This window comes from Bacillus rossius, chromosome 7, assembly GCF_032445375.1.
Source record: "Bacillus rossius redtenbacheri isolate Brsri chromosome 7, Brsri_v3, whole genome shotgun sequence".
NCBI classification, from domain to species: domain Eukaryota; kingdom Metazoa; phylum Arthropoda; class Insecta; order Phasmatodea; family Bacillidae; genus Bacillus; species Bacillus rossius.
Genome location: NC_086335.1, coordinates 69999181 through 70134847, shown reverse-complemented (window position 1 = coordinate 70134847; position 135667 = coordinate 69999181). Strand labels below are relative to the sequence as shown.

General features: G+C 39.9%; 5 protein-coding genes across 15 annotated transcripts; 2 read left to right on the top strand and 3 right to left on the bottom strand.

The window, feature by feature from the left end:
* Positions 1-3743: 3743 nt before the first annotated feature.
* LOC134534339 (cyclic AMP-dependent transcription factor ATF-7-like) lies at positions 3744-33366 on the bottom strand. Of its 10 annotated transcripts, XM_063372739.1 has the most exons (13): positions 25432-25552; positions 24459-24596; positions 23261-23330; positions 21961-22051; positions 16752-16897; positions 15939-16084; positions 15587-15721; positions 12737-12917; positions 10808-10918; positions 9968-10063; positions 8574-8707; positions 8308-8498; positions 3744-6995 (listed from the first exon to the last, which is right to left on the bottom strand). In XM_063372739.1, exons 3-13 carry the CDS (start codon positions 23309-23311, stop codon positions 6436-6438), a joined length of 1842 nt encoding a protein of 613 aa, XP_063228809.1. In that variant the 5' UTR covers positions 23312-23330; positions 24459-24596; positions 25432-25552; the 3' UTR covers positions 3744-6435. The 10 variants fall into 10 exon arrangements, with proteins under 10 accessions (XP_063228809.1, XP_063228811.1, XP_063228807.1 ...); XM_063372741.1 differs by lacking the exons at positions 24459-24596; positions 25432-25552 and adding an exon at positions 33054-33366; XM_063372737.1 differs by lacking the exons at positions 24459-24596; positions 25432-25552 and adding an exon at positions 25725-25843.
* Positions 33367-46664: 13298 nt separating this feature from the next.
* On the bottom strand, positions 46665-60153 carry LOC134534338 (Golgi resident protein GCP60). Of its 2 annotated transcripts, none has more exons than XM_063372736.1 (9): positions 59693-60153; positions 57370-57511; positions 55674-55814; positions 54956-55060; positions 50896-50983; positions 49226-49412; positions 48807-48907; positions 47784-47958; positions 46665-47300 (listed from the first exon to the last, which is right to left on the bottom strand). In XM_063372736.1, the coding sequence occupies exons 1-9, from the start codon at positions 59991-59993 to the stop codon at positions 47077-47079; spliced, it is 1464 nt and encodes a 487-aa protein (XP_063228806.1). In that variant the 5' UTR covers positions 59994-60153; the 3' UTR covers positions 46665-47076. The 2 variants fall into 2 exon arrangements, with proteins under 2 accessions (XP_063228806.1, XP_063228805.1); XM_063372735.1 differs by having other exon boundaries at positions 48807-48931; positions 59693-60099.
* Positions 60154-60309: 156 nt separating this feature from the next.
* On the top strand, positions 60310-95260 carry LOC134534337 (nuclear RNA export factor 1-like). Its single transcript, XM_063372734.1, has 14 exons — positions 60310-60515; positions 67899-68076; positions 69219-69345; positions 70264-70350; positions 71014-71118; positions 71746-71884; positions 72719-72915; positions 74400-74509; positions 78947-78983; positions 80709-80938; positions 81489-81657; positions 83182-83349; positions 84026-84156; positions 90659-95260. The coding sequence occupies exons 1-14, from the start codon at positions 60437-60439 to the stop codon at positions 90756-90758; spliced, it is 1857 nt and encodes a 618-aa protein (XP_063228804.1). The 5' UTR covers positions 60310-60436; the 3' UTR covers positions 90759-95260.
* A 3451-nt stretch (positions 95261-98711) lies between these two features.
* Positions 98712-101737, bottom strand: LOC134534336 (ubiquitin-like modifier-activating enzyme ATG7). Its single transcript, XM_063372732.1, has one exon. The coding sequence runs from the start codon at positions 101500-101502 to the stop codon at positions 99517-99519; it is 1986 nt and encodes a 661-aa protein (XP_063228802.1). The 5' UTR covers positions 101503-101737; the 3' UTR covers positions 98712-99516.
* Positions 101738-120503: 18766 nt separating this feature from the next.
* On the top strand, positions 120504-134838 carry LOC134534482 (protein quiver-like). Its single transcript, XM_063372960.1, has 4 exons — positions 120504-120783; positions 122713-122757; positions 127606-127749; positions 133830-134838. The coding sequence occupies exons 1-4, from the start codon at positions 120546-120548 to the stop codon at positions 134063-134065; spliced, it is 663 nt and encodes a 220-aa protein (XP_063229030.1). The 5' UTR covers positions 120504-120545; the 3' UTR covers positions 134066-134838.
* Positions 134839-135667: the final 829 nt, after the last annotated feature.

The following is a 135667-nucleotide window of genomic DNA, read 5'->3' as shown; positions in this document are numbered from 1 at the left end:
GAAACCTTGAAGTGGGGGCAAACGGGGGCAAAGAAAGTGCTGTGTAATCGATTTTTCGATAATAAAACTGCTTAAATAGCACCATTTTCCACCCTGAAATACAAATTTTCCCGGGGGGAGGACCCCCGGACCCCCCGCTGCAATAGGGGGGATCAATGATTATAAAAAGGGTATATTGCCCCCCCTTTGTAAATTTAGTTGTTGCGCCCCTGGTAGCAGACAACTGGTTTTTCGGGAAGGAGGGGGGGGCCCCTTGCCCCTGGTGCCCCCCTTGGATCCGCCACTGATCCTGGATACTCCTATGCAATTAAATGCATACCCTTGCATTGCGCATGTCTCTGCCAGGGTTTTCCGTCTCTGTGCTGGTTTTACCTGGGCCCATAATAATTTTAAGCTAGTTTTAAGACAGGGGAGTTGGTCATGGCACCAATTGCTGCCATGGCTGGCCAGTCCCCGCACAAAGCACACGGTGCATGCAATCCTCTCCCTGCACAGCTAATCCCAGCATGACTTGGTCGTTTAGACTTCAACCTGAGACGCATCTAGGTCCCTCCCTAACCCTGACTGCTCCTACAAACACACTTACTTTTTAATTAGGTTATGAGAAAATAATTTGGTGACTTGTAGGCTTCCAATATTAAAAGTTTTTGGAAACAATTCACTTTAACATGATGAGCAGTCATGCAAGGTGAAATGCAAGTGATTCAAAGTTGGCAAACACGTTAGTACATATTTGCATCTTGTGTTAACAGTGAGTTTGCTGAACGTTTTTACTAGCTGAGCAAGGTTCTTTTTTCCTTAACAATATAGGTATAGGTCTGAATAGTGTGCTTCAAATGAACTTTCAAGTTTCTTAATGTGCTTTTGTGGAATGTTTTTCTACGTTCTACCTTAATGGTTCAGTGTAAACTTACTTGTTCCATAGCCTTTTATGGTTCTGTCATGAAAAAGGTTCTACGAAATATATATTAAATAAATAAAATAAACTTGTGGTTTTATGTCTCATAGACTTTCCCACACACAGACCTGCACACGTCAGAATACAGACTGGTGGGGAGAGGGGAGGCAGTTATGCCCCAGCAAGCACCTGAAGTGACCTCGGGGCTCAGGATTCAACGCGGGTCCCGCCAACGTTCCAGCACTGTAACCTCTTGCCCGGTGGAGGCTCACCGGAGGCTCGTGAATGGGTGGGGGAAAATCACAGGCCATAGCAACATCTGCCACATTTCTCGCTTGTGAAACTTCTGCATCTTTCTTGGGAAAAATCAGCGTAAGGAGGAGGCAGGATGTGCCATCTCACCACTCAAACACCATATATCTTTTTTTTAATGCCCTGATACTTACCCAATTACAATCCTTCCTGAAATCACAGCATGTATATATATGTATTATTTGACTAGTGATATTGCATTTTTATAAATGTATTTAACCTTTTTTCTTTTGCACACATTAGGAAATTAAAATATGTGTAGGAATAAGCTAACTTTCCCAAACAAAAAGGTTAACAAATAACGAATAACCACTTAGACAAAACTCTCGATCAAGTTTCTGTGAAATATCTCATCGGAATGTGGATTATGATTGTATCAGACTCAAAATACTAGCTTGTTTTGTTATTTGTGATGTTAGTATGGCTTTCAGTGCACACACATACCTTCAGAATGCAATCCCAGCATAGTAACAGGAGTAATGAGGTAGTTTCTGGAGTATATAAGTTCTACCTGGGTCAGTATTGAGGTTATACTTCTTATACAAGGTTCTCACATTTAACATTTGCGTTACTTCCGAACGCTGCTATGGAGGGGGGAAAAGAGATAGCAGGTGAGCGTATGCTCGATGGAGAGATACAAGAATACTGTTCAATTGCGCAGGGTTACTGCTGTCAGTTACTGATGGCACCAACTGCATATGATTTCATGTACTTTTGTAAACATTTTCATACTTTTTCACACTTTTGCATAATTTTGCCTACTTCCGCATACGTTCGCATATCTAAACTCTAGGGCTGGATCTGATGTTCAAAACTCGCGAGTGGAGAACTTTTTTTTACTTTTTTTTTTAATTTTTTTATTAACTTATTGAACATTGCTACACGCCAACTTACGGTGTAAAACCTTGGTGGAGGGCACTAAACAAATACAATTACAGATAGATAACTATAACACATATAATGTATTATTGCACAATGAACACTATAGTTTGTGTAAAATTAATTGAACATTATTTGTTTGAGCGATTTCTATTCTAACTTCTAATACAAATCTTGGTCCGTTGGTTTGGTTATTTTATAAAAGGTAAACCTATGGCTCTTAGTTTTTACTTAATACAAAAAAAAACTTATAAACACATTATAAATGATAATGTGTATGTGTATATAAATAAATAATTTTGGATCCTCTATGCACTGAAATATTTTCTGGTTATAAAAACTGTGTTTCCAAATGTCGATAAGAATTAAAAGACTATTTGTCAAGTATAAACCGGATACTCTGATTTGCATTGTCTTCCAATACACTCACGTAAATGTAAATAAACAAACGTGTACACACACGTAAAGTAGCATGCTTGATACTCAATGTGCAATGTGCAAATGTTTTTAGCATCACACAGAGCAATGTTTATTAAAACGGCTGCCAATCTTTTCCTTATTGGAATTCAAATTGGACACGTCCTGGAATACAGCCCGCAAGTTAGCCGTAGATTATGGTCGTATCCCAACCAGGCAGTGCTTATTGGCTAGCTTACCCTAATGTCTTGGAATACCGCCTTTACCGACAAACACATTCTGCATTTCCTGCTAATGACCACCTTCAGTTAATAGCAAAAAAAGTAACTGTAAGCTTTTTATGGTTCTCTTTTGTAAAAATAAACTTTTTAATGTAATATATACATTTTTCAACATGAAATACTAAAAAAAAACATCACTTATAACTTGTACAAATACACAAGTATATATATATATTAAATAAATTAACCTTATTCTAAGTTTGCAATACAAAAAAAAAATCTTACAAGAAGTCTTGCTTGCAGCAAAACTGAAATACATAATTAGACTTAATGCACATGCGTATAGAGCCATCTTATAAATCTAGCAACAGTGTTTACAAAATTCATCACACAGAAATTCATTCATAGGTAATTTAGCAATTGCCACCCAATGAAGACTTTATACAAATGTTACTGGATATAAAAAGAAATACTTCCGAACTAGGTGAAGTACTTCCGAACTCGGTGAAGTAGTTCAGCAGCTAATAGGTAAGCTAGGCAGATTACACTTGCTACTAACATAACATTGTAACTGTAAGCAAGGTCTGAGCCTAACTCAAAAAGCCTTCAGTCAAAATGTCCATACACTGCAGTCACGAGTACTGCCTCCTGTCTCACCGATGTGTCCTAGGTCAGTGAGAGGTTACTGGACACCACTAGACACAGTCACTGTCCTGCAATACAAAAGAACATCACGATAATAGCCAACTACTAACGCGAACTACTTACTGTTATTCAGATGCTTGTAGGATTTTATCCAAATTTCCTACATCAACTTATTTGCTGGCATTTACTTTCACTATTCATGATATCAATCGCAAATTTTAACTTCACACTGCTAACTAAATATCTTCCAAAGCTTCCTGAGGTGATCAAATCTTGAAAATAACTTATTTTTCTGTAGTTTGTAATGTGGGTGTGCAAATTTTAATATGGATTATTTTGGTCAAGCTAATCCTTTTTTTTATTATTAATTATTTATTTATTTATTTGGTTGCAAATGCCCTCTGTTGTTTTTAGCTGTATGTTCAAATTTTTATTTTTAGATGGTTTATTTACACTTTATTTTTCCGGTTGGCTGCTCCAACTGAAGGCCACGACTTCCAGAAGCTTTTGAGAATGTTGCGTCACTTGATTCAAGTTTAAAACTTAATTACTCTAAAATGTTTGTTATAGTTTTTATGAAGTTATTTTTAGTATTTTCCTTTCGGTAAACTGACTGGACGTATTTAGGGTAGTTTGCAACCTCTTGTTAAGCCCTTCAGATTAAGGCAATAAGTTGTTAGCTTATTATCATTCTTAAGTGACTTTTTACACAAGGAGTTCTTTACAACCATAAGATGCAAGTTTTACATTATCATTCATTAGAACTGTCATCATTTCATCTAATTCTATATCAAGGTCAGGCTCTAAAATTTCCAACTCAAAACATAGCATGATAAAAAAAAATACACATAACCCCAAGACTATCATCTTTACACTACACAGAAAGTCATGTCTCTGCATCCCTTGAGGTAGCTGAATACTAGGTTTCATGTTGGGTGGCAACATAATGTTGTCACACACAGCAAATTTAATCACAAATAACATTTTAGATAGGAACTTTGACGTGAAACAAAATAATCTCACAAATAGTCACGTGGTATATGCACAAGATCGAATATTAAAGACGACCCACAAGTTTTAGCTTCACCATTATATTGTAACTCTCCATGAACACACATAAGATGCATTGCTGAGAACTTTTCTCTGGAGCACCATGATACAACCCGAACTGTAGCTTGCCTGTCATGGGAGCCCACATGACGACCATCTGGTGCCACAGGATCACTGTGCCACACGGCCATCTGGTGCCACAGGATCACTGTGCCACACGGCCATCTGATGCCACAGGATCACTGTGCCACACGGCCATCTGGTGCCACAGGATCACTGTGTCTGCCACACGGCCATCTGGTGCCACAGGATCACTGTCTGCCACACGGCCATTTGGTGCCACAGGATCACTGTGTCTGTCACTCGGCCATTTGGTGCTACAGGATCACTGTGCCACACAGCCATCTGGTGACACAAGATCACTGTGTCTGTCACTCGGCCATTTGGTGCTACAGGATCACTGTCTGCCACACGGCCATCTGGTGCCACAGGATCACTGTGTCTGCCACTCGGCCATCTGGTGCTACAGGATCACAGTGCCACACGGCCATCTGGTGCCACAGGATCACTGTGTCTGTCACTCGGGCATTTGGTGCTACAGGATCACTGTGCCACACGGCCATCTGGTGACACAGGATCACTGTGTCTGTCACTCGGCCATCTGGTGCCACAGGATCACTGTCTGCCACACGGCCATCTGGTGCCACAGGATCACTGTGTCTGCCACACGGCCATCTGGTGCCACAGGATCACTGTCTGCCACACGGCCATCTGGTGCCACAGGATCACTGTGTCTGCCACACGGCCATCTGGTGCCACAGGATCACTGTGTCTGCCACTCGGCCATCTGGTGCTACAGGATCACAGTGCCACACGGCCATCTGGTGCCACAGGATCACTGTGTCTGTCACTCGGCCATTTGGTGCTACAGGATCACTGTGCCACACGGCCATCTGGTGCCACAGGATCACTGTGTCTGCCACATGGCCATCTGGTGCCACAGGATCACTGTGTCTGTCACTCGGCCATTTGGTGCTACAGGATCACTGTGCCACACGGCCATCTGGTGACACAGGATCACTGTGTCTGTCACTCGGCCATTTGGTGCTACAGGATCACTGTCTGCCACACGGCCATCTGGTGCCACAGGATCACTGTGTCTGCCACACGGCCATCTGGTGCCACAGGATCACTGTCTGCCACACGGCCATCTGGTGCCACAGGATCACTGTGTCTGCCACTCGGCCATCTGGTGCTACAGGATCACAGTGCCACACGGCCATCTGGTGCCACAGGATCACTGTGTCTGTCACTCGGCCATTTGGTGCTACAGGATCACTGTGCCACACGGCCATCTGGTGCCACAGGATCACTGTGTCTGTCACTCGGCCATTTGGTGCTACAGGATCACTGTGCCACACGGCCATCTGGTGACACAGGATCACTGTGTCTGTCACTCGGCCATTTGGTGCTACAGGATCACTGTCTGCCACACGGCCATCTGGTGCCACAGGATCACTGTGTCTGCCACACGGCCATCTGGTGCCACAGGATCACTGTCTGCCACACGGCCATCTGGTGCCACAGGATCACTGTGTCTGCCACTCGGCCATCTGGTGCTACAGGATCACAGTGCCACACGGCCATCTGGTGCCACAGGATCACTGTGTCTGTCACTCGGCCATTTGGTGCTACAGGATCACTGTGCCACACGGCCATCTGGTGCCACAGGATCACTGTGTCTGCCACATGGCCATCTGGTGCCACAGGATCACTGTGTCTGTCACTCGGCCATTTGGTGCTACAGGATCACTGTGTCACATGGCCATCTGGTGCCACAGGATCAGTGTCTGCCACACGGCCATCTGGTGCCACAGGATCACGGTGTCTGTCACTCGGCCATCTGGTGCCCCAGGATCACTGTGTCTGCCACACGGCCATCTGGTGCCACGCAAACACAGTGCCAAGCGGTCACTGCACTGACTCGGGGGAGAGGAAGAAGTAGTGGTGGCATCAACTGTTGGGCCTGATGCCCGTCGGGATCTCCGCCACCACCTCCACCTCATTGTCACTGTCCACATCCATCTTGAGAACATTGACGTGATCCATCAGCGCGGCGCCCGGGGTCTCCAGCGCGGCACCGGCGGTCAACAGCGCGGGGTTGGGTTTCGTGAGCATGGCGTCGGTGCCCTCCAGAGAGGCGCTCGGGTCCACCGCGGCTGCACTGGCGTTCCCCAGCGCCCCGTTGGGGTTCACCTTGATGACCTGCAGGGGCTCCGCGCGGGGCGGCGCCGCGGCGAGGATGTAGGTCGTCGCCGGCTGCAGTCCCGCCACGGAGAAGATCTGGTGGCCCGGCGGCAGGAGGATGCCGTCGGACGCGGGCGGCTTCTCCGGCACGGCGCGGTGCCGAGGAGACGGCGCGAGGTGGGCTGCGCGCCGGCGAGGGGACACGATCCTGCTGGGCGGCGCGGCGTCTGCCAGGATGACCCGGCCCGTCGCCTGCGCGACCGGGAGCGTCACGTTGATCACCTGCTCGGCCGGTTGCTGCGAGGGCACGATGGTCACCTGGGCCCCTGCGGCAAGCCACACACACGGCTGGTGTCATTACGTACCCAATTATTTATTTTAAAAAATAATGTGTATACTTTTTTTTAACCTAAATCATAATATTCTCACAAACATTATTAATATTTATACAGGAAACTCCCTATTATCCGTGGGCGGATGATCCGCGGTGCGAATTACACATATTTAAATCTGTATTTTATTACAAGTGAGCAATTTTGAACTCTACTGACGAGTGTATTGTGTGCAGTATACAGTAAAACGCCACAGGCCTTCTCGGAACTCACTCAGTAGGCTGGCATGCGTTGCTATTTTTGTCTCTGTCGCGCTTTGTTTCTAGTAGTATGGTTGCTTTTTTAGTGTCTATGAAGTCTCTGAGTACGTACAGTACTGTATCCTTGTTACAAAGTAAGTACCGAGCATTTTATGTTTTGTTAATTATTCAGTAAAATACTAAAATTGTAGTATTATTAAAAATTTTTTACTATTCATTGTAACTTTTACTGTACATAAATTTTTAGATTTTTAAGTTAAAATTAATGCTTTTTTTGTTTCCCATTTTCGGCTCTTTTGCGAATTATCCGCAATTTTCACTATCCGCGGTGGTCCTGCCTCATAATTTTGCGGATAATCGGGAGTGTACTATATATATATTTTTAAATAATGTAAATTTTCTAACTCAAGCTTACTCTATGTATGTTTTAATTATTTTTTTTAAGGTAAAATTATAAGTTTTATTACAATAATCTCTCTCCTAGAGGGACTCGGCACTAAAACTCAACCTTTGATTCTGAATATGACCACGTGGGACTGAGCACAATGCCTTTCAAAAATACTCAGTTTGTGTATGGATAACCAATAATGAGTTATTGCAGACCACAGAGAGAAACCAAGATCTCAGGGGAAGATAAATGTCGGGTCCCTTACCTATAATTTTTAATGAACAACTTTTCAAACTATACATTACAAAAAAATAATTTTAAATTGATAACTTTTGTGTCTGTATCTCATTGCTTGTAAGGTTTCCTACGTATTTTATTAACAATAGACTTTAATTTCTGATCTATCACCCTCATGCCCTTTCGCCCCGCCCCCTCCCTCTAGACGGGCCTGCGTGCAACTCCCAAGCAACCACACGCGAAGGAACAGAGAGACAGAGAGAGAGACAGAGAGAGAGACAGAGAGAGAGACAGAGAGAGAGAAACAGAGAGAGAGACAAAGAGTAACAGACAGAGAGACAGAAAGAGAGAGACAGAGAGACAGAGAGAGAGACAGAGAGAGAGAGAGATAGAGAGAGAGAGAGAGAGAGAGGACAGAGACCTTGCGCGAGAGCCTGCGTGACGGGGCAGTCCTTGTGGGCCAGCAGCAGGGTCTTGAGCTGAGCCACCTCGGCCCGCAGCCCCGACACCTCCGACTGCAGCTGCTGGTTGGTGGCCTCCAGCTCGCGCGAGCGCCGCTCCAGCGCCTGCACCCAGGAGCGCCGCTTCTCCCGGCACCGCATCGCCGCCGCCCTGCGCCCACCACACCGCTCACCGTCCGCTACCATCGGCGCCGCCGGACCACGCCGGAGCAGCCCGACACCTCACCTGTTCCTCTCCAGGAACTTCCGCTTCCTCTCGGCCGCGTCGTCCTCGGGGTTCGCCCCCTCGGCGTCCCTCGCCGACGACGTGGAAGACGGCTGAAGGTCGGTGATCGCCAGGATGTCGTGCGATGACGGTCTCTGCAAGAAGAAACATCGGTTGTAATAATTTCGATTAACACAGAGAGTTAGCTACATATTGTGGTACATATTAATATTTCAGAGTATTGCTGTATCATGGCTTAACGTTTCAACAGCAACAAGGACCTTCGAGGTGGATGTATGAGAGCACAACTCTGGGGAAATGGTGAACTAATAAATGACTTGTGACTATTACTAAGAAGCATCAGTATGGTCTCAATGCTGCATGGCCAAACACAAACTATTCAATTGATACTTCAAAATGAATGCACTTACGTACTAACTGTGCCTATTAATATGAGCTTTTTGCTCAGTAAATTATGAAAGGAATTCTCACGAAAAAAACAATGATGTTTGGGCAGTGTTGTGACATCAAAACCTGTCGAGATAAAACACGTGAAGATTTATGTGCAAGATGCCAGCCATCGCGCATTGCAGTGATGAAAGTCGACACTGATACGCAGCCACACAAGCACAAACTATGGCTGGTTTATTTTGAAGATTCTCCTCCTGCCAGCCACGCCACTTACCGGCACAGGTGTGGCCAGTCTGCCGGCTGCAGTAGCTTAACAGCACAGTTTAACCTACTTCACACGCACTGCTCAGATATTTTAACTAAACTATTTAAACTTAAATGTGACATTATATTTGTCAACAACAACACAAGCTATTTATTAATTATTCAACCACACACTTGTAAACTTAATTCAAACAAAATTAAATTTTTTCAAATATTCTAAACATCATCTGGAAAAAAATTACGAGCTGCTGATATTTCATATAATAATGCTGTTTATAAAACTTTTTTGTTAATTAAATTTTGGTGCCTATTTTTCTAATGCTATAATTTTATTAATTTTGGTTTCAAGTGAAATATTCACCGTTGTGTTAGTTTATGTGTCATCGGCGACAAGAGAAAAGTAAAGTGGAAAGTTAATTTAAAACTCTTGATTTTGTTCCAATTTTACATTTTGTAATTTCATTTTTCTAGTCTCTATTATCAACTTAATCAGTTCAAACATTTGTTTACATGGCTCAAGTTATTTTGAAAGACAGTACGAAGGCAGGAAACCAACACGCTTCATGGTGTTTTACAGTTTTTTTTTTAAAGGATGATTGGTATCGGTTATCGCAGTCATCTGTCAGATCGGCAACAAGCGATCGGCCTACTCTAGCACACACCCGCACGCTGGAGCAGGATGTCACAGGAGGAGGCTAGCGCACAGTAGCGCCACACCGCGGAGCAACTGGAACACCTACCCTCGGAATGCTAACTTTCGCAGGGAGAGGCTTGTGTGCAGCACCGTTGTTCTTGGCACGGTTCTTGGACACGCCTGTCAGCACCTCCTTCAGTTTCTGCACCAAACACAAGCGTCAGCATCAACGAGAGTGTACAACGTTGTAAATCACTACGAGTTTACACATCATCACACAGAGAGAAGAGATATATTCCCAAACTCTCACATTTCTATTATATATGGCACCCATTATTTCAAAAGAATTTTGTCACATCTGTTACTACTCATATCAAGTAAAATAAAATTATGAAGTGTCAAATCCCAACCATTTCGAATCCGAATTTGGAATTCTAATCCCAGAGTACCTCAAACACACCCCTAGAATCCAAATTTAGCTATCAAGAGCCAAAAATAAAATAATTTACAATAAATTAAAAATAATAACTATGGTGTTGAAACATTCAACCCTTTCAATGGATGTTTCAAAAACTAAGTTTCCAGAATCAATACATAGTGTACCTTTATATATATAATTACATGCTAAAAGTATAAAAGTACATCATCTTGGGAATCCTAACAGGATATATGTATGACGAAAAAATTTTGACCTCGTAAACTTAAGAGGTAAATAGTGTTGAATAGTCTTTTTTCTAACATTATTTCTTTCAAATATTTTTCCATGAATATCGAATCCTTTGAATACTAAGTATTTGATGGTATTTTTAGTATTTGAGGAACCAATTGGACCATCCCTAAAAAGAAAACCTTTGGGCCTCCAGTGAAGTTACAATACGAATCCACTACAACAACGACCCAAAAGAACAATATTTTCCCCGTGCACAGCGCGAACACAAGCGGCTACCTGCTTGGCCAGCGACACACACGGTCGAGAGCTGCTGCAGGCCTCCGCGGCTGTGCTCTTCGCAGGGACATCAGCCAACAAGGAGTCAACGCTGTTGGTCGCGGCCGGCGCCTGCAACAAAACACTGACGGTTTTAATTAGAGGATGTATGTCGCGCCGAGTACAACTACCGCATTCACAGTCTCCACGCCTTTCAAACACAGCATCGGAACGCACGGATGACAACCACTGTCTTGTTGCAACAAAGTTTCAGGGACACAATTTCCCCCCTATTTCCAAAAATTTTCTTTAAATTCGGAATGTTGATTCGAATCTACTTGGATTCAAATTCAAAATTGCTGAGTATTCGTAGACTCCTAACACAGAGCAGTGTTCTTTGTGCCTGTAGATGCTGTATGAAGCACGGATGCACCCATGCATCTATACTAAAGAAAATTATTAACAAAGTATTTTTTCAAACTGATATATATCTTTTTGCAGTACCTACAGTTGCAAACTGCTTTTTGTTTGCTTGTGTTCAACTTATCAAACAAATTGCATATTGTTCTTCCATCTGGACTGTAACCATTCAACTGTGAACTGTGCACATTTTGAAATAAAAAATGTTAGTTGTATCAGACATATCATATTTCATTTGGGTGTATTCACATATTATACATACAACTATGACTCAATCTCAATGTTGTTTGTTACACCACGTAATAAGTAGAGACCAGTTTTTAAAGTTTTATTTTCAGTCCAATTTTGTTTTTAAAACAGAGGATTTCTGTATTATTGTTTATTTTATATATATATAAATAGTGGTAAAATTTATACGCTCAGTTTTACAATAAAATAATTTGCAATAAATTCACCTGAAACAGAAAAATTCAGAACAATAAAAATAACTTATCGAGTTTTTGTGGTTTTTAAGTGATTCAATAAGAGATGCAAAATAAAACAAATTAAATTAATTTTTTCTGATCCATGCCCTTTGGTACAGTTTTTAGTCCAGAAATATGGACATTACTCAAATTTCAAACATTAGACTATTACTATTTTTATGATTTCAATTATATTTTTGTTAAATGCTTTAACTTGCATTCCGGTGCTATGCTGCTTTTTGACATGGTTTACGGTGTTATTCCAGTTTTGTCGCAATTCGCCATATAAACATGTCCCTAGAGACAAGCATCAACTTCGCTACACTTCGAATACAATCATAGATTCATCAGTTTTAAGTGTAAATATGTACTGTGAAAGGTCTTCAATCCAGTGTTCTATAGCTCTGTTACACGCTGAAGTCTGGCGCCAGTCGTGCCACTAGCATTCAGACATTTTTGGGTGGACTCTGGCCGTTCACCTTGGCCGCCAGTTCGCATGACTGCGCTGCCGACGTGTTCAGTTCACTCAAAGAGTTCATCGTTACTGTCAGTTTTTTTTTTTTTTCAGAACACTGCTTCCTGTTTTTCTGGAGTGTTACATTCCACACGGGTTCATTTCCATAGTGTATTTTTACAATATTTCTTTCTAATTTAGTAGCTTATTATGACTTGTTTTAAATACGGACGATAGTTTAACGTGATAACGTCGTAACAAAACATTGATGAATTGATTGCATACTTTCATGAATAAAATTGAATCATTCTTATTGAATTATCACTATTTTGTATGGATACACAGAAGGAGTGAAATGAAATCTACAATTTAATTGATAAATTTACTTTTATTTGCACTCATTAATTCAAATATGTTTATTACTTTTACGAAGAAATTACTTTAACTATAACTTTTATACATGTTTGCTATTTAACTTCTTCCAATCTGTGTTATTCTGTTAAGGATAGGACGATGATAGGAAAAGTAGAAAACGAATGGGAGTGTTTCAAGTATCATGGTTTTTTTTAAAAATGCTGAACGTCGGCAGAGTCCAGGTCTGGCAGCGCTCACCTGGGGCGGCGCCGAGTGGGCGGGCGCGAAGGTCAGCACCGTCTGGTGGGCGCCGGCGCCGGCACCAGCTGTCTGCACGCCCGAGAGTGCCACCAGCTTGCCGTCCGGCATGCGCAGCAGCAGCTGTGCCCCGCCCGCTCCCCCCTCGGGCTCCTGCTTCACCGCGCCGTCGCCCACGCACCTGTGGCCGTGCGCACACGCGCTTGCAGGGGACATGCCCACTGGGGAAGCTCGGCTGGCCCAAACTAGGGGAAAAAGTGTAAACTAACGCAGAACACTACAAGCGTGAAAATATTTGCATTGTCCATGATGTTAAGTACTGTACATCTAAACGAGCTAAAATTTATAAACTCACTGGTTTATGTATTGGTTATTATATTTTATTCAAAATGCAAAGCATAAAAGGATTATTTTTTTTTTTTTTTAAATAGACGTGATTTTTACTAGGGTGCACCGAACTGTGTAAACATTGCAAGACCCCTGCCCTCCTAGCTAAATATTTTTCTTTTAAACTGTTTTCATGAATGATGTGAACATTTCTTAAAGAGTCTCTCTAAGAATATTTTTTTACCGTTTTTATGTATTTCAGGGTTGATATTTGCACTTGCTGTGTGTTTTTAAGAATGTACTTGTTATTTTAACAGACATTTTAAATCATTACTATTTTTTTTTATGTAATTGTTCACAAATAAGTCGTTGTACTGGATTTTTGCCTGTTTTGGCCTACTTTTTCAGGTTTGGTTTTTTCTAAATAAGTTTAATTTTGTCAAATAATTTGTATTAGGATTGCTGTTTTTAACTTTCATTAAGGTGTTACATAATTGTCGGATTATCACTTATTTAGGGTTTTCAAGAAAGATTTTAAACTTTGTTTACTAATTATATTTGTTTAACACTGTGTATGAATGTTTTCAACAATATTTATTTTGATTTTAATATGGTACTATAGTTATATGTTACGTTTTTATTCAGAATGGGCTGTTAAATAATGTTCTAGAACAATGGACTTGGTGTGGGATGTATTAGAAAGAGACAGGTATATGAGACCTTTGAGTGCGAGTGAGATAGAAACGGGGATTCCCCATCAAGAGACAGACAGAAACGATATCTCTTCAGAGTGTGGGAAACCAAGGTCAGACTTTTTGATAAAATTAAGAAGGGACGGAGAATGGGAAGTCCCAGTCTATATGTATGGAAAATGAATTAACAAAATTATTACTCAATTCAAACTAACTGCTCTGGATATCAATAATTTATTGATCAATCAACAATCAATAATCAATAATCAACAATAAACATTACTCGTTGTTGGAATACACCATAAAGAAAAACTGTGAATGATACTGTTTCTTCAACGAATTCTGCTATTTGGAACACGCCAAATCTCTAAACGAAATATGAAATTCCTAACAGGTAGCTCTATCTATGTGGGAAATGCAGCGACTGTCTCAACACCGCTCTCTATGCCGCTGGTTGAACAAGGAGGAACACAAGCGCACTGGTAGCAAATATAAAATTCAAGGCACTCACAGCTGACTATCGGATACCTACGTCTATTTCTGAAACAAGCGCATGCGCAAACACTCTTTCTTATTCTTTCATTCAACTATCTCTCTTGGTTCTTTTTTTTTTTTTTTGGCGGGGTATGATACATCGCACAAAGAGAAGAACGAAAATGAGCCCAGCAACGTATATCGCATAGTGCTCTCTTTATATCACTTTAGCCAAAAACCTATTCTCTGTCCTTTTCACATCAGAAACGTTTCCCAACAATGTTTCACAAAAACGTTGCATTAAAATTCGGCCTTGAAATTTTACAGTCATTGTGCCCAAAAAGTCCTATATAAAGTTATGCTCATCACTCACTCACTGACTGTAACGCCAAAGAGATATGTATACCTTGGAGACACGCATATCATGAAGCACAAATATTAGCCTAGGAAACTTTGGTCCTTTGCTTGAACCGTCAACGCCAAGCACCTTCGGAAATTATCTGTGAGATTTTAAAAGTGTGGGAGTATTAAGAATGTTTTGGACGACATCGAAATTAATAAACATTCATATTCTTCTAGCAGGGAAAATTTGTGTTTTATGAAAACTGTGAGGACGTGTGTTAGAAGTTATATACTTACCTGGAGTAATAAAAATAACTTTATTTTGCGTGCATATAATTAAAAGAAATAAAATAATAAACGGACTAGTGTGATATTATAAATATTTAGTATTAAGAATAAATTCCATTAAATTAAAAAAAAGTTAAATAAATACTCAGTGTTCAATATAAATATAAACATGTGCACAAATTTAATTATTCCAATTATTTAAATAGAGATCAATTTTTATTAATGATGAAAATAAATATGCTAAATATTTATTCTAATTTATCAATTTAAATATTTATTAAATAATTATGTAATAATTTATAGTGCAAATAAATTATACATTTGTGACTTCACTTGAAAAGGTTTATAAACACAATTTCTATCACTAATACTCACCAAAAAAAAAGTTTTTAATGATATGGACCAATATTAACCACTAAAGTATATGATTTAAAAGCTCATGACATATATATATAATTTTTATTAGTATGTAGCCTTTCTTCATCCAGTCAATTTTTTTGCATGAATCACTTTTTTAGCAATGTGCCTATAGAAGTAAAATTTCAAAAATTGTGTGTATATAAAATTAAAGTGTCATGATCTTTCAATGGGCGCCTTGGGCACCTTACACCTCTTAGTTTAAGAAATGTGAAACAGCTTACAAGATTTGTTCAAGGGAAACCCGGACGCCTACAGCGGCCACGTGAGACAACGGCACTCGCTCCCACAGAGTCCGCAGGCCTCTCACCTGGACTGCCTCCGCCTCTGGGAGGTGTCCGCCTCCTGGCGCACCACCGACTTGGAGACGTCGTGCGGCGAAACCTCCGGCATCGCCGTCTCGTCGCCGTCCCTGAGGGCGACCGCGATCACCCTCGCGTCGTGGCTGCAACCAGCACCAAGTTGTGAAGTATGTTTACGACGCTGCAACCCCCAAAAGTTCGACACCAGCAACAGAACGAACTGCATGCAAGAACATTATAAAAAAATTTGTTTCCCAACTGCGAGACAAGCCCGGATCGCCTAGGTCAGACGCGGGTGACCTACGAGACAACCGTGACCCCTCAAGAAGGTTAGAAGGGAGTTGGAAGGCTGGGGCTCACTTGGTGCTGGGCTTGGCCGCCGGCAGGGACGAGATGACGGACCGGCCCGGCGAGGTGCTGCCGGGAGCGTCCTCCGAGATGTAGGGGAAGACGTGCGGAGTGTGCAAGGTGTCGTCCGACCCCGCCCCGAGATGCAGGTGTTCCACCTGCACACGCCAGCACGCCACACGTCTCACACGGCACGCCCGCTCAGCGTCGAGGGTCCGGATTCCTCAATCACACCGCGAGCTACTGCGTGGCAGCGTTGGCCGACGAGGATCGCGAGCCTTCCGCGGTCATTTTCTTAAAAGTTGCTCGGCTTGCGGGTTCCGGTCTCGTGACGAAGGCGAAAGTGTTCGTCAACCTCTCGGTCAACGTTGCAGTCGCCGTCTCGAGGGCGGCATTACTCGACTGGTGCCGGATCACAGAACGTGCCGAGCCGCAGAAAGCCGGATTGAAGACCTTTCACAGCATTTACACATTGAAATGACGAATCTTCGATTCTATTCAAAAGTGTAGCAAAGCTGTTGCTTATCTTCTCCTGATGTAACTATCAATATGGAGGTTTTGAGTCGTGGTTGTTTGTATAACGTGTTTATATACCCAATTAAAACACATTAATATGCCTGATATAACTGGAACATTTCATTTTAACAGCGCAATGGTTACAGTTCAGATGTCTTGCGACTTTCGATTTCAACCAAAATGTCGACGGACACGGCCGGAACCCAAAAGCCGAGTAACTCGGGGAGCTTCCACATTGATGTTGCAACACAGAAGCTGAACTAGTCCCTGTGAGGGCCGACAGCGCGTCTCGTCGACCGCCCGTCTCACCTGGTGCAGCGCTCCGTAGCCCGTCTTGCCCATCTCCACCGCCTTCCGGAACGTCTCCTCGAAGGGGTTCTCGTTCTGCAGGTCCTGGAACAGCCCCAGCTCCTCGCAGTTCCGGATGAAGCGCGTCGGCGTGGGCGTCTGGTCCGCTGCAACACCCCGGGCCCACACCGCCAGTCGAGGGAACGTTCCCAGCCCCGCCTCCGCCCGTCGCCTGTCACTCACGTCAGACGACATTCCCGCCTTTCACCGCATCACCGACGGCTGAATCATTACCACTGGCTCACGGGTCTATAGTGCATTTCAGGTAAACGATGCTCCAATGTCTCAAGACGAAGAGACGAAGAACAGACGTTTGTAGGGAAGCGTGGACGTGAAACACACCGCAAGATGACGGGGAATCTAGGTACGGGGTTTTAACGTTGCATGCTTGTGCAAAGGATGACAGTTAAGGTAGCAACCAGGTGCTAGAAAATTTGAGTCAGGCCTGTGTGTTGGTACTGAATGAAACATTTGGCCAATGAAAACCCTACAGCACATATGATCCTGTTTGGATTTATTAAACAACTGTGTGTATTATATATCAATGTGACTTTGAGATGCCAGCCACCACTGTCATTCCTCGAAGTTTTATAGGGAGGGAAATACGGAGAATGGCTGTGAAACAATAAATACATGCAGATTTCCTGGTCTTACGGATTGTGGTGGTGCCCTGGTAAGACACTAGACTTGTGTTACAAAAGATTCTAGCGTTTACAAAATTTCAGGTCCATGAAAAAACTCTTTCTGAGTAAATCAAGTGGATTGGAAATGTTGCATCATGAATGAATTACAATATAAATACAATAAGAAAATCTGAGAGACTTGACAGAATTTGATGGGGTTTGTTCAGTCTGCAAGATATTTTCTATACGAAAACCTGAATGCACAGAAATAGTCAATACAGTGCATAGGTTTTTTTTTAAACAAAAAAAACAAAACCCATTGAATTCTGTCAAGACATTAAGATTTTATAATTGTTTTTATATTTCCATCATAATGCATGATGCAAACTTTTCAACTCTCTTAACAACAGTCTACATTTTTTTTTCTTAAACATAGTTAATGAACTAATGAAAACAAGTGCATACAAAGAATTTACTTTTTTTTTTTTTGAGGTGGGGGGGGGGATAGAACCAATTTGTCAGCTGTTTTCTTTAAAATTCTTTCCATTTGTTAGTGGGAACTATAGATTTTTTTAGAATTTTCGAGAGGATAATGTATATAGTCATAACCTTCACCACAAGTATGCTTCACCAATCATAACAAATAAAACATAAAGCACAGATAAATCACTAATTTTATAAACAAGCTCGTGAAAATACATGGGAAATTTACTGATAAATAAACATTTACTTCCAGAAAGCTAAAAATATACCTACCATTTTTCATAAAGCGCTATGTTATATATTTGACTATGCAAAATATTTTGCACATTAAAATTACACTATTTAACCAAAACAGAAAACATATATTTTACAATTTTCTAACAGTCAATTGTTCTTACCCCTACAGATATTTTCATCTGAACAGCTAGATGAGATTTATATGACGTTCTAATAAACTTATAGTTAGATAATGAATAAAGGTATTATGTATGTAAAACAAAAAAGAACTGTTAGAATAATATTTTTAAAAAACCTCAGAATCTTGCAGATCATTTTTAAAAGTTCTTAAATCTTACCTCTAACATGTAAATACATGTATTCATTCTTACGTTTTTACCTAAAAAAAATAAATTATTTTTCTTTTAAATAAATGTCTTCATAAGCACACACACATATGGATGCCACTTGTAAATCTAACTCTGTGTTAGCTAGCCAGCATGCTACTCTTCAGCTGCCTCAACATTCACTATCAATGTGCTCCACAAATAAACAACTCTTTAATGAGCAAATGAAAGACTTCTTATCTCGACATGCTTTCTCTTCTGTCAATGAATATTAGTTATTATGAATAAAAAAATGAAAACACGTAATCGTAAATTACGTTCGGTGCATTTTTCTCTCCTATTCTTAGTTCTTATTTACATGCAGATATGCCCATCGACCACACATGCTGGAAGCCTGAAAGAGATATTTGTTTATATGCACATGACATACCTTGTCCAATATCTTTGTAAAAACTTGTGCGCACAAAAAAAAAAAAATATTTAATGGCTCACAATAACCTAAATGAAATTTCATCACAGCAGAATGATAAAATGCATATAACTTCTTGTGGTCACAAAATATATTCAACAGTCCTCCACTGAGTCTTTCTTTTTATCAACCGACTTGAACTGAGTGCAACATAGTTTTTTTTTAAATAACAAAACAATTCAAGCCTTACATAATTTACAATTTAAAAAAAAAAAGGCATTATAATTATTTAAAAAAATTAAAAAAAAGTTAATGTGTACAGGTGCAATAAATAGATAGGCATTAATGAGATTTGTGTGCTTGTGTAAAATGGGTAAAATAAAAAGTGACATATGTTACGACCAGGCAACTACGCGAGCGTAGACGCACACCAAGCAGTCAACCACTCAGTTCTGCTCCAGCTGCCAGGCACGTTACACAACTGTTACGACTGCCCGACCGCTAACTTCTCTGGGCTATCTGCCTCACGCGCAACGAGATAAGGCAGCTTCTCAAATGAGATTTTCCCAGCTAGCTTCGCACGGTTCTGAAATATTTACAAACAAGCAAACAAGAAATATGAAGCTTACATTTCCTCTTGCCTCCCGCAGACATTCTTTTGAACTGCCACATCCCAAACTGCTTGCAGCCAAAATGACACACGTTTCCAAGATCCTGTTTGTACGACGTATGAGCCCATTATTACTGACGTTATCTACAGAGATAATGTTAAAAAAAGATAGCATTTACGAGAGCACTTTCTTATCAATTTTTTTTTTTATTTATTATTTCATTCCTGCAAACCACAAACCTCCAAAGAAAGTGAATAGGCCTACATACTGTTTCACTTGTGCAATGTAAATGATTACTGACTCCATGTGTGAGCATATGCATGCATGTATAAAATGTTACTACGAACATCTTAGGATGAACAACCAATATATGCAAAAAAATATTGTAAACTAAATTAGAATGAAATAAGTTTTTTTTATTATTATTTTGAAACAGGGATTATAAACTCCAGGTAACCACGCATCTCTTCAACATTTCAACGAGGTATTTTTCCTTTCTACTTGAATAATATTTTCACCCTAAAGCAGAAAATCTCCCTAAATTAAACTTACCATAAAACTATAACAATTAAAAAATCTTTAAAATCTTTATTTTTCTGAATCATATTATTGTAATTATTTATAATTTTTTTTTTATTTCAGTCTTCTATGATTATTATTATATACGTCCTTTTTTTTCATGTTTGTGTATATTTGTGACTATTTTTATATAATATAAATAATAAATGACTAATATATGACATAATCAATACCATTATGTGAAAACAACTGTATTGCCTAATCAAGGAAAGTAAAAATTAATAAAAACAACAACCTGTGAAAATGTGAATTGTGATATACCTACTCAAATATAATAATGAGGTATGACATATTATTGTAAGCCTATAAAGTTATGCACACTACAATGAAATAAATATATTTAATGATTTCTTGTGTGTGTATATGAGTTATGTGCGTGTGTGTGTGCGTGTGCGTGCACGCGCATATACGCACGCACCTCAAAGCAGTGTTGGCGAGTACGTAGCAACAGGAAGGTACTTGTGGCTATGCATGTTCTTCAGATAGGAGAAAAAGCAATGTAAACACCTGACTGCCACATTGGCTCATAATTTATTAGTTTACCATATCAACCTTTCATGCCCCCTCACTGTAAGCCTATCCAAGAATCCGTGAATAACAGTGTGAACTACAAACACTTTTAAACCAGCTGGCCACACTGCAATGAAATGGGAAAGTTGACGACAATACGAATAGCAAATTTCTAGATGCCATCTATACAATAGCGTAAGTATTCAAATTTTCGGCCGGTGGATATCAGAAAAGTGAACAAACCTAAATGTTACTGACACATTAGGACTATAAGGGTTTTGTGGACATTGTCCAAGGTTACTCAGTTTCTAGGTTCTAGCCGTGTCAGAGACGTAGAGTTCGCAGACATTTCAGTCAAAACTGCAGTTGCCATCTTCGAGGAAGCATTGTTCTAACGAGTGTGTCGGAGATTCTCTTGCTTCTAAACACTCTCACCTGAGAGGCGAGTATGTTATCATATTAACAAACAGCCAGTTATTCTCAGGAGCCAACACAGAGCTATACGTAACAAAATAATTTTTTGTAAGCGAGTAATGAAATTCAGACACTGGCAAGAATGTTTATTTTACTTAATTTAACTTATTTACTTATTTTATGTGGCAAAATTAAGGCATGCTTGGCTTGTCTTACACTAAACCACATGAATATTTACAAAGTAGGCTCATAATTGAAACTATAGAAATAAACACTGAAATGTACTTACTAAAACAATAAATTACACACTAAATTCACAAATCACTAGTGAATATAAAAATAACAAACAAAATTAGCAAATGATATAAAGATGACTAATCTTGTTATCTAGCATGTTCGAAATTCATAATGGAGTTTAAAAAGGTTGTTTAAACATCTATATAATACTAAAATTTTAATGGTATTAACATATTTAGTAACAGAACATTTTATAAAATCTAACCAAGACAAAATCAATTATAAAAATACTAAAACTTGTTTTTTATATAATAAATCATACACACGCATAGTTGATCTCACAGCTAAACCTGAGCATCGAAGTTCAGCAAGTACTACGTGGATAATGTTTCCTTAAACATTAAAAGGGAATTTTGAAGTCCGATGGACTCTGGTGGTTCGTTACAGGCAACGCAACGGTCACAGAAAAATATTTTGAGTACGCAGCGGTGTTGTGTCGGGAATTGAGCAAAGAACAATTCCTCTTGAGAACGTGTGCCCATGCCACGACGTGAACCGATGTACTGAAACTTGTCAGCACGGACACCGTGCCATTTACGTTTTCTTAAGGAGCAAAAGGCAATGGGATAGTCGTCTTTTGTGAAGCTTCAACCGAGCTGACACGGGCAGACGTGCTCGTGACTCCCTCAGTTGAAATGAAACGCGCGCACACACCCAACGGGCGGTCCGAAGCCAACTCACCGACGAACGTGTAGTTCTGCCCGTTGCCCAGGTTCAGCGCCATCTCGTGCTTCTTCTTGTGGACTACCAAGTGGCCGCCGTCCTCAAACTGCTGTCGGCAAACAACCACTTTGTTGCTCGCACCCTCCCGTGCAGACGACAACCCAGCAGTTTTAAAACAACCCCATACTTCGTTGCCTTCACCACCATCGCAAAATACCTCGAGAAAATAACTGTGTTAAATAGTTAATGGACTTAAATTTATTTCGTTAATCAGTTCAATTCTTAAAGATAAGCCCATAATGTCCAGAACTATATCTGGCACACATATCTAACCCAAGCGTGGTGTCATGCTGAAATTTATAGCCCTAACATTTAAATTGATCACTAATTACATTTTCTTTATAAGTTCAAAGAAAGACAGTACAACATACATCTTAAGTTTAAAATTGAGATGCTAAGTATTAAAAAAAAATATTCAAAATGTTTCTTATATATACCTATATATCAATTTAATCATGTTGCCAGAAATTCGCCAATTATACTGCGCCTGAACACAGCATTGTTTGTCGCCAAGTCGGAAACGAAAGAACATTGAAATACCTGCGTTATCCATTACTTGTAAGCTAAGTCCTTATTAAGGAATTTTAAGGATAATTATGGAAATTTAAGAACCCTTATTCAATTAAAGGCAAATTAAGGAATTTTTTAAGAATATTAAGGAGGTTCAAACCTTGCACTTTAGCCAAAACTGGAAAGCCAGAGTTTGAGATATTTATGTTAAAAGCCAGGGGAACACGGACGTACAAACACATTTTATCATTTTTTTACTCACTATAAAATGCCCAGTGCTTCTACACACACACCCAGGTATCAGGGCAGCTTGAAGGTGCAAATAATAAAGTTGTACTTTCCACTTACCTAAACGTACATATGAAACATAATTCATAGAGCATGTTTGGAAACTTATGGGGCCTAACTTATTGGGTGGCAGGGAAGTTCAAAACAAGCAAATATTTTTTTAAGGAACATACATCCGGAAACGCAAAAAAATATATATATTTCATTTTATTAATCAATTTTTTTTTTCTGTTTGGAAAAAGGAGGGACTTTCAGCATTTACCTAAATCAAAATTCATTCCTCTACACCTGAATAAAAAAATTGAAGTAGGCCTTAAATTGGTCTTACCACATAAAAAAAATATTTTCTTATGGAAGCCTAGATTAAGTATTAAGTTATGACTATAACAGTGATATCAATCATAAAAAATCAGAAAAAAACAATTTAACACCAGCCTTTAGGTCCAGAATTGCCACTCACCATGTTACAACCTGGTGCATCACATGAGTGCGACTTCTCTGGCTCTTCCATGATGCAACTCTTGTGTGTTCTGTAAAGTAAAAGTCACGAGGTAACCTCACGGCAGTGATTTCCAGCCCCAGGTGTCGAGTGTACGTCCCGAGGGGCACAGACAGATTCTTGTGAGCCAAGAATCCATCTATACTATCATAAAACTATAGTTTTACCTGTTTGTTTGTTCGAGGTTGACGCAAAAACTACTGGACCAATTTAGATGAAACCTTTTGTGTGTAAAAGCTTATGATTAGACGTAAAAATTGGTGTGCATTTTATCTCGTTATGATGACAATAAAACCACATTTTCTTTAGAACCAACTGCTACCAATATAAGGTGAGATTCCCATTCCAAGTTCATTTTAGATTAAAGGGGGCTTTTTTTCAGTGGCCCTTGCACTAGAAGCCACACGGGCGGAGCTGTAATATATCGTAATAAAAGATTAGCGAGATTTGAGAAAATACCGTCATTTCATTGGCGACGGTTTCTTTGTTGTCATGGCTACGGGCTTTTGCATTGTTGATGCCTTCTGCGTATCCATGGCAACGGCTCTCGCAACGACAGTGGAGCGCCCGCGAGGAGCAGCGTGTGTTCTGCCTGCAGATTGCCGTAGCGAAGCATGGGTACTCCGGCTCGTACAAAGTGGAACTATTAGAATACTTATTGCCAAACCATATCAAAGAAGTGTAGGTATCTTAATACAACGTTGTGAGAAAGAGAAAAAAAAAACACTTAATTGCTGTTATTTAACTTCCACGTGGCTTTAACAGCACATGAAATAACATTTAAAGGTAAATGAGCTGGTGAAATCACATTTCAAAATGTTTGTGGTATAAGCTTCCTGCTATAGCTGCTTCCATCATAAACCCAGAAAATGTCCATGTTTTCGACGCAGGCAGATATGGCTGGGTAGCATTCCAGGAAAAGGGAAGTCCCATCCGGGATATGGAGCTTTAGGAGAATATAAGGGTCAATGTAAGTGGATAAGAAAAATTAGTAGTGGGCACTGGTGGGTAGAGGAAATAGGAAAAACTGGAAATATACATAATTATGGAAAAAGGGAGACACTGGGTAGGAACAGCGGTAGTAAAATGTAAATATGGCTGCGAGCAATAACTGAAAGCTACACGAATTCTAGAGCGTAAGTTGCTGCAGTGGCAGTACCTGTCTTGTCTTTGCGGGTGGAACGCATGGTCTGGAGTAAAAGATGTCCAGCTAAAAGGAGGCTACGGCTTGAAACATGGGCGTAAGTGGCTGAATGGGAGAAAGGCCGCCGGACCGGATGGTAACAGCTACCTCGAGCTGAGGGGCAAGAAAGTATGTAGATATTTGAGGTCACTGTTTGCCATGTCACTTGAGAACGGGAACTTACCGAAGCTGTGGAAGGAGGCAGTGGGGACAGGGTAAACCCTCCAAGCTACAGACTAGTCAGCCTGACATCTAGCGTGGGTAACGTAATGGAAAGTCTCATAGCTCTATGTGTTGAAACTGACAGATTGGGGTGGTATGATATGGCAGGCAGGGAGACTTCACTGTGGAACATGGATGTCTGGGAGGTAGAGGGTCTGGTGAAAGTAAAATATGAAGGAAAGCAGGTGGATGCAGGCTTTGTGCATTTCTGAGGCTTTTGAAATGAATTTGCATGGAAGATCAATTCAGAAGGTTGAAATTTCAGTAAGTGTAAGTAGGATGGTAAACTGGGTGTGATAGTTTCTACAGTTGTGGAGAATAAAGGGGATGACTCCTTGACACTGGGTGAAAGCCCCACTGCGGTTAAAGTTCTGTATTACGTACCCAAACCTATCCCTTGATCCCAATGGCATGATCCTGAATACATTGATCCCGTGGTACATGATGCTTGCTGTATTAATTTAGTGCATCAAAAGATCCTGGATACAACAAAAATTGTGATGTAGCAATGAATTATGATCGTATTATCAGCTCAAATAAAATTCTGAAAAAAAAAAATTTTTTACTTCGTAACATTGTATAGTTATATTTTTGTTATGTCCATGATCTTTCGACGTACTAAATTAAAACAGCAAGCATAATGTACCAGAGGATCAAACATACAGGATCATGCCATCAGTATAAAGGAATTACATACGTAATACAGAATAATTACATCATAACCAACATGCTTCATGCTGAACTGCCATAGGTGTCAACACACAGCTTAGTTGCTGTATTCTGTAAGCAAAACCTTCATGACAATAAAAAAAAATGCATTGTTTACACAAATGTCACATTTAAGTTATATTTCACCTATGGCAATACGTACAATCTATGATAAATTAGAAATTTCCACAATTTTTGACTTTAACCAATGAAACGAAGAATGAGGCAATATTTTGATTTTCTGATTGGCCAAGGCCACGTTGTTATTCGGTTTCTTTTAAGTTCATAAACATTTAATGTATTGACACTTACATCGGAACTTAATTACCGCAACACTCCAGGCACCAGTGTCACTATTTTTATGTTTAAAATATTGCGAATTAAATAGAAAAGAGTGAAATTCAACCAAAAAACCTACAGGTGTTCAAACCGTTATTCATTTGTTACTGTACTAACTTCTAGTGCAGCCTGGTGGTATTTCTTGTAATCATAAGACGCAAACTTAAAAGTTTACATCTCTCTAAAAAATATCATATTTTGTTAAATATTTATAAAATGAGATCTAAATTACTATAAATGACTAAGTAATCAAGCGGCGCATATACACATATATAATGTAATATTAAATTATTACATTTTCTTTACAAATTACATTTTAAAAATTGAATAATTTTAATGAATGCTACTGATAGTTGTGTAAAATTAAAACAACTATATATTTAAACGTTTTGGTATTATCGACTTATAATTAGAATGTGATATCAGATAATTAATTAGTCCCGTACATTAGTAAGTTATAAGTGTAAAACCAATTTCATATAACTATGACGATAGAAAATGAACTGCCGCACATCGCATACCTCAGACAGGAGAGTAGGCATTTTAGTGTTTAGCTGCCGACCTCCGTATAATCGAGCTCACTGTGCGAGGGGCGGCGGTAAAATTGACATGATAAACGATAAACTTTATAAACGGTTTGATTAACAGAATTTGTATATACATGTATAATGCAACTTATTACTATCTATTCCCTACACATGTGTTCCCACCTGACAGAAATCGGATAAAAAAAACCTGTTGTGTCGAGGGACAACTTGTTGCTCCTGTAAGCAACAGCAAATGAACAAAATAGAATGCAACAGCATATGTGTGAAACAGCCCTTATTGTTAGTTAATATAATAAAAGCTTTCATCTAGGCCACTATGTAACATTGCTGGTGTATTCAATTCCTTCAGCATTAATACTAGCTTTTTGATGCAAAGCAAATATCAATCTGAATGTTTAAAATATTTGCAAAGTCAAATCAAATTACAAATTAAAAATACATTACAAAAACAAATATTTTCAGCAAAGATGTATTTAACTTGTTTTACAAAATACAGGATTCAGGTAAAAAAAACTTGTTAACACATGTTTTAACTAATCAAATGCTTAACCAATTTGGCCCTATATATTCCTATAACATCATTTTTTAAAAAAAGATAAAATTACAAGCATTACATAGGTGAAAATTTTGCAGCAACCATACATGAAAGCAAAAGGAAAAATTATTTAAAAAAAAAAAAATCCTTTAAATGCTCATGCATGCAGAAACTGCTATAGCCACATGCTGAAGTCATCAAAATGATGGACCCACAAGGAATATACTAAGTGTGTTGGTGTGCCAAGGTAAACTTTATGTTAGTGAAACTATCACACATTTTGTAAATTTGAATACTCATAACAAAATATTATAGCAACTTCAACAAAACTACCTTTAATTTGTTAGCCAGTAAAATTGTGTTGGGTTGTGTAACCAGTACAACTGTTGTGCTGTTACTATTTTCATAATGCACAGAAAGTTATGACTTATTTAATGATATTATTATTTATAAAATCTTATTATTTTGATTGTTATTATTATTATTATGAAATTTTATTATTTAATTTGTATATTGTTCGCCCGCAAAAGTTATTTAAATATATTTTTATTAATTATGTATATCTACGAGAGCTATGCTCTATGACCTGAAATGGAATTATATGGACAGTCAATTGAGTATACCCCTCTAAGGACTAATGAACTTAACGAATAAACGATGATTTTATTCGGGGTATTACTTAAAGAAATTTTCATTGTTGGAAATTTTCGTTTTAAATTTACCGCATTTTTGTGTTTTCAATTGTATTAATAAGTGTTATTTACGGTATTTATATTGTAAATTACGCTAACCGATTTTGGTTTCGGCCAATGAGAGGCCGTGTTTTAGATGTGAGGCGTCTAGAACGTATTAATTAGGAGGTTGGTTGTATGAAGGCGTCTGATGCCGATGCAAAGGCGCGAGGCCTATTTTAAATTTGAAATATAGCTAGCTAGATTATGCCATCCGACACTCAGGATGAGCTTAAACGACGTATAAATAAATAATGTGTAAGATTATAAGGGCATATTCTGACGGATATGTTATTAGGAGTGAAAATCTGTAAGTAAAGATCTTGCATTTTGTATCGCCCATAGACATACCCAGCTGTATGTAATTTCGTCGTAAATAACTCCGATTTGACTACAAACTGATTAGTTTTCACGTAAAAGGTGTCAATTATCCTGAACTACGTCATGAATTGTTATTTCCAAGATTTAAATTATTATTTTATTTTGTGATACCCAGAGGTGAAATGGGAGTACAAGTTTCGTGTCTCTACCATATAAACTGAGTTAAGCCAAGGCAAATACGAACCCAAATATAAACATAAATAGTAATCATACTAATTATTAATTGTGCTATGATTTCAAACATTTTTCTGTTATGTAAGAATGCGTCCGTAAAAAAATATCATTTGATTGATTTTCTAAACTTACACTAACGAACTTTTGTGAACGATTCATGTGTGCTACGTATTTTCCTGATGTTTTAATTTACATAAGCGCATATCCACGAGTCATGTTCAGTATCGTTAGGATTGTTTTTCTGTGATTTTTTTTTTATCTAATTATATTAATATTGATTTTTATCTCTACACATATGTTAGTTGTCCCTGATGAATAGCAATTTTTATTATTAATAAAAACCTGAATTCTATCCCTATGTGTTGATATATGTTACCTAGCTACCTGTGTCCAAGAGTGTGTGTTTTATGATAAATAACATTTTTTTTTTGCATGTTTCTAAGGGTCAGAGTACAAGAGCATAACAGTACCATTGACACATATATATATGTCTATATATATATTTTGAAAAATAGATGACAGCCAGTGTATATCGTCCCGACAACACACACACACAACAAAAGGGTCTATATATAAATAAACGAGTACTATTAATGGTACTGGCACCAGCAGTAAGAACACACCGAAGAAGTTTAGCAGCAGTATAGTATAGAAAGTGGCGCACATAAACGTGGGGCCCGAGTGTGTTGACACTGAGTTGTCACACCTTATTTCAAGTTGTCATTTGATCCTGCATAGTGTATCTAATCTAGTATAATAACATGGCACACAACCACCCCACATACTCGCTCAGGAGTAGGCATGACAGTATGTGTGAAGACTGCGATAACACAGGGAATTCAGGAAGTGACACGGCGACATCATCAGCAGGGGGTTCACCAGGGAACACTTGTGTGGAGGGACCTAGTGATCACTCTACCACCGTGGCTGAGAGGTTAGGGCGGCCCACGTCACCAGCAACAGGGGAGCAGGAGGAAAGGGAGGCCACTGTCCCTAACATCACACCATTGCCAGATAATACTTCTACATCACCTGTGACACTGGAAGCACTCATGCAATTATTACGGCAGAGTAATACTCAACTAAATGCGAAATTAGAACAGAACAATACTCAAATGGAGCAGCATAATGCATCCCTAAATGCAAAATTAGAACAGAACAATACTCAAATGGAGCAGCATAATGCATCCCTAAATGCAAAATTAGAACAGAACAATACTCAAATGGGGAGGCTTACGACTGAGTTGGGAGCGCTGAGGGATCAGACCAACTCAGGATTAAAGAGCCTGGAACACAGCATTGAGGTTAGGCTGGCCCAGCAACACGAACAGGTCCAGCAGATATCTGAGCAGGTATCACAGAACAGTAGTCGTGTGGACAGTCTGGAGACTCATGTAACATCCATACGAAACATGATCTCAAATGAACACCAGGGACAAGCTAGTGCTAGGGAGGAGGTGCGAGGACATCTCCAGCATCTCGAACATAGACTGGAGGACATGGAGGTGGCTACTGCCACACTACGAGATAGAATCGAGCACCTTAGTGTACACCCCAGTCCCAGGAGTGAGTCAGCTGACCGCCAAGCTCATGTACCGTCACACACAGCCCCTGTGTCAACTGTACCGACTGCCCCAGTAGACAGGCAACCGTACCCCAGTGAGATGTACACAATTCCACTGCTACCCATCCACAATCATCCTACCGTTCAAATGGATCTGCCCAGAGAAACCCCTGTATTGAGCCCATCCAACATTGATGCGGCCACGCTCATGCACCATCCAGCTAAGCATTGGGCAGAAGCTATGCCCACGTTTGCTGGCAGAGCTACAGAGAACCCCATCCGTTTTCTGAAAAGATTTGAGGAATACACCTCAACCTTTCATTTGAGAGATACAGAGATACTGAAGTGTCTCAACAGCGCCCTGAAAGGACCGGCATTTTACTGGTGGGAGATGCTGAGTGCATCAACGCATAGTTACGCCCAGTTCCAGTCCCTGTTCCACAACCAGTATTGGAACATCCGAATACAGAGTCACCTCCGTGCACAGCTTCACACGGAGAAGTATGACCCAAGGAAGTGCGCGTCCTTGGAAGCGCATCTATCAGCAATGTTTGAGAAGACACGCTACTTGGATCAGCCCATGACGGATGATGAATTCATCGCGGCCATCCTCACGCAGCTTCCACTCAAGTATCAGAAGCAGTTGTCAGGCCTGCCGTACCGTGATGTGACAGAGTTCCGCGAGCGCCTTCTCAATTATGATAAACTTGAGAAAATGGACAGAGCACCCAATACCAAGGAGGAGAGTGAGAGGGTATCACAGCCCCACCGACAACAGCCAGTCCACAACTACTGGCAGAATCGCGAGGGAAAACCCAAGGAGCTCAGACAGGCAGCGGTAAACACAATGAACTGGCAGCCAAGAGGAGGAGGACCTAGCCGGAACGATCAATACCAGACAGGCTACAGGAAGACCCCCTATTACAAGAGAAAGACGTGGTGGTCCAACTCCAGGAATTACCACAGCGATGACGAAGCAAACCACCGCCGGAGGCAGGGGGACTACCGACACAACAAGCGAAGATCATTCTCGCCAGAGTCACGGCCACCCAGGGAGTCAGCAGACAGCCGTCGGAGAGCATCGTCAGAAGACGAGCTGGAGTACTGCAAGAAGTACCGCCGTACCGACGAGCCCCGCTACAACGGCAAACCTGAGGACTACCGCCCGCCATACCACTATGCCCCCAGGACTCACGAGACGAGTGGCGGCCATGCCCAGAACAGCCACCTCTCGTACAACCGGAACACACAGATGACAGCATTCCCACCACCATTTGCTGCACCGTCTACATCTCAGCAGACGACGTACTACAACCAGGGACCAGCAAATCAGGTGGCAGCAGAATTCAAAGCTGCTGTGTCTGAAGCAGCAGGGAACCGACAGTGAAATCGTCAAGAAGGAGCCAGATCACCAGCTCCAGGTGGACGTGCCAACACTGGCACGTTAAACTATTAAGGATCTCTGTACGATCAACCCTGAATTTATACCCCATTGTGACAAGGAGCCCGAAAGGACAAGACTACCCACCGGAGAAGAAGTGGAAGCATTCGTAAGAATGAAGCTCACAGCAGAAGCTGATGTACGAAGAAGAAGGAAACCAGCATCCAAATTATCTAAATTTAATCTCGGCGACCTTGTGCTCAAGAAAACATCTCCTGTCAGCAAGGCATGGGAGAATGTCACCAGGAAATTATTTTTGCTTTTCGACGGACCATATGTCATAACTGACATAGTTCAAGAGAACTGTTATGCTCTGAAAGACCCATCTACAGGCCGACCAGTAGGCCGGTATAATATTTCGCAGTTGAGAGCCTACAAGAAACCTGTGTCCCAGTGAACAAGTTCGACACAAGCTAGTGAAACACCTGTATAGTACGAGTATAGGTACTATAACAGCTGAGCGCAATCGGAATGTCTAGGTCAGAGCCAGGACCTGACCAGTATAAATGTGAAAGGTATTAAATGGTTACTGTGTAATTTGATACGCCATGTGAGGCGTATTGCAACCACTGACAGGTACCTAATGTGTAGCGGAAGTGTGATACCCGCTTGGTACATTATCGTCGCGTCGATGCGGAAGTGCAATTCCCGCTTATTATTGCCTGTAGTGAGGTGAAGTGAAATGCCACCCACACAGATGTAATGAATCTTCGAATTTAATAGTGTATTATGTGTATAATATTGTTTGTCAGTTGGTCTGCATTATTCTTCGTGTGAGTATAAGTTCACTAACAGTAATACCTGAATCTATGTAATGAGATGCGCCTATCTGTAAGTACTATCATACTAACTAGCAAAAGGAAATGTCAAGCTTGTGTGTTGTCGACTAACTTGTGTGAGTGAAGTATGGCCTAGCTGTGTAAACATGGGTGAGCACTGTTCTACAAAGCATCTAAGAAGCACATGAACACTTTGCAACTACTAGCATAATAATAATAAGGTTACCTTGAATTACTGATGTGGTTACTCCAATTTTTCCGAAGCACAACACACCACTGAATTTATTAAGAATCGCCGAGATTTATTTTTTTTTGTTATTAAACACTGCTGGAGAAGAAGATGGAAAAAAAATAATTATCTTTTTTTTTGCAAATTTAATACTCTTGTTTTACACGAATTCTATGATTGAAGTAGGGCTTTGCAAATGATCTCATAGGGTTGCATTCTGCCCTGAATGCAGAGTAGAAAAGTATGCATTCCTTTCGCATACAAATCCACTCAGTATTAGAAAGCTATTTCTTTAAATTAATTTGATTTGGTTATTTTAAATAATGATATTTATGAAATGATAACAAGATATATACGAGCGACTTTGTGTTATTTATTGTGAAAAAAAAAACCTATACAAAAGACTTTAATTTCATTCAACGTGGCACTTGAGATTTTGTTTGTTTATGTTTGTAATCGTCGAGTAGGCGAATATGATGTCAAACGAAGACCTGAAAAACTCAATGTCTAACAACTATGTCGCGGACTTAGTACACTGTTGCAGTAAATGTCAGCAGGCTGTATTATAAACAAGTACTAAGTTACTGCAAAATTGAGCCAGCCAGAAAAGAAAAAAAAAGAATTTTTTTTTTGCAAGCTATCGTGAAAGCATTTTTTTTTGTTTCACTTGGCTTTGTCAGGATAGAATTATCCTTTGCATCGAGATCATGAATCTCAAGTGATTTTAACAAGAAACAATTCCTATCAGAGAAATTTCTGAATGATATGAATACACAGTCAGGATCCTGCGAAGCCCGCATCGGATGCCTGAAAATGAAACTAATGGTTGAGATGAGAGGAAAACTGCTATACACTTTCCAAACAGCTGTTTGCGTTATATGAGAACCCAGCTGATTACAGAAAAAAAAAAAAATACTAACTTGCTAGAAGTGGTAGAAATAAAAGTTCACCAGACACTCGAGTAAAATAAAAGAAAAGGAAAGGCCGCCTTCGCCGAGCGATAAGCTGCGATAAAAGAGAGATAAAAGAGAAGGAAACACTGTGCGTTCCCTTTCCAAGCACAAGTTACACATGATGCGTGTACTTAAACGAAATCAAAACTATTGTTGATTTGTTTGCTAACATAAACAAATGCTTTTAATTATGTAATATATGAAATGTTCCTTGAAGTGATATTGTAAATATGATGTTATGTATATTATATGAGATGTTAGTGAGAATTATTAATTTTATCAATTGTTGATATTATGAAGTTATGAAAGATTGTGAGATGATGCTTATGGAAATTTACGAGATGCATAATGAAATTGTAAATAGAATAAAACAGGTACAACCTGAAGGCATAAGGATGCTTAACAATGATGTAAACAAACCATTTCATTAACATGAAAATCAGTTTAGTTAGTTATGCTTGAATGTTATCTAGCTAATGATACCTATTGTTAAGATGTAACAATTTCACTTTGAAAGTTATTGAATGTTTAGCCTAAGTTACTATACTTATTATTTAATATCTGATGTTATTTGATCCCATTAGTTACTATTTGTTTTAATAGTTAGTTTATACTGAACTGGCTTGTGGATAGGCTACGTTAAGCACAGAAGATGTCTTAGCCTGCCGACATTCGTGCGTTACAAGTGCACGATTCACACATGAGTGAAGAGTTTTAAGACTGTTTAAAGACCGGGACACTTGTTAGTTAAAATGTACACAATACGGTTCGCAACGGCTGTGTACCTATCAGTGATGGGACCCGACGAGTGCGTCCTTGTGAGATGGCGGTTCCGCCGACACGAGCAGCACCGCAGACGTCCCGACGCCGCCTCTCACGTGTTCGTGGGGTAGGGCGGCAGCTGCAGCCGCAGTTCGCCGCGGAGCTAGGAGCCGTGGTGTCCGGTGCTGCGAGCCGCCACACGCCAAACCCGCCGACGTCTGGTGTGGAGCAGGTGTTGGTGTTGGCCGCTTTGAGGTCGGGCGCTGTCCCGATGCCTCCTCAGCCGCCGCCGTGGATGTCGTTTGCACCGCGGGTGGACGTTGATCCACTGCCGTGACGTGTCCTGGAGAACGTCACATTGTTGACTCACATGTACATACACCCGTTACAGCCATATGAGATTGCTACTTACAGTAAGTATGTCCTCCCACGTCCCTCTCAACAGGAGCGGCTCAAGGGAGTAGACGCCGTCGGAGAGCTGCAGCAGGTCCAGCAGAGAAGATTTTGCGCGGGAAAACCCGTGGACCATTCGAGCGCAGGTCTGCTAGCGGCGACGACCCGATGCAAAGTGATTAAAATTGCGCGAATTGTCTGGTGTAACGGGCGAAATGACGATAGAAAAAAAAAATAAAAAGGAGGAGAAGAAGGAGCTCGGTCGCTCCAAGTTTTTTTTTTATGTGTGGTGCGCGCGCCGCTAGGCGACAAGGCTATTCGTTGTACATAGTGCGAGAGAGACGGTAAACTGCCAATCACATTGTACTGTTTTGAACAGGTCAACGATTGCAGTTCAATATGATTGACAAGGGCGGCAATTCTGTGCTGTTACTATTTTCATAATGCACAGAAAGTTATGACTTATTTAATGATATTATTATTTATAAAATCTTATTATTTTGATTGTTATTATTATTATTATGAAATTTTATTATTTAATTTGTATATTGTTCGCCCGCAAAAGTTATTTAAATATATTTTTATTAATTATGTATATCTACGAGAGCTATGCTCTATGACCTGAAATGGAATTATATGGACAGTCAATTGAGTATACCCCTCTAAGGACTAATGAACTTAACGAATAAACGATGATTTTATTCGGGGTATTACTTAAAGAAATTTTCATTGTTGGAAATTTTCGTTTTAAATTTACCGCATTTTTGTGTTTTCAATTGTATTAATAAGTGTTATTTACGGTATTTATATTGTAAATTACGCTAACCGATTTTGGTTTCGGCCAATGAGAGGCCGTGTTTTAGATGTGAGGCGTCTAGAACGTATTAATTAGGAGGTTGGTTGTATGAAGGCGTCTGATGCCGATGCAAAGGCGCGAGGCCTATTTTAAATTTGAAATATAGCTAGCTAGATTATGCCATCCGACACTCAGGATGAGCTTAAACGACGTATAAATAAATAATGTGTAAGATTATAAGGGCATATTCTGACGGATATGTTATTAGGAGTGAAAATCTGTAAGTAAAGATCTTGCATTTTGTATCGCCCATAGACATACCCAGCTGTATGTAATTTCGTCGTAAATAACTCCGATTTGACTACAAACTGATTAGTTTTCACGTAAAAGGTGTCAATTATCCTGAACTACGTCATGAATTGTTATTTCCAAGATTTAAATTATTATTTTATTTTGTGATACCCAGAGGTGAAATGGGAGTACAAGTTTCGTGTCTCTACCATATAAACTGAGTTAAGCCAAGGCAAATACGAACCCAAATATAAACATAAATAGTAATCATACTAATTATTAATTGTGCTATGATTTCAAACATTTTTCTGTTATGTAAGAATGCGTCCGTAAAAAAATATCATTTGATTGATTTTCTAAACTTACACTAACGAACTTTTGTGAACGATTCATGTGTGCTACGTATTTTCCTGATGTTTTAATTTACATAAGCGCATATCCACGAGTCATGTTCAGTATCGTTAGGATTGTTTTTCTGTGATTTTTTTTTTATCTAATTATATTAATATTGATTTTTATCTCTACACATATGTTAGTTGTCCCTGATGAATAGCAATTTTTATTATTAATAAAAACCTGAATTCTATCCCTATGTGTTGATATATGTTACCTAGCTACCTGTGTCCAAGAGTGTGTGTTTTATGATAAATAACATTTTTTTTTTGCATGTTTCTAAGGGTCAGAGTACAAGAGCATAACAGTACCATTGACACATATATATATGTCTATATATATATTTTGAAAAATAGATGACAGCCAGTGTATATCGTCCCGACAACACACACACACAACAAAAGGGTCTATATATAAATAAACGAGTACTATTAATGGTACTGGCACCAGCAGTAAGAACACACCGAAGAAGTTTAGCAGCAGTATAGTATAGAAAGTGGCGCACATAAACGTGGGGCCCGAGTGTGTTGACACTGAGTTGTCACACCTTATTTCAAGTTGTCATTTGATCCTGCATAGTGTATCTAATCTAGTATAATAACATGGCACACAACCACCCCACATACTCGCTCAGGAGTAGGCATGACAGTATGTGTGAAGACTGCGATAACACAGGGAATTCAGGAAGTGACACGGCGACATCATCAGCAGGGGGTTCACCAGGGAACACTTGTGTGGAGGGACCTAGTGATCACTCTACCACCGTGGCTGAGAGGTTAGGGCGGCCCACGTCACCAGCAACAGGGGAGCAGGAGGAAAGGGAGGCCACTGTCCCTAACATCACACCATTGCCAGATAATACTTCTACATCACCTGTGACACTGGAAGCACTCATGCAATTATTACGGCAGAGTAATACTCAACTAAATGCGAAATTAGAACAGAACAATACTCAAATGGAGCAGCATAATGCATCCCTAAATGCAAAATTAGAACAGAACAATACTCAAATGGAGCAGCATAATGCATCCCTAAATGCAAAATTAGAACAGAACAATACTCAAATGGGGAGGCTTACGACTGAGTTGGGAGCGCTGAGGGATCAGACCAACTCAGGATTAAAGAGCCTGGAACACAGCATTGAGGTTAGGCTGGCCCAGCAACACGAACAGGTCCAGCAGATATCTGAGCAGGTATCACAGAACAGTAGTCGTGTGGACAGTCTGGAGACTCATGTAACATCCATACGAAACATGATCTCAAATGAACACCAGGGACAAGCTAGTGCTAGGGAGGAGGTGCGAGGACATCTCCAGCATCTCGAACATAGACTGGAGGACATGGAGGTGGCTACTGCCACACTACGAGATAGAATCGAGCACCTTAGTGTACACCCCAGTCCCAGGAGTGAGTCAGCTGACCGCCAAGCTCATGTACCGTCACACACAGCCCCTGTGTCAACTGTACCGACTGCCCCAGTAGACAGGCAACCGTACCCCAGTGAGATGTACACAATTCCACTGCTACCCATCCACAATCATCCTACCGTTCAAATGGATCTGCCCAGAGAAACCCCTGTATTGAGCCCATCCAACATTGATGCGGCCACGCTCATGCACCATCCAGCTAAGCATTGGGCAGAAGCTATGCCCACGTTTGCTGGCAGAGCTACAGAGAACCCCATCCGTTTTCTGAAAAGATTTGAGGAATACACCTCAACCTTTCATTTGAGAGATACAGAGATACTGAAGTGTCTCAACAGCGCCCTGAAAGGACCGGCATTTTACTGGTGGGAGATGCTGAGTGCATCAACGCATAGTTACGCCCAGTTCCAGTCCCTGTTCCACAACCAGTATTGGAACATCCGAATACAGAGTCACCTCCGTGCACAGCTTCACACGGAGAAGTATGACCCAAGGAAGTGCGCGTCCTTGGAAGCGCATCTATCAGCAATGTTTGAGAAGACACGCTACTTGGATCAGCCCATGACGGATGATGAATTCATCGCGGCCATCCTCACGCAGCTTCCACTCAAGTATCAGAAGCAGTTGTCAGGCCTGCCGTACCGTGATGTGACAGAGTTCCGCGAGCGCCTTCTCAATTATGATAAACTTGAGAAAATGGACAGAGCACCCAATACCAAGGAGGAGAGTGAGAGGGTATCACAGCCCCACCGACAACAGCCAGTCCACAACTACTGGCAGAATCGCGAGGGAAAACCCAAGGAGCTCAGACAGGCAGCGGTAAACACAATGAACTGGCAGCCAAGAGGAGGAGGACCTAGCCGGAACGATCAATACCAGACAGGCTACAGGAAGACCCCCTATTACAAGAGAAAGACGTGGTGGTCCAACTCCAGGAATTACCACAGCGATGACGAAGCAAACCACCGCCGGAGGCAGGGGGACTACCGACACAACAAGCGAAGATCATTCTCGCCAGAGTCACGGCCACCCAGGGAGTCAGCAGACAGCCGTCGGAGAGCATCGTCAGAAGACGAGCTGGAGTACTGCAAGAAGTACCGCCGTACCGACGAGCCCCGCTACAACGGCAAACCTGAGGACTACCGCCCGCCATACCACTATGCCCCCAGGACTCACGAGACGAGTGGCGGCCATGCCCAGAACAGCCACCTCTCGTACAACCGGAACACACAGATGACAGCATTCCCACCACCATTTGCTGCACCGTCTACATCTCAGCAGACGACGTACTACAACCAGGGACCAGCAAATCAGGTGGCAGCAGAATTCAAAGCTGCTGTGTCTGAAGCAGCAGGGAACCGACAGTGAAATCGTCAAGAAGGAGCCAGATCACCAGCTCCAGGTGGACGTGCCAACACTGGCACGTTAAACTATTAAGGATCTCTGTACGATCAACCCTGAATTTATACCCCATTGTGACAAGGAGCCCGAAAGGACAAGACTACCCACCGGAGAAGAAGTGGAAGCATTCGTAAGAATGAAGCTCACAGCAGAAGCTGATGTACGAAGAAGAAGGAAACCAGCATCCAAATTATCTAAATTTAATCTCGGCGACCTTGTGCTCAAGAAAACATCTCCTGTCAGCAAGGCATGGGAGAATGTCACCAGGAAATTATTTTTGCTTTTCGACGGACCATATGTCATAACTGACATAGTTCAAGAGAACTGTTATGCTCTGAAAGACCCATCTACAGGCCGACCAGTAGGCCGGTATAATATTTCGCAGTTGAGAGCCTACAAGAAACCTGTGTCCCAGTGAACAAGTTCGACACAAGCTAGTGAAACACCTGTATAGTACGAGTATAGGTACTATAACAGCTGAGCGCAATCGGAATGTCTAGGTCAGAGCCAGGACCTGACCAGTATAAATGTGAAAGGTATTAAATGGTTACTGTGTAATTTGATACGCCATGTGAGGCGTATTGCAACCACTGACAGGTACCTAATGTGTAGCGGAAGTGTGATACCCGCTTGGTACATTATCGTCGCGTCGATGCGGAAGTGCAATTCCCGCTTATTATTGCCTGTAGTGAGGTGAAGTGAAATGCCACCCACACAGATGTAATGAATCTTCGAATTTAATAGTGTATTATGTGTATAATATTGTTTGTCAGTTGGTCTGCATTATTCTTCGTGTGAGTATAAGTTCACTAACAGTAATACCTGAATCTATGTAATGAGATGCGCCTATCTGTAAGTACTATCATACTAACTAGCAAAAGGAAATGTCAAGCTTGTGTGTTGTCGACTAACTTGTGTGAGTGAAGTATGGCCTAGCTGTGTAAACATGGGTGAGCACTGTTCTACAAAGCATCTAAGAAGCACATGAACACTTTGCAACTACTAGCATAATAATAATAAGGTTACCTTGAATTACTGATGTGGTTACTCCAATTTTTCCGAAGCACAACACACCACTGAATTTATTAAGAATCGCCGAGATTTATTTTTTTTTGTTATTAAACACTGCTGGAGAAGAAGATGGAAAAAAAATAATTATCTTTTTTTTTGCAAATTTAATACTCTTGTTTTACACGAATTCTATGATTGAAGTAGGGCTTTGCAAATGATCTCATAGGGTTGCATTCTGCCCTGAATGCAGAGTAGAAAAGTATGCATTCCTTTCGCATACAAATCCACTCAGTATTAGAAAGCTATTTCTTTAAATTAATTTGATTTGGTTATTTTAAATAATGATATTTATGAAATGATAACAAGATATATACGAGCGACTTTGTGTTATTTATTGTGAAAAAAAAAACCTATACAAAAGACTTTAATTTCATTCAACGTGGCACTTGAGATTTTGTTTGTTTATGTTTGTAATCGTCGAGTAGGCGAATATGATGTCAAACGAAGACCTGAAAAACTCAATGTCTAACAACTATGTCGCGGACTTAGTACACTGTTGCAGTAAATGTCAGCAGGCTGTATTATAAACAAGTACTAAGTTACTGCAAAATTGAGCCAGCCAGAAAAGAAAAAAAAAGAATTTTTTTTTTGCAAGCTATCGTGAAAGCATTTTTTTTTGTTTCACTTGGCTTTGTCAGGATAGAATTATCCTTTGCATCGAGATCATGAATCTCAAGTGATTTTAACAAGAAACAATTCCTATCAGAGAAATTTCTGAATGATATGAATACACAGTCAGGATCCTGCGAAGCCCGCATCGGATGCCTGAAAATGAAACTAATGGTTGAGATGAGAGGAAAACTGCTATACACTTTCCAAACAGCTGTTTGCGTTATATGAGAACCCAGCTGATTACAGAAAAAAAAAAAATACTAACTTGCTAGAAGTGGTAGAAATAAAAGTTCACCAGACACTCGAGTAAAATAAAAGAAAAGGAAAGGCCGCCTTCGCCGAGCGATAAGCTGCGATAAAAGAGAGATAAAAGAGAAGGAAACACTGTGCGTTCCCTTTCCAAGCACAAGTTACACATGATGCGTGTACTTAAACGAAATCAAAACTATTGTTGATTTGTTTGCTAACATAAACAAATGCTTTTAATTATGTAATATATGAAATGTTCCTTGAAGTGATATTGTAAATATGATGTTATGTATATTATATGAGATGTTAGTGAGAATTATTAATTTTATCAATTGTTGATATTATGAAGTTATGAAAGATTGTGAGATGATGCTTATGGAAATGTACGAGATGCATAATGAAATTGTAAATAGAATAAAACAGGTACAACCTGAAGGCATAAGGATGCTTAACAATGATGTAAACAAACCATTTCATTAACATGAAAATCAGTTTAGTTAGTTATGCTTGAATGTTATCTAGCTAATGATACCTATTGTTAAGATGTAACAATTTCACTTTGAAAGTTATTGAATGTTTAGCCTAAGTTACTATACTTATTATTTAATATCTGATGTTATTTGATCCCATTAGTTACTATTTGTTTTAATAGTTAGTTTATACTGAACTGGCTTGTGGATAGGCTACGTTAAGCACAGAAGATGTCTTAGCCTGCCGACATTCGTGCGTTACAAGTGCACGATTCACACATGAGTGAAGAGTTTTAAGACTGTTTAAAGACCGGGACACTTGTTAGTTAAAATGTACACAATACGGTTCGCAACGGCTGTGTACCTATCAGTGATGGGACCCGACGAGTGCGTCCTTGTGAGATGGCGGTTCCGCCGACACGAGCAGCACCGCAGACGTCCCGACGCCGCCTCTCACGTGTTCGTGGGGTAGGGCGGCAGCTGCAGCCGCAGTTCGCCGCGGAGCTAGGAGCCGTGGTGTCCGGTGCTGCGAGCCGCCACACGCCAAACCCGCCGACGTCTGGTGTGGAGCAGGTGTTGGTGTTGGCCGCTTTGAGGTCGGGCGCTGTCCCGATGCCTCCTCAGCCGCCGCCGTGGATGTCGTTTGCACCGCGGGTGGACGTTGATCCACTGCCGTGACGTGTCCTGGAGAACGTCACATTGTTGACTCACATGTACATACACCCGTTACAGCCATATGAGATTGCTACTTACAGTAAGTATGTCCTCCCACGTCCCTCTCAACAGGAGCGGCTCAAGGGAGTAGACGCCGTCGGAGAGCTGCAGCAGGTCCAGCAGAGAAGATTTTGCGCGGGAAAACCCGTGGACCATTCGAGCGCAGGTCTGCTAGCGGCGACGACCCGATGCAAAGTGATTAAAATTGCGCGAATTGTCTGGTGTAACGGGCGAAATGACGATAGAAAAAAAAAATAAAAAGGAGGAGAAGAAGGAGCTCGGTCGCTCCAAGTTTTTTTTTTATGTGTGGTGCGCGCGCCGCTAGGCGACAAGGCTATTCGTTGTACATAGTGCGAGAGAGACGGTAAACTGCCAATCACATTGTACTGTTTTGAACAGGTCAACGATTGCAGTTCAATATGATTGACAAGGGCGGCAATTCTGTGCTGTTACTATTTTCATAATGCACAGAAAGTTATGACTTATTTAATGATATTATTATTTATAAAATCTTATTATTTTGATTGTTATTATTATTATTATGAAATTTTATTATTTAATTTGTATATTGTTCGCCCGCAAAAGTTATTTAAATATATTTTTATTAATTATGTATATCTACGAGAGCTATGCTCTATGACCTGAAATGGAATTATATGGACAGTCAATTGAGTATACCCCTCTAAGGACTAATGAACTTAACGAATAAACGATGATTTTATTCGGGGTATTACTTAAAGAAATTTTCATTGTTGGAAATTTTCGTTTTAAATTTACCGCATTTTTGTGTTTTCAATTGTATTAATAAGTGTTATTTACGGTATTTATATTGTAAATTACGCTAACCGATTTTGGTTTCGGCCAATGAGAGGCCGTGTTTTAGATGTGAGGCGTCTAGAACGTATTAATTAGGAGGTTGGTTGTATGAAGGCGTCTGATGCCGACGCAAAGGCGCGAGGCCTATTTTAAATTTGAAATATAGCTAGCTAGATTATGCCATCCGACACTCAGGATGAGCTTAAACGACGTATAAATAAATAATGTGTAAGATTATAAGGGCATATTCTGACGGATATGTTATTAGGAGTGAAAATCTGTAAGTAAAGATCTTGCATTTTGTATCGCCCATAGACATACCCAGCTGTATGTAATTTCGTCGTAAATAACTCCGATTTGACTACAAACTGATTAGTTTTCACGTAAAAGGTGTCAATTATCCTGAACTACGTCATGAATTGTTATTTCCAAGATTTAAATTATTATTTTATTTTGTGATACCCAGAGGTGAAATGGGAGTACAAGTTTCGTGTCTCTACCATATAAACTGAGTTAAGCCAAGGCAAATACGAACCCAAATATAAACATAAATAGTAATCATACTAATTATTAATTGTGCTATGATTTCAAACATTTTTCTGTTATGTAAGAATGCGTCCGTAAAAAAATATCATTTGATTGATTTTCTAAACTTACACTAACGAACTTTTGTGAACGATTCATGTGTGCTACGTATTTTCCTGATGTTTTAATTTACATAAGTGCATATCCACGAGTCATGTTCAGTATAGTTAGGATTGTTTTTCTGTGATTTTTTTTTTATCTAATTATATTAATATTGATTTTTATCTCTACACATATGTTAGTTGTCCCTGATGAATAGCAATTTTTATTATTAATAAAAACCTGAATTCTATCCCTATGTGTTGATATATGTTACCTAGCTACCTGTGTCCAAGAGTGTGTGTTTTATGATAAATAACATTTTTTTTTTGCATGTTTCTAAGGGTCAGAGTACAAGAGCATAACAGTACCATTGACACATATATATATATGTCTATATATATATTTTGAAAAATAGATGACAGCCAGTGTATATCGTCCCGACAACACACACACACAACAAAAGGGTCTATATATAAATAAACGAGTACTATTAATGGTACTGGCACCAGCAGTAAGAACACACCGAAGAAGTTTAGCAGCAGTATAGTATACTGTTTACAGTTATATTATTATTATTTTGATTATTATTGTAACATTAATTGTATTTTTCATAAGCTGATCTTATGTATGTAATTATTTTATTGTAAAGAGGACAACCAAAGTTAACCTATATAACACATCTAATTGCCAGAGACAACACACTTTTAACTTCAGGGTCATCTAAGCATTATTCTTTGGAAACTTTATTCATTTGCTTTAGTTCAGCACTCTTACACGCTTATATCCAAGTTTTATTTCACTATGCAATTAATTTGGTTTGCTGATGATCTTATAGCTCCTTGGTTGCTAGGGACGGAAAATAAATAGTTAGAAGGAAGAAGAAAGAGGGAGACACCATCGCCATCTTGCAGCAGGAAGACGTTTCTCGGGTTGGGGCGAACCAAAGCCTTGGTTGCCGCCCGAGGAATTGAAGATTCGCGTCATCCGCGGTCGTGTGCTATCTAGAATTCTCCACACTATTATTTGTGAGAATAGTTCTGGACTGAATAAGTCTAAGATAGGGAGTATCGGCGACATCTAGTGCCAACTTCCGCGTCGGTCCCGTTCGTTCCCGTAGTGGTTCCGGACGACTGATGTCAGCGCCAGCTACGATCGGCCACGACATTTGGTGAGACCGATCTCAATTAAAACAGACTTTTTTAGGACGAGAGGGAAGTTGATTCTTCAGCCAGACCCCCGGCTACCTCAGATCTTCTGTAGTTCGCCAATTAGAGCTTCCAGCGTCCAGTGTTCCGGCGTTGCAGCAGACCACCTGGAGGTCCTAAGAAGAGAGCCTCAAGCCTCCGACAGATTATAGCTAGACCCGGCATGGTAGTCAATGTGTTCCTGTGACGTCATTTACATCTACTTACTGTCACCCAGGTCTGAACAAAATGATAATATACACAGTAAATTATTTTGGTTGTTCCTCTCACTGAATTACATGTTAACAGTAAATTCACGTCAATATTTAAGGACCCATTAAAATCGTGTTTTCCAGCTATTACTATTTCATTTACAGTAAATGTCAGTTACGTATAAAACAGACTTGGTCATAGGTAATGCAAATTTCCACTAGTCACACAACACTACCTAATTTATTTTTAATAATTACTCTCCTGCCAGTAATACAATGCAGTGACGTGCTAGCTGAATTAGCAGTCTGGGTAATCAATACAGCAGCAGCGTTCCCGAGATCTACTGAGAGAATAGGCGCTAAAACCCAGCAAGAACACCAATAATTATAGAGTGGCACCCATTATCGTGGGACTTGTACAGTTGGCCACACACAGAGAATAAAATTACAGTTGAACATGGCATTAAAGATTAATATTTTTTTGGTTATCTAAAGCATTATTAATGTGGTACTATCTTTGAAGTATTTTTCAAACTAAAAGTTGCAGTCCAATAGATCCTCAATTCGGACTTCATTTTCAACAAGGAATTATATTAAAATACTGCCCATTTTGTTAAAATTTATTAAACAGTTAATACAATAAATATTCTACACTAAAATATTAACCTGAAACATTTTTAAACATAACACTAAAAGTATGTTTGTGTAATCTTTTTTGAACTGAAATCAGCCTGTAAATATATTAGGTATTAAAAAGTAAAAAAAAAAATGTTTTGATGAGATTTGAATTGTAGACATGCCTACAAAATGCACACCTTACCCCCATGCTACCAAGACCATTTGGAAACAATGAGGAGAATATGTATTATAACCATTATAAAGCCAGTTATATTAAGTCATTTAAAATTTGGGATTACTTTGTACCATGCATATTTTAAATTATGTTTGGTATGTACACTAATACTTACCATAGCGACAATATGCTGATTTATGTTGCTACACGTGCATCCATTTTTTTTTATCAAGGTTTCCGAGACTTCTGAGCGAACGCAGCACTGTTATCTCACATTTCTATTCCATTTTCACTAAATTCTCCAACCAAATGCCGTATACAGATAGCCAAGATGTTTATACATCAAAAAGAGCACTCATTAATTGAAGGAAGATTATACAATACATTAATTATAATGCATAAAAATTGTATTATATGTAAACAAAGCTCTTGAATAAACTCTAAAATTACCAGCAATATATGTTGTAGGTTACGACAAAACAAAAATAATATCTGCTTGCGTACATTAATAAGAATTACTGGATCTGAAAAATCATATTAGAAAGAATTACCTACACTTGCTCGAAGATTAAAAAGAATAGCAAACGAATTTTCTTTATATACCAAATACACGATCAACATTCAAAACATACTTTCTTATGGGAGATCTGTGTTAGTTTAGGATCCACAATCCCAACACTCCAACTTTAAACTGACAACTGCAGGTAAGTTACAAGTTATTGATGTGCACTGAAATACTACAACGCAGCCAAATAAATTACAAATCCTAAATTGTGACTGAAGTTTAAAATGAAACACAAGTTTTAAAAAATATGCCCACTTTCATATCAAACTCCCATTTAACACAATTTTAATAATGGGTTTCACTTCAACTAGCGCTGTTAGTTCACAAGTTGCTGCAGGCTTCACTAAGCGGAAGGAGAATGAAGGTAAGTTGCCAGACCTGTCAGTATGACTGTGGCACAGACCTAACAATTATGTACCATGGTAAAAAAATAAAACCTTTCAAAGGTTTATCTTCGCATCATTTGAGTAGAATGTCACCAATTATCTATACTTAACGTGTGAAAATGAACTGGTGAGGCATCAAATAACAACATAAAATTTAGCAATAGTAAAGGTACGTACAAACCCACACTGATACTGTCATCGCGCCCAGACATTCCGTTTCCCTACTTTAGTAACCCGAATTCACCCTTAAAACTAATAAACAACCGCAACTTCGAAAATGAAAATAAGGTGAAATTTTGTGGGGGGACAATATTCAGTTTTATTTTGATCACCACTTTCAACATATCAAATACAATCACTTCATTCAACACGAGGTAAATATGTTTGGATGTGAAGAAATAATTTGAAAACCACATATCTCTCATTACCTATTAATACTGTTTCAGTAGACTTTATTCAACAAAAACATGTGTGCAAGAGTAACAACAATTTTTTTTTTTTTTTTTTTTTAACTAAAGGAAAAGATAAAACGCAAGCATGATGAAATGAAATTTCAACGTTTTAAAAATTCGATATGTTTTCATTTACATAAACAGTATAAAAAAAAACATTCTCTGTGGTGAAAAAAAAGTGGATTTCCCTCACTATTCCAATACCTCCTCACTTTCTCAAATTCCTGCCACCGCACTTTCGGCCAACGTGCAGATCAAGTACGAATTTAACATCCTTCCACATTTCACGCACTCGTGTCTCGAGAGAAGGAAAAGGGAATAAATAAAGTCCCGCTCGGCACGAACACGGACGACGCTGCACAGGGGGGGCGGGGCCCGTTCACCGGGTGTAGTAGACGCGGTAGTAGAGCGTCTTGGAGCGCCACAGGCTGTAGGAGTTGTCGAACTTGAGCAGGTAGACGCCCTGGCCGGGGTAGAGGTGGCTGCCCGCGTACACCTCGTCCTGGCAGTCACGGCGGTACACCGGCACGATGACGGAGAGGGGCGGGCGGCTGGCCAGGTCCCCCGGCTTGCCGCCCCGTTCCACGTCCTCCCCTGCCAGCTCTGCACACAACACTTCACTTTGCCATTGTCTCTAGGCACGTTGCCAAAAAAATAACAAGTTAACTTTGACGATGCGTGCCCGCCATGCAACTACATTTTCACAGGATGAAAATAAAAGTGATAAATCACATTTTCAGCGCAATAAATTTTTCGGTTTTTCGGAATTGCCAGATTGTCATGCTGTGCATTCAAAGCTGTGAAATTGCTTTGAGTTGTGACAGTGTGAAAACTGCATATAAATTGCATAATGGAGGACTTGGGAGTGAATTTATTCGAAACAAAATAAATTTCTATAAAATTATTAAAATATCTTTCTAAATTCAGAAAGGAACCACACACAAAATTTAATTTATTTATCTTTACCTGCAGTAACCAATTTATTTTTAAGTGTTTTCATATAATGTGACAGCCAAGTCCTTGTTATCCGGTGAGGTCTGAACCGTAACACCACAGCGCAACTGAACAGCAGCGTCGGTGACCCACCCTCGTCCTCTTCGTCCTCCACGTCTTCCTCGTCCTCGCTCTCCGAGATGTGCACCGACACCTGGTTGGTCGGCGACTTGGACCACTCGAAGTACACCCCGAAGCCGATGTCGTAGCTGTCGGTGGCGAACTCCCAGAACAGGCAGGTGCCGTCCTCGTGCGTGGGGACTCGCACCTGCAGGCAAGGCGCTCGCTAGGGCACTCCCGGCCGGCCAGACCACACGCGACGCCGACGAAGTACCAGCGAGGAGACCCAACATTGTATGGTGTTGGAAAAATTCAAGTTTCATCACTAACAATTGAGGATTTCATCTTGATACTGGCGTCACCACTCGCTAACATTATTTTTTTTTTTTTAAGAAGTACCCATTTAATGATGTAAAATAAACTCCTTTCTTTTTGAACGCCTAAACAACCTTTTTTATTCATATTAAGCAAACAAGAAAATATACTGAGTTCGAAGTGAAATGTTCATCTTCACAAATCATTTAAGGTTGCGTAAATAAAATAAATGATACCTACTAGCATTTTTTTTGAATAGGTATTAGTATTAGGAACCGGAAAAATTCGCCGGTTCAATGACCTGCAGGATGAACTCCATAGTTCCACGTACACTCGGTCAAATGTCACCCACTCATTGGCCGCTGTCTTGTGAGACGTCCCAACGTAGCAGCCTGTGATTCCATAAAGCTTTGGTCGGGTGTTTCTAATCGGCACCAGAGTCATCCAGGTGAGTTGTGAGCCAATAGCAGAGGCAGCACTGAGGTATAACTATTTGTATTTTAGCCTATTGCGAAATGAATTCGCAAATTTTTCCGGTCTCTAGGTATTATGTATTGTTTGACAGTGACAACTTTAAAATTACCAGAAAATATAAACAATGCAATTTTTGTTTAAAGTGTTATAGGATTTTACAGCATTAAGGAACTGAATCTAGAGGCAGGACTGGTGTAGGGCTTGACTTGATAACAGCAGTTGGGAGCTACAAACTGCCAATGCTACACGACACTTCTTGCAACTCACCGTCACCGTCTCTCCGTGGCCGACCTTGATGACAGCGTCGCCCCCTTCCTTCCGGATGGACTCCTTGAACTCCCGGATGTCCTTGCGCGTCCACATCGAGGCTGCGGAAACAGCGGGAAACTCGCCTGTACCACACGCAACACCCCCCGTCGTCAGCTCCACCCAGCACGTGTGCTCATTACGACCCACTAACACACAAACGTAAATATTAATTTCTAAACATAAAAACGAATCCCTGGCAACAGGTGTTTCATATTTAATCAACAGACAAACAAAACAGCCAATAGCTTTGACAGAGCTAACACATTCTTAGCAGTGATGTCTCGCTGGCTATGAGCAGGCACAAGATCATATGGTGAATTGCGAATAATGTTCTCCCAGAGAAACTTCTGATGAGTTCACTCTCTGGAGACACGGACCTTGGGAGGCTTCGTCTTCGCTGTCGCCATCCGCGCCGTCAGTCCCGTCCGCCAGCGTCCCGTTGGCCAGCGGCTCGCCCGGGTCGGGCTCCGCGGAGGAGCCGTGTTGGCGGCACTGCTGCTGGCACAGCTGCTGCATGTACTGGTGGTAGTGCTGCTCCTGCAGCTGCCTGATCAGCACTCCTTGCTGCCAACACGACACCAGCCACTCACAGTTCCGCCGGAAACTGTGTTCGGGTGCCCATTTAATACAGCTTAGCAATCATGATTCCACAGCAATTCATCATACTTATTAAAAAAGTTTTCACCAAAAACTAATGAATGTTTTAACTTTTTTGAAGTGAAAACTTCTTTAGCCGCGTTGAGCAATTTTGGGTGGGGACAAAAGACAAAACATATGGGTTCACATCACCGACATGCTAGTGATATAATACCAAAATCATTTTCTTACATACATTTGACGTAGAAATGATGTCATACTAAACATTTTAAAATATAGTTTTAAGTTTTCACTTTTGTCGACAGTCTCATGACTGCCTTTTCGTTTTTTTTACTGATAAATTTATTATACATACAATATGTTTCAAAATTGTCAAGAGGGATAATGAATAATCCTAACTACTAAAACCAGATATTCACATCAACTTTTCAGGTTCTTAAAGAATAAAATATACTAGCCACTTTAGTCATTTTTACTACAGAATGTAATAAAACCTATAACATCATATTCATTTTTTAAATAATAATAAAAACTTTTTTGAGTGAATGTTTCTGAAGAATGTATGTAGAATATTTATGCTCCACCCATTATAGAGTTCTTGATGGTGGGTGTCATTACCTGGTTCACAGCAAATATAGCATGAGCCAGAGAGAGTTACAAGTCGCACGTTACATCCAGTCCATGTGTTTTTGACATTTTTCCCCATGGCTAGATCACTGCTAAGTTTTCTGTTATTCCATGAAATATTTTTGTCCTGGGGTACTATTTATCTGTGATGTCTAGTTTTTTCATTTATTATTATTATTATAGTTTAGAATAAAGTTTGGTATTGGAATACTTCATTTGAGTTCAAATAATAAGCATTTGATACTTGCATACACAATCTCACAGTTATATTTTCAAGTCAATTTAATTTTATAAGAAGTTATTTCTGTGTCATCGATATCATTTTTATATATTTTGTTTATTCATAAAGCCAGGGTGTTTGCCCAAAACTATAAAGATTTAATTTTTTTAATGTTTATTTCATTAAAATAATTTCATGCATTCTGCAGTTTTATAACAATTGCTCAAATTGACAAGATAAATTGGAATAAGCATGTAAGTTTGAAAATGAAGCAATATCAGTAACGGAAAAAAGCAGTTCCTTGAGAGACGAATCACACGTGAATAAAATTTAATTTTCCAAACCATCTGGTTCACGCATTCTGGTACAAACAAACGCAAAATACTGACAGTCATTGAATTTTAAATACTAAAAGTTTATAGAGATTTGTGATTTTAGTAAACAGTTGTATATATTCCAATCAGTGCCATTATTTACCCTACATTTTGGTTCTACACAATGTTTTAACTCACATTCCAGTGTTGCATTGTGCAACATCGTGCATTCACATGAATCCCTGTGTTACTCGGTGTTCGCAATACGACCAGGGAGGGAGGGGGGTACCTGCTCGGGGTTGCCCGGGTACTGCTGCTCCGCGTAGGCCTTGAACTGGTGGTACGTCTGCTGGTTCAGAGCATCCTGGATCTGCCTCCTGCCGGCACAACGGCACACTTTGAGCCACACACACGGGTGTCTAGTGGGCAGACTTGAGCCCAGTACACTCGGGCCTCTTGCTCGTACAAGAATCTGCACACCTCTCCTGGTACATCTCGACTTGTAGCGACCTCGTGCGGTGCGAACGGCAGCTGAATACGTGCCAGTGACTAGTACGTGCAAGAACTTGTATAGTAATAGGCAGTACGCTACAGATTTAGTCAAGGGCAAACAAACAGTAAATTATTCATGGCAGTGTTAAAAAAAATAATAATAATATTTCTTTCTGATTGTAAATTGCTTCTAGCCTACTTAAAGTATAAAACATTTAACATCGAGTTACATTTTAGTACAAAATTGAACTGGAACCATTTGTTTTACCTACTATCTTTCTGGCTGTAAATGGACTTAGTGTCTTAATGTACTTTTTAAAGTCTTTTTAAAAAATTGCACATGAACTAATGAAAACTTATAAATTAACTGCCTTTGTTTTGATGTTTGGTTTTTTTTATAAAATAATAATAAATCTCTGATTTAAAATTTTGGGTGTGACACAAACTGAACTCCTATTAAACATCACAATGGTTAAACTGTTACCTCAAGGTGATAAAAAAAGGGTTCAATCAATAGCAGTAAATGTTAGTGACCTATACAAAAAAATATATATACTGAAAATTCTCAACTTTTGTGACCAAAAGTTGTATTCAATCGACCTAAAGTAGGAAAGACAATTTAATAAGCTGCTTTTTGTAACAAAGAAAGAACATTTCTAGTCCATACAGCATCATCATCATCACCAGTTCTTCAGTACAGTGAAACCTCATTAATACAAACCTGAAGGGGAGTAAAATATTTCAGTTTGTAATAACGAGGTTCATATTAATGAGGTTCTTGAGCCAATAGGTAGAATAAGAACTCGATAAGAAATATTGAATTCCTACATGTCAGAGCACTAAAAATGTGGAATATTATTATTGTAATAGAAGCCAGATATTGACATGCACACTAACAAAATACACTTAGAAGCAATTTTAATAGTTTTAATAAAATATACTATAACAGACTGATAATTAGTATACATATACGTATGTATGTATTCTTATTTAATTTGCTTCCAAAGTTTTGACAAAAATGATTAACATTTACCGTACAGTTAATTGCTGTTGAGTGTATAGCAATTCTTATGCAAAGTATGCAAGATATATTTACATAGGTTTAAAAAAATCATTAATTTTTTTCTGGACACACTTATCTCTGTAAATATCATTTACAGCAGAACATATCTTCTCAAATCCTGCAATCAAGTCAATTGGCACATCACTTGCAGCAAGTACATTTTCCAGTGTACGCAAAGCACTGATTGTATCACTTTTGCTTGGAAGTTTATGCACTACCTCACCATTGTCGTCATCACCATCATTATCCTGACTTGTACCACCCTCACAAAGTGACTGTACAGCGTCAGCCGTTGGTGTTTCCTGTAATCCTCGTGAACCAACAAGATCTTCTGCAGTTAATCTTGCACTGGTGTACACACTGTCATCAATATGAACAAACTCATTGAAGTCATTATCAACTTGCACATGTTCTTTTAACTCTTGCCAATCCTCTAAAGGTTGATCACAGTCAGGTTCTTCAACAGTTTGCTGGCCAAAACCACTTTTTGCAAAGCAATGCACAATTGTCTTTTGGCTGATGCTGTCCCACGACATGGCTATACTGCGGATAGCATCCAAAACTGACCATCTAGGAAGCTCAGTCTTTCCTTTTTCACACTGCCTGATAAGGTATTTCACCAAGCGCTGTCTGTAGTTTCTTTTCAAGCACTGTATTATACCTTGGTCGAGTGGTTGTGTCACACTTGTTGTATTTGGTAGCAAGAAGAGTAAGGTAATGTTTTCCAACTTCATACCATGAGCAGTATGTGCAGCACAGTTGTCCAACAATAACAAAATTTTGCGATTTAGAGTCGCCATTTTCCTGTCCAATTTTAACAACCACAACTGGAAAATTTTTGTGGTGACCCAAGCCTTACTGTTTGCCTCGTAATCTACTGGCAGGTTTTTTGCTGCAACATCTTTGAAACATCTTGGCTTGGCAGACTTGCCAATAACCAAGGGTCGAAGTTTAGTACTGCCATCTTGATTACAACATAGTAAAACTGTAAGACGAACTTTACTGTGTTTACCGCCATGGCAGTTTTCACCTTTTACGGTTAGAGTTTTATTGGGCAACAGATTGTAAAAAAGCCCTGTTTCATCCATATTAAACACATCTTGTGGTGCAAATTTACTTACGATGGACTGTACTGACTGAAGCCAGTCACTCGTTGCTGTTTGGTCGACAGCTGCAGATTCGCCACAAATGGATTTTGTGGCCAAATTATGCCTATCTTTGAAGCGTTGAAGCCATCCGTTGCTGCAATGGAAATCGTCAATTCTGAGTTGCAGTGCCAGCTGATCAGCCTTTTCTTGGATAATAGGCCCGGAAATTGGAACTCTGGCGGCGCGCATTTGATGAAACCACTCCAGCAGTTTGGCCTCTAATTCGGAATGTTTACCGACGCGCATCCTTTTCTTAGTTTGATTACTACCTTTCCTGACCGCTTCTTCTATTTTATCTGCTTGCTTTAGAATTGTACTTAAGGTTGATTTTGATATACCAAACTCTTCAGAAAGTTCTGTTTTCGTTTTTTCACCCTGACGAACTGAATTTATTATCTTAATTTTCGTCTTCAATGCAATTTCCTTGCGTTTACGTTTTGCCTCCATTTTTATGTGTGTACGTACAAATTCTAAAGTTTAATAAAATTCTCACGAGATAATTCACTTAAACTTTCATTACAACGTACACAAATATTAAACACGTTAGGCGTAACATATATTTTGTTTTTATTGGTCCGGCACAGATTCATGTATACAAAGGAAGTACAAAATCGAACGTAAATACCATCCCACGTGAAGTTCGATATATCGAATATTGTACAAACGCGAGTGATTTCTGAACATATCGAACACACGAACGAGTGATTTTGAAAACATAGAGTTAAAAACACACTTCGGACACTCAGGCGGGGCCGTATCTTTGTGGTAATCTTTGGTTCGTATTAAACGGTAAACATGACTGTTTGTTTATACGGACGGGAATTGTTATTGTTCGCTATACATAATAACGAGAATTTCGTATTAACCAAACAAATCTTCATTGTGTTTAATGGGCATATTTCACGGGGAAATAGTAATAGGTAATATTAACGAGTCATTCGTAATAAGCGGGATAATATTAACGAGGTTTCACTGTAGTCATATTTCACTAAGTCATGCAACAGCCACACGTAAACTTTTCGTAAAACGCTTCATACTGAGCTAAATATGCAATACATACATAGTACTTAATGAAAAAAAAATTTTATGTAAAGAAAATTTTGTTGCTTTACAGCAAGTCAGCAATTAGTAGAAATTTGAGCGCTTTTGTGTGTTTAACATCATATATTTTTATGTCTGACCTAAAAATTATACACATTTCATCCACTCATAAAAAAAGCCCACAAATATCCCTGCATATATGTAAATATATGTTAAGAACTTATTTTAATCCATACTGTTGTATCTTGTAATTGTTACACATGCAAAAATTTATAACAGATGTGTGTATAAGAATTGTCCAGATATTGTTATTCTTACAAACTAAATGTAAAAAAAACTTGAAAATGATTCCTTACAAAGCTCTGTACACATTATTTTCTTGTAAATGTATATTTCAGTGTATCAATGTATTATTTTAGGCTGTAGCATGTTTTGGATATGTGAACTGTAAATGTGTAGATGACAAAGTCTCAAGGTATCAACCAAAAACCAGGCTCAAAGGAATGTAATTAAAATGAATAAAAATACATGTATTATAATCATTTAATGAGGTGCGATTGCACATAAAGTTCAATCAACAACATGTGAGACATAAATTAACTTGCCTTTGAGCTTCCTGCTTTGCTCTGTCTCTTTCTTCTTTCTCTTTTGCCTCTTCTTCCAACCTTATTCTTTCCTCTTCCTCTTTTTGCCTTTCCAGTTCTTCCTGACTGAAACACACATCCAAGTCAGCGAGTGATCTGATGGCTGGCGAAGTTCACATGGGATGTACACGACAGCGGAAAACACTGCCAGGAAAACCTGCAGAGTCTTACAGTTATTTTAATCTACACTTTACTAGCTGCAGTACCCAGCATCACCCGGGCTGAACACAGGGTGATATATAGTCCGCGGGTTAAAGCAAAATGGACAGCGCTATATGACAGTGTGGAGGACATAGAGAAACGTCACACATTTACTGTTTGTATGTCTACGGCCTACGATTTTCCGTTTACCCACGGCGATAGGTTGAACGGTTTAGAAGCTCATGCGCTGCGGCGCCATTTAGTGAAGAGTTACGAAAAAAAAATGGATAGCATTAAAAACCTTCTCCGTGAAAAAATTACTTCATGGCGATCGGTCAAACAGTACGGGAGTGTATCAATCTCACACATACCAAACATCCGTTTTCACACACGCAGATAGGTTAAACCTGCGACTAGCCTGTTTGAAGTTGCACTCTGATGTTACTGCCTCGAATACCTAGTTCAACCAGGGGGTCATGTCCTGGGCACGCAGGGAGCTACAGCGGCGGGACTAGCACAGGGGCGGGCAGGGACTCACGCCAGCCTCTCCCGCTCCTCGTCGTCCCGCTTGTGCGCCTCCACGTACGGCCGGAACATGGGGCAGGTCTTGTCCAGCAGCTCCACGAAGCCCACCATGGCGTCCTGGGGCGAGATGTCCCCGAGGGCCTGCCACGCCAGCCTGCGAGTGAAACAACGCTCGTCGCCGACCACACCTCTCCCGACACTCAGCAGGGCGTATGGATGGGGACAAACCTTCCTGGGTTTATTTTCAGGCCAATTCTGTGTACGTACACTATCTTCATAGCTACATATTTTTATGCACATTTCTACTACATATTAATACTTGGTAAGAACTCTTTCTAACCTTGTTGACTCATTTTCAAAATCTATAAAATATTACCTCTAGCATGTGCTACATCTACCAATTACTTACATTTTTATTCAAAAAACATTTAACTATCTAAACAAAAATTCATTATCGTAATACTATTTAATTTTTTTTTACACTCATACATACTCTGGGAAGTTAGTTCAGAGCAATAGGAAGTTTATGAGGAGTATGTAGGGAAGTTCTGACGATATGCTCTCACATTTATCTAGTTATTTTCGTAAAAGTTCCATACCACTACGGTAACCCAAGTCTATCCCTTCATCCTGACGGCATTATCACGTGTGCATTGATCCTGTGGTAGATGATGCTTGCTGATTTAATTTACTACGTCGAAAGATCCTGAACATAACAAAAACTTGTGATGTAAATTGAATTATGGTTGTAATTTAAATAGAAAAGAAAAATGTTCTCAAGACAACTAACTGACATAATTTGTAGGTATTGTGGTTTTCGAGTTTCTGTTTGTTCAGGATTATTTGACGTTCTAAATTAAAACAGACAGCATCACGTACCACCGGATCAATGAATACATGATCATGCCATCAGGATCAACTTGGATATATGTTGTTATATGAAACAATGACAGTTATTTCTTGTCATCATTAGTTTAAGGATCTATCCTAGGAAAATGCAACCAATAAGCCATATTCATACACATTACAACACTCAAATCACAATATCCATTACATAGCATTAAAGATCTTGGTATCATATTAAACTCCAAATTATTTCTTTAATACCCATGTCAACTCTCTTGTATACACTTTCGGAAGAACTCTAGCATTTATTAAGCACATTATCCTATGCTTCAAAAATTGATTCTATTATTACCCTTCACCTAGCTTAAGTCAGATCCAAATTAAAATGCTGCTCAGTAATTTTAAATATTATTATCAATTCTGATAGCGAAAAAAATTAATTCATTCAAAATTAATTTTTCCTAATTGTAGTCTTATTATAAACTTCCTAAATTAGATACCCTTTTTGATCGTATGGATTCTATTTTTGTATAAAAAGTTTTTAGTTCAAAGCTGAATTTTTAAATTTTACTTAATAATACTGGTATCAGAAATTCCATTTATAGATTAGTTTCTAATTTTAATAAAACATACAAAAATTTTGGATTTCAATAGTTTTGCTACCCTTCCTTTTAATTTCTGAAATCAGCCTCTACTTGTTCAAATATTATATTATTGCATATTACATATTCCTCTTTGTTTTGTATGTAGGTGTAATGTATGTAATTGTTGTTTCTTTGTTTTCATGTCATGCCCACCAAGCATGTTACAAACGTGGGGTAGGAGATACCTCAAAGGGCGAAGGTCCAACAGCGCCCGCTCACCTGCGATCTCTCCCTATGACGTCAAGCACCCCCAGGGGCGGCAGGTTGTTCTGCTCGAACGCCCCGTGGTTCACCTGCCTCGTGAAGGCCACCAGCCTCAGCTTGTCCTCGTACGACAGGTGGACCGCCTTCCCTTCCTTCTCTGCGAGCAACACAGCATCCCCCATGACTCAGTCTTGGTCCCCACCACACCTGTCGCCCGTCTCCCAACTGCACACGGCGTCTCACTCCCTGTCTAGTCCCCACCGCCCCTGTTGTCCGTCTCCCAACTGCACACAGCATCTCACTCCCCTTCTAGTCCCCACTGCACCTGTTGTCCCTCTCCCAACTGCACACAGCGTCTCACTCCCCGTCCAGTCTCCACCGCACCTGTCGCCAGTCTCCCAACTGCACACAGCGTCTCACTCCCCTGCTAGTCCCCACTGCACCTGTTGTCCCTCTCCCAACTGCACACAGCGTCTCACTCCCCGTCCAGTCTCCACCGCACCTGTCGCCAGTCTCCCAACTGCACAGCATCTCACTCCCCGTCCAGTCTCCACCAGACCTGTCGCCTGTCTCCCAACTGTACAGCATCTAACTCCCCGTCTAGTCTCCACCACACCTGTCGCCCGTCTACCAACTGTATACGGCGTCTCACTCTCCGTCTAGTCTCCACCGCACCTGTCGTCCCTCTCCCAACTGCACACAGCGTCTCACTCCCCGTCTAGTCTCCACCGCACCTGTTGTGAGGAATAAAAGCCCCTCGGTTTTAAGACAAGCAGATCACGTATCACTGCTATGGTATGCGGAAATGTTACAAAAACACGCAGGCTACCTTTGCTACTCTGGAGAAGTTTAAAAATACACTGTTTTAAGGGAATAAAAAAATTGCTGGTTACCTAAAATAATCAAAAGAATTCATGGATGGATACCAGCATTCTTAAAGAATGTTATGGTACAGGATTTACCTCTGAAGTCAAAAAGCATCAGCTTACAACTGGGAATTCTGGAAAAACATTATTGTTGATTGATAACACTCCGAAGCATTCCTCAAACCTTTCACTGGAAAGGGAAATAAAAGTAAAAAATTTATTTTTGCCTCCAAACATCACTTCTGTCCTCTAACCTATGGACCAAGGAATTATTGAAAGCTTCAAAGGCTTTGCTGCATATGGATATGATCGGTGAAGAATACAAAAAAAACTATATTCAGCAAGTGTACATATAAACTAACTTGAAGAATGCTTTGTACATGGCAGCAGAAGCTTGGGCTACTGTCAAGGACACTACACTAGCAAAAGTTTGGAATAAGCTCCTTTCCATCAGCCAAGTCTATCATTGCACCTGAAGAGCCACCAAACAGACAATTTGTATCATAACCGGCTGCTGTGATTAAAGAATCTTCATGTTTGAAGAATACAACCAGGAAAACATTCAAGACTGGGTCGAATGTGTTGCCGATGACCCCAGCCATCAAGTATTGACAGACAAAGAAATCATTGCTGGTGTCACCGATGACCAAGTCCCTTACGACGACTGTGCTGAAAAAGGACCATCCAATGACAAAGCTTTTCACTGCCTTCCTTGAGATGGCTATGTAGTGGTTAGAACAAAAGAAGAATGTGATGCTGTCCAATTGCTGTCTTTAGAATGTGAGAAAGATTTAGCTGGAAAAAAAAAGAAGTCTCAGCTATCTTTGAAGCAAAAGAAAATTTCAGACTTTGTTTCCTAAACTGTAGGCTTACAAACTTACTGTAATGTACTATGAACTACTGTATTTTTAAGAAGTGTGATATACAGTAAGTCGTGTGTTAAATATCCAAATTTGTTAGTACAAATGGATTGGGAATTTGCTTACAAACAAAATACAGATGGTACGAGTGTACCTAACACACTGCCTTGTAGTACCCTGCTTGTAATTTATTTATTTTTGTAATTGGTTGGTTATCGGCTTCCGGCGACAACCAGCACTAGATGCCATATCTTAGTCGAAGCCTTTTATTATCATATCATCAATCAAAGATCCGTACGTAGATTAACACCAATGCCTTAACCGGGAATCGAACCCAGAACCCCTCGCACCGTAAGCCGGTGTGCATCCGACTACGCTACGGAGGTCGGCTTCGACATGTGAAACCACCTTATTGACAACTACACTGCTTTTTATTTGGAAGAAAGCCACAATTCTCTTCAATCCCTCGTTGTTTACCCCCTCTACCCTATCTTTCATCAACTAGCAGCTCCTGATATCGCTTCCTTTGGCAGTCCTTTACTAACACCATCAAAGCAGGAGTGTATTGTGTGAGGTGTTAAATATAAATTGTGATGTTAAATCACTGCTTACCTTTGTAAAATCTCAATGCAAGACGATACAAGTCAGCAAGGCAAAAGCCCCACTCGTCAAATGGTTCCCTACTATCTTTAGTCGTATCATCTTCGATGTGTGAACGGCTACAACTTTCTTCTGAAGCTATACTTAACTGATCAAATTGACTATCCAATTGTGACGGTTCACTTTCAGACGCCATTGCAATTTTTGATAGTTCTACTTCACTTTCCTGAAACAGTAGACATACTTTATTCACTATTTTGTGATTTGTGTATGTTATTTTCTGTGTACACGACACGTAGCTGGGGACTTGCATGGATTTATTGCATTTATTTTTAAATTTTTAGAAGTGATAATCCACTGTGAATAATTTTTATAATCTTTGTTGATCTAGATAAATCTAATATTTAAACAATAAATGTCATATTAATGTAAGCAAAAAAACTAATATCGGTATTTGGAGAAAATAAATCTATAAAAAATTACCTTCGTTGCAATACCATTGATCCATAAGTATAAATTAATTTATTCTAATTTCTAATAAAATTGCAACATATATGCCATTTTTTGAATATAAATCATGTACATATAATATATTACAGTATAAATAATCAAATTAATCTACTACGCAATATAAAATGTTTTGTTTATAAAATTATTGTTGGTCAAACTGCGAAGTTGCAACGTTGTTCTCTATGTCGTTGAAAATAAGAAACTTGTGTTGTTGTGGGGTTTTGTGAGGTGTATATTTGTTTAAATATGCCTAAACGCGTTAAAGCGATTAGAAATTGGGAAAGTGATTTTGTTCCCGGAAGAGAACAACATAAACACTACTATGGTAAGAAATTTGGTATTTATTATTGCCAAATGTTCTGTGTAAAATATGCATCCAATGGCAAAACTTTCCTCCATAAAGTCGTAATATCCAAAAGCTCATATATCAGTAAAACGACTGACGAACAAAATTCCTATTAGCATTAACTATATACTTGTATTTCCTAATGTTTTTAGTTTCACAAACAGTGAAAAAATCGTTTTGTGAATTTAATGTGAGAATTGTTTTACAGTGACACGAATGCTGATACGCAAAGTGGCACGTTTTCGGATACACGATATAGTAATCTCTCAACTAATTTCTTTACGAAAATCCATGTGCCTAACAACCCTGTATTGTGGTGGGCCACTTAAGTTTTAGTAGTGCAGACATGTAAAACGCAGGTACGGGTTACGGAAGCGTTTTGCTATCTTGTCTGCCGACTCCACAAAGAATGGTTACAAAACGGATGGTAAACAATTAGATATTTTGGATATTAACGATGCTACCTACATGAGTTAAGTTTGATAGATAAGAAAATATTAGTTTTAAAAAAAATCTGTTTTAAGTGCAGCTCATTGAGAAAAATAATATAAAATTTGGGAATATTGTTTTTAATTTTCTCTCATACTTGATTCTGTAAAACAGCATTGCAATATTTTAAGTAGTGGCTGTGTTCAAATTTAAGTATAGAGTTGTGTATTTGAACTTCGCATACTCATGTATCTTTGTGGCATACATGACATCTTGACTTACTTGTAAGTACAGTCAAAATCCGGATACCATAAAGATATTGGTGACGTCGCCATTATGGCGGTGCTGACATTACCACCCTTATATTCTTACGGAACAAGCATGGAAATATAGGGGGTTTTTTGGGTGGAGAGCATTTACATGCTAATTACGTAATAATTTTTATGATTCATCTAACCAAAGTAAACAATATGCATATAAAACACTGCTACAAATCATAAACATTTAAAAACCATAAAAACCCATTTATTTACCTTTTTTGCCTTAATGGAATAATCATTTACTGACAATATTATTCTGGTACTATATGTTAAATTTGCACCAAAAAATTTACCATTGCACCATTTAATTATTTCATTATCATCTAACACCATCTGTCGCTTTTCTAGTCACTACTACCATTACAACCACACATTCATCTCTTCACTGAACCATTATTTTAATTTAATATAAATAGCCTTTTATTTCTCTGGGTACACTATTTACTATACATTTCCAATAAATTTCTTACTACCTACTAAAAACATATATTGTGTAGGTACTTATTTCATTCTCGTAATAAAGTTATTCCATTCCTTGTGATACTTACCTGCTATTCGTACCCCAACTGCTAATATCACTCCAAAACTCTCACTATCTTTCGTATTTATTTTCATGATATTTAGTCTTTCACTTTATATACTATATTTTCCTTCATTCAAGTTTATCACTGGCCAACTTTCATAGCATCATAAATTTTCTCTACTTTCTTTCCAACCAATAGAATTAATCTCTAATGCATGGTATCACGAAGTAAACTTAACCCAAAGTGTTCAATGTTTGGCCTCCTTAAACATGCTGAACAGATTGTACTTTTTTTTATTTATTTAAATAGAAATTAGTAATATTATCACTATTAGTGCCACACAAATTTACGTCAATATTCCTTATGATTTTTATCGTTGTATTGTAGTTATGATTGTATGTACATGCACATATTTGTTAGAACCTTCTTTATAAACTTATTTAAAAATTTTATTTGTTTGTACCAGTCGTATTAAAGTGAAAATTATTTTACAAATCTTTAAATTAATTACTTAAATGTTGTATCAGTAAGTACGTGAGTACACAGATTGGTTGACTTGCATACTTCCATACTTCTATTATTCACTTCCAATTTTTTTTTTATTTATTTATTTATTTATTTATTCATTTCATTCCGTAGACCCCTTACAAACTGCTGGAGTTCTGGGATATGGAACATGTCAGTTTTATATACATTAAAAAATAACATATCTAAGATCAGCGCTTACACATAAACCCACAGCAATACATAAATACAGTAATCTATGTACAAAAGAATAACAAAAGTATGTATAGTATTTGATTACATATTTAGACACCATTTCACATATACATTTAGCTTGAGACTTTATTATATTTGACAGATTTATTAATTTTTTAATAGTGTATCTTCTTATTATATTATACAATACTAAATATCAAATGTGAGATAAAAGTTATTGTATTACAAGAAGTAGAATAAAATGTCAAACAGTTAGTATGTGAGAAATTCATCCACTGTATAGAATGTCTGAGATAAAAGAAATATTTTAAGGTTCTTCTGGAATTTTTTATTATTTTGTTTGCTTAGCTCTTTCAGACCCTCAGGTAACTTATTAAATAGTTTTATGCCTGAGAAAATTGCACCCTTCTGACTTAGCTTGAGTCTGTTAAGTGGCAAGTGGAGGTCATTTCTATTTCTGGTATTGTATGTGTGCACATCTGAGCTTTTTAAAAAGTAGTCAAAATTCTTTACTACAAATTTAATTGTAGAATATATATATTGTGAAGGAAAAGTAAGAATGTTAAGTTTTTTGAATAATGGTCTGCAAGAGTCCAGTTTTTTTGCTCCCGTCATAATTCTGATGACTCTCTTCTGTATAATGAAAATGTGCTTGCTATGGGAAGATTGTGCCCAGAAAATTATACCAAATGACATTATTGAATGAAAGTATGCATAGTATACTTGCTTAAGTGACTAGGTTCATATAATGAGCCAAAGTACGTAATGAAAAGCAGGCTGCATTTAGTTTAGGTATAATGTTGTGTATGTGTGTATTCCCATTCAAACAACTATCTAAATGAAGACCTAAGAATTTGGTATTCATGCATCCCTTTATGACTGTAACTCCGTAATTAACTTGCAAGTCATTATTCTGCACGTAGCTTGTGTTAAATTTAAGAAATGCTGTTTTTTCTAGATTTAATGTTAATTTGTTTGCTTCGAACCATATTTTTAAGTTGCGAAGCGTTTCATGTATATTGTTAGTTAGAGTCTGATGGTTAGCTTGAGTGAAAAGTATGCTGGTATCATCAGCAAAGAGAACTGCATTAGCTTTATCAGCTATATAACAAGGCAAGTCATTTATATACAAGATAAAAAGCAATGGACCAAGAATAGACCCTTGTGGGACACCACATTTGTTTACACCTACTTCCGAGAATATTTCACCGTTGTCTTGATCCGTTATGGCTACTTGTTGATATCGTTGAGTTAGATAGGATGTGAACCATTGTAATTCAGTGCCTTGAATACCATAATGATACAGTTTGTCTAGAAGTATCTTGTGGTCCACACAGTCGAAAGCTTTGGTTAAGTCGCAAAAAAGACCCACAGCCTTCTCTCTCTTATCTAGGGATTTTAGTACTATTGATGTTAATTTAAACGCTGCGTCATCAATGGATTTACCACTGCGAAATCCATACTGATCTTTAGTCAATAGGTTATTTGACTCAAGTTATTTAGACAGTCTTTTATGTACTAATTTCTCCATTATCTTAGCAAATGTTGATATAAGTGAAATGGGTCTGTAATTTGACATTGAATTCGCATCATTCTTTTTATGGAGAGGTTTAACAATGGTAAATTTTAATCGCTCTGGAAAGATACCTGTTGAAAATGATTTATTAAATATGTTACTAAGAGGGGCACTGATCTTGTTGATACATTTCTTGAGTAGTACACTTGATATTTGATCATAGCCTGTAGAAGTTTTAGGAGCTAAAGAGTGTACAATTTCACAAATTTCTGTAGGTGTTGTGGGGGTAAATACAAAATTACACGTTTTTCTAGGCAGAGTTTGCTGCATAAGTTTTATGGGGTTATTTTTTGTCGACAGATTTTTGAATAGCATATCAACTATTTCTAAGAAGTAGGTGTTAAAAGCATTTGCTACATTTGTTGCTTCTACTAACGATTTCCCATTTACTATTACAGTAATAGGGTAGTTTGACTTAGGCTTGTTACTTTTACCAGTCATATGTTTAATTATATCCCAAGTAGTTTTAGCCTTGTTTTTTGATTTTGATACTAAATTTTGAAGGTGGAACTGCTTAGCTTTATCAATGACTCTGCTTAGTATTTTGCTATAATTCTTATAGTAAGATTTGAGTACAGCGTCATTTGACGTCCTGCAAAGCAAATACAGCTCTCTTTTCCTTTTACACGACGTTTTTATGCCTTTGGTTAACCACAGATTTTGATATCCCTCCCTCACCTGAACTAATTTTGGAGGGAAATTTGCTTCAAAAAGCCTTAAGAAGGTTGAGTGAAATAAATTAAACTGTAAATTTGTATCATTATCAGTGGATGTATTAATCCAGTTTTCCTTTTTTAAATCAGCTATAAAATGTATTACTGATATGTTATCTATTGCCCTTATTTTTTTAAGTTTGTTTTGTTTATTCCTTTTTTCCATTGTAAGTTCAATATTGTGCAGCTGTATAACCTGAGCATCATGATCAGATAACGCATTTATCAGTGGAATAACAATATATTTATCCAAATTTTGTTTTTCAATAAATATATTGTCAATTATAGTAGCAGAAGTTGATTGTATTCTGGTGGCAAACTGAACAGTGGGAGTAAGATTAAAGGATCCTAATAAGGAATAACAAATAATAGTTTCAATATTTGTCCTGATCTTTTTTAATAACAGCAGTTCTAATTGCTTTAAAAATATCTCAAATATTCCTGTTGGGGATCTGTAAACAGAAATTATCAGAACTTTCTTGGAAAGTAATTTCACTAAGGCTACAGTACATTCAAAATCTTTTTCAGCACAATATTTATCAACATTAACAGTTTCGGTTTTGATGTTGTCTTGTATAAAGATACATACTCCGCCTCCCGAGAATTTATTCCTACAATAGTGTGACACCAGTTTAAATCCTGGAATTCTAATTTGTGGAACTTGAATAGACTTTAGATGGTGTTCAGATAGACATACTATATTAACCTTAGTCTTATTTTCTACCTCAAACATGTCTAAGGCTTCAATAAACAAGTCAACTTTATTTACAATACTTCGAATGTTTTGATGGAAAATAGTGAGATGACTTTCAGGGGTCAGTCTGTTGTAGATCTGGCATTGACTGGTTTCATTTGTACATATTCCCGGCCTAAAAAATGTTTACTATTTTCATTTGACTTCTTTCTTATCACCCACTTATCGAGTAAGGTAGCCCTACAGGTTATTTTTTCTTTATCTAACACATCGTTGTTCCGACAACCCTTGTGATGTCACTTCCGGGGACAAGCAAATTTGGACACAGCCATAGATAACATTTAGAATACTGTGTAATGGTATGAATGGTTAGTTAACTAAGGTTAGCAACTTTCAAAATAATATTGTAGGAAAATCAGAAGTACATTATCTTAAAATTTATACCTTTTCCAAGATTTTATTTTAGTAGCTTTGGTGCAGAATTACCATTCTTGTACTTGAAACAATTTTTAATGTATTTAATATGTAAACAAGCAAGGCTACCACCACCACCACCTCTAAATATTTTGCACCTATTGATCTCGTGGATTGCTCATGGATTCACGTAAATGTAAGAGATGCCAGATGCACAGCTTATTTGTGTTTGTATGTCATTATTTATGCCTTCGTAGATACACTCTTCCTTGGTTTACACACTCACTTTTTTTTGTCATTTTAAAATAGGCCTAAAAAAAATTACAACGCAAATAATCCATAGCATGAATGAAAGAACATTAAATTGTGTACATTATACAATCTCGCAGTCAAAAACACTTCCACTTTATTATAAACAAAAATAAGTGTGATTATTACCATCGTCAGATACGAAGCTTGTGAATGACAAGCTAGCTACTGTTCGACAAGGGATGGAGTGTGTGTTGTCGCTAGTTTTGCAGGTGAGGAATACTAAGAAATTAAAACTTGCTTACTTTTTCAGAATATATGACATTGTGGTGTGAAGTTATGCTAATTTTATGATTGTTTTCATTTAAATATAAATGAAATTTGAATTATATTGTGTACTTTATTAAAAATTCTATCCAACTGTTTTGTGAGAGTAAAGATCAGTGAAAACACAGCAATAGTAATTAATAGGCCTCTGTGTTTGAAACATTTTTATTTCAATTTTTTTTTAAGCAGTTTACAGTTTTTATAATCTAGTAAAAAAACATAGGTACTATGATATAAATTAACTATTTTACTGTATTTATATTTGTTTGTTTTCTAAAAAATTAAGATATTCTATTTAAAAAATACATTATTTTTTAAAAAAATTCATTTTTATAATAAAAACCATTTGGTTTAAACCAGCCAACCCTGGTCATGGTGATGTGGAACTGATTGAAAGGTTGGAGGGAAGAAGAATTGAACAGTCGGAAGAACCTGCTACATTTAGATATTTATTTTTGCTTTGCATAAGTTAGTGTTTTAATGTGTTCAGATTTAATTTTTTTTTTTTTTTTAACTTTTATAGTTATTGCTAGTCAAATTTCAGAAGCCAAAATTCGTTGGGAAAGAAGCCATTTAAAGATACATGGGTGGGTGGATGTCATTATATAGGGTGTCCGTGAAAGACCACACGTTTTTTGTGGATCAGATAATCAATTTCTGAGACAGGAAGTCTTTGTTGATTTTTGATCTGACTGGAGCTCTCTGTGCCAATGAGAGACTATCGACCAAAGAAGCGTCGAATCACAAGCTACCCAGTGGAGACGACTCACAATTTAGTAACCAATGAACACGCGTGATTACTTGAGATGTGCAGAGGATAGTGGAGGCTATCCTAGAATTCATTGAATCCGATAATTTTTCCGGTCCCTAGTCATTAGTAATTAATTAAAATAGTTAACCAATGATGAGCGCGCACATGCTTGCTTACTGCTGCTTGCCCCCTTATACTCTAGGCACGCCGTGAGAAACAGTAAGCAGTAGTATCTCGCGCTTCTCTCTCTCTCTCCCTCCCTCCCTCCCTCCCTCCCTCCCTCCCTCCCTCCCTTCCCTCCCCCCCCCCCTGGGTAAGCACAGTCCCCCCCACTCTTCTTCTTGTTCTTAGAGTGCGCTCATCATTGGTTAACTATTTTAATTAATTACTAATTACCAATGGGTCAGATCGAAAATCGGCAAAGACTTCCTGTCTCAGAAATTTATTCTCTATCTGAGCCAAAAAAAAAAGTGTGGTCTTTCACGGACATCCTGTATAATGTATGGTTACTTGTGGATTAAATTCTTGAAGGACTACACTGGTAAAGTTTTCAAGGAGCTGGAGGCAGTGCCGGGAGCAACAGGGCTAGGTCTGTGTCGCGGTGTGTTATCGCTGTCGAGACCAGCGCCCGTTGTGTTCCTGCAGAGCACGACGACCGCGGGGCGGCCAACACGCGCCGAGTGTCCTTCAAGCCGAGCAGCAGCCGCGTGGTGGGCAAGAAGGGCCGCCGCGACTGGGACAAGGCGGCGGTGCTGGCGCGTCTCGCCGACGACGACGTGGACATGGGTCTGCCCGGCTTCAGCGGCAAGTTCGCCGGCAGATTGTGAGTGTCCTCTGGTCTCCACCGTGGGGCTTTGTTACATTCTCATTTCATCGCAGAGGGTTTGTTGCAGTTGTAATGGATGTTGCGCTATACAATCAGCGAGGTCTCTGGAACAACTAAAGCGTCGAATTGCAGTCGGTGAGAGCTGTAACTCCGAAAGTAATAGACAGACTTGCGTGATTTAAACTTTTCAGTTGCTCATGAGTAAGCTCGTAGTGGTGTTAGTTGAGTGGAATAACTATAACGTTGATAACTTTTGGTTTTGGAACCATTAATTGCAAAATGCCTTAGCGAATACATGTTATGTTGGAGAAAAGAAAGGAAACACGTGTAATCGCCTGAGCAGAAGCATTAAAAATGCTTAAGAGTGTCGTAATAATGCTTACAGTCTTCAAGGCCACTTGGAAATCCACCAATCAAACCCCTGGCAGCTGTAGTCCAAAATACACCCTACCCTGAATTTTTGTGTCATTGGGTGAGTGGTCAGATCAATCACCTCTCACCAGGGTTCTTTCAGGTCAATTCCCGGCAGGTTCAATCCTTTTTATTTTCTTTTGCAATTTGGAAATATAGCGGACTTTGCAGAGAGTTGGTGGGTTTTACTTAATCGTACTCCCATGTTTCCTCAACTAATTCATTCTGCACGACTCCATTCTCATACCATCACCCCTCAACATCTCTAATGAGATATGTAACCAACTCTTCATTCTCTATACTTTTTTTTTCTCCCCATAAAATACTATCCAGAAATATTTACAATGCAGTGGCACCAAGTGTCGTATAGAAAACCTGAAGAACGGACAAACAAAGAACGAGAACACAAACACACGCAGAGAGCGAAGCCAGAATCGGCCGACGTCTAACGTCAAATGCATATACAGCACAGAGAATTCTGTGGAAGGAATTAAGACACACTATGTAAACTATCAGTGTCGTATGTCCAACAAAACTGTTTTCGATCCATCTTCCCCGTTAGCGAGCATCATTCAGAGCAAGTGTGGCTAAGCAAGTTATTGCCACTTCCTTGCCCAAGTCTTAAGCGAAAACGCAAATGGCTGACCGGTGCGCCGGAAACAGCGTTGGGTGTGCGAGCTGTAAGTTGTGGTGAGCAGTTGGAGCTGTTGACGGGAGCTGTGTTCCAGTGGCGACGTGCGCGGTGGCTGGTCGGGACGGCGTAACCACAACCACAACCGCGGCCGCAACTCGCCCATGCTGCCCGGGGGCCCCAGGAAGGTGCCCAACTTCCCCTCTCACTGGTACAAGGTCCGGGTGAGTGCACACTTCAAGCCTCGTCTCAGGAGCAGTGGGTTCAGTCCATACTACACATGTAGTCTATCATTATCTGTATAGTTAAATTTTTCTTTGTACGAAGGGAACAGCTAGATGGTACGTACAGTTTTTTTTAGGCTATGATATACTGTATTGATGTCTGGAAAGTTCCTATGAAAGCAGCAAGTGGTTAATTTTGTTATGTATCAGCTGTGATTTTTTTTTCTTCATATTTCTAAGTTGCTTTGAAAATCGAACTAGACTTCAAATGTTGATGCAATTGTACCATCAATGAATTTAAAAAGTAGTGATCTGATGCCATAATATTTGGCATACAATACTTTTTTTTTTTTTTTTTTTTTTTTGCAAGTTTTAAGATATTTGATTGGAAGCTCCATTTTATGTGGTAACATGTCACCGCTGCGTGGATTAGCACACTTAGTGGTACTTATACTGCTGTTGCACAAAGAAAATTATAAAGAACCTGAGTAGATTGTTTGTAGAAAAAAATCTCAATCTGAAAGTAGCAAAATTAAAGCAATCTTCTAATTGAATTATAAAATGTCTCCTAAAATCTTTTGTAGTGCAAGTGTTTGCTGCTTCCGTGCCTGAGACGTAGTGATATCAATATCTTATGTGAAGGTTCAAATTTCAAATATATTTTCAAACTTTCATTCATGAAAGCCTGACTTGCAGCTTTTATCATTTTCATAATCTTCTTGTGCCAACAGAACGTTTATTTTGTCAAGTTTTAAATTGATCATAGTTAGGCACCCTTAATTTCTAGATTGGGTAGTCTAATTTATATTTTTTGAAGTCAATTTAACCTCCTGCTGCAGACATATTAAAGCGCCTGTCCTACATGTGAGCATTGCTGGCTTGCGAAGTAGGTAATTTGTTTCTGCCTGTTTCCTGCAGATTCCGTATGGCCACAAGTACCCCAAGGATTACATCATGAAGGCACTGCAGAGCTACATCTCTCCTCAGCCTCTGATACCATACGCGGTAGGTGCATGGTGTGATCATTGTAATATCAAGCTGTGGTAACAACTCCTAGAATGTCAAATAATTATTATAGTAACTGTAATTTTTATTTCTTAAATAAGAACTTCACGAATAATAAAATTAGTTGAGTTGTTTGTGATTGTGGAATCTTTCAGTTCCATTCATTCCACTGGCATTTATTATTTCAGAATTCATTAGTTTTTAATTTATAATTGATATTTCCAGTTTCTTCCATTTCCTCTGTGTTACTAATTTTTATCCATTCATACATGGTTGTTATCATTTGGTTGGGGCTGAGTAATAAATCAGGGTTTTGTTAGATTGATTGGAGAAATTTCCAAATAATTAATTATTAATTCACATTAAATATATCTTAAGTATAGTTTATTCTATAAAAGGTGAAAACAATACATTTTTCTGATCCAATAGACCAAAAAATTATTTTTATGTAGTACCTTATAAAAATTGACATCAGATCACTTTTTTTTTTAAGAACAAATTTTTTGATGTATGATTGATTTTCCTAATTTATGCTGTAACTTGCATCTCTGGGTTCCAGGGTGTATCCACCACCAGTTTATTCCGTTGCCTCCCCATCTCATTGCACCTTTCCCATCTTGAGACGAGTGCTTTCGTCTCAGCTAACCTCAGTTTTCTCTGCAGTTTCGTGTGATGGGATCTGAAGCATCGTTCTGTGTTGACGACCCCAAGACGGCAGAAGAACTGATGAATGCCGACAGGAAGATAACCGCCACAGACGGGTACAAGGTTCGTGAATTAGTCTTGTTTCCCAGTACCTGACAACAAACACAGCAGTGTAACCTTAAAATTACCAAATATTTTCATCATAACAATTACTAAGTAACAGCCTCGCTGATACAAGTGTGAGATACTTACAAGAAGTTTAAAGTTGCGAGTTATTTTGAAATGCGCTGTTAGTTTGACTTAGAATCCATGTTGTGTTTTTTACAGTATTTATGAGAGCTTTTTCTGGTGTCACTTTCATTAGTGTGGCAATTAGAAAGAAAACTGAGTTTTGTCGCTGCGGCACAAAAGTCAACGTTCACAAAGAAGTGAAGGATGCAGGGTGGGTGAATGAGGAGAGGAAGAAAGTGGAAGGAAACTTACGACTAACTCGTAGCACTCTCTCTCCCACTTATCACTTTCCATCTGTTCGGTATCGGTGCTATCCTGTCTCGTGTCACTCCCTTGCCAAGGTTCAGGTGTAACAGTAGGATGTAAAGTATCTACAGAAATGGCAACTGTTGATGTTCCGAGTCATGCGTCGTACGCAAGCATGATCTCGTTGCCTGTAACTAACTGTGCGGTGTGTAGCTGGGTGGAATATGTCCTCGCCCGCCGTGTGCGGTGTTCACGCTCGTGTTCCCTCGGCAGCTGCTGGTGAAGGTGCACCCGGGGTTCCCGTACTTTGAGGTGAGCGACGCGCTGAAGGCGCGCGTCAAGGAGGTGATGGGCAAGCGCTACAACGTAGTCACCAAGGCCCTCGACCTCACCAACTTCCACAACGACGACGGTATTTACCCACGTGCTCATGGTTGTTTATGGGTCCAAATATGAATTCTTTAACTTCCAAAGTTCAGTCAAAGTGATACCTAACTTTTAATTTATTTTTTTATTTTTTTTTCACTGTGTGATATACATGCATAAAAAAACTTATAAATGAACATTTCTACTAACTCAACTTGTTTATTTAAAATGTATGTAACTGTAATTCTTCTGTTTCAAATGTTAACAGTATTTTCAAGATTTCAAAAATGGAAGTTTGATATTGTTAGCTGGAAGAGTCTGATCATCAAAAAAAAATTTTTATTTATACTGGCAGTTGAGGCTGATAAGAAATAAACCAAATATGGGTTTTATTTGCTTGAGAAGTCATCAATAAAAGTAAATCCAGCCTTGCTTGCGAAGGTAGCGTAAGAAATAAGCCTACTTTCATGTCTCGTGTACGTAGGAAAGGAAACTCCGGCCATTGGCATTGTTACAAAGAATTTTGGGTGGTCCAGTCTGTAAAAGCATTTTTTTTTTGTTCAAAATTGTTTGTTAGTGCAGTTATGTATTCTATCTTTAAGATGGTGGATGCAACGTTCTGTTGAATTGTTGAATATAAAAAAAATTGATTAGAGGCAGAATTAAGGCAAACTATGAGGGTCGTAAAAAATTTATTTTTGTTTCATAAAATGGCAGAGTTGGTAAGTATGTAATTATAAAAAATTATGAAATTTTGAAATTGAGGTCTGGGTAAATTTGTGGAAATTTCCTTACAAATATGTAAGACTGCAGACTGCACGAAATGGCCAGAGCATGTGCAGTATCGGCAGCGTGGCTGCGTGCTGGTTGCGGTTGGCAGACCTGAAGAGCGGGGAGCTGCTGGTGCCGCTGTCGCGCCCCAACGTGATGGCGCTGGTGCTGGAGATCGTGGCGGAGAACATCCCGGAGCTGGCGGCCCTGGACCTGGGGGGCAACCGCCTGCACGCCCTGGAGTCGCTCGCCAACCTGCACAAGAAGGCCCCTCGCTTGACCGTGCTGCACCTCGGCAGGAACAGGGTGCGTGCCGGGCGTTAGGGTTGTCTGTGAGGTCGGTGGGCGTCTCCCCTTGGCCTTCAGGGTTGTCTGTGAGGTCGGTGGGCGTCTCTCCTTGGCCTTCAGGGTTGTCTGTGAGGTCGGTGGGCGTCTCCCCTTGGCCTTCAGGGTTGTCTGTGTGGTCGGTGGGCGTCTCCCCTTGGCCTTCAGGGTTGTCTGTGAGGTCGGTGGGCGTCTCCCCTTGGCCTTCAGGGTTGTCTGTGAGGTCGGTGGGCGTCTCCCCTTGGCCTTCAGGGTTGTCTGTGAGGTCGGTGGGCGTCTCTCCTTGGCCTTCAGGGTTGTCTTTGAGGTCGGTGGGCGTCTCCCCTTGGCCTTCAGGGTTGTCTGTGTGGTCGGTGGGCGTCTCCCCTTGGCCTTCAGGGTTGTCTGTGAGGTCGGTGGGCGTCTCCCCTTGGCCTTCAGGGTTGTCTGTGAGGTCGGTGGGCGTCTCCCCTTGGCCTTCAGGGTTGTCTGTGTGGTCGGTGGGCGTCTCCCCTTGGCCTTCAGGGTTGTCTGTGAGGTCGGTGGGCGTCTCCCCTTGGCCTTCAGGGTTGTCTGTGAGGTCGGTGGGCGTCTCCCCTTGGCCTTCAGGGTTGTCTGTGAGGTCGGTGGGCGTCTCCCCTTGGCCTTCAGGGTTGTCTGTGAGGTCGGTGGGCGTCTCCCCTTGGCCTTCAGGGTTGTCTGTGAGGTCGGTGGGCGTCTCCCCTTGGCCTTCAGGGTTGTCTGTGAGGTCGGTGGGCGTCTTCCCTTGGCCTTCAGGGTTGTCTGTGAGGTCGGTGGGCGTCTCCCCTTGGCCTTCAGGGTTGTCTGTGAGGTCGGTGGGCGTCTCCCCTTGGCCTTCAGGGTTGTCTGTGAGGTCGGTTTACGGACGATAATCATACCTGATAACGTCATACGAAGACATTGATGAAAAATTGGGATACTCTTTAATTTTCAAATATTATTTCCAGTTTTTCAAAAAATTAATTTAAATAATTTGTTTAAATATAATCACGAACAATTAGTTATAGAAATAAACTGAAATTGAATCAATGCCAATAAGTTGTTGATTCGAAATGACGAAATTGGACAGATAAATAAAAAATTTTAAATTGCTGCTTTTAAAAAGCCCGCCTTAACCTGTTTGATGTTAGAGAAGATTTTCTCGCACGGTGGTTGGCCGGTTCTTGCACACTCGGCCCACACCGAGTCGTGCTTTTTCTCGCGTGCAGCCGGCGTTCGTCTTTTTATAAGACGTTATCATTTTAAAAAATATAGTGTAGTCGGGTGATCTTCAATTCAATAAAATAATTTTTTAATAGTCAGTATTGCTTGGAAGTGGTTCAACACTGAAATATTTGTATGTAGAATTTTGCATATATGCTTAATATATTATAAAATACTCCAAACCTCCAGGAATGCCTTACAAACTGTGGTGTGGGCGCCCTTGGTCCACGTGTGTGTCGTCACGCCGCCCCCGCGTGTTGCAGATCCGCGACCTCCGCGGTCTGGTCAACCTCAAGAACCTGGACATCGAGGACCTGGTGCTGGACGGCAACCCCGTGTGCAAGAAGTTCAGCGACCAGACGCTCTACGTCAGGTAGGGCGAGACGGCTGGGAGGCCGCCCCCTCGCTGGGGGACCCCCTTCTGTCGCTGTATCATTGGCCCGGGCTCGGCCACATCAGGAGTTCCTCTTGTGTTCGATCCTCGTTGGGCTCTCGCTGGTTTTTTCACGTCATTCGTCGTCTGCCCCTCCTTCTCTGCGCTGTCCACAGGTTGTGAATAGCTGGTATTGTAAAATTGATAGGTTTGAATGTGTATTCGCAGCCCAGAAATCAAATCGGTCAACATCCAAATGTTGTGACGTCATGATTACGTTCCTGAAAACTGGTTGCCTCTGTAGTAATGATTTTTTTGGCGTGCAGTGGAAACAAACCTAGTGTTGTGATTCGCAACGTAATAATGTCTATTTGGAGACTTAAACCAGTGGGGTGTTGTGATGTGAACGGTAAGAGATGTGGGAAAAAAAAACCTGATAGTGTAGAGACACTTTAAAGGTGTTGCGAATGGTATTCTACCATTCATGAACCATGATTCTGTAGCTTTAGAAAAGAAGACTACCGGAAAAAAAGTAAGCTTCAATGAAGCTTTTTATAGCATGGGGAGATAGTTTACACTTGAAGCATGATCTGTCCTAAAGCCAATATTTTGGCTAGCTTGAAAGCCAACATTTAGGTGTTCAGCCAAACCTGGCCGACGGCTGAAAACATCAAATGATGATGATTTTGTTTGCTTTAACTGTGCTTATTGAGAATGTAATTTGTAGGCCTGAGTCACATCTTCATCTGTAAATACGATTACAGTCTGTGCTTGCAAATGGCAAGAATAGTGTTTGAGCTATAAAAGCCGGCAGAGTAAAATTATTCCTATGTGATGATCGATAAATCTTGCCAAAAACTGGCATTGACTTGTTTACTAATGGTACTTTGCAGATTGGTTGATTTTACAGTAGAAACTAAAATAATGCTAAATATCAATCATAAAAATTGAAACATTTCAAAATAATTAGTTCCCAAATTAATCCTGCCTCCTTGTATTTTTTTTTTTGTAATTCGAGATGTAAATAGAACTTTCATGTGCATTGCATTTCAAAATGACCCATTTTCATTTTTCACTACCAACGTACCTGCATATGCAGAAGGTATCCCGGGTTGGCCGCGCCTCTTCGAAGGTATGTGCTTTTGTTTGTCGTTCCAGATGTGGGCGTTGCAGCCGTGGGCGTCTGGAGGCATGGCATTGTGCTGACGGAAAAGTCACGGTGTAGCGAATAAGCAAAAAAGCTTTAACACGTGCTTTCGCAGTCTGCAATGGAACGCTTTTATGACCTTTCTTAATGTTCTCTTATCATTTTTACTCAGTATAAAAGAAAAATTTTACATTATTGTAAAATTCATGAAGGTTGATTAATACTTTAAATTTATTATTCAAAATTTTTTTTACAAAAAAGGGATTCATAAACATGACCATGCTGAAAGGATGCTGTATGGCTTGAACTGTCTAGGTTTTAATAAGGAGTCTGTATTATAATCAACATACAAAATGCCAAAATGTAACTTTTTTTTCCTCCAACAAAATAATGTCATTTCGATAGTGGTGCAAGCTTCATTCTACTTGGAACAAGAAATAAATCTGAAAGAATATATGTGTTTCAAGTACATATCAGAGACTTTAAAGGTAAAAATAAAATAAAGAGAGATGGATTATCGATTGGGGAACTTAATAAATTTTTCAATCCAATATGTTGTTACGAACTCCATACTTAAAAAAAAAATAACATTTATTTTTGATTTTGGATGTTAAGAATAAATATCTAGTGATTAGAGAAATATTTTGCTTCAATTCTGTTTTATTTCACAAACTGACCAGCATTTAGGTAGTAATTATCAATAAACTTGCATTTCAGTGTTATATGATGTAGTAACACACATGTGGTTTTTATTGTAATTCACCTTAAAGTATTGTCCATGATTATAAATTGTGTATTAAATTTTAATGAGTCTATGATCAAAGTTTTACGACAGAATTAGCAGTTTAAATGTACGTAAATGTTAAAAAATTATTTTGCCATTAACATAAAGTGTGAGTAACATACTTAGCCTCCAAGTGTTTCGTACTGACCAGTCAATGACCGCTGAATCGTGAAAAGGTACTTGTGCTAAGAGTTAAGTTTTTAGATCACAGTGATCATTCTTAAATTAATTTCCATCCTTTAAAAGACATGATCTACTGACATGTGCGTTGTCAGTTTAAAAAATTGCAAAACTTTAATTTTTTTTTTTTTTTTTTTTACACACACACATCTGTTGCCATTAGTATGTTTTTAGACATTTTACAATTAATTTATGTACTTGACTGCAAAATTCAGTAAAGTCGGTGGGCTTGCATGGAGACCATTCGTGGCTTTAAAACTTGAGTGTTTTCATTAACCTGCAGTATTTCTACTTCATGCCGCTTTTATAATGTAGAGTTTATTACAATTTTCATACTAAGCACTTCTCTCCCCCCTCCTCCCCCAATCCTCATATTTTCAGCCGTTTGTTTAGTTTGGTTTTCGTATTTTCTTTTACAACAGTTAGCAAGCTCTCACTTTAAGGTCTTCGTGCAGCCTTATGTTCAAAACTTCAAGCATATGTGAATAAAATTTATTTAATATATACATATATATTATAGCCTTCACCATTCATTTTATTTTTGCAGCTGAAATCAAGAGATTTATACTAATTTTGATTGAAAATTCTGAGATTGTTGCAGAGTAACATAACTTTTTGGGAAAAATTTTTTTTGCGACTTTGTAGGGCCAACTTTTTTTTTTTCGGGAGGGTGGACCAAAATTAACTCGCCACGGAAGATGAACTTAGGTAACGCCGCACACGAGGCCTATAAGATAAGTAAGTGGAGACTTGTTCTGCAACACCGCTGCTGGGGGTACCTAGTCCCGAGGACAGGTCGACGCAGCCCCGCGACGGCAGGGGTGGCTCTCGTCGCCGGACGGGGCAGAGACCGGCCGTGGGCCGCCCATGACGGCGACGGGGCGGGGCTAGTCCCCGCCCCCGCCAACAGGCGGTGCCACCGCGCCCATGCACGCCGTCCTACGCACCTGCGTGTCTGCCCACAGCTGTAGTTTCCTGATGGTCTGTTTAGCTCCTTTGTTGCCACGGCTAACGAAAGGTTTTGTTTTCCCTAAAGTTTGTGTCTCTGCCATCAGTCTCATGTTTCAAAATATTTATTAATACGATGACAATTATGAAAGGGAATAAAAGATGATAAAGAAAAAGAAGTCCTGCCAAAGTGCTATGGATGCTGGAGGTGAAATTCTTAAACATGGTTTCAGAATTGTTGGTGTTTATTTTTTAGTACTTGTGACAGAAGAATGCTTGAGGTTTGAATGTATAAACTTGCTGGCAGTTGTAATTTTTACTTTTTTTTTTTTTTGCCTAAATTTTGGCACCTATAAATTTTTTTTTTTTTTCCCGTTCTGTTAGATTGGTTTTATCGTTCTGTTAGATTGTGTTAAGGAAAATGAATAGGGTTAAATAAAAATAAAAAACCTTCTTTACAAAAAGAAAATTTTTTTGTTAGTGTTAATACCTCTCTTAATGCAAGCACATTGAAACACTGGAATTTTGTTTGAAGTCAGAAATCAATACACATATTGGGTCTTGATTGTGAGCTTGGTTTTGGCTCAGTTTACTGCACTTTTATTTTAGTTTCATAACTCTGAGTATTTTACTGTCATTAGCAAAAAACTACTTGTAGTTTTGCCATTGCTGTTGGAAAATCATTAAAATTAATTATAACACTGTAAGTTGTTAGTCTTTTTTAATTGCCGTTTTATATCCTGTAGATAATTACGTCTTGTATTTCATTTCAGCAGCATGGGGAAATTTCGTATTGTGTATTCCTCGATCCCATTTTCACATTTTCGTTGTATAGTTTAAATACTTAACCCGTTATGAATTTGGCTTCTTGATTCACATAATTTTTATATACTAGTAGAACAACAAAAACTGGCCTATTCTGTTGTTTCTTGTACCCCGAGTGCTCATTGCGAATGGTGCTTGTAGTTTGGCGGTATTGACGGTCTGTGCAAATGTGGAGGCTGAGTGAACTTAAACTCGTGGAAAGTATTTACGAGCGTTTGCTGTAATTTCAACCTCTTCTGTTTCATCAAGCCAGCCAGTTAGAAAGTCGCTGAATGTTTGTGTTCACAAGCTGTTGGAATGCATACCAAGCTGTAGTTTGACGTTAGCCTGTGTCAGTTCGGAGTTGTCAGTGGACTGTTGCCGTAGAAACGGTTCAGAGCCACGCAATGAGGCCTGCTTTGTCGTGTACTCGTCGGAACGAACTGGCAGGACGAGTCGCGAGGCTGTAGCTGTCGGAAGAGGCTGAGGTTAGCGCGAGCGGGCAGTGACGTTGTTTGTTGAGCTGCTTCCAGGCGGGGAGTTGTGCCTTCACGCTGTGCTTGCTTGTCTGCAGTGAGGTGAGGAAGTGGCTGCCCAAGGTCGTCAAGCTGGTGAGTACCTGCTCATTGCCACGACCTGCCTGCGTGATCGAGTTGCTGGTGTCGGGACTGTGAAGTAGTCTCTTTGAGAGAGCCAGTGCCAGTGATTATGTACTTGTTTTAAATAGTTTTACTTTAATGCAATTCACCAGTATGTATTATTGGTGGAGACGAGATTTTTATGGTTTTATTTTTAGCCAAATTTTTGCTTTTCACCGAGGATTTCGGTATTATTGTTTTTATGTTTATAAAAGCTGTTTTGTAATAGGAGTAAAATTGAACTAAGTTACTTCATTTTTACAGTAAAATAGTTTTTAATAAATTGATCTAAAACATATACATTCCGAACAAGAAACATAAATAAGCTAGCATTTATTGTAAAAAAAAAATTGAATCAATAAGCGGTGCACAATAAAATTAATTAAATTAATTTTTCTGATCCATGCACTTTTGTATAATTTTTTGTCCGGAATAGTGACATTCCTTTAATTCGGAACATTTAAAAGAGGCCTACCTTTGAGTAAAATATTACTAAATGTATTTTTGCATGATTAGTAACTGTTAGATGAAGAAATCCCACATTCTATAATTGGCTTTTAGTCATTTATTTATTTTTTTTTCTCCAGATATTTCAGGTTCACTTTGTAGTAATCCGAAAAATTTTTCTAAATGGTTTATACATAATTCTTAGTGCAACACAATTTCACTGCTCTCTTCCATTGTAGTATTGTAATGTTTTCGCTCCAAATAATTGTGTATTCATTAATTTGATGGGTTGAAGTTAAACCATAGACAATTTTATGTGATGCCAGTTAACACTGTTTGTACTAGGTCCTAAACGATAATGCATGTAAACTTTGTGGGGGATATGTGTGAATTGCTTTGTCTTACTGCTGATACTGTCAATAATTTAATGACTTAACTTTTTGGATATTGTCAAATTAAAAATGTAAGTATTTGTGTAAAAATTTATGTAACTATGCAAAATAACTGGAATAAAACACACACCACTTAAACTTTTTTAAAATATAAAAAAAAAGAATAGTTTCTGTATTTATTTATACCTAATATACTAGTAACCCGCCCCGGCTTCGCACGGTTGCAATGCTGATACTAAATATACCTACTACAGAATGTCTTTATATACCAGCCCCTGGCCGGTACCCGCCGCAACCGCTATGTGCTTGCATTTTAAATCTGTAATGTCTTCGAAAATATTCTTTTAAAATTCATGCTGTAAAGGGCCATATTGATCTATATTAAATGCACAATGTATTTAAGGTACTTAATTGGATAAGGATTAAAACTGTATTTGCTTAAAATCGCTTCGTAAAAAGTAAAGGATAAAAAATTGTTATTGTGGGTCATCCCCAAGAGATAGACATATACCATTGCTAACTTTTTTTGTAGACCTTTTTAAGGTGTACAATACTGTAGTACATTATTTTGATCTATCTAGTAGGGTTCAGCCAGTGTTTGCAATTAAGCACCAAAAAAAAAGTGTTTATTTACTACATCACATTGGAAACCTCTAAAATTATCAGTGTTTCTCTACTATATTATGCATGTATTATACATAGACACCTTACTCTTGAATCACTCTATCTATTAAAAAAAACTGCGTCAAAATCCGTTGCTTAGTTTTAAGTATCTGAGCATGCATAGGGACAGACAGACAGACAGCGGGAAGCGACATAATAAGAATGAACAGACTGAGATGGGTGTCCGCGCACGCAGGACGGAGTCAACCTGCCGCCGCCCATCGTGTTCGACACCACGGAGAAGACCAAGAAGCCCCCGTCGCGGGGCGCCTTCATGTGCGCGGACGCCGGCAGCCTGGTGGTGAAGCAGTTCATAGAGCAGTACTACCAACTGTACGACGGCGGCAACCGCCAGGGGCTGCTCGACGCCTACCATGATGCGGCCATGTTCTCGCTCAGCTGCGCCACCTACAATGCGTCCGGCAGGTAAACACTCCCGTGCCAGCCGCATCTGTAGTTATTTTGGCTCTAGCTGCTCAGTGAGACATGCCGTAAAGGTGGAGACAAGATTCTTTATGGTTTTATTTTCAGTCCAATTTCGTCTTTAAAACAGCGGATACCTGTGTTTTTGTTTTTATATTTTATAAAAGCTCTTTCGTTTTACTACTACATCGAAATATTGGTAAAATTTATATGCTTCTGTTGTGATGAAATAATTGGTAATAAATTGGTCTAAGACAGATACATTCAGAACAAACAAAGTAAACTAGCAAGCATCGGTGGTTTAATAGTTATTCAATAAGAGATTCACAAAAAAAAATCTTAATTCATTATTCTGATCCATGCTTGGGTGAAATTTTTTTTTCCCTCCCGAAATAACGATATTCCCTGAATTTTAAGCATTTAAACTTTAATTTTTTTTATGATTTGAATTGATATTGCATTTCGGTGTTACGCTGTGTGTTTTGCCGTGCTCTCCGGTGTTTGTTTCGCGGGTCTATGACGATGCCTGCGCGTGTGCCGTGCCGTGCCGCAGGCTGATGCCCTACATCACGGAGAGCCGCAACCTGCTGCGGGTGTCGGACGACGGCCGCCGCCAGAAGTGCCTGCACGTGGGCCGCGCCGGCATCATCGCCTTCCTGGGGAGCCTGCCCCGCACGCAGCACGACCCCGTGTCCTTCACCGTCGACCTCACCGTCTGCTCCGTAAGCCTCCTGTCGAGCTGGCCCTGGCGGCAGTGGCGAAGCCAGGGGGGGGGGGGGGGGGTGTTTTGGGTGTCCAAACACCCCCCCAAATATTATATATGTACTTATAACAAAATTTACACTTGTCTAACTGTTACAAATGCACTTAAATGAAACTAAGAAAGAACCCTTGAGCCGATAACCCTTAATATTCAGCAATGAGTTTTCAACAGTGTCTTGTTAAAAAATGTCATAAAGTCGGGACACAAATTTGCGTTATTTGAATCCAATTTTTTAATTACGGAAGTGCGTAAATAGCACCAATTTGCACATTAAAATCAAAATATTTCTGGGGGAGGGCCCCTAGTACGGGGGCAGAGTGTAAGTAAACACCCCCCCGAAAAAAAATCTGGCTACGCCCCTGCTGGCAGCGTGGTCACATTGATACACGCAAGATTATATGGTGAATTTGTGATACAGTCGAAACAGCACCAGAATGCCTGTTGATACACCATACAGCACTGAAATACATGTTGTATCGTGGAATTAAGCAGCGTTATCCAAATCATTAAAAAGATATTTTTTAATAAGTTCGAAGAATGTCGTTATTTCCGGACAGAAAATTGTACTTATGTGTGTGAATCAGTAAAATTATTTACATCATTGTGCAATCCTAATTTAATCAATTTTCAACCGCAAATGCTCACTAATTTGTTTTTATTGTTCAGAATTATTTTATCGTAAAAATGTAGCGTATTTGACTATTATTTGGGTGGAGTAAGTGTTAATAAAAAGTTTTTATGAAAATAAAAACAATAACTGAAATTCTCTGTTTTAAAAACAAGTTTCGACCAAAAATAAAACCATAAAATCTTGTCTATGCCTACATTTGAACTATCTAAATACTTTGGAATCAAAATTTATACCTTGTGTAATGTTCTCAGTGATTCTTTTAGAAATGTCATGAACTCGGAAAATAGTGGTATTTCTTTCAAAAGATCTGAAATTCCTTTAATGTCTCGAATTTAATCCGTCATCATTTTTTTCTGATAACCCTTGTCTTTTGTGTGCACCGTCTCTTAAGACCTTGTCAACGAAACTTTTAGCTTGAGTAAATAAAAGAAAAATTGATCCTAAAAACAAGGCAGCACTTTATGAAATGGAAAGAAATTGAGCTCATTGTGTGCAAATTATTGACATACTTAAAATTCTAAACTAGGTAACCTTACTTGTCTATTGGAAATGCATTTGCCTGGTAAATAAAATATTAAGAAACATGGATTTATTCCTTAGTATTATATATTTCAGTTTCTCTGCTCTGTGTTAGTAATACTTAACCAAGACTATCAGTACGGACAGTTGAAGGTTACAATTTTGTCTGCTGTAGAAGTGTTATTTGTTTCTGCCTTTAACGAGATTGTTTTCGAGTAGCAGATCCAGCGGGAACAAACACACGGCCTGGGTGGGAACTGACGTGGGATCGTGGCGGTGGTTGGTGGTGGTAGGCGTGGCTGAGCGGGCGGCGGGGATCGTGCCTGTTTGCAGCCGCAGCTGATGAACGTGGTGGTGACGGGCGTGTTCCGGGAGCCGGACTCCAAGGACTCTGCCCTGCGGGCCTTCGCCAGGACCTTCGTGATCGTCCCCTTCGGCACGGGCTACTGCATCGTCAACGAGCAGCTGTTCGTGACGCCCGCCACTCCCAGCCAGGTCAAGGTGAGCGTCTGCCCAGGGAGCGCTCGGACCACTTCAACAGATACACATTATTATTGAATTAATATTTTTTTTTTAATTTTTTAAATACAGGTAATTTCTGTGAAGAGACCAATTATTATTATTATATTTATAAAATCATGTGTGGGTCACCTGTGGAACTTTTTGAATATAGGTAGTTAAACTTCTAGACAACTCGCTGCCCAGGGTTGTTCTTTGAAGAGTGCTTGGACCACTTCAACAGATGCATATTGTTTAGTGATGAGTCGATTCCGATTCCGGAATCGTTCGGTTCCACTGATTCCACTATAATCGCGGGATTCAGAATACAATGGTTTTGGAATCGACCACGACCGATTCCTGCATATTAAGGAATGGGAATCGGATTCAAAGAATCGACCCTTTAATTTAAAAATCGAAAATGGAATCGGATTCGATATATGTTAGGAATCAGTCCAACACTTATATTGTTATTAAGTTATCATTTTTTATCATGTAATTACTGTGTAGAGAGCAATTATTATTACTATATTTATATTAATAAAAATGTGTGGTTTACCTGTGCAACTTTTTGAATAAATGTAGTTAAACTTGTAGACAACTCACTGTTGTTCCGAACACAGTACAGGCAGTTGTGCACGAGCGTCTGCACCGTGGCGTGTCGGCCTGTGTGTCGCAGGTGGCGTTCCAGGCTCCCGCGTCGCTGCCACCGGCCGTGCCTGCGCCCGTGCCAGCGGGGGAGGCGGCCGCGCAGCAGGCGGTGGCCGCGCTGTCCTCACAGACCGGCATGAACCTGCTCTGGTCCAAGAAGTGAGCTCTAGTTACTACCCCTCCCAGCTCCAATCCTCAAATACCACCGAGTACCCCGCCGCGTTCTAAATGTTTGATATTCCAGAAGTGCGAATTGAGGGGAAATATTTGAAATTGGGAAAATTCGGGAATTCAAACTCTTAAGGGGCCCGCCTCGTCAGGGGTGTATGTGTGTTAGTGAGGCGGGACTCGCTGGTGCTTCTAGCGCGGTGTCTCCTCTGGACTGGCGCGCAGTCTTCTCGTCATCAATTGATAACTGTGAAATTTGTGCGGTGACCGTATTTTTATATTACGGGGAAATGAAGTTAAAGGTGTAATGCAAGTCCCTTAAGTGCTTTCAAGAATCTCTACCACTTGTTTTAAACCTAAAAATTACTCTGAAAACATGCGTTTCAGCCATTTTAACTCTTCTAGAAATACAGTTTAAAAACATGATCCAAAATTAAAAGTACTTTTCGGGCCTCAGCGAACTCTTAAATGCTTTTCGTAAACATACCCCACTCGGATATCTTGAGTAGTTGGCCCGAATTCTCTATTGCGACCATTCCGTTTATAAGTCCGTTTTTCCGGAAACCGTGAGGGGTCGCATCAGCGGGATTCTACTGTATGTGCTTGACAAGGCCAGTGTTTACCATCGAACAGTACCGCTCCCTTGTTCTCATAGGTTGAAAGTTGAAGCCATGCTTCCACCGGAGGACCACGCAAGTAATTGCGACTGATGTAAGCCCACGGAATTGTCCATGCACGCGTCACCGCACCAGTCCTACATCCCACAAAACGTATTGTGTGCATGGCACACCCATTGTTCCCGGTAATCTTCAACCAACCACCGAAGTTGCTCCAAAGTTCCGCACATAACGAACTCTCTAAAAACACGAACCGAACAGACAGAAATTGGCGCCTGTTGATGGTATTCTTCCACAGTCAGTGTCACCAACAACTCAAAGTTAAATTACCTCCTAACATCATTTATAGACTAGTTTATACGAAACAGCCAGAATGCGCTCTACTTAATACTTATTGTAATTCTGTTCCTTGAGATACATGGTTATTTTTAGGCCTGTGCGAACATTGGTTTATTAGTTAAAATCGGATACGAATAACAAGTTATTTTCCAATACGAATATAAAAATTGGAATAGTAAGAATGAGAATTAGAATCCCATCAAAAACTGTGTTAACAACCATGGACTACAATACCACGAAACACTTAACACTCCATTGTGGTGGCCATTATGAGAAGTTAATGTCATAGTTTCAACTGCATGTAAGTTGATAGTTACAATATAATGAATTCCCTGTGAGATGGTAGCAGTTAGTAGCAGTTTCCTTGCTGTGTGTATCTATGATGAAACGGACATTGTTCGTCTCAATTACTCGTCTACAAAATAAAAAAATTAAGAGGTGGACAAGATTCTGAAAAACTGGATAAAAGTCGTAAACAAACTTTTCCCATATTTTGGAAAATAATTTTTCTCCTCGGGATAATACTTAATAGAAGCCATTTTTTTTAATAGTAATAATTTCTGGCAAGCTAATTCTTATATTATAAAAAACATTTTATGCTTAATTTTTTGTCACAATCTCTGTTACGAAACAAACCAGAACTTTGCACGTGTATTGACCAGACAAGGCACAAATAGTATCACAAAAAACACATATCTGTGAAACGTAATACAACTCTCATTCATAAATACTGTTTAAAATAAAAACTCTGACTAAATAAGGTACAGTAGAATACCGGTACAACGTACCTCATTATAACGTATATTTCAATTTAACGTATTTTTTTTAAGTCCCCGCCAAAAATCGTATCTTCACCATGCAAAACTGTTTCAGTTTAAAGTATCATATTTTCACTATAACGTATAAATTCTACTAGTAGCGTGGCATTACTACACCAAAATTTACTTAAACTGGTAAATAAATTTCCAGCTAAATGATTAATGTTGTAGAACAAACATTAACAAATACCACCGCGACGTATTTTCTAACCTCTAAACCCTCAAAACAAAGTTAACAAACAGTTGCGCGCACTACCATAGATTAAACCATACGTAGTATGCGACGTGAGCAACACAACACCATTCGATACATCGAAACACGGAAGTTTGAGAGAAGTATTAATTATTTAGACAAAAGTGTTACGCTACGCTAATATACTGTTTGACGTCTGTGCCGGGATTGTTTATTGTTATTGTTGAGTTTATTTTCAGGTTACGTTATTTAGACACTGCATTGTATTTGTGCTACAAAATGAGTGACTCTGGAGATAAAAAGAAACGAAAGCAATAAACGCTTAAGGAAAAAGTGGAAATATTAAGGGAACTAGACAAGGGGAAAAAGCAAGTCGCAGTTGCGAAGACATATGGCATTGCGGCGACGACTGTTAAGCTGGTTTTACACTATGCAATTCACTTCTCACACAGCTCCTTGCATGCAAGCTCTCATGCAATTATTGCATGCAATCTCTCATTCACACAGCGCAAATTCCCCATGCAATAAACATGCGATCTGTTTTGTTCCCGCCACATTTCTGTACAAATGGATAATCAAAGGAACAAGGCAATTTGTGCACTGACAATGATGTAAATGTTATCTGATGAAGCACGATCGCAGATTTCTAAACTTGTTTTTTTACATCTTCTGTGGTCGTGTTTACACGTAATTCCGACACAGACGTGGCCACAGCTTGTATTGCTTTCTTACGCAAATGTTTGTTATGGTAATTTGGCGATTTTGTGTTGTACAGAACTGGATATTTTTGATATTCATCCAAGAGCCGCAAAACACACTCGGGTGTCCATTCCATGTTTGTAAAGTGCTTGCTTTTGTTTATGTTTACAACTACGCGCGTAAATTTACTACAGAGAACGACCAATCACAGTGCTTGTTCTGCGCAACTTGCATCAAAATATAGAGCATGATCTATTCTCAGATATTGCGCCGTAGCTTGCATCGCGTGTGAAATTCTGAGAATTTTTTATGTGAGCTGCAATGCAATATTAGCAGATTGCATGGAAATTGCGTGCATATTGCGTCGTGTAAATCCAGCTTAAGTACTATTGTAAAATACCGGGCAAATATTGAAAAGATATATGAAGAATCTTTGTTTGGTTGTGACCGCAAAAGGCTTCGTTCCGGCGATCATCAAGGTTTGGAAGATGCCTTGAACAAATGGTTGAGGGAAGTAAGATCAAATAATGTTCCTGTAACTGGCCCAATGTTGCAAGCTAAAGCAAAACAGTTTGCATTGCTTATGGAGATTCAAGACTTCCAAGCCAGTTCGGGGTGGTTGCACCGGTTCCGGGAACGACGTGGTATATCATGGAAGGTTGTTTGTGGGGAGGACAAAGATGCAGACTCAGAGGCAGCAAACCAGTGGAAGGAAGTAAAGTCGGAGAGTATTTTTAAATCATACTCAGTAGACAATATTTTCAATGCTGATGAAACTGCATTTTTTACAAGCTTTTGCCGAACAGGACAATGGAATATAGGGGTGAAAAATGCACTGGAGGGAAAAAAGCAAATGAAAGGTTGTCTGTGTTGTTTTTTTGCAACGCCACAGGAACAAAAAAATTGAGGCCATTAATCATTGGTAAACACAAGTCTCCCAGGTGTTTCAAGGGAGTTTCTTGGCTTCCTGCTGATTATGCAAGCAACACCCGTGCATGGATGACAAGAGAACTGTTCTCAAACTGGCTCATGAAAACCGATAAGGACATGAAGAAAGAGGGAAGAAAAATTATTTTGTTGGTAGACAACTGCGCAGCACACACTGTTGATCTTCGACTGTAAAACATCAAACTGATGTTTCTGCCACCTAACTGCACATCTCAGTTACAGCCCCTTGACCAAGGCATTATTCAGAATGCTAAAGTGCATTTTCGAAAACGTCTTGTTGAGAGGTTGCTCATCAACATTAGGTTGAAAGTGCCCACCAACATCAATGTTCTTCAGGCAATTGAGATGATTACTGGTGGATGGTGGAATGTTCAGCCAGAAACTATTGCCAACTGCTGGAGAAAGTCTGGCATTGTTAACTGTAACACTGACGAGCTCACTGCAACTTCATCAGACCAGGATGCAAGCCATACTACAGCACAAACATGCGAAAGCAATGACATTGACCCTGAAGTATGGCAAGAAGTGTCAACCTCCATGCAGTGTGATGCTGTTTAATTCACAGACTATGTGTCTGTGGATAATGAAACAGAAACAACACCAGTGTTGACTGACAGTGACATCGTTAGTGAAGTCATTCAATCACAGTCATCAAAAGTCGAATCAGATGATGATTCTGACACTGAGGAGCCGCCTGTGACAGCTACAGAAGCTATTCAGAGCTTAGAGAAACTGAACAAATTTATCTCTAAACACGAAAAGATTCCAGAAGGGATCAGGAAATCTTTCTATGAGATAGAACATTTTGTTCAACAGAGCATCATTCAAGCTCAAAAACAAACTGAAATAACTAAACTTAAGTTATACATACACACCAATGTTTAACTGAAGTCAGATGTTGGCCAAAAAATAATGTATCTTATAATGTCGCTATTTTTTTAATATTTTTTTTTCTCTTTGTAAAGATGATATGTATGTATGTTTCAGTACTAAGTACAAAAACGTGAGGTCCCTGTAAGTACTTAGTACTGAGATTCTACTGTACTCAAATGTTATCAAACACATTTTTAATTATATATTTATCACTTTAGACGAACATAAAAATCTTTACCATATTGTTAGGTTGTGATTTGAAAATGAACAATGTTGACAGATGCTGTCTTGGTTCCAAATATTTAAGCTATAAATTTCTGTCTAAAAAAAACCCACTTAATTCTTTTACATAGTTATTTTATTTGGCAAAATAAATGCAGTAAACACCCTATTATCCGTGCATTCTGCAAAAAAATGCAACACATGGTAAATCTGTATTTTATTACAAGTGAGCAAATTTGAACTCTCCTGGCGAGTGTATTGTGTGCAGTATACAGTAAAACGCCACAGGCCTTCTCGGAACTCGCGCAGCAGGCTGGCATGCGTTGCTATTTTTGTTTCTGTCGCGCTTTGTTTCTAGTCATGCGGTTGAGCGACTTTTATGTTTACATTACTGAAATTCAGTAAAACACTAAAATTTTAGCATCATTTAAAAAATTTTACTGTTGTAACTTTTACTGACATGAAGTTTTAGATTTCTAAGTTGAAATTAGTGTTTCCTTTTTTTTTTGTTTCCCATTTTCGGCTCTTTTGCGGATTATCTGCGATTTTCACTATCCCCGGTGGCCCTGCCGCTTGATTTCGCGGACAATCGCGAGTGTACTGTACTTCAGGATAATAACGCCTTAGTGCTAACTTTGAATATATATACTGTATAGAAGTCGCGAGTGGATAGGATTTACCGTAATCACTCGCGTAATGTCCGCAGTAATTTGACCACATTTTTGGCCAAAAAAATGGGGTGCGGACATTATGCGAGGAAAAATACAAAAATACAAAATTTTGTGTTCTATTCAAGTCGTGCGTCTTTGTTCTAATGATGAAGGCGGGGGAGGCAGCGACGCGGCAGAAGGAAGAGAGGGGCAACGACTCCGCAGGGGGGAGAGGCTGAGGCAGCGCTGCGGCAGGAGGGGAGAGAGGCGGAGGCGTGGCTTAACCTCCCTCCTGCCAGCTATCCAGCCAACCAGACAAAGGAGTGTTAGAATCCTTGACCCACTTCCCTTCCTCCTTCACTTCCCCTCTTCTTCACCGACAACACTCCACATCAACACGGCAGCTCGCGAGTTCAGCTTTCTTTATCTTTATGTCATTTGAGATACGACTAACTGCCGTACGTCTGGCATGCCTCACGACGGTCCTACTGAGAATGGACACTTACAAAATCACCTCCCGCCGCTCACAATACATGGCTTGTTGTTTGATGCATGCCAAGCTGCCCTGCCCTCAGATAAACACGTTTTTAAATTTTTCTCAAAAATGTTTACACGGGCGGGGCCTTTGACCGTGCTTTGTTCAGTTCAACGAATTTCCCCACCCTTTCAGAACAGGAGAGAAAGGACAGCTCAAGGTCACGGCTTTGTTTACAGAGCCGTCAACTTTCCATTCGTACTGCGTCCTTTAGGGGTGGCCAAAGTTGTGTTGCCCGCCGTAGATGACTGGTGCGGACATTATGCGAGTTTTTAATTTTTTCTTTTAAGGGTATATAAATAAAGGGTGCGGACATTATGCGAGGGCGGACATTACGCGAGTGAATACGGTACTCTACGTTTTTCAGAAGCGTATGATGAGCAGCTTGGGAACTTCACCACTGCAGTGTGCTGCTGTAACGCCCTGTACCGTCTTAGTTGTTATTTACACGTTATCAAAACTGTATTAGATATTTTAACCTGGGCTGGCGACTTCTATACAGTATATATATTCAAAGGTGCTAATGAAGTACTGTGAGAGGGAAATGTGTGTTATCTCGGGAACCGGTGCTTCCACGGCGACGTGTGATGTGTGCACAGGTGTCTGGATGAAACCAACTGGGACTTCCAGAAGGCGCTGGAGACGTTCGCCGTGCTGCACAAGCAAGGCACGGTCCCTGCCGAGGCGTTCATCAAGTGAGTGCGCGGCGATGGGTCCGTTCGCCCTCGCCTCTGCACGGCTGCGCCACGGCTCTCCGCCTCCGCGGCTACGAACAATCGATTACCTGTTTCTTATTTCTCGTTATCATTAAAACCAAGTGGTTTTTTTTTTTTTTTTTCAACTTGCGTTTTTTCAGACTTCAGTTGGAAGCTTACTGTTGTGTTTTCTCAGGAAAGTGAATTTTCTGTACCGTATTCAGTGGACATGAAGGGTAACTACTTATCTTATTGTTTTAAAGTTTTAGATTATCATTAGTTTGATACGTAAATTTTTTTGGCTGATGCAAATATGTTGAGCTCTTGCCTTGCAAAAGTTGATACCCTTTTAATATTTAACCAGTGCTGAAATATTGTTTATTTTTACGTTACTAGAACCTGTTTTGATGCCCAGCGCTGGGAGAAAAAAAGTATCTATCGTTGCATTTTTTGCTTTCAAATTTTTTATTTTTTTTTCTCTCGATAATAGTCATAAAATGAAGATGAATTCATTTTAAGCATGTTTCCTTTCATCTCGGCTATTTTAAATCAAGTGTAGGTTTGAGAATTTTTTATTATTTTTAATTTCAAAACTTCATGTGCAATGGCTTTGATTGTATGTACCAACAGCAAATCTGAGGCTTCAAGTTCAACATACCTGTGATGCTAAGAAATATTCAAAATGTAATTTTTTGTCATGTGTTTTTGTGTGGAAAAAAATATTGAAATACATGTAATTTATGCGAAGAGAGCTCTGTCAGTGAAATTTATGTTTTTTACTTCTTTTTTATTAAATGTCTGGTTCAGCTGTGCAAAAAAAATTTTCAGCCACAAATTATTTAATACTATCTGTATGTATTTAAATACAGTACTATGTAGTTGGAAAGTGGAATGTGTTGGGTCGGAATGCTGTGTGTGCACTTTGGACGCTGTGATCCGGGAGTTAAAAAGTTTTTGTAGCACTGTTAGTAGCCCTTTGTTAACTGTTCAGCTGAATTTGTTTTTTTTTTTCTGGAAGGAACAATGGATGTGTGATATTCGTCACGGGGTGGAGATGGTCAGTATATTCAATTCATACATTTTTATGCATAACTAAACAGGTTAATCTCCATTTTATAAATGGTGGCTTTGTTGAAACACCTAGTTAAGGCACATTTAAAGATTTTCAAATCCTTTGAGTGACACTTAATATTTAGTCCTGTGTGAATGCTAGTTTTTTGATGCTAAGCGAATATAAAATTGAATGTTTAAAGTATTCTTGATGTCAAATCAAATTGTGAATATTGATCACGGCAAAGCTGTATTACACATATTTTTTAAAATATGTGACTGAATTAAAAAAATATATATTAATCATCTAACATTTGTAATGTTCGAATTTGTTAAATATCTAACCATTTGGGCCTTATATATAACATCATTCAATAAAAATTGTAAAATAACTATGCATAATATTGATATTGGGCATTCGTAAAAGTAAATGGAGTGTCACGATTTAATTTTTTTAAGTAACCGTCTTTATTCAAGCAAAACATGTTCAACACAAAAGAAAGAAATATTTTCCTGGGAGATAGTCTTCCAGTGTTTTAAAGCTTTGCATCACAACATTCACAACCTAAGCCTCAATTCATTCTCATAGTCAAAGCTTCACACAGGCCTATAGTAGTACTATAGTAGGCCTATAGTACCAACTAGAGTTGTAGTTTTTTTTTTTTTAAATTTGATTTAATCACTGTACGACAATGATTAACACAGGTAAATACTTGTTGCGACCATACCAATTAAAATTGACATCGGGCATTAAGGAAGTAGCAACTAAACTACTTCGTAAAACCAGTTGAGTCCAAGGTTGCTGGGTGTGGTTCTTGTGCCTGCACCTTAAGTAGGAACATGATATGTTCTGTCTCTGCCACACTGATGTACCAGGTAGGATGACCTTCAGTATGCATGGAGATACTTATACTTGAAACTTTGAAAGGGAACTATGTTTACTGTACCCATGTAAAGGGTGGGGTAGAATGCAATCTGTGGTGTGGAGCGTGAATTGTGAAAAAACAGTTCAAGATAAAGGAAAAATGTTTTTTTTTTTATTTTTGTCAAGTACTTATGCCATTTTTTGTTTGCTTAACTTTTAAGGATAAAATCGTCCAAGTGGTGGCCTTGGCGGGCAATGCACATAGTGAGTTGTTCAAGTAAAGTTTTCACCCACTCTATCCAGCATATCTTGTAAAATTCCGGTGATTACGTCCTCAAATTGCCTCCTTCAAAGCTTCCAGGGTTCGAGGTCGAACTTTGTAAACTGCAGTTTTGAGGTAGCCTCATAGAAAAAAAGTCACAGGCCAATCCTGGGAGCAAGGGGCCACGGGACATCCCCTCGTAAGATCAGGCGGCCGGGAAACATTTCTGCAAAACTTTGCATGAACGAAGAGCAGTACGGGCCGTGGTTCCGTCCTGTTGAAACCAGAAGACTTCGTTGTATTCCCTGCCCTGCTGTTCTATTTTTTGCCATAAAATGTTCTCCAGCATCTCACAATGGCACGCTGGAATCAGTCATAATTGAGACTCCCCCTCAAAAAAAAAAGGGGGGGGGGGAGGGCAGTTATGCCTATCAAGGAGACAGTGCTCTAAACTGTCACTATTGGGCTGATCCATTTTCGAAAGGTTTTAGGGTCAAGAACACTTGTCGTTACAAATTAAATTGAACTGCCTGCTAAAGGTCCTCTGCGTCGCCACCATACTTTACCCGTTTTAAGAAACGGCCTCCACAACAAAGCCTTGTTGCTCACCTGTCCATTTCACGGCGACTACTGAACACGGCGTTGCTACCCCGACCTAACGGCACCTGCCCCACCCCTCTGCCTGTCCGGGAGCCCTAGGGACTGCATTCCGCCCCAGCCTGTAAAACGAGGAACTTCACCGCAGATTATTCTAAATATTTAAGAGAGATTTGATAAGCATGTGAAAAGTTCTGTGGAATTTCAACATGTTTTGTTAGAATCTTGTTTAATGCTGATGAACTAGCTGCGAAACCATTTACTTTATTTCTTTTGTTGTCCTGTTGTGTTTTACCAAAGTTAAAATGTCATGATGGTGATACTGAAGTATAAGCTACATTGACTGGTGTTTCCTGTAGTTTTCTAGAATAATAATCTTTACAAAAACAATTTTCTAAATAAAATATCTAGTAACACTCACTCATTCTTAGTATCAGTACATTTAAATTCTTGGAATCTAACTATACTTTTCGGTATATAAAAATCATGTTTTCAGCATTATGTTTAGTGCATTCCTCTTGTGAATTGGGGTTTAAATAAGGTTATAAATATTTTTGTAAAGAGAGAAATATGCCCGAAGTGTTCCACTGCAAACCATCTTTTGATTGTCTCAGTGATTGGTGGATCATGTATCCCAGGTCCAACGATATTTTAAAACGCTCTCATCATGCATGCTTCTCGGTATTGTCTATTGGGCGCTTCCATATAAAACTCAGTTGAGATGCTTTTCAAAATTTCACTTTAGAAAAATCTCGTGTAGTTTTATGCAAAGAAATTTAGCTTGATTAAGTTGTGTACTGTGTCGACTTTCAGAAAGTGTCTTAACCTGAGCTTGCTTAAATTAGGCAGAGAAACAAGAAAATTAATCAACAGGTGATTGATTATATTAACAGTACATAGTTATTTTGTTTTAAAACATTTCTGGCTAATGTGGAGTTTTACATCTTTTTTTTTGTATTTAGTAACTGTTCAGTATAAAGTACTTCCATTGACCTTTGAGTTCTCTCGTTATGTTGTATTGAGATTTCACTGTGAGTGAATTTTTCTATGTAGGTCTGTGTTTTTGTTTAAGTACTTTTATATTATATGGAATTGTAAAATAAATAAAAAGGTTATAAAGAAGAATGTAGCTGCTTATAAATGGCAAGTATTTCAGGTTAAAATAAAAAATTGTAAATATCATGGCCTATAAACCATGAGAAAATTATTTGCTAGATCTCTGATCATGTTTAGTTCATGGTCAAGACTTTTAGGTCATGGAATCTGGGATTCATATGAATGTTGTGTTTAAGTAGGCTTCGGGGGTACTGACAAATGGTTTGAGATTGAAATAATTTGCTCTAAGCTGTTCAGAAGAAATCTGTAAGTTTGAAGATGTCGAGGAACTCTGTTCATAAAGATGCTAACAGGACTCCGATCGGGTGACATGCTCTTGTCTTTTTCTAAAAGAATGACAGTTAATTTTCATGTTCATATTGATAGAAAAAAATTATCGTTAGAAGTTTGTTGTAAATGTGCGACTTCCTTCACTCGCTGTGCAGACGTTTTTTTAGATGGAATGATAAACCTTTGAGCTGCAATAGTTTGTTTAATGAACTTGTTGGTAGGGGTGTCTGGTGTGACCACAGAGTGACCATATCTCATGACTGAATAATATCAAAACAACTGAGAATCTAAGATTAACCTTTCCTGCTGTATTTCTCAAGAGGAAAATAAAAGTCTGTGCGTGTAAGTGTAGTTATTCGGTTTTGTACACCAACTTTTTCAAAAGAACCTATTATGTCTTGTAATGAAAACTGTGTGTGTAATTTAAGTGTAATATAATTATTTTTTGTTGTGATACAAGGTAATAATGTCAGTGCTGTCATAACCAAGCATAAAATTATTCCAAATGTACCTAATTTCCTGAGTAATTAGAATCCTAGTTTTTTTTTCTACTCTTCATAGGGATATACTGATGAAAGTTTATTTGCATAAATTATGTACTAGATATCAGTAAGTTTAGAGTGAAGTTTCCCTTAATATGTACTAAAACATATTTACATTTTCGAGAGAAAAGTATACATTTTTATGTTTTGGGTAATGACTTACTGTTAAAGACAATATTTTATCGTTTTATTTATAGTCCAATTGCGTTTCTACAACAGAATATTTCAGTGTTATGGTTTTTAATTTTTTAAAGGCTGTTTTGTGAAACTTAACTCCACAAAATAATGTTAAAATTTATGTGCTGCATTTCTACAATAAAATAATTCTTAATAAATTGGTCTAAAATAGATACATCCGAACAATAAAAAAATTGATTAGCGAGCATTCGTGCTTTGAAAGTGATTCAGTAGAATGCACAATAAAAAAAATTGGTACAAGTTTTTGTCTGGAAAAAGACATTCCTTGAATTTCAAACATTACAAAATTACTCATTTGTGATTTGAAATAAATTTTTGTTAAATGCTACTTAGTTCCATGATAAAGTTTGTATTTTGGTGCAATATGGTGTGTTAATTTGCATTTAGGTGTTATGCTGTGTTGTTTTGGTTTTATTGCAATTCACAGTATAATCTTGTCACTACTTACTGCATATCTCTGAGTTTCCTTTGGTTGTGTATATTTTACTCCAGGCTGTATTCAACATATAAGGAATGTTGTGCAAGCTTATGTTATGGCAAGTAGATATCTCTGTTGTTTGGTAACTTGAGTTGTCGGCAAGGAAGTATACCATTAGCTGGTGCAGTGTTTGCCATGTGGTAGGTAATGTCGCAGGCGAATTTCATTCAGCTCTCTCATTTTTATGGCAGTGTAGGATGAAACTGGGTCCCAACGATGTGGAGAAGTGAAAGTTTTGTCCAAGAAGGAAATAATTTTGAAATAAATTATGTGGTTAAAATTCCTGTTAACGTTCATTATTGATTTAAGGCCAGAAAAATATAATTATTTTGTTCCACTGAAGATTTTGCCTCTTTTTTGATGTTGGCAGTCTGCAGGAGTGAACAAAGAAAGCAATCATTCCATAAACTGGACATTGTCTTTTTAACTGTTAAAAGTTTTGTGATGTATTTTGCACTTGGAATTCCCCCTCCGCACCATGTGCAAGACCCAACGTAAAAATTTACTGGTATAAAACCATCGAGTACCAATTGGTACTTGGATAAATGCATACATAAATGTCCTGTGTTTGATGAATTCCTCACGTTTTTGTAGTGGCATCAGTGTTTGTCCACGAGGGTCGGACGTTGCTGTCACGGTGACTGTGTGCCGACTGTGAAAACATTTCTAAAATGCTTCAAGTTAAAATTTGTATATAGTTTGTGGTGTTTAAGAATTCATTCAGTATTTTATCATTATGGTTTTCATGACTTGAAGCTCAGAATACCTGCATAATGCCTAAAATTATTGTCTTTAATTTAATAAAGAGAAAAGACTAAAAAAAATTCTTGTTATTTTACATACTGTGAAATCCTCTTGAAACATTTGTTAATATGCAAGATTATCAGATGATGAAGGCAACTTTAAAGAATGATTTTTTTTTTTTATAAAGAATAGCTAAAAATGTAGTTTTGGATTGAAATGTCTGGAGCGGAGTAGCTGCAATACAACTGTTGCCTTGATGTGAAACATGACGTTCACAGAAACCCCGTTATTTTCTTTTGCGATCACTGAACGTTCACTGAGACTCGGTCAGTCTCTGTGGAGCCAGTAGCTGTGACCGAGTAGACCTGACGCGTGTGTGGTGTCGTCAACCAGAGTGATGTTGCACTGAAGTTTCCCTGAAAGACTCGTGAGTTGCGAATGTCTTGTGAGATGTTCCAGTTTTCTCTTAACAATGTTTCTGTACTACAAAGCCAAATGTTAACAATGTACACCTTAATTGCTTGTTTTGAGATAATACCCTTGGGTTTGAATGATTAGTGGTAGTTTTTTAAGGGTGTGACGAGTGAAACTAAGAATTGTAAATAATGTAAATACAACTTACTATTATGATGTGGTGGATGTGTGTATATAATTTTTTTTTATTGAAACTTGCAAAATGTTTGAAGTTGTGGTTTGCTGGTTTAAAATTTGTAAATGATAATCTCAAATAAAAGTGTGTATTTTTAAAGTGTGTTTAAATTAAATAACCCACAGTCCCATTCTATCACAGGCCTTTGTATTCTGATGTTCGTGGTGTGTATTTAATTGTGCCAGCAACGAGCTCATTTTCACTGTTACACTCCTCGACACAAACACTGTCGTAGGACCTTCAGTGGCACACGTAGCAGGTTTTGGCCGTTGAACCTTTTCTCTTGTGCTTCGTCAGTAAATCACGTAGTGCAGTAGAACTGAAGAATACATTAGTAATTTTCATATAAAACATGCAAGTTATTTTAACTGATCATAAGTGTATTTCATGCACATTATTCTCGTGGGGGAGGGGAATGGGAGTACCCTATTAGACACTGGGAAAATTAGCATATTTATTAAGTAGCTGGCTAATATCTGTGCACAGCTTCTGTAATTGGCTCACATTTTAGCCCTAGACCAGCAAGAAACCCTCAAGGAATGAAGTATTGAATCATAGACTACACACAGTGGAGACATCATTCAACATAAGGCCAATAAACAGATGGCATTTGCCCGAGCAAGCAGGTGACTGATTAGTCCCTCCTAGAGGTTAGAGAACCCGCAACGCTTTTGTAACTAGCAACCATGAGAATTGGCAGGTTCAACGATCTATCGAGTCTTGCTGAACCTTGATCACTCATTTATTGCATCCTCGAGAGAAGTGATCTGAACGTGACTGGACCTTTTAGCTGCTGCTGGTTGTACGGTGTGTTGGTGTGATGAGCTGGCAGGTCTTGCCCTTGGCACTCGGAGGAGTCAGAGTGGCCCTTAGGCTTGACAAGTCTGGACGCCCCTGGCTTAGACTAGCACAGGGTGTGTCCAAACAGCTGTACACCAATGGAAGACTGGCAAAAAAAACGCACAAGTATTTGTAGTTCTGCTTGTCCTCAAACGAACCCACAAAACTGCCTGGTCTCGACTCATAACTTTGTTGAGAGTTAAATGTTGAAGACAACTGAACTTGACACGGAGACAAATTTGGACCAAATTGGGAGTGAACTCAAGACTCATCCGAGCGTTGATGGTAAGTTCACATTTTTTTACCAAAGTGTAGACAAGAGTGCAGTCACAGTAAACCATGAATAATAAAATATATTTTAATAAACTAAAAATACACTTTTCTCAATTACACACTAACAGATCACCGAGCATTGATGGTAAGTTTACACTTTTTGACTAAAGTGTAGACAAGAGTGCAGTTACAGTAAACCATGAATAATAAAATATATTTTAAAAAACTAAAAATAAATACAATTTTCTCAATTACACACTAACAGATCATAAATTATAGTTTTGAAATAACGTGCTTTTGTTACAAACAAAAAAAGTAAGGGATTTACTAGCACCTATTGAAGAGTTCCACTATCCACCTGGCTCCCATCATCAGCTCGGCTTGGTACCAAATTATTGCATTGTCATCTGGGTAACAAACACTTGAGAAGATTCAAATCAGCACAACGATTAGTAGGTTTAAACTGACTTCCAAGATTTGTTTACATAGTTCATGAATTACAAGTGAAACTAATAAAAGCTTTTTTTTTAAATAGCGTGAAGGTTTATGTTATGCATTGCAGCAGTTAATCTAGGCCTACAATTTTTATTTTTCAATAGCAGTGAAATAGTAACAAGAAAAATTATTTTTTTGCATAGTTTTTAAAAACTGCAGACTTTTTCTCAACATTTTTTTAAGACAGATGCAACCGTCGATACCAAAAAATTCTAATTGTAATTTTCCATTCAAATCTCAATACGATCCTACGTGTTCACGGTAATCTTTCATCGGGATAATTCACATAAAAGTCGAACCCAAAGCAAGCGAATGCACGGGCGACATACGAGGTCATCTGGCCCGGTCCAAATGTGGTAATAGCTGTCGCTGCTGTGCTGGGTTCACGCTACAGTCTCCTCCCCGTCAGAGTCGCTCAGGTCCCACACGTCGGTGTCCTGGAAGTCCGCCCGCAGCTCTGCCAGCCCCGTCAGGCGCTCCAGGTAGCCCGGCTCGTCCAGCACGGCGTGCAGGAACTCGAACCCGCGCGCCTCCAGCTCCCCCAGCACCCCCTCCGAGCACGCAATGCAGCGGTCGAACCTCTGCACGGGCAGCGCCATCTGGCGGAACTCCGAGAGGAAGCCGCGCAGGGAGTGGGGCACGGGCCCCAGCACGCCTCGCTCGTCGCTGGGCTCTGCTGGCGCCGCGCCGCGCAGCGGGTGTTGCAGCACGGCCGCCAGAAGCTCCACCGCCAGCCCCGCCGCCACGGCCGCCGCCCCCGGCCGCGTCACCGTGCACTTCTGGTCCACGGTGCGGTCCTTCTGGGAGTCCCCCGGCGCGGTCACGTCGTTGCAGAAGTAGCATCCCAGGCGGGACGCCGCCCCGCGCGGTCCGTGCCTCATCACCAGGTAGGTGTCGAACCCCAGCGCCACGTTGATCGCCAGCTTGTCCTTCGAGGCAGCCAGTGCCGTGGGCAGCCACCGGGCCTCCCGCGAGTCTGTCAGCAGGAACACCACGTCGTGGCTTCCCACTAGCTCCACGAGCCTGTCGAAGTCTGCCCTTACCGCCGCCGCACCTAGCGTGTCGCCCCCGCTCGGGTCCTTTATCGGACCGATCGGGTGACCGGGCATGGGGATGGTGAGGGTGATCCCCTCCGAAACTACACCAGGGTTGATCTCTCGCAGGGCTTCGGCCGCAATGACGGCCTTTGACGAGTGCTCCTTCACGCAGTCCCGGTACGTGTACAAGGACTGTCTGACAGGGTTGGAGTACGACACCCGGCCGTTGTCCACGAAGGTAATGTGCTGCACGCCCCAGGCCAGCAGCAGGCGTGCGACAGCGCAGCCCAGCGTGCCAGCTCCTAGCAGCAGGCAGCGGACGCTCTTGAACGCCTCCAGGTCCAGTTCCGGCACCAGGCGCCACTTCATCAGCTTGAGGTTGAGGTCGACAGACGTGCTCACCAGCTGAGCCGGATCCATACTGGCGCACAGGTTGGCGAAGCGTGGGCCGTACCGTCCTCGCTCGTTGCGCTCCCAGCCCACCCACTGCACGCCCCCCTCGTCTAGGGTTGGCAGCACCACAGTCCACACCATGCTGGCCTCGGTGCTCCGCCGGCGGCCCTCCAGGGTCAGCCGCAGTCCGACCATCTCCACGCGCTTCCCCACGAGGTGCGGGTGGCAGCGTGCCAGCAGCGCCAGGAGGTTCCTGACGGGCCAGCCCGGGCTGGCAGCTGTCGAGGGGTCGCAGAATCCCGGCAGCCCGCCCGCGCCTAGCTCGCCCAGCGCTAGCAGCCTCAGGGGCGCACGCCTCAGCGTGAAGCAGCTCAGCCGCTCCCAGCTGGCCACTTCGTTCACCTGTTCCTCCAGAGCCACCAACTCCTCCTGGGACAACACGTCGTGCAGCCGTCGCGGGGCGGAGACTTGCGCTGTGGACCCCATCTTCACGGCAGGAAACGCAAACCAGTAGTAGAAATGGTACTTCTTCAGGTCCACATACGAGAGTAAGAAGAAGGCGTTGAGCAGCGCCGGGTTCTCGCACGCCCGCCCGCTCTCGATGTCCGCCCACAGGGCCTGTCCGCACTCGTCGAGCAACTTCACCTTGTCACTGGCCTTGAAGTCCTCCAGGCTGTTCTTGATCAGGAGCTTGCCGTACGCCGGCATGACGCTGCCAGAGCCTTCGAAGCTCCCGTTGAATGAGCTACAGTCGACCGTCATGACAGGTCTGGAGTTCACTCTGCCAGCCGTATTGGAATGCGAGTACTTACCCCACACCGGAGTGATTTTCTCCTCGAGCTTGTCCACGTCCAGTTTCACCTGGTACAGCTTGTGCCAGAAGCTCGGCTCGATTACAGATGAAAAAGGAAAATACTGAAGTGTTTCTGAATTTGCCATTTTTTTTTTTTTTTTTTAGTCAGTTGGAGCTAACCTTAAAAACTTGGACCAAATACATTTCGAACTCCGTGCTCAAATCAAAGTCCAATTTTGTCGGTGTTTTAGCTTTAGACTTACTTCATACTTCATTAGCAAACACTGATAATAACCATATAACACAAAGCTAATATAATAAATTATTGCTATTTACATAATTAATTTAACTTGTACTACAATATACTTGTATTTTTATGGCATTCATTGACCTTACAGCCATAAACTCTAATTTTCTTTTTTACTCCAAATTATTTAAGGAGTTTTGTAAAATCCTGAGTTTTATACGGGTTAACACTTTTCCATGTTTTAAATATTACATACGACATAGTATGTCATTTTATAAATTACTTTATAATTTTTCATGGGAACCCTAGGCGTTAATAGATTTTTCTTTTGAGAATTTTATATATCTATATATTTGCAGTCGCATTTTAGTCTCGTCTTTTTTTATATGTTTTCATTGCTTAATTTTTCTATGATACTTTGTAGTTGTGATTGCAATAAATAAACAAACATCTCGAAAAATAAGATTCTTAAGTTACATAACGTCGAATCATGTCACTTGAAGATTTTAAGATAAAACTAGTTACGTCGTTTGAAAACATTTCAATATTTGTACAGCAAGAAAATGGCGTGTTGTTATTGTTTTTAGACACGATTCTACTATGTATAGCATTGTGGTACTGGCCGACAATATCAGATACTTTCAAGGCTGTTCTCTGGAATGCTGACTTGATCTTACTTCATGCTATGGCGACAGTGTTTTTACTGATGGTAGCTCTATGTTTTCAATACTGTCATAGGAATACACCGCAAGCAGAGGCTGCTAGGTTGGCGGTGCGAGACCCGATGGCATCGAGTGAAGGTATTGTTTTGTGGGAAACAAAGATGAGGGACAGTACTAATTCAAAGTTAATGCAGTGTATCAGTGAGTATGAAAAAGTTTATAGACAGCTTTGTGTTGATAACATTGACCAGGAGGGTAAGGTATACACAGGGGCAGAATTTACCAATCTCAGTTATCCCGCAGTTACACCGTCTGTTCAAGAACCATTAGTGTCCAATTTAGATCTGGAAACTCATGCTGGCAAATGTTTAAGTGCTGAGAAGGTGTGTCATGCCTATGATGTGCAAATGAAGAAGGCAACACAGCTGACATTGCAAGTACGAAACGAAACAGAAGAGAAATGCATAGATGCTGTTAAATGTTGTAAAAAGTCATTACTTGAAAACGATGAAGTAGATGAATGTAAAAATGAAATGGGAGAGATTGAAAGTGACAATAGAATCATTTATAAGGAAATTTCAAGTGTTCGGGTACAGAGGGTGAGGAAGATGGTTAACATAGAAACACAAACAGAAAAAAGTATATTACAAAGAAAAAATACAGAATGGTCAGCTGTGTAAATGAAACAGAGCTAAGCAGATCAGAATCATATCACTAGAAGTCAACTCAAAGAATCTAAATTAGTGACTAGGTATATAATATAATGAGGGTTGTAAGTCCATAATAATTAAAGAAAATGTTTTGGACTGATTTCAATTATAATGTTCACAAATAAATTAATGTTGTATCTTAGGCCTATGGGCCTATATATTTCGGTATGTGGTAATTTAGTTATTTTAAAAACAATTAGTCAATTGTTTCTCCTGAATCGATGTGTATAATTATTTTCTGTGTACCACAATAGAAGGAACTTTCGTATTACTTTTTTTTTTTTTTTTTTTGAAGTCTGAAAATAAGAATTTTTTTTAAGACTCTCTAAACATCCTTGTATTTATTTTGCAATTACTATTTTCCATCTGGAATAGTGGTCAAGCTATTCATGCAGGTTTCTTGGCTTATCGGTGTTTACTGTATAAAAAGTGAAGAGTTCCAATTTTCGGTCGACATTCGCCACCTCCGATCCGACCTGCCATCTGGGCAATAAGTGTGAGTGGGACTCAAAATAGAAAATTCCTGAACTTGTGTTGTGCATATTATTTCACATTCACCCCACACTTTATTAAATAATTTGTATCAATGGGCGGGATACATGTCCTGTGGGATAAATTGGCACACAGGTTTGTATGAATGCTGGTATTTAGTGTAATGTTAAGTATTTTTATATGTTATTACATAGCAGATGAGGGAGGAATACTCCTCACCAATTAGATTAGCTACAGTCGTGATGAACTGTCATGTTTTGTGAGCAAATATAGGCTAGTTAGTCTAGCATTCTTCTTTTACATTTTTGAACACATATTTGCAATTTATTCATAATTTTAAGAAGAGAATAACATAAAATATTACAATTATTATTATTATAAATGACTAACCTTCTTTAAATTATAAAACTTAACAGTTTACATACACAGTTACAGCAATGATCGATTGCATCTCGAGTAATAATCGATACTTTTAGAGTGTCGTCCGTTCGTGACATTGCACTATATTGTACTTGCACTGCACTGCACACATTAGTGCCACCCATCTGACCACGCACACATCCCTGAGAGGCTGCGAGGTGGCATATCGACCTGTGCGAGCGGAGAAAACACCGACGGATTTCGTCAATTTATTACAGCTAGTAAAATAATAGATAGTGTTACAATATCACCACAGCTAACCTATTTATTCAAAACTACCCAACTTGGAACCATTTTCTTTGAAATCCATTTTTTTATATATAGGCTATATATTTCACAGTGTCCTACATTAATAAGAGAACATCAAAACATAGTTCTTTATTAGTTTAATTAGATTTGTCCAGACTTGATTACACATTGTAGAGCCTTAATCTTATATAAATTATATAATAGAAAACAGTAGATTTTAACACAGATTTTTGCTCATATAGGCAAAGAGAGAGTTTATTTAAGAAAATGATACAACTTGAACTTGGAATTCACCACCACAAATAAAGGAAATGATAAAATATTTATATAATACGCAGTGAAGAAGTATATATTGTGAAAGTGTACAAAAGCATAACCTTCTTTTATATTTATATATATATATATATATATATATATATATATATATATATATATATATATATATACACGTCCCTCGGCTTCTGGTCCCTATTTCCCTGTTTACTAGAAATTCCTGTTATGCCCGTACTGCTCTCGTCGGAGAGGTGTGGGTCCAGGCCGACGTGGCCGGGACCGGAAAATGCGGGACCTGGAGGGAGGGTGAGGAAGAATGACAGGTAGATCGAAAGGACCACTCGATGTTAATCGTTCCACGAGCTCTTTTATTGCATTCTAAGAGCTTGCCGCGGCCTGGCGGATCCGTCGCGGGGTGTGCGCCCTTCTCACGGAGACCCGGACTCCCGAAGACCGTCTCGCACGGCCCACTCGTCCCGACGCGAACAGACTGTCCTCCCACGTACAACGTCCCTGATTGCCAACTGCCTCTCAAAGGCACGTGATGCGTGCGCGGTTCTTACGTACCGACTCGTAACGACGGCAAAAGTTCGGCGAGGCGTAACTTTGCTTACGCGTCCTATAATGACCGGTTCGTGGCGTAACCCGTAACTCGTAACTCGTAACTCGGACACCCTATCGCGTGAATAGCACAACGTAGGCAGCTCGGCTGCTGTAAATGCTCGTACCGTGGCGGTGTCGCCGGACCGCAAGCTCGATTGACACGTCTCGCGATCAGCGCGGAGCGGCGCGCACGTCCGCCGCTGCTCGGGTCCTGAGTTCGACTGCTGCCCTTCCCCGCCCGCCCGCGGGCCGTCGCGCGCAGGCTGCGGGGGAGGGGAGGAGAAGTCGGTCGGTGTGGGAGAGCGCCACCCCTCGCGACGCGGATGAGTGCCAGGCCGCGATTACATATTAACACTGACACACAATTACGAGAATTACAAGACTATTACTAATAAATACATTACAGTTACATTATTTACACACTTATTAAAAAGTCACAGTCATTTGGCAAAAATATATACAACATAGAATCATTTATACACTAATACTGGGTCACTGGCATGCTAGGGCGCACGCGGGTGCGTCCCTGGCCGATGCACTATTCTTAGGGATCACTGGGGGAAACAAGGGAGGACGTTGACGAAGCATAATGGCCTGAAGGAGCCGAGGAGACACTTGGGTCGACGTCAATATATACATACATACATATATATACATATATATACATACATACATACACACACACACACACACACTTTCTCTCTCTACATTAAGTTCAGAGTGTTTTCAGAATTCTTTTTCTCTTCATAGAGAGTAGCTCGATAGCTGCATAATTTCGATATTAATGCTTTAGTTATTTCAAAGTTATTTGCTCTATGTATTCAGCCATAAATATGTTCAAGTGGAGAAAAGCTTACAAATACTAATATTCTGAAAGCAGATTGCTTAACAACTTGTTTACCAAAAGGAAAGCTTACTAGCAGAAGATGTCAACGAAAAAGAAAATTAAAGGAAAGAAAAAAACATCCAAAAAGCAAGGTACAATCCATAACTTCCTTAAAAATGTATAGATACATTTTAAGCCGGTTGAATTATTCTTTACTCAAGGAATATAACTAATAAGAAAGTCAGTCTAGGAATTAAATTTTATTTTAAATATTTATTTAAAATTCAAAGTTATGTGTATTTTTTCCCAAAATGTTTTCAACGTGCAATATTTTACGATCAAGAGCAGTTCACGAATATTAAGATCGTTAGTGAATGATGGTGTCACTTGAGATCGTGTGAACGATGCTCGCTCGGCGTGGGTCTATTTTGTTACTGGATCGACTTAAGCTGGAACTGTCTGTCTTAGTGTTTAACAAAAATCTATTAAGGGGCTGTAATACACTGGACTCATAACCTGAAGAATATTACTTGTTCGAAGTTGGCTGCTACAGTGGTGCACTGTTCGTAGTCAGCATAATATACTGGTTACTATGTGGTCCTGATACGTGAAAGCTCGAAATTACACATGCTAGTTTACAAGAATTGCTGGTTTAATTCTGCATACACAATAGTACAGCAAAACCCAAGGGCACAACTTTACTGGTTTTGGCGGAGAGCAGGCGCATTCCATCCGCGGAGGCAGAAGATTTGACCGAGTGAGGACCGGGCTTCCAATAGCCCCAAGAGATACAAAGTTTTCATGTTGATTACAGAAGAAGATCCACTGGGTTAACCTAACTCGTTTACAAGTAAATAACTAGACCATCATTCTAACTGTTTCTTGGAAATACTTTGAGAATGATTATTATTGATGTTTACAATGTTCTCATTGTTTTCATGACAATTTAGTATTTCCTTGAATGTGTCTTACACAGATTCTTTTGAGCGCACCCACCGAATCCCCTAATATTTGACATCATAGCCTTAAGTAATTCAAGATAATATTTATCTTGAAAAGTTATTTGCTTGATTTATATGTCGACAATAACACATTAATTCCTGACACGAATCAATGGCATAATAAGTATCTATCAAAAGTATGTCCATAAATTTTTCTGTTTGTCTTCGTATCTTGATGAATTCGTAGGTTATCACATGCCATTCATACCCGTTAATCGGAAAACATTGTACGAACGTTACTTAGTGTCACTATAAATAATATGTATAGAATATTAAACATACAAGAGTCTTTTATACTATTTTAAATAAATTTCTTCTAAAAACCAGTGGGTGCAGTGCCGGAATAAAGAACTTCCTCTGTAGGTAATTATAGGCCAGAAACTTTCAACAGTGAGAAATGCTCAATCAAAGAAATATAAATCAGAGGCACCTATTTAGGTAATCTTTTTTGTAAACAGCTAATAATCAGGCAACATTTATTTGAATGTACAGGAAACTGTGGAGTATCTTCTTAGGTAATCGAACCCACGATATATTCCTGTGCCTAAAATAATCCACAATTGGTTATCAAGTAAATAGTAGTATTGTGAAAGGATTGTTTTTTGTCGGGCAAAGGGACCACAACTATACCAGGTGTGCGATTTTCCTGGTTATCGAAAACCTAATAGTTTAAATGCGAATACCAAAGGGTTAAAGTGGCATGTAACCCGATGTAAAACCGGAGAGACTGTAGTTAGAATAAAACAGACAATAATGACAAACTGAGCGAATTGAAAGTGCAGTAAAGACCAGTAAAGGCAAGCAAGCAATCCTGAGGGCAGCATTGGGTGCGAGGGCGACAAGGCTCGGTCTGTGTGACAGCAGTGGACACGGAGCTGAGGGCCTCGCTGGGCCAGGGGCGGCTGGAGGCGGCGGTGAACGAGGCCGGCTGGAGGGCGGGCGTGTACCTGGTGGTGGAGGACGGGGGCGTCAGCGCCCGGGGCATGGCCCAGCACGCCCTGAGCCGGCTGCGGGCCGGCGGTAGGCCTCGGGTGAAGGCGCTCAGCGCAGGGGACTTGCTAGCCGAGCTGGCGCGCTTCAGGAAGCAGAAGTCTCCGGTACCTAGCCCCGACGCCCGGTTCTACCAAGAGGCGGCCAGGTAGCTTTTGGATTCCTATGTTCATGTCTCTTGAGCTCAAAGTCTCGTCGATGGTCTTATCGTCCCTGGAGTCGATAAGACACAACTACACAGGCCAAGTACTTTGGAGATGGCATAAGCCAATGTCCATAGCAGGGAACCATCCCAGCTCAGTGATTTTGGGAAGCCACTGAACCAGAAACCAAGATTGTCGGGCGGGGAATCGAACATGCCCTCTCAAGATGGCCAAGTGTCCCATTTTGTCGACAAAATGGGGTGTATTTTAGTGATATGCATTTTCCACAGTCATCTTCAAAGGTTACACAATTATAAAATAAAAATAATTCGTTCACTACCATCTTAGTTTAACCTCCTACGAGTTCTAAACACATTTATAAATAAACTGAATTTGGTGTCATAAAATATTTTTCACAAATAAGTTTGCATAAAAATTGTCAAATATAATTAATGTATCTATCGCATTCTTAAAAATTAACAAAAACATTATTCCGATCATTTTAGTTAGGATCGTTACTATGGAAGAACATAGTGAATTCCCTGCTGTTATTTAATTTCTAGGCAAAATCTTGCTACAGGTTACACATAATAACATCATTTGGCAAACCAAAATCATACAAAAATTATATTTGCTGGCCAATCACTTTTTGGAACTACTAAGATGATAATGATTAAATTCTCCAAATTTATGGACCTCGAGGCTGTCTATTACTCATCAATTAACTCTGTAATAAATATGAACAAAGAATTTATGAAGAAATTGTGCGAGGCAGAAAAACGGCCCTTGTTTTCTGTGACACAAAAATGCTAAACAATGGCAAATGTCCAGGAACCTTTGCCATTGCAACACAAATTCAAAAACCATACACATCAAGCTCGTGTAATACTGAGTGTGATGCATCTCACTCATAAAAATTATTTGGAGCCATGCAATAAGCGGGGGGGGGGGGGGGGAAGGGGGGGGGGAGGAAATGATGTGGTGAATAGGAAACCCTAGAAACAAGCGAATATGGGAATCCGAATTGCTGTGTTGAGAAATCATTGAAATAATAATTTTGCCCCCCACCCCCCTCCCCAGGCCATATAAGTACAATGGTTCCTTGTGGGGATGTTTAAATACAAAATATACTTTTATCTGTTTCAGAAGCATAAAAAATATTTTGAGTAGTAAGTTGGTAGCTGCTAAGTGTTATAGGTACTGTATATTTCAGAGATCCTCAATATACCATATTTATTTCTTATTTCACTTAGATGTTTGGCCGAAAAGGGAAAAATAAGTGACGACATAATGGCAAAATTAATAAAACTTCGACTGCTTACATTGAAAGAGGAGTCAATCAATACAAGGAACACAGAACTCAGTAAAAGCGTCCAGACCGACGTAGAGCAAGCAGACACAGCTCCTACCAGAGTTAGTAGGACCAAGAAAGGATCTAAAGCGAAGGGGAAAAGTTCAGGAAAGTCTAAAGCTGATGCTAAAGAGAAAACTAAACCATCTCAGAAAACCGATTCTGGCAAAGCAAAAGACAAGAAGAAATTGGCATCACAAAGCTCAAAAACTTCAAAAACTTCAAAAGCATCAAAATCTTCAAAAGCATCAAAAACTTCAAAATCATCAAAAACTTCAAAAACATCAAAAACTTCAAAAGCCTCAAAAGCTTCAAAGGCAGTTGTTGATATCATAGTCGACTGGCCCAGAGGAGGCCCACAGCTGTATTTAATTCTCTTTGGATTCTATGAGAGTGGACTTGCTTCGAACATGATAAGAGCAGGCATCCCTCTTACAGCAATAATCAAGATATCCAGTGCACCTACACCCAAAGATGAACTGCGCTCTAAGGACAGACGTACATCGGGTAGTGCCGAGAAAGTTGAAGTGCTCCTCAAGAAAAAAAAGAGTAAATCAACAAAGAAGTCGAAGGTCAAAAGTGCATCTGGTCCTCCGCTAGAAGATTTGCCACCTCTTAGTTCTGGTATCATATCAGAGTTCTGGAAAAACTTCACAGAGTCACTTAAGAATGACGATGATTCGCTCATTTTGAAAGATGTCGCACTTTCAGAACTCTCTGCCCACAATGAGTTGGCTGATTCCATTCAGGAAAGTGATTTTCGGGATTTAATTAATGTAGTTTATGACCTGGAATATTTTCAACAATATCACAAATTATACTTGTCAAATATGAGTGTGTGCAAAGTTGAAGTTGTTGAACACCCGGTTGATCTGCAAAGTATGACAATTTACAACCAAGATATTTCAATGATACCAGCTGAAAATATTACTGTATCATTCATAATACAGTGTATGCTTAATCAAGTAGAAAAATCGTTGGAAAAGGAGTTAAACACTGTGAATGAGTCCATGCTAGGGCTTAAAGACAATACAGGTGAAAATAGACCAGTTGATTTAACACCAACTATCATATTCCAAGGTGATTTATTGCAGGAAGATGCATGCAACCTCCCCGAAATTGCTACTAGTCTTTATTACAAAACTCTGAGTATTTTGACAAATCTACCAGTGCTGAGATTATGGGACCAGTATAAGCCTTTGGAGTATTTGGAAAGGGAGAAATATGACTATCACATTGATCGCCTGCACCATTTCAGTTGTCGAGAAGAAATTACAAAAACATTTCTTTGCCACTACTTGCATATCACATGCTTGGGTAAAATACTAAGAGGCGTTCCAAAGCAGAAACTACTAATGACCAAACCACATCAGCCAAGAAGCCTTTTCAAAAGAAGAAATTTCCCAAATGGACTGACTTCTGTGAAAGATAATAATGGCGAGGAAATGAAAAACGTTTCGTTTTTATCAGAGAACGACGCAGGTGATGTTTCCAAACACAGTATTGCTGAAATAGAGGGTTTAAGAAGCATGTTTGACTGTGAACAAATTAGCAGCTTGCTAGAGTGTTTGTGTACTACTAAATCAAATGAGGCTCCTGAAAATGTCATGGAAAAGTATAAGTTTATAGAGAAGATGGAGAGTAACTTAATGATTCAAGCAATATGTAGAGCATGGGAATCACATTGCTGTATGACTCATAGTTATTTCAAACCATCTGATGTGTTACTTTTACACTTTTTCAAAGGCATTGCTACTAACCAGTGGAGAGCTAAGCTTGGAACTCCTGTAGGTTTTAAAGACTTTCATGAATTTGTTCTACAAGAAGAGTGGACTTGGTTGAAAAACGAAGAAAAAAAACACTGGGATATAACTATGCTGGATAAATCAACAATGGCAAATATAAGTTCACTAAATTATATAGAACTTCTTGAAGAGTGGCAAATATTTTGTGAAAAACGAGGCCTACATAAGTGTGATAAAAATGTGGAATTTGATATAATACAAACAATAAAACCAGTTAATATATTACCTAGAATAAATGTGGGATACGATGTTATTCCATTTCGAATACAATTTGGTGGAAACATAACAGAATTCTCTTCACCAGATGGTACAAAAATTTACACCGAACTACGTTACAGTGTTGGAGATGATGTTTCTCTAGGCATGAGTTTTTCTAAGTCCAATCATACATTGACACTGAACTTACCATTAGCTGTCGGAGTACACAGCGAGAATATTCTTTGCCACGTAGCTTCATCGACTGGCGTAATCATAGCATTCTACGTGAACTTTTGTCCCAAAGCACAGAAGCCTAACTCTGAAGTTAATTCAAATAATAAAAAAATTACTCCTGTGGTGGAAGATGTTGGCATATCTGGAAGTAAAAAAAAGACCAGTCATAAACAAAAATCAGTGAAAAGTAAAGGGAAAGCGAAAACCATAAAAAATATCACTGAGGAAAAATTACCAGATAAACCAATTGATAAAGTCCCAGTTTTAGAAACTAACATAAACCAACCACTAGGATTCAATACTGACATTAGTGTTTCATGTCCTTCAGGTTTATGTGTAACGTCTTTATCGTGTGGTGGGAGAAACACTATACATTACATCAAGCAACATTATTTGCAGGGAATAACGCAAGAAAAACAACGATGTATCTTGAAAGATGGCAGGGTGCTTAAATTCTTGTTAGACGAATCAATAGAAATTTTGTGCCCAGATGGAACAACCTGCTTATGCAAAGATTTTTCTCTATTTCAAGACCAAAAATACCAGATAAATTTCCAGAAGGAAAAAACAGAAAACATCAACGATATGGACATAAGAAACCAACAAAAAGACAAAGACTTTCATGATCAGAATCCAATTAAAAAATGGCTTGTTTCAGATGCTTTTGTAACGAAAATATGGGGTGAGAGATACCGAATACACAAAAATGTTATTGCAGATCAAAACTATATACCTGTTAAAACAGCAGTTGATCATCATCTTGGAGAGATATTTGTAAAGCGTAGTGATGGCACAACGTATTTTCTGAAATCAGACGGTGAACTGGTTGTTACCTTCCCTGACGGAACACGGATATCATCAATGTGGACTGTAGAAAAGGAGCTGGTGTTTTGTGAATGGACTGAGGAAGAAATAACAATGTATGATTTACAAACAGGTGCAGAAGTTGTTGCGAGTACTGAAATTACACATGCAAGTGAGATCAAGTTGTCAAATGGCAATGCTAGGACACAGTTATCTCCTGATGAAGGGTTCGTTTCTGTGATCATGGTGACGACTATTGAGCACCCGAGTTATGCAGCTGTTTCATTTAGAGGAGGAACTGGCAAGTGTACATTGAGGCTGCCAGAAAATGTTGAAGTATTTCTTCAGACTGAAGGAAAGGTTACCGTAAACTTAAGCAGTAACACGAATATCGTAACCTCGCAGCACTCTTTGTCCTTCATTTCCCAACCTTGTGAGAGCTGCGATGCTACATCTCAGACTGAAATTTCCCTTATCTGCCCAGTTTCAGAGGAGAACGAAAACATAAGCGACTTCAGTAAAACCAGAGATATTTTAGGGAACACATTCATCATTAGAAGTGATGGAAGTTGCTCATATAATAGCACAGAGCTAGCATCTAATAAAGAATGTAACCTTTCATCAAATACCAAAAATGTTTGTCCTCATAGAAATTTTCCACAAAACAGGAAATGTTTTGTGCTGCATAGAGATTACTCAGGAGAAGAGATACTACATGAACAAGACGTTGAAAACCATTTGCAAGAGGTGAGAGGATTTTATCTTTTTGAACATTACAATAAAAATAAATTTTTTGCATCCTCTTTTGTGTTATATGGAAAGTCTATAAAATGTCCTAAAATTAAATATGGATGTTGGTTTTACAGTTCCTGATAATCAACAGAACAAATTATGACTGATTATAAATGGGTTCATTATAATATTAATATAATATAAATTAATTAGATCAAATAAAATAACTTATATACATATGTCTGATTACTGAACTATGGAAATATGTCAGTATATACCAGTAATTTTTTAATATTCTGTGTTTCGCAAAGATGTTTTTCTTGATTTGTCATTTGCATTTAGATTTACTCTTGGTAAGTTTAAAGTGTTAAGCAAAAAAAATAATAATCACACTATGTGTACTCCAGTTGTGATATCGATTTTGGCCCGGGATAGTTTTTCTGTCTTAATTTACATCACTTACAGATGTCAAGAGCAGTAACATACTAATGTAAAGAAAATCAACATTGTTCATTTATTCAAGGTGTACAAAGCTAGCGTGTGTGGTGACTCTGCAGGTTAAGAAGACCCAGGGAGGTTCCGTCCATCGATACGAGGTCCCTTCAAGGCCGCCAGTTGTGGTCCTCAACACGTTCAAGCCCCAGAGCAGGAAGAAGTGGTCTATGCCGTACACAGTTGCAAGGCCTCTGCCCCAGCACCTCAGCTGGCTAGATCTGCAGCTCCTGCCATTGGGATCACCGATCAAGTGGCTACATGCCCCACTCACGGAGCTGCGCAAATCTTCCAGCCAGCTGCAGGATGACAGCTGCTTAAACAAACTGGGTCTATCAGAAAGAACACAAAGTGTGGCTAGTTCCTTCCTCCCACCCAGGCCACCCCATCCATCGCCTGCCCAATCTGAGGATGGTACTTGCTCACAGGAGTGGAGGCCACCAAGAGAAATGCTAGTTGAAGCTTATTTCAGTCATTCACCTAGTGCACCCCAGCCAATGTTTGTCCAACCCGATGACAATAGCTTCTCACGAAAGCAGAGGCCATCAAAGGAGCTTCAAGAAATAACTGTTTCCCACCCATCGACTGTCTATCTTGATGATAAGGGCTTCTCACGTGATCAGATATCATCTGAGGAGTTTCGGGAGATGCGAGGTGTGACTAGTTCCATCCCATCACCCACTCATCCCGATGATAATAGCCTCTCGCCGGAACCGAGACCATCAGAGGAGCCGCGAGACATTGATGGTTGCTGTACTCTATTCAGGCAATCCTGCCCATCGCTCACCCAAACTGATGAAAATAGACAGTCACAGGATCAAAGACAATCAGAGGATCTAAGAGGCATTGCTGGTTTCTGCCCTACACTCACCCATCCTGATGATAATAGTTTCTCACTTGAGCAAAGACCATCAGAGAATCTGGGAGGAGTGGCTGGTGTCCGCCCATCAACTACACATCCTGATTATAATAGATTATCACGTGAGCAGAGACCATCAGAAGGTATGGGAGAAGTGGCTGGTTCCCGTCCATCACCTACACATCGGGATGACAATAGTTTCTCACGTGAGCAGAGACCGTCAGAGAATCTGGGAGGAGTGGCTGGTGTCCGCCCATCATCTACACATCCTAATTATAATAGATTATCACTTGAGCAGAGACCATCAGAGAATCTGGGAGAAGTGGTTGGTTCCCGCCTATCACCTACACATTGTGATGACAATAGTTTCTCACATGAACAGAGACCATCAGAGAATCTGAGAGGAGTGGCTGGTGTCCGCCCATCACCTACTCATTATGATAATAATAGTTTATCACGTGAGCAGAGACCATCAGAGAATCTGGTAGGAGTGGCTGGTTCCCGCCCATCACTTACACACTATGATGATAATAGTTTATCACGTGAGCAGAGACTGTCAGAGGAGCTGCGAGGCCTTGATGGTTGCTGCGCTCTATTCAGGCAATCCCGCCAATCACTCACCCAAACTGATGAGAATATTCAGTCACAGGAGCAAAGACAATCAGAGGTTCTAAGAGGTATGGCTGGTTCCTGCCCTACGCTCACCCATCCTGATTATAATAGTTTCTCACTTGAGCAGAGACCTTCAGAGAATCTGGGAGGAGTGGCTGGTGTCCACCGATCCCCTACACATCCTGATGACATTGGTTTCTCACGTGAGCAGAGACCGTCAGAGAATCTAGGAGGAGTGGCTGGTGTCCGCCCATCATCTACTCATCCTGATGATAATAGTTTATCACGTGAGCAGAGACCATCAGAGAATCTGGGAGGAGTGTCTGGTTCCCGTCCATCACATACAAATACTGATGACTATTGTTTCTCACGTGAGCAGAGACTGTCAGAGAATTTGAGAGGAGTATCTGGTTCCCGCCCATCACCTACAAGTCCTGATGAAAATAGATGCTCATGTGAGCAGAGACCTTCAGAGACTCTGAGAGGAGTGGCTGGTTCCCGCCCATCACCTACATGTCCTGATAATAATTTCTCAAGTGAGCAGAGACAGTCAGAGAATCTGGAAGGAGTAGCTGGTGTCCGCCCATCATCTACTCATCCTGATGATAATAGTTTATCACGTGAGCAGAGACAATCAGAGAATCTGGGAGGAGTGGCTGGTTCCCGCCCATCACCTACACATCGTGATGACAATAGTTTCTCACGTGAGCAGAGACCGTCAGAGAATCTGGGAGGAGGGGCGGGTGGCCGTCCATCACCTACACATCCTAATTATAATAGATTATCACTTGAGCAGAGACCATCAGATTATATGGGAGAAGTGGCTGGTGTCCGCCCATCACCTACAAATCCTAATTATAATGGATTATCACTTGAGCAGAGACCATCAGAGAATCTGGGAGAAGTGGCTGGTTCCCGCCCATCACCTACACATTGTGATGACAATAGTTTCTCACATGAACAGAGATCATCAGAGAATCTGAGAGGAGTGGCTGGTTCCCACCCATCACCTACACACCATGATGATAATAGTTTATCACATGAGCAGAGACTGTCAGAGGAGCTGCGAGGCATTGATGGTTGCTGCGCTCTATTCAGGCAATCCCGCCAATCACTCACCCAAACTGATGAGAATATTCAGTCACAGGAGCAAAGACAATCAGAGGATCTAAGAGGTATGGCTGGTTCCTGCCCTACGCTCACCCATCCTGATTATAATAGTTTCTCACTTGAGCAGAGACCGTCAGAGAATCTGGGAGGAGTGGCTGGTGTCCGCCCATCACCTACACATCCTGATGACATTGGTTTCTCACGTGAGCAGAGACCGTCAGAGAATCTAGGAGGAGTGGCTGGTGTCCGTCCATCACCTACACATCCTAATTATAATAGATTATCGTGTGAACAGAGACCATCAGAGAATCTGGGAGGAGTGGCTGATTCCCGACCATCACCTACAAATACTGATGACAATTGTTTCTCACGTGAGCAGAGACTGTCAGAGAATTTGAGAGGAGTATCTGGTTTCCGCCCATCATCTACACGTCCTGATGACAATAGTTTCTCACGTGAGCAGAGACCATCAGAGACTCTGAGAGGAGTGGCTGGTTCCCGCCCATCACCTACACATCCTGATGACAATAGTTTATCACGTGAGCAGAGACCTTCAGAGACTCTGAGAGGAGTGGCTGGTTCCCGCCCATCACCTACACGTCCTGATGACAATAGTTTCTCACATGAGCAGAGACAGTCAGAGAATCTGGGAGGAGTGGCTGGTTCCCGCCCTTCACCTACATGTCCTGATGACAATAGTTCCTCACATGAACAGAGACCGTCAGAGAATCTGAGAGGAGTGGCTGGTTCCCGACCATCACCTACAAATACTGATGACAATTGTTTCTCATGTGAGCAGAGACTGTCAGAGAATTTGAGAGGAGTATCTGGTTTCCGCCCATCATCTAAACGTCCTGATGACAATAGTTTCTCACATGAACATAGACCGTCAGAGAATCTGAGAGGAGTGGCTGGTGTCCGCCCATCACCTACACATCCTGATTATAATAGAATATCACGTGAGCAAAGACCATCAGAAGGTCTGGGAGAGGTGGCTGGTCCCCGCCCATCACCTACACGTCCTGATGACAATAGTTTCTCACATGAGCAGAGACCGTCAGAGAATCTGGGAGGAGCGGCTGGTTCCCGCCTCTCTGACAACCGCACGGGGCCACAGGTGATAGCGCGCTCGGTAGTGAGGGTGCAGCCAGCGGGCAAGAACATGTTCGACTGGTTGAAGGATGCCCTGCTGCGGTACAAGCGCTCTGCAGAGGCCATGGTGGCACAGTACTCTGCCCATCCTCGGGCTCAGCTGCCAGACGATCAGAGACTGCTGCAGGAGCACTTGCTGGCGCTGGTCAGAGGGCACTCTCAGGCCGGCCAGGGAGCGCCAGATCCGAAATGAAAACTGACTGCAAAGGCACTGTATATTAAATTATCCTTTCCAATAAAAATGTAATTGTTAAAATTGAACAAATAATAACTTACAGAGTTTCTCAATTTTGTTTGATCTAAAATCCTGTTGAAAGTCCAAAAATATATTTTTACTACCTTGTAAGGTCGGTGTGAAACTATTTATACACGTAATCGAAAAGATTCGTGAAATATCACCACATAAAAAAATAGTTTATTTTTATAGAGATTTTCGTCACGAAGTACTTTCGGCTTTTACCAGGGAGAAAATTACTGAGGTCACGCCTGTTATAATGTGCGTGATATCTGAAAAGACTAAAAAAAAAAAAAAAGTGTCGTGTGAAAGCTTACTGACTTCCTGCCTTGTTTGGAAACTGCGGGCGGATCACGCAAGGCGGAGCAGGTCCTGCCCCAGAGGACTGCCGTGAGCTGCCCTCACGTCCGCCAATCAGCAGGCGAGCTGTTGGCTCGGCGTCAACCCCTCCTCGTGAACTAAACACGCCACCCTCCCCCCACCACAAGACACCTGATCGACAGGATCTCCCCGGTTGGAAGCGGTGGATGTTGCCGGTGGCCGATGGGAAATTCTGCTTTCGGGGTCACCTCGCTTGGGAATCCTAGTGCTGCTCCTTCATGGGACCGCAGACCTATTTTAGGCCCGTGTTCTTAAAGTCTCCTCTGAGGTTCACAACTTACTCTCTTTCATCGTTAGCATATGGAACTGGTAGCAGCTGGTGGCTACTCAAATAGCACGCCATGTACCCGAGTAGTGTTTAAAATCGACACGATAGACAGCGCTTTTTATTGTGTAAATTAATAGAGAACATTAATATATATAGTTAAATAATAAATGAAATGCCTATGACGGAATTAAATAATAAATTGTATTAAAAACAATTCATTATTATTTAATACTAGCTGCAGTAACCGGCGTTGACCGGGATGAACTCAGGTTGAAGGGATTTTTTTTTTTTCGAAATCAGATGTAGACAGTTTGTCTTCTTAATTTGAATGTCAAGTGTACAAAATAATTTCTATCACTGGCAGAACCCTGCAGACGTTTTTCTGCCAGTTTATAGTTTTTTACCCATATGTATCTTAAAAATGGATGGTCTGTATGTAATCTGGACTTTATAAAGGACTATAGAAAAAAAGTGAGAAATATGAAAGATTACTGATATTGAAAAAATTCCATTATCGAGCTGATGCTCAGCATGCGCTGCAATGCCTCATTCAGTTTTGTTTTAAAATTTGTTTGAAGTAGGTACACATATACAAAGCATCTCTCTATCTCTCTGGATATATTTATATCTCTCTTTATCTCTATCTACATCTATATACCTCTATTTCTATTTATATCTCTATCTCTACATATATACATCTATATCTTCCACTATATCTCTATCTCTCCTCTATATACCAATCTCTATACCTCTCTATATAGCTTTATATACCTTTATAGCTCGATATTCCTTTATATCGCTTTATCTAACTACTATTAATTCTATATACCTCTCTCTATCTCCCTTTATCTTTCTGTATTTCTCTATCTCACTCCATATCTATCACACTATTGCTCTCTGTCTCTCTATGATATTTAATTCAATTCAATTGTATCATTCGTGCGCACTCATACAGACAAACTGCCGCTATACAATATGAAATAAACACATTTGTTGAACTGACTCTCGGGCTAACTATTGTTTATATCACACACGAACTGAAATGTCAATTCTGTGTGGCTTAACGCATTTACGGGGGAAATGGAAGCATACTGAGAAAACGCACTTACCTGCGCACTGCAGTGGGTGTTACGTTTCCCATCTGCGAAAAAGTTCTGGTTTGAATACTCCCGGTACTTTTTATCTTGATTCCTCTGATCGTGTTTGGATGAGATCTTGTACCCTTCCATTTTACACCTTTTCCTCATATCGTAAGAAAAAAAAAAGAAATCCTATAAACATTTGGATATAATTTATTGTATAAATAACACAGCATTTTCAGACTGGCATGTGTTTTAATGGATCTGCTAATATTGCTACACAATTTAATTTTTTCTACTTCAATCCCTATTTTTTTCACCACTTAAGATTTTGGTTGGTGTTTTAAAATAATATTTTGGACAAAATATTTGGTACATTGAAACGAACACCAATTTATTAAGACAGTTATAGTGATTTTCCAGTTCTTCAAAAAAAACATTCCCTATTTCAACCCTCTTGGTCCGATTTTGGCCCATTAGGAAATTCGACTGAAATTTTCCATCTCTATATGTTATGTATCATATCAGTCTATAATTAATTCATGTAGAAAAGGGGGGAGTTTTGGAAGCTAATAGGGGGGGGGGGGGGGGTTGTCTGTAAAGTCGGTTTACGGACGATAATTTTACGTGATAACGTCATAAGAAAAAATTGATGAAAAATTGCATACTTTTTAATTTTCAAATATTATTTACAGTTTTTACAAATTTAATCTAAATAATTTGTTTAAATATAATCACGAGCAATTAGTTAAAAAGCCCGCCTTAACCTGTTTGGTATTATAGAAGATTTTCTCGCACGGTGGTTGGCCGGTTCTTGCACGCTCGGCTCAGGCGGAACGTGACAATTTTTTCGTGCGTGCAGCCAGGCGTTCATCGATTTATATGACGTTATCACGTCAAAAAGTAACGTTAATATGAATTTTCGCATTTGCTCTGGTTTTGGGGTCTAGCGACAATAAAACTGAGAACCTGATGGGTGTTTTCCGGAAGTCGCGCCATGGAAACGGCGGGGTTCAAATGAGCACCCCCTCCCCCCCCCCACCCGCCCGGCACGGCCCTGCCCCCTGGGAGATGCTCCGAGACGCGACCTTGGCACAGGGCAGGGGCGTGGAGGAGGTGGAGGAGGGCTCCTATATCTGGCAGCACGCACGCGCCCTCATTCCCGCCCTGGCGTGATCGCCGCAACTAAGGCGCCGCTAGATCGCCGTCGGAACTCCTCCGGAGATAAGCCATCGCCCGGCCAGAAGGCTGCGAGTCGCGCATGCGCGGTGCGCTTCTGCGCGCCGGGCCAGGCGCCTGCGGGAGCGCGGGTAGGCAGTCCCGCCGCGCGGTGCCGTGCTGCGGGCTAGCAGGCCTCCCAGGGGCCACCGCCATAGACACACCCGATGACGCCAGCAGCGCGGGCTCGAGTGACGCTATGTTGGCGGCCCTGAAGAGCCCTTCAAGGTCACGCCCGCGGCGTCCTGGAAGCATGGTGAGATGGCCGCTGCACATCCCAGGTGAGGGCACAGCCTTGCCTGCGACTCCAGTTCTCAGACCCCGGGCTGACAGTACTTCTCAGCATTTCACACTGTTTGAGACTGTGTTGTGAAAGATATATGTTCCGCAAACTGGTTGGCGCCAACAGTATTTTACTTGAACAAACGTTACATAAAAAGTACGAAATTAGATGTTTTGAATTTAAAAGAATTTGAGTCTGTTGTATGTATTTTGACTTGCTCACCAAATTCAGCTTAGTAGTAATTTTTTTAAGTAAGTTTTTTTGTTGTAAAAATCCAAGATTTTAATTTTTCAGCAACCACGATTTTAAGTTATTTTCAAAACAAGTTAGCATAAACATTGCAACTTTGACTGAATGACCTACGTCACCAGAATCAATTTAAAAAAAAACTACATTTTGGAATTACTTTTCTAGCTTTAAACAAAGATACTTATACGTCACGTGCCTAATTCAATATATGTTTATATATATTTCACATTTATGAATTCTCCTTAAACATTTTTGATATTTTAGACGCGATGTTCAGTTTTAGGTGAAAGCAATTAACTCTCTGGAAAAGTTTTAAAAATGTTTTTGCTCTCTTTTCAAGCTTGTGTTCTCAACAGATATGCAGTCAGTTGGTGCACTGGTAAAAACAAAAAAAAAAAAATCTTTTAACTACCGATTAATTTTTTTAATTATTATAAATTTCAAAATAAATAACAAATCTAAAATTTGCAGACATTATCAGTTTTCTGAAACATGACCAGTTTTCTCACGAAACCGTAAATGGACAGAACATTGGATTTCGTTCAGAATTTAAAAAAAAAAAAAAAAAAAATTCTGCTGGTAAGTTTGGCGCGGGACTCAGTCCGGCTATAAACACCTTCAAGAATAAGACACAGATTATCTCCAGAGTTTCCCGTTCTAACTGGTCTTGACTTGCACGATGGCTGTTGTTTCCCCGACAGCCCGCAGCTAGGAGACATGTCAGGGCTCGAACCGAGGACGCCTGTTCGGGGGCGGAGACACCCCCCCCCCCCCCGTCGAGAGAGAGACGAGTGGTGAGGGGTGGGTGTCGGAGGAAACCAACAGCATCGCGGGCCTCGGGCGCTTGTGCCACAGGGGAGGCGCGAGCCTGCCTCGCGTTGTATCAGCCACGTCATGCCTCTTTACGTGCATTATGAAATAATGACGAGAAAGAATTATTTTTTTTTAATGCGCGCGCACGCATCATGCCGCAAAATTTGACAGGATGAAAAATAGAGGGGCTATATACTGAATACTGGTCAATATAATTGAAATATTTACTTATCTTAAATATTAGTGATAAAAACTGTGTTTATAAACTGTTTCAAGTGTATTTGTATAAGTGAGGTTATGTTCCCGTGTGTATAACGATGTCAGGTTGCTTGTAAGATTCCAATGTTGCTGGCAGGGAGTGTCTGTGGAAGGTTTAGTAGTCTGCTGGCAGATTTCATGGGAGTGTTTGTAAGGTTATGCTCCCGTATGTATAATTTATTAGTATTATGAATTATAAATTGCTGACATTATTATTTAATAAATAATAATATTAATAAATTAGAATAAACATTCAGCATGTTTATTAATTTTCTTTATTAATTAAAATTTATCTTGATTTTAATAAATTAAATAATTCAAGTTTTCACGTGTGTATGTTAATATTTAATACTGAATATTCAAAAAATAATAATTCGTTTTACTTTATACTTTACCAACCGTGTTTATATTATATTTCCAGTATTTTTTTAAATTTATTTCTATTGATTATCTGCATGAAAAATTAAAGCTGGTTTATTTATTTCGCTAAGTAAGTATAACTTTAAACGTACACCCATATATGTTTATTTGTGCCACTTAAATGCAGTAATTTAAATGGAGTGACGGAACGGAATAATTACAGCCAAATGTTTGTTGTATTTTTCAGTCATTATGTTGGTACTGGTGTCCGGATCGGAGGAAAGCTGCCAGGGTAAGTGCACGTCAATTACTTATTGTTTAGTCGCGTGATCTGCAAGTGTGTTTGATCCCGCGAGTGATTGTAGAGTGACGAGTCGGCCACTTCTCGCTCTGCAGGCCTGCCAACACGGTGCGTCGGGCGAGTGCATCGCCACTTACAAGTCTGCGCTCTGTGCAGGATGCCCTTAAGAGCACTTCCCAATCGATCAATTACTCTCTATTTCGATTAGGAATATCTAAAACGCAGGGTCTTTTATTGTCGGGTTCACACGAAATTCTTACATTTCTCTTAGGTTTATTCGAAGAGTCTTGAGACAAACACGATTGCTTTGCGTAACATAAATGCGGTATCAATTTGATAGATTCACTCTTCAATTACATACGTAATTTTTTTTAGTTGTCATTTTAAAATATTTCAATTTTTAAATGTAAGTTGGCGTTTATGTGCATGCATACTTACGTGTGAATACAAAATCATATTATTAGCTTTATAATATATTCATAATCCTACGAACTTAAGCTATTTACAATTGTTATGATTGTATAAATATGAGCTGTGGTTAGTAATGCGTAGAAACTTTGTCGGACCCCTCTGGATACTTACGATACCAATGTTAAGGATAACAGCACCTTCGCATATCTCCAACATAAGACGTAAGCGTAATGATCCATTTCCTTTGATTAATACCAACTTGAATAAACTTAGGCTACGGCCACACGTGCGTGTTTTCACGCTGCTTTTACAGCGTGTTTTCACGCAGCGTGAGATCCTGAGCGACCGATGGCCACACGTGCGTGTTTTCACGCTGAAGCCTAGCGCGTGATTTCACGCAGAATGAATCCGCTACCCGGCCACATGTGAGCGTTGTATTATGAACTGGCACCCATCTATGCTTTGCAGGCTTGATTATGAATTCACTTGCTGCCCGACCCGGCTTCGCACGGCTATACTAATGGAAAAAAATTAAGCCACATCTCCCATTTACAGTAATGGTAAATAAAAAAATGCAGTGAAAATTTATTACAATGCTGTATAATGTACCGATGGTTTCCCGACTCGTGCACGCAACATAAAACTGATGTACCCGTACTTCGCTACGGCAGTCTACAAGCATATCACTCTTGCGCCGCTTATTATACATGCCCCTCCTTGTGGGTACGCCACTGCCGCGCGATGCCCGTTGCCATGTAGACGCAGAAGGCATGAACAATTGAAAATCCTGTTCTCGTGCAGACAAAGTACCCACTGTTTCCTGGTTTTAACCACCCATGGGATCTAATTTTCGGAAAATGTCATCCTGCGTAACATAAGGAACATTACTGTGAAGTTTGAAGTCTGTAAAATATATATACTTGAAAAACAAAAGGGCATTTTTTGTTATTTAAAGTACCCGCAAAATTTCAAAGGTGATGAGGACTGCACTAACAATGAAATAGTCGTTGTCATAGAGACGAATGAAGCATCAACAAAGCAACAGCCATTGCCATGGTGATTTCCTACAAAAAAACTGGAAATTTTGATATATTACGCCCCCGAAACATCCCTTGGGATCAGATTTCCGCCGAATCCGTTCTTAGTGAGCGTGTACATCACAAAATGAGTAACTATGATAAATTTCAAGTCAATAGGGTGTATAGTTTTAGAGATCTCGTGATGAGTGAGTCAGTGAGTGGTATTTTGTTTATATATATATATATATATATATATATATATATATATATATATATATATATAATATAGATACAAGTCCTTGTCAGAATTGTAACGGGAGAGGAAAATTATTGATGGTCCGAAAAATGAAAATTAAATAAAAATAATAAAAATAATTCTAGTAAAGGAAAAAAAAAACAAATTAAACACAGAGAGAGGAAAAAAACAAAAAGGTTAGGTTTGCGATTTAAAGTGATAAAAAGTATTTAAATACTAATTGAACTCTTATGAGGGTACTGATTGCTTCGTTGTTAATATCACACGGGTGTTTTTTTACTTGTATGGGAAAATTAAGAATGATAAGGCATCTAGTGCGTGGCAACAATGTTAATAGGCAATAGGAAATAAACTTCTAGCGCCTGCGGCATTGTCAACACACACTTCGTACGTGTACTGCATGTTGTATCTAACCCCCTCCAACGCATTTGATTCTAAATTGGACTTTTAGTAAGGATCCCTAGTGTTATTGATAATATAATATAGCCTATAGCCTTCCTCGATAAATGTACTATCCAACACTGAAAGAATATTTCAAATCGGACCAGTGGTTCCTGAGATTAGCACGTTTAAACAAACAAACTCTTCAGCTTTATAATATTAGTATAGATTAAGCAAGAACGCTGCTGTGGTTTTAAGTGCTGTGCTGTTGTTTCGTAGGCGTCGTCGTCGGCGGAAGCATTCAAGAAAATACTGGGTCCATCCCATATTGAGTGAAACATCAACGAAAGGAAAATTTGTGCTCTTTCATAATAAACTAAAAGAAAATCCAGACTAGTTTTTTGAGTACTTCAGAATGTCCGTTAACTCATTTGAAATACTTTTGTCTATGGTGAAAGAAAATATATCAAAAAGTAACACAGCAATGAGAGAATGTGTTAGCACTGAAGAATGTGCCGAAAAATGTTCATGAAATAACTATATATATATATATATATATATATATATATATATATATATATATATATATATATATATACACACATACACATACACACACACGCGCGCGCTTTTGAGTTGACCATGGTAAGGTCTTGGGGTATGAAAAGAAAAACTACATGAACATTTTCCGGAAGTCGTAACATATCGACTACAATGGGTAGTATTTCAGAACAGAACGCGGCGAGAATTCCCGCACGTGTGGCCGGGCATCGACTGAAACGCTGCGTGAAATCGCGCCAACGAATTGGCCGCGGTGCATTTTCTTGCGGGCGACCTTGAAGACGCGCCTTTCTGTCCTCTCCCCGGCGGGAATTCACGCTGCGTCTGGCCGGTCTCATTCTCCTTGCTGCGGTTCATATTTCTGGCGTCTTTTCACGCAGAGATTCTGCGTGAAAACACGCTCGTGTGGCCGTAGCCTTAACAGGGTGTATCAGATTTAATGCATTATTTGCAGTTATACTTGCTTCCAGAATGATTTGCGCAAGCGCATATGGGGGTGAGTGATCGAGTTCATGCCAAGTTCACCTGAAGCGTTTGCTTTATTGAAGTTTCACGTAAAAAAAATTTTTTTCTCAGGAAATAACTTCATAGACTTGTGGATCTTCTGACTCACGAATTCCATAACTTGAATGTAAGATATTTATAATTGTAATGAAATGGGGAAAAGTGTTCTTGGCGTGAGGTCGGGACACGCCTGTTTGCCAGTTGGCAGACCTGCCCGCCCGGGGGACACTTCACCGGCATCTAAAGAAAACATGTCCGCACATATTTCACAGCGTATTTTAATAACTCCCAGCGGAGATGCCGCCTGTACATATCTCGGTGGCTCTACGCCAAGCCGAGCACTTACTAGTGGAGCAAAGATTTCTGTGTCACCGTGTCGATGCAAGGAACAGCCTGCGAATTCCATTACTCTATACAAAATGTTTTCTTTTCCATAAAAAAAAATTGGATGTCTGTAAAGTCGGTTTAGGGACGATAGTTTAACGTGACAACGTCATAACAAAACATTGATGAAATGGTTGCATACTTTTATGAATAAAATTGAACCGTTTTTATTTTAATAATAAAATAATAAATAATTGAAATTATACTATAATCAGATTTTTAAAATGCAAGTATAATTAACCTTTATTGCCAACGAAATCGTTGTTGTAATAAGCAATGAAAACCACATTAACTTTTCACTTTACATTATAAACAGTCGAGTGGAAGAGAGATAGATGCGGCGCAAGCGTACAATGAGCGTAACGGGACACAGCGTAACGGAACAATGTGCGAAACGGGACACTTTCTCGTGCGTGCAGCCGGCGTTCATCGATTTATTAGACGTTGTGACGACAAAAAAAATACAGCCTGTTACTACAATTGAGTAATTGAGAAAGTGCATTAATTATTTGGAGAATTATGTCTTCCAAAACCTAGGAGCGCATATGTGGTGTAAAAACTTTGTCTTGAGTTTTTATTTAACGTCACTGTTAATTTACTGCAATAAGTGCAAAAATTTCGGTCTCTCTTAAATTCACAGCATTCAAACCTTGAACCTGAAACTGTGTCCAAACCATTTCCTTATTTACCGTGTTCAGTTTATTGATTTTTTTTTTTGGTCGCTTGCTTGTGGCCGTTATGTCGTCGCCGGGCTGAATTGAAGGACAGCTTTGCAATTAGGCTGCTTCCTTTCTTGTCGGCCTGGTCCAGTCCAGAAGCTGGTCGCGACATTCTTCTTGCGAACCAGCGCGTACGGCGTGACTATTCCCGGCAGCGACGGGAGAGGCTGGAGATGCAAGGAATGATTGTTTTAAAGGGTGGATGTTCGAATATCCTCTCCGCACCCTGGGAGCTCCTGGTTCGAACACCGCTCCGGCCGTCAGGGTGTAGTTCCTCAGTTGCATCGCTCCTATCGCCGTCTATAGCAACCTCGCTGACAACTGATGAATGCATCGACACGCCCGTAGACCGAAAGCAAAATATAATTATTTGTAATTAAATTAATATTTTGTAACCTTGTAATACAATACCTAACATTGGTTGGCTATTTTTACGTTTACATGCATTGTGAAAGCAGTAGACGCGATAGAGTAATTTTCCATGATATCAGTCTCCGTTTTCCTTGCCATTGTAGTAGATTCCCATCGCTAACTTACTTATGGTGTTTGCTTTTCCTTTGTTGGCGGGGATGCTAGAGCGGCGCGGGGGTCTGTGTGTGTGCAGAGAGTGTGCTGTGCTACGTGTGCAACAGCTGGAGCGACGCACGCTGCAGCGACCCCTTCAACACCTCCTCGGCCGCGGAGGACCAGCCGCCAGTGCAGCTGTGCCGCGGCTGCTGCGTCAAGGTCGTCAGCAACGCCAAGTCCCGTGAGTGGCCCCTTACCAGACCCACCCCCTCCAGCCGCCCCGCGCTGTCTTGTCCACCCCCTCCAGCCACCCCGCGCTGTCTTGTCCACCCCCTCCAGCCACCCCACACTGCCTTGTCCACCCCCTCCAGCCGCCCCGCGCTGTCTTGTCCGTCCCCTCCAGCCACCCCGCGCTGTCTTGTCCACCCCCTCCAGCCAACCCGCGCTGTCTTGTCCACCCCCTCCAGCCGCCCCGCGCTGTCTTGTACACCCCCTCCAGCCGCCCTGCGCTGTCTTGTCCACCCCCTCCAGCAGTCCTGCGCTGTCTTGTCCACCCCCTCCAGCCGCCTTGCGCTGTATTGTCCACCCCCTCCACCCCTTCCAGCCACCCCGCGCTGCCTTGTCCTTCCCTCCTCTCACCCCCTCCTGGCATTCAGCACTGCGTCTGTCACAAGACACGCTTCTTGCTAGTTACGTACACGAGGGTTATCTTGATAGTTTCCGACCTCAACGTCAAGATGGCAGCACTCGTCGACAAAAACTGGGGAATGTATTTGTCAATGCTTTGGAATGTTCTCTTTGAAATTTCTGCCATTTTGGTTGTGAATTTGTTTGTATTTTTTAATAATCTTTTGCGTGAGTCGAGTCGCATGTTTTTGTAACAATCGAAAACTGAGCATCGAGCTGTCATTGATTACTTGTTTTTGAAAGGCAATACGCCTACGTAAATTAAAGACTAGTTGGACGCTATGTACTGGGACTCTGTGCCATTATTTACCAAAGTGATATTTTGGGCAGCTGAATTCAAGCATGGCCGTACCAGCTTGGGTGACGATGAACGTTTGCGACACAAAAAAACTGCAAAAAAGGAAAAGACTGTATCATTGGCCGGGAAAGTGGTGGTGACCGTTTTCTAGGATAGTCTTGGAATTGCCTCAATCAACCATCTTTAAAAAGGAAAAACGTGACAGGAGAATTCTACGCATCATTACATGACAAGCTGAAGGCAGAAATTGCAAGAAATGATCACATTTGCAGAGAAAAGCGCATGCACGCACACACGCTGTCTTATTCTTTCTTTCATCTATTTTTTTACTTTTTTTTTGGGTGGGTGAGGTGGGCGGGGGACGAATCATCTCATTACTAGGAGAACGAAAACGAGCCCAGCAACGTATGTAGCATAGTGCTCTCCTTATATATATTTAGCCAAGTAGTCATTTTCGTGGTAGAACCTTTTAATTAAAATTTGGCCTTGAAATTTATCTCTCATCATGCCCAAAGAAGTTTTACTTCAAAAATCTTTTATCAATTGACATTATTTTAATCTAAAAAAAAAATCCATTCGCGTGCGTTATGTGCCTTAACTTAGGCAAATTTTCAATTATAAAAAAAACTACAAAATATTTTATGACCTGAGAATAGCTGAATGAAAGATGGTGAAAGATTGGCTGTACAACACTGCTCATAGCTCGACCGTGCACTCGGTGACGTCAGCCGTCGGACGGACGGGAGACGCCACTCTCTCCTCGCGAGGGCGAGGAGTCGACAAGGTCGCGAGTTGCGCGCCGGACTCGCGGAGGAACGCTACCGGAAGCCTGGCCGAGGTGCGTGACGGCGCATGCAAATATCGCCCTTACCCGCGCCAGAGCCCCGGTGTAAGGGTTGGAAAGGGGGAAGGGGGGGAAGGGAATTGTTTCCGTTTAACGGGCGGTTTGCGGTCGGCGAGAGATGACGTCGACCCGAACACAAAAGCGAGACAGTTGCAAGGAACGAGGTGTTGTTTTCGTAAGAAGGTTCGCCCGTGAAAGCATTCCTTCATGTTAATGGTTAGTTAATATACCAAGAACATTTTTGACGTAACGTCTAATAAATCGATGAACGCCGGCTTCACGCACGAAAAAGTGTCCCGTTACGCATATTGTCCTGTTATGCCGTGTCCCTTTACGCTCATTGTACGCTTGCGCCGCATCTATCTCTCTTCCACTCGATTGGAACAACCATCGATTTGACTTTTTCGAGGCACATTAAACTTGAAACACTCCCATTCGTTTCCTACTTTTCCTATCATCTTACTATCCTTAACAGAATAACACAGATTGGAAGAAGTTAAATAGCAAACATGTATAACAGTTATAGTTAAAATAATCTCTTCGTTAAAATAATAAACGTATTTGAATTAATGAGTGCAAACAAAAGTAAATTTTTCAATTAAATTGTAGATTTCATTTCACTCCTTCTTTGTATTCATACAAAATAGTGATAATTCAATAAAAATTATTCAATTTTACTCATAAAAGTATGCAATAATTTCATCTATTTTTTGTTATGACGTTGTCACGTTAAACTATCGTCCGTAAACCGACTTTACAGACAACCAATTTTTTTTTTTTTTTTTTGGATTCACGTCCAAATTAAGTGAACTTGGTGTCCGTACATTGACTGATATCCCTGGACAGTTTGTGACCAGCGCGAAGGCGTGTTGTGCCCGGGCAGACGTACCTGACATCTGAGACCTAGTTTGTTGAAGTAGTTTTGTGCCCACCCGCTAGATGGCAGATTTCATAATGTCTCTAATACCGCGCAATTAATCATCAAGTAGTTAAATTAACGTTATGGACCTACCGCTTTGGATCTGAACCTCCGTCAGAGAGACTGTAGTCGGTAGTTTCTGGCCCGCCCGGCAGACAGCGCCACGTGTAGCGCCGGACACGACATCAGCTCCCGCTGGCGGAAGGGTGGCGGGCGCCCGCCTGACCCAGTTGCGCGCCGATTGGAGGCCGCGATAGCGCGTGTCCGCGGCGACACCCCGAGACACCTCGACCAGGAGTCTGGGCCCAGTGGCCCACGCTTGCTGGCCCTGCAGCGCCTTCAAGGTCAGCCCGGGCTCACCTCGACCCTGCCTCGCTGTTGCTGTTGCTGTTCATCTCGGACATGGATGTTGCAATTGCGGCTTCACTTTTAGTTGGGAAAAATTGGTTGTCTGTAAAGTCGGTTTACGGACGATAGTTTAATGTGACAACTTCATAAAAAAACATTGATGAAATGATTGCATACTTTTATGAATAAAATTGAATTAGTTTTATTTTAATAATAAAAGAATAAATAATTGAAATTATACTAGTAATCAGATTTTTAAAATGCAAGAATAATTAACGTTTATTGCCGAAATAGTTGTTGTAATAAGCAATGAAAACCACATTAACTTTTCACTTCACTTTATAACAAGTCGACTAAACAGTTCACGTGTAGATGTATGTTGTGTGCTGCCGCTGTCTTTCTTCTCCTCGGATTCATAGGCCAATCGAGTGGAAGAGAGATATATGCGGCGCAAGCGTACAATGAGCGTAACGGGACACAGCGTAACGGAACAATGAGCGTAACGGAACACTTTTTCGTGCGTGCATCCGGCGTTCATCGATTTATTGGACGTCACGTCAAAAAGGGAAGGAAAAAAGCAAAGTAATAAAATAGTATAAACAAAGATGTTTACCGCGACACTCAGCTGATGGAATGATTGATTTAACTGACAGTCTGGAATGACCGTGTGTGTGTGGGGGGGGGGGGGGGGCCTTAACGCGTGCATCGTGAATTCACCAATCGAAACAGTTGCCTCCTTCCTGTGTGCGGGTCGCGGATTGGAGCGTTCGTGACTACTTCTCCCTGTGGGGTCACGGCAAGTAAAAGGTTTTAAAACATGTCCTCGCGCCCTGGAGGAACTGAAGATGCAAAATTCTTGAGGAAGTCACTTACGCCTCTCGAAATGTGCCGAAAAGTGGTCGAAGGGTTCCGAAATCGCCTTCATCAGTGCATCGCTGCTGACGGCCATCATATTCCTTATGTGATCTTCTTATCTTGAAAAGAAGGAAAATAGAGAGGAGGTGTATACTAATTCCAATAAAATAAAATTCATTTCTGTAAGTTGCTTCGTTTTTTTTAACAAGATAACGTCTTATAAATCTATGAACGCCGGCTGCACGAACGAAAAATTGTCACGTTCCGCCTGAGCCGAGCGTGCAAGAACCGGCCAACCACCGTGCGAGAAAATCTTCTATAATATCAAACAGGTTAAGGCGGGCTTTTTAACTAATTGTTCGTGATTATATTTAATTTAAATTTGCAAAAAAAACTGTAAATAAAATTTGAAAATTAAAAAGTATGCAATTTTTCATCAATGTTTTCTTATGACGTTATCACGTAAAATTTTTAATAGTCTTTCAAAACCGATACTCACATTTTGCTCCAATCTGTATCATTTTCTCGAACCGTATTTCTTCCACGATTCAACCAAATTGATCCAATTAGCTGATCGCATATTCATGTGTCACGCCAGACCTCCGTACGAACGAGTTGGCAGCAATGTTATCTGCAGCTCCACTTTACTTTCAGGGAAGTTTTTTTTTCCCCAGAGCGTGAACTGCTGGTAATGATGGCAGCTTGTCGTGATGCAGTTCTGTGAGTGGAAATAGGTCGCAACACGCCTCACCCACACAGCGTACTATCGTACTTAAACATCACACTGGCTGGAAAATTAAACTGCTACAAGATCTTACGTTTTCAAAGTTGAGCAATTTCACGGAAAACTGTAAAAACAACTAATGGAGGGATTTTTAAAAGGAATTTAAAAGGTATTTAATATGAATTACAGTAGCCTGATAAAGTTATAGTTCTGTATTCATGATTGATTCAGTTAAATAAACACAATTGCATTAATATTATAGTATTAAGGTGGAAGTGCTAATATATGTACTGTTATATATTACAAGTGTTCATTAAACAATCTTTGTAAGTTACAGAAATTCGTGAACGAAACGAACAGGAACACATAATTTGATCTGCCACATTCGCGATAATATATATATATATACAGTTGTGTAACAGTACGGAATATTAGTATACTAGGTAAATATTGTTACTTCAATAGATAAAACATAGCTAACTACAACGTTCTTAGAAATAAAACTGTCTTTACTCCACAAAGTTAGTGTTTGGATATAGTGATATTTCATTTACTATAATAACTATTCAAGAAGACAACTATTAAAGAAGAGCAAGGTGCCAGACTTGACACTGGCAGTGTTTTGTTGCGCTGTGACGTGTTTATGACAGCTGACTTGCACTTCAAACATCGCGGGCTTTTTCCAATGACTGGGCTGGACGGGTTTGTGCTTCACAATCCCAGAACATTCTCGAATACAGGTCAAGTATTCCATTTTTAACCGTGTTGAATTATAATTATCTCGGTAGCAATGAAATAAGCATGGCTGCCATGTGCACATGAGGATACATGTGTGCAAGTTTTTTTTGCAATTCAAACTGAGGTTATGATTTTCAACACACATACTTTGCTGCTATACAGTTTTTTTTTTAAGTTTTTAAACAAACGATAAAGCACGTTAACATAGTGTTTTGGTTTTCCGGTATTGGAAAATATAAGTAATCCGAAACATTCATGGTGAATATTGTACAGCGCCGAATGACAAAAGAAAAATCAACTTAGCCAACATTCGAAAATTTGACGAGTTTAAGGTTGTCAAGTTGCTGATAAATACAGCACAGTTCGCTGATTTCGTGTCGTAAAATTTGAGATATTTGGCACAAATTCATTTATTTTTTTTCACCTAAATCCCCTAATGTAAACTTTGTTAGCCCATTATTCATCAGGATCAAATATTTGCTACTAGAGCTCCCGTGACGTTTTCCCAGCGCCAGCGTCGCAAGGGAAGCCTTCTTTTCACAGACGAGAGAGCCAAACGCCCGATCCTGCATCTTCGGTTTTTTTTTTTTTGTTCATTGTAAATAAATATGGCGGTGTTGCTAAAAGGATACTAATGGTCAACTAGGTTAGGTTAGCTACATTATAAATACTTTAAAATATTGTGGACGGTTGATTTGGTTAGGATAGCTACATTAAAGATACGGAAAAAAAAAAAGCATGAACTTCGGGGAACTTGGGGTGTGGCTCTCTCGTCTGTGAAATGAAGGCTTCCCAGCGGCGCAGCTGACAGCCCGAAGTGACTCGTGTCTGTGCCCGGCGCGCATGTACAGGCACCTGGACTCGTGTCTGTGCCCGGCGTGCATGCACAGGCACCGTGGTTGTTCCAGAGCACGAGGGGGTGATCCGCACCTGCACCTCCGAGTTCCCCCGGATGCAGTGCCTCTCGCTGCTGGACTACACGTGCTCCGCCACCACGGAGACCCGCAGGAAGGGCAACCTCTGCTTCTGCGAGGAGGACCTGTGCAACTCTGCTGACGTCACACTCCCCCCTCTGCACTGCCTGGCTGCTGCTGCTGCTGCTGCTGCTGCGTCGCTGACCGTGCGCCGAGTGCTGCGCGTGTGAACCAGGCTCTCCCCCGGGTGTACCAGCGTCCAGCGTCGCGTGGGAACATGCACATTTCACACACGAGAGAGCCAAAACCCGAAGTTCCCCGAAGTTCATGCTTTTTTTCCGTATCTTCAACGTAGCTATCCTAACCAAATCAACCGTCCACAATGTTTTAAAGTATTTATAATGTAGCTAACCTAACCTAATTGACCATTAGTATCCTTTTATCAACACCGCCATATTTATTTACAATGAACAAAAAAAAAACACCCGAAGAAGCACGATCGGGCGTTGTGCTCTCTCGTCTGTGAAAAGAAGGCTTCCCAACATGCACCACTGTAGTAATCGCCGAGTAACTCATAGTCGATGTTGAACAACAACGATTTCAAGTTTCTCAATTTGTATTACTGATGCAGCAGTCAAACTTATGAGTGTAACCCAAAACACTTTACCGTCCAACATCATCTAGAAAATATGGGAACATGTATGTTAAAAACCAAACGATGTATATATTAGGTATTGCAAAAGGTAGAACAGGGAACAAAGCAGAGTAAAAATTTTAATGTTGTGTGTGATTTGTGTGTTTAGTACAGACTTGCAGAGCTAACACAGCGCGCATCACTGGTGACAGAATTTGTTGTTGTAATTTTTAGAAATGGTTTCACTGTTCATCAGAGAAATAAAGACTTAAATGTGTTCAGATAAAACTGTTTTGTATCATGTCTGTAGGAAATGCAGCAAACTTCAGCTTTGTGCACAAAATAATTGTAAATTTAAAAGAAAAAAAATATTTATAATGACTGTATAATGAATGTATAGTTTACGATAACAAATAAATTGTTAACTGAATACCAATTTTTTTTTAAATGTTTGTATCAACGAAACAAATTTTTGTAAGCTCAATTGCAACAATAATAATTTTACGAAAATATTTTTGCAGTAACAATTGGCTAAAATTTGTTTCAAAATTTTAATCCAATATTGTACATAAGGAATCAAACTAACATTTTTCTTGTTTTAGAATGACTTATTTTTGTGTGAATAGATTTATAATGGCTTTACATTTATAATGGCTTTTGATTTATAATCAAAAATTTATTCCACCTGGGTAACATAGACAAGGGGGGAAAAAAGATCACTAGAATAATTTTGTATGCAATAACTGTTTATTCGAGAAAAACAAATTTGTGTAGTTTCGTAAGAGTGGACTATCCAAGGACTAAAACGCGCGTTTTAGCCATTTTAACTCTTATAAAAATACAGTTTCAATATAAAATGCGGAACCGTTTTGTTCTCATCCGTCATCATCGTTTCCTTAAATGCGCTTCGTAAACAGATCGCACTTGGATTCTTGACCAGTTTACATATTGCGAGCTTTTTTTTTCTTCTGAAGTGCTGCACAGTGTGTGTGTGTCCAAATTAATTTATTCCACTCAAGGAGCAAAAATTCTTTCAATCACAAAAAAGTTATGCGAGGCCATAGGATCGTGAAAAATACTCTATATCGTAAACTTTTTCACTATGTCGAGCCATTTATAGTCACTGTGCAAACAATTAAATAAAAATACAATTTTATGGGGGGGGGGGGGGGATTTACAAATTTTTAACGTCGACTCG

What these genes read in the sequence shown, in the direction of transcription:
- LOC134534336 (XM_063372732.1), bottom strand. Translation starts at nt 101,502, where the DNA reads ATGGCAAATTCAGAAACACTTCAGTATTTTCCTTTTTCATCTGTAATC.
- LOC134534338 (XM_063372735.1), bottom strand. Translation starts at nt 59,993, where the DNA reads ATGCAAGTCCCCAGCTACGTGTCGTGTACACAGAAAATAACATACACA. An exon ending in GAGGAGCGGGAGAGGCTGGC is followed by an intron (nt 55,061 to 55,673) that starts GTGAGTCCCTGC and finishes TGTGTGTTTCAG; the next exon opens with TCAGGAAGAACTGGAAAGGC. An exon ending in ACCCGGGCAACCCCGAGCAG is followed by an intron (nt 49,413 to 50,895) that starts GTACCCCCCTCC and finishes TCGTGTTGGCAG; the next exon opens with CAAGGAGTGCTGATCAGGCA.
- LOC134534339 (XM_063372741.1), bottom strand. Translation starts at nt 23,311, where the DNA reads ATGGAAGAGCCAGAGAAGTCGCACTCATGTGATGCACCAGGTTGTAAC. An exon ending in GCAGAACTACACGTTCGTCG is followed by an intron (nt 16,898 to 21,960) that starts GTGAGTTGGCTT and finishes GGGGTGTTGCAG; the next exon opens with CGGACCAGACGCCCACGCCG. An exon ending in CCCACTCGGCGCCGCCCCAG is followed by an intron (nt 10,919 to 12,736) that starts GTGAGCGCTGCC and finishes GTTTTGTTGCAG; the next exon opens with GCGCCGGCCGCGACCAACAG.
- LOC134534482 (XM_063372960.1), top strand. Translation starts at nt 120,546, where the DNA reads ATGCGCGGTGCGCTTCTGCGCGCCGGGCCAGGCGCCTGCGGGAGCGCG. An exon ending in ATGGCCGCTGCACATCCCAG is followed by an intron (nt 120,784 to 122,712) that starts GTGAGGGCACAG and finishes TGTATTTTTCAG; the next exon opens with TCATTATGTTGGTACTGGTG. An exon ending in CGTCAGCAACGCCAAGTCCC is followed by an intron (nt 127,750 to 133,829) that starts GTGAGTGGCCCC and finishes TGGTTGTTCCAG; the next exon opens with AGCACGAGGGGGTGATCCGC.
- LOC134534337 (XM_063372734.1), top strand. Translation starts at nt 60,437, where the DNA reads ATGCCTAAACGCGTTAAAGCGATTAGAAATTGGGAAAGTGATTTTGTT. An exon ending in GGCAAGTTCGCCGGCAGATT is followed by an intron (nt 68,077 to 69,218) that starts GTGAGTGTCCTC and finishes GCTGTGTTCCAG; the next exon opens with TGGCGACGTGCGCGGTGGCT. An exon ending in TCGACCTCACCGTCTGCTCC is followed by an intron (nt 81,658 to 83,181) that starts GTAAGCCTCCTG and finishes GCCTGTTTGCAG; the next exon opens with CCGCAGCTGATGAACGTGGT.